At 43.1% G+C, this 144,179-nt stretch overlaps 5 protein-coding genes across 10 annotated transcripts; 4 read left to right on the plus strand and 1 right to left on the minus strand.

Annotated features, from left to right (window-relative positions):
- Positions 1–21,299: 21,299 nt before the first annotated feature.
- On the plus strand, positions 21,300–64,170 carry LOC139550109 (GTP-binding protein Rheb-like). Of its 3 annotated transcripts, XM_071360741.1 has the most exons (8): positions 21,301–21,598; positions 23,378–23,449; positions 30,018–30,085; positions 31,172–31,254; positions 41,268–41,324; positions 58,593–58,640; positions 59,187–59,268; positions 60,258–64,170. In XM_071360741.1, the coding sequence occupies exons 1-8, from the start codon at positions 21,547–21,549 to the stop codon at positions 60,348–60,350; spliced, it is 555 nt and encodes a 184-aa protein (XP_071216842.1). In that variant the 5' UTR covers positions 21,301–21,546; the 3' UTR covers positions 60,351–64,170. The 3 variants fall into 3 exon arrangements, with proteins under 3 accessions (XP_071216844.1, XP_071216842.1, XP_071216843.1); XM_071360743.1 differs by lacking the exon at positions 23,378–23,449 and having other exon boundaries at positions 21,300–21,598; XM_071360742.1 differs by lacking the exon at positions 41,268–41,324.
- A 15,481-nt stretch (positions 64,171–79,651) lies between these two features.
- On the plus strand, positions 79,652–101,483 carry LOC139550110 (E3 ubiquitin-protein ligase TRIM35-like). Its single transcript, XM_071360744.1, has 6 exons — positions 79,652–83,729; positions 84,068–84,163; positions 96,700–96,930; positions 97,027–97,049; positions 97,389–97,507; positions 99,701–101,483. The coding sequence occupies exons 1-6, from the start codon at positions 83,334–83,336 to the stop codon at positions 100,225–100,227; spliced, it is 1,392 nt and encodes a 463-aa protein (XP_071216845.1). The 5' UTR covers positions 79,652–83,333; the 3' UTR covers positions 100,228–101,483.
- Positions 101,484–102,845: 1,362 nt separating this feature from the next.
- LOC139550111 (activin receptor type-2B-like) lies at positions 102,846–124,329 on the plus strand. Its single transcript, XM_071360745.1, has 11 exons — positions 102,846–103,234; positions 114,181–114,388; positions 116,163–116,278; positions 116,522–116,673; positions 117,483–117,626; positions 118,140–118,283; positions 118,483–118,631; positions 119,032–119,146; positions 119,645–119,783; positions 122,699–122,829; positions 123,855–124,329. The coding sequence occupies exons 1-11, from the start codon at positions 103,183–103,185 to the stop codon at positions 124,050–124,052; spliced, it is 1,548 nt and encodes a 515-aa protein (XP_071216846.1). The 5' UTR covers positions 102,846–103,182; the 3' UTR covers positions 124,053–124,329.
- Positions 124,330–128,272: 3,943 nt separating this feature from the next.
- Positions 128,273–131,459, minus strand: LOC139551374 (small proline-rich protein 3-like). Its single transcript, XM_071362859.1, has 2 exons — positions 131,438–131,459; positions 128,273–128,931 (listed from the first exon to the last, which is right to left on the minus strand). The coding sequence occupies exons 1-2, from the start codon at positions 131,457–131,459 to the stop codon at positions 128,273–128,275; spliced, it is 681 nt and encodes a 226-aa protein (XP_071218960.1).
- Positions 131,460–138,621: 7,162 nt separating this feature from the next.
- Positions 138,622–142,821, plus strand: LOC139550112 (uncharacterized). 4 transcript variants are annotated; one of them, XM_071360749.1, is made up of 11 exons: positions 138,623–139,841; positions 139,929–140,105; positions 140,196–140,257; positions 140,340–140,426; positions 140,514–140,555; positions 140,624–140,797; positions 140,877–140,912; positions 141,011–141,565; positions 141,635–141,748; positions 141,845–141,954; positions 142,049–142,821. In XM_071360749.1, the coding sequence occupies exons 1-7, from the start codon at positions 139,778–139,780 to the stop codon at positions 140,910–140,912; spliced, it is 642 nt and encodes a 213-aa protein (XP_071216850.1). In that variant the 5' UTR covers positions 138,623–139,777; the 3' UTR covers positions 141,011–141,565; positions 141,635–141,748; positions 141,845–141,954; positions 142,049–142,821. The 4 variants fall into 4 exon arrangements, with proteins under 4 accessions (XP_071216848.1, XP_071216850.1, XP_071216847.1 ...); XM_071360747.1 differs by having other exon boundaries at positions 138,622–139,841; positions 140,624–140,912; XM_071360746.1 differs by having other exon boundaries at positions 140,624–141,565.
- The last annotated feature ends 1,358 nt before the right edge of the window (positions 142,822–144,179 follow it).

Raw genomic sequence — 144,179 nt, forward strand, 5'->3', positions numbered from 1 at the left:
AATGGTGTTTGTTCTTCACTGGTTGACCTTTTCTTGTGGCAACAGGTCACACATCTTGCTGCTGTGATGGAACACTGTGGTATTTCACCCAGTAGATATGGAAGTTTATCTAAATTGGATTTGTTTTCGAATTCTTTGTGGATCTGTGTAATCTGAGGGAAATATGTGTCTCTAATATGTTCATACATTGGGCAGGAGGTTAGGAAGTGCAGCTCAGTTTCCACCTCATTTTGTGGGCAGTGAGCACATAGCCTGTCTTCTCTTGAGAGCCAGGTCTGCCTACGGCGGCCTTTCTCAATAGCAAGGCTATGCTCACCGAGTCTGTACATAGTCAAAGCTTTCCTTCATTTTGGGTCAGTCACAGTGGTCAGGTATTCTGCCACTGTGTACTCTCTGTTTAGGGCCAAATAGCATTCTAGTTTGCTCAGTTTTTTTGTTAATTCTTTCCAACGTGCCAAGTAATTATCTTTTTGTTTTCTCATGATTTGGTTGGGTCTAATTGTGCTTTTGTGTTGCTGTCCTGGGGCTCTGTGGGGTCTGTTTGTGTTTGTAAACAGAGCCCCAGGACCAGCTTGCTTAGGGGACTCTTCTCCAGATTCATCTCTCTGTAGGTGATGGCTTTGTTATGGAAGGTTTGGGAATAATTTCTTTTTAAGTGGTTGTAGATTTTAACGGCTCTTTTCTGGATTTTATAATTAGCAGGTATCAGCCTAATTCTGCTCTGCATGCATTATTTGGTGTTTTACGTTGTACACGGAGGATATTTTCACAGAATTCTACATGCAGTCTCCATTTGGTGTTTGTCCCATTTTGTGAATTCTTGGTTGGTGAGCGGACCCCAGACCTCACAGCCATAAAGGGCAATGGGTTCTATAACTGATTCAAGTATTTTCAGCAAGATCCTAATAGGTATGTTGAATTTGATGTTCCTTTTGATGAAATAGAGGCCCTTCTCTCTCTCTGGTTCTCTCTCTCTCTCTGGTTCTCTCTCTCTCTGGTTCTCTCTCTCTGGTTCTCTCTCTGGTTCTCTCTCTCTGGTTCTCTCTCTCTGGTTCTCTCTCTCTCTCTCTGGTCCTCTCTCTGGTTCTCTCTCTCTGGTCCTCTCTCTCTGGTTCTCTCTCTCTCTCTCTGGTTCTCTCTCTCTGGTTCTCTCTCTCTGGTTCTCTCTCTCTCTCTCTGGTTCTCTCTCTGGTTCTCTCTCTCTGGTTCTCTCTCTCTGGTTCTCTCTCTGGTTCTCTCTCTGGTTCTCTCTCTGGTTCTCTCTCTGGTTCTCTCTCTCTGGTTCTCTCTCTGGTTCTCTCTCTCTGGTTCTCTCTCTGGTTCTCTCTCTCTCTGGATCTTTCTCTTTGGTTCTCTCTCTCTGGTGCTCTCTCTCCCGTTCTCTCTCTCCGGTTCTCTCTCTCTGGTTCTCTCTCAATGGTTCCCTGAAATTCAAATGTCTTTATTGACGTAGTAGTGTTACCACATACATTGCCAAAGCAAACATATAGACACGTCAAATCAATGACGAGGCACATAGATAACGATAGGAAAAATAATACTAGTCAATGAGTAGTAACAATTAACAGGACACTACAGTAAGACATGAATGAGAACAATAATGAAATAGTGAGAAAGACACATGTAGGAATGTTATTGGTCTGTTTGGTTGTTCCACTCGCTGTCCCTAAGTGTGTGACAGGAAGTTACATATTTCTTTCAGCTAATATGGCACAAAGCGGTATTTCTGCCAATAGATACAGGACTTTCTCCTTTTCATTTTGAGTTTCAAAATGTTTGTATTTCTTTTCAATTTTGGAAAATATATAACGTTCTCTCTCTCTCTCTCTGGTTCTCTCTCTCTGGTTATATTTTCTCTCCTCTACTAATCTGCATTTCTGAGCAGATCATTGTATCACCTGGGGCGTGAGAGAGGAGCCAATTTCCAGATGGCGTTTCCAATGCGTGACATATCCTCAATTTGAGATGTACTGTAACACACCGACACTTCCACTTCTGCACAGTCTCTATCAGTCCTAGGAAGGAGGATGATATGTAGAAACACACACACACACACACACACACACACACACACACACACACACACACACACACACACACACACACACACACACACACACACACACACACACACACACACACACACACACACACACACACACACACACACCAGACAGTTTAAAAGTGTCCAGTGGTGTGAATATGTATAGTACCAGTCAAAAGTTTGGACACACCTACTCATTCAAGGGTTTTTCTTTAATTTGACTATTTTCTACATTGTAGAATAATAGTGAAGACATCAAAACTATGAAATAACACATATGGAATTACGTAGTAACCAAAAAAGTGTTAAACAAATCAAAATATATTTTATATTTTGAGATTCTTCAAAGTAGACATCCTTTGCCTTGATGACAGCTTTGCACATTCTTGGCATTATCTCAACCAGCTTCATGAGGTAGTCACCTGGAATGCGTTTCAATTAACAGGTGTGCCTTGTTAAAAGTTAATTTGTTGAATTACTTTCATTCTTAATGCATTTGAGCCAATCAGTTGTGTTGTGACAAGGTAGGGGTGGTATACAGAAGATAGCCCTATTTGGTAAAAGACCAAGTCCATATTATGGCAAGAACAGCTCAAATAAGCAAAGAGAAACGACATTCCATCATTACTTTAAGATATGAAGGTCAGTCAATCCGGAACATTTTAAGAACTTTGAAAGTTTCTTCAAGTGCAGTCGCAAAAACCATCAAGCACTATGATGAAACTGTCTCTCATGAGGACCGCCACAGGAAAGGAAGACCCAGACTTACCTCTGCTGCGGAGGATAAGTTCATTAGAGTTACCAGCCTCAGAAATTGCAGCCCAAATAAATGCTTCACAGAGTTCAAGTAACAGACACATCTCAACATCAACTGTTCAGAGGAGACTACGTGAATCAGACCGTCATGGTTGAATTGTTTCAAAGAAACCACTACTAAAGGACACCAATAAGAAGAAGAGACTTGCTTGGGCCAAGAAACACAAGCAATGGACATTAGACCTGTGGAAATATGTCCTTTGGTCTGATGAGTCCAAATCTGATATTTTTGGTTCCAACCACTGTGTGTTTTTGCGACACAGAGTAGGTGAACGGACGATTTCTGCCGAACTAGATATCTAACGTTGCGTCTCAAATAGAACTCTAATTCCTACTTATTACCAGGGCTCATAGATCAAAAGTAGTACACTATGTAGGGAATAGGGTTCCATTTGGTGGTCTAAAGTAGTGCACTATGTAGGGAATAGGGTTCCATTTGGTGGTCTAAAGTAGTGCACTATGTAGGGAATAGGGTTCCATTTGGTGGTCTAAAGTAGTGCACTATGTAGGGAATAGGGTTCCATTTGGTGGTCTAAAGTAGTACACTATGTAGGGAATAGGGTTCCATTTGGTGGTCTAAAGTAGTGCACTATGTAGGGAATAGGGTTCCATTAGGGGTCTAAAGTAGTACACTATGTAGGGAATAGGGTTCCATTTGGTGGTCTAAAGTAGTGCACTATGTAGGGAATAGAGTTCCATTTGGTGGTCTAAAGTAGTACACTATGTCGGGAATAGGGTTCCATTTGGTGGTCTAAAGTAGTGCACTATGTCGGGAATAGGGTTCCATTTGGTGGTCTAAAGTAGTGCACTATGAAGGGAATAGGGTTCCAGTTGGGATCTAAAGTAGTGCACTATGTAGGGAATAGGGTTCCATTTGGTGGTCTAAAGTAGTGCACTATGTAGGGAATAGGGTTCCATTTGGTGGTCTAAAGTAGTACACTATGTAGGGAATAGGGTTCCATTTGGTGGTCTAAAGTAGTGCACTATGTAGGGAATAGGGTTCCATTAGGGGTCTAAAGTAGTACACTATGTAGGGAATAGGGTTCCATTTGGTGGTCTAAAGTAGTGCACTATGTAGGGAATAGAGTTCCATTTGGTGGTCTAAAGTAGTACACTATGTCGGGAATAGGGTTCCATTTGGTGGTCTAAAGTAGTGCACTATGTCGGGAATAGGGTTCCATTTGGTGGTCTAAAGTAGTGCACTATGAAGGGAATAGGGTTCCAGTTGGGATCTAAAGTAGTGCACTATGTAGGGAATAGGGTTCCATTTGGTGGTCTAAAGTAGTACACTATGTAGGGAATAGGGTTCCATTTGGTGGTCTAAAGTAGTGCACTATGTAGGGAATAGGGTTCCATTTGGTGGTCTAAAGTAGTACACTATGTAGGGAATAGGGTTCCATTTGGTGGTCTAAAGTAGTGCACTATGTAGGGAATAGAGTTCCATTTGGGACACATGGTAGATATCTAGTTTATATATCTAGTTTCGCACTTCGCTCCGCAGGTTGTATAACTTTTCATTACATTTCATTATAGTACAACGGTTTGATTTGTCTGATCTTAGCAATTTCTTCTTAGCTAGCTACATAGCCGTCTTTGTATCAAAGATAATTGCGTAATTATCGTAATTCGTCGTCCTAACGTAGTCAACACTGCTATCTGGCCAGCAGCTAGCCAGCTAGCCAACGTCCACCGTCTACCGAATAGCAGCACTGTAGAAACTATTCCACTCAACGGAACGACTTGATTAGTGTAGTGTTAGCTAGCTACATAGTTGTCTTTGCTGTCTTCGCATCCAAGATAATTGTGTAGTTTAGAGTGTGTAGTTTTAGAGTGATTATCTTAATTTACCGAGGTTAGCTAGCCAGCTATTTGTCGTCCTTAACGTAGGAAACACTGCTAGCTAGCCAACAGCTAGCCAACGTCTACCGAATAGCAGCACTGTAGAAACTATTACATTCAACGGAACGACTTGATTAGCGTAGTGTTAGCTAGCTACATAGTTGTCTTTGCTGTCTTCGTATCCAAGATAATCGTGTAGATTACAGTAATTATCGTAATTTACCGAGGTTAGCTAGCCAGCTATTTGTCGTCCCTCTTAACGTAGGAAACACTGCTAGCTAGCCAGCAGCTAGCCAGCTAGCCAACGTCTACCGTCTACCGAATAGCAGCACTGTAGAGACTATTACATTACAACGGAACGACTTGGTTAGTGTAGTGTTAGCTAGCTACATAGTTGTCTTTGCTGTCAAGATAATTGTGTAGTTTTTGAGTAATTGTCGAGGTTACCTAGCCAGTTACCGAGGCTACCTAGCCAGCTACACTTTCTAACTAAGTCAACAACGCAGCCACTGCTAGCTAGCCTACTTCAGCAGCACTGTATCATTTTTAGTCAATAAGATTTCTTGCAACGTAAGTTTAACTTTCTGAACATTCGAGACGTGTAGTCCACTTGTCATTCCAATCTCCTTTGCATTAGCGTAGCCTCTTCTGTAGCCTGTCAACTATGTGTCTGTCTATCCCTCTTCTCTCCTCTCTGCACAGACCATACAAACGCTTCACACCGCGTGGCCGCTGCCTGGTGGTCCCAGCGCGCACGACCCACGTGGAGTTCCAGGTCTCCGGCAGCCTCTGGAACTGCCGATCTGCGGCCAACAAGGCAGAGTTCATCTCAGCCTATGCTTCCCTCCAGTCCCTCGACTTCTTGGCACTGACGGAAACATGGATTACCACAGATAACACTGCTACTCCTACTGCTCTCTCCTCGTCTGCCCACGTGTTCTCGCACACCCCGAGAGCTTCTGGTCAGCGGGGTGGTGGCACTGGGATCCTCATCTCTCCCAAGTGGACATTCTCTCTTTCTCCCCTGACCCATCTGTCTATCGCCTCCTTTGAATTCCATGCTGTCACAGTTACCAGCCCTTTCAAGCTTAACATCCTTATCATTTATCGCCCCCCAGGTTCCCTTGGAGAGTTCATCAATGAGCTTGACGCCTTGATAAGCTCCTTTCCTGAGGATGGCTCACCTCTCACAGTTCTGGGTGACTTTAACCTCCCCACGTCTACCTTTGACTCATTCCTCTCTGCCTCCTTCTTTCCACTCCTCTCCTCTTTTGACCTCACCCTCTCACCTTCCCCCCCTACTCACAAGGCAGGCAATACGCTTGACCTCATCTTTACTAGATGCTGTTCTTCCACTAATCTCATTGCAACTCCCCTCCAAGTTTCTGACCACTACCTTGTATCCTTTTCCCTCTCGCTCTCATCCAACACTTCCCACACTGCCCCTACTCGGATGGTATCGCGCCGTCCCAACCTTCGCTCTCTCTCCCCCGCTACTCTCTCCTCTTCCATCCTATCATCTCTTCCCTCTGCTCAAACCTTCTCCAACCTATCTCCTGATTCTGCCTCCTCAACCCTCCTCTCCTCCCTTTCTACATCCTTTGACTCTCTATGTCCCCTATCCTCCAGGCCGGCTCGGTCCTCCCCTCCTGCTCCGTGGCTCGACGACTCATTGCGAGCTCACAGAACTGGGCTCCGGGCAGCCGAGCGGAAATGGAGGAAAACTCGCCTCCCTGCGGACCTGGCATCCTTTCACTCCCTCCTCTCTACATTCTCCTCTTCTGTCTCTGCTGCTAAAGCCACTTTCTACCACTCTAAATTCCAAGCATCTGCCTCTAACCCTAGGAAGCTCTTTGCCACCTTCTCCTCCTTCCTGAATCCCCCCCCCCCTCCTCCCTCTCTGCGGATGACTTCGTCAACCATTTTGAAAAGAAGGTCGACGACATCCGATCCTCGTTTGCTAAGTCAAACGACACCGCTGGTTCTGCTCACACTGCCCTACCCTGTGCTTTGACCTCTTTCTCCCCTCTCTCTCCAGATGAAATCTCGCGTCTTGTGACGGCCGGCCGCCCAACAACCTGCCCGCTTGACCCTATCCCCTCCTCTCTTCTCCAGACCATTTCCGGAGACCTTCTCCCTTACCTCACCTCGCTCATCAACTCATCCTTGACCGCTGGCTACGTCCCTTCCGCCTTCAAGAGAGCGAGAGTTGCACCCCTTCTGAAAAAACCTACACTCGATCCCTCTGATGTCAACAACTACAGACCAGTATCCCTTCTTTCTTTTCTCTCCAAAACTCTTGAACGTGCCGTCCTTGGCCAGCTCTCCTGCTATCTCTCTCAGAATGACCTTCTTGATCCAAATCAGTCAGGTTTCAAGACTAGTCATTCAACTGAGACTGCTCTTCTCTGTGTCACGGAGGCGCTCCGCACTGCTAAAGCTAACTCTCTCTCCTCTGCTCTCATCCTTCTAGACCTATCGGCTGCCTTTGATACTGTGAACCACCAGATCCTCCTCTCCACCCTCTCCGAGTTGGGCATCTCCGGCGCGGCCCACGCTTGGATTGCGTCCTACCTGACAGGTCGCTCCTACCAGGTGGCGTGGCGAGAATCTGTCTCCGCACCACGTGCTCTCACCACTGGTGTCCCCCAGGGCTCTGTTCTAGGCCCTCTCCTATTCTCGCTATACACCAAGTCACTTGGCTCTGTCATATCCTCACATGGTCTCTCCTATCATTGCTATGCAGACGACACACAATTAATCTTCTCCTTTCCCCCTTCTGATAACCAGGTGGCGAATCGCATCTCTGCATGTCTGGCAGACATATCAGTGTGGATGACGGATCACCACCTCAAGCTGAACCTCGGCAAGACGGAGCTGCTCTTCCTCCCGGGGAAGGACTGCCCGTTCCATGATCTTGCCATCACGGTTGACAACTCCATTGTGTCCTCCTCCCAGAGCGCTAAGAACCTTGGCGTGATCCTGGACAACACCCTGTCGTTCTCAACCAACATCAAGGCGGTGACCCGTTCCTGTAGGTTCATGCTCTACAACATTCGCAGAGTACGACCCTGCCTCACACAGGAAGCGGCGCAGGTCCTAATCCAGGCACTTGTCATCTCCCGTCTGGATTACTGCAACTCGCTGTTGGCTGGGCTCCCTGCCTGTGCGATTAAACCCCTACAACTCATCCAGAACGCCGCAGCCCGTCTGGTGTTCAACCTTCCCAAGTTCTCTCACGTCACCCCGCTCCTCCGCTCTCTCCACTGGCTTCCAGTTGAAGCTCGCATCCGCTACAAGACCATGGTGCTTGCCTACGGAGCTGTGAGGGGAACGGCACCTCCGTACCTTCAGGCTCTGATCAGGCCCTACACCCAAACAAGGGCACTGCGTTCATCCACCTCTGGCCTGCTCGCCTCCCTACCTCTGAGGAAGTACAGCTCCCGCTCAGCCCAGTCAAAACTGTTCGCTGCTCTGGCACCCCAATGGTGGAACAAACTCCCCCACGACGCCAGGTCAGCGGAATCAATCACCACCTTCCGGAGACACCTGAAACCCCACCTCTTTAAGGAATACCTAGGATAGGATAAAGTAATCCTTCTAACCCCCCCCCTCCCTTAGAGTTAGATGCACTATTGTAAAGTGGTTGTTCCACTGGACATCATAAGGTGAATGCACCAATTTGTAAGTCGCTCTGGATAAGAGCGTCTGCTAAATGACTTAAATGTAAATGTAGGTGGCTCTCCGTTCTCTCACGACTCCCCTTCACAGCATGCTGAACGCTGCCCTCCATTAAGGCTTTGGGGGATAGGGGAGATTTGGCCTTTTGCCACAGACACACTTTTTATTTAATTTTTGATTTAACTCTGGCTGTCGGTTTGCCACAAACATACGTCTTGCATTTCAACAGGACTATCAAGGCATGTTTCTGACCTAAACTGAAGCTGCTGTAGTTACAACATAGTTACCACATACTTACCACATAGTTAACATAGTTAACATAGTTACCACATAGTTAACATAGTGACCACATACTTACCACATAGTTAACATAGTTACCACATAGTTCACATAGTTACCACATAGTTAACATAGTTACCATAGTTACCACATAGTTAACATAGTGACCACATACTTACCACATAGTTAACATAGTTACCACATAGTTAACATAGTTACCATAGTCACCACATAGTTACCACATAGTTAACATAGTTACCACATACTTACCACATAGTTAACATAGTTACCATAGTTACCACATAGTTACCACATAGTTAACATAGTGACCACATACTTACCACATAGTTAACATAGTTACCACATAGTTAACATAGTTACCATAGTCACCACATAGTTACCACATAGTTAACATAGTTACCACATACTTACCACATAGTTAACATAGTTACCACATACGTACCACATAGTTACCACATACTTACCACATAGTTAACATAGTTACCACATAGTTAACATAGTTACCACATGGTTTACAGAGTTACCACATAGTTACCATATATTTAACATAGTTACCACATACATAGTTAACATAGTTATCACATAGTTACCACATAGTTACCACACAGTTACCACATAGTCAACATAGTTAACACATAGTTAACATAGTTACCACATATTTAACATAGTTACCACATAGTTACCACACAGTTACCACATAGTCAACATAGTTAACACATAGTTAACATAGTTACCACATATTTAACATAGTTACCACATAGTTACCACATCGTTAACATAGTTACCACATAGTTACCACATAGTTAACATAGTTACCACATAGTTACCACATTGTTAACATAGTTACCACATCGTTACCACATACTTAACATAGTTAACATAGTTACCACATAGTTAACATAGTTACCACATAGTTACCACATAGTTACCACATAGTTACCACATAGTAGTTACCACATAGTTACCACACAGTTACCACATAGTCAACATAGTTAACACATAGTTAACATAGTTACCACATAGTTACCACATATTTAACATAGTTACCACATAGTTACCACAGTTACCATATAGTTACTATATAGCTAACACATTGTTAACATAGTTACCACATAGTTACCACAGAGTTAACATAGTTACCACAGAGTTAACATAGTTACCACATACTTACCACATAGTTAACATAGTTACCTCATAGTCAACATAGTTTCCAAATAGTTACCACATAGTCAACATAGTTACCACATAGTTACCACATGGTTAACATAGTTACCACATATTTAACATAGTTACCACATAGTTACCACATCGTTAACATAGTTACCACATAGTTACCACATCGTTAACATAGTTACCACATAGTTACCACATAGTTACCACAGAGTGACCACATAGTCAACATAGTTACCACATAGTTAACATAGTTACCACATAGTTACCACATATTTAACATAGTTACCACATAGTTACCACATCGTTAACATAGTTACCACATAGTTACCATATAGTTACCACATAGCTAACATAGTTACCACATAGTTAACATAGTTACCACATAGTTACCACATATTTAACATAGTTACCACATAGTTACCATATAGTTACTATATAGCTAACACATTGTTAACATAGTTACTACATAGTTACCACATAGTTACCACATAGTTAACATAGTTACCACAGAGTTAACATAGTTACCACATACTTACCACATAGTTAACATAGTTACCACATAGTCAACATAGTTTCCAAATAGTTACCACATAGTCAACATAGTTACCACATGGTTAACATAGTTACCACATATTTAACATAGTTACCACATAGTTACCACATCGTTAACATAGTTACCACATAGTTAACATAGTTAACATAGTTACCACATAGTTACCACATCGTTAACATAGTTACCACATAGTTACCACACAGTTACCACATAGTCAACATAGTTACCACATAGTTAACATAGTTACCACATAGTTACCACATATTTAACATAGTTACCACATAGTTACCACATCGTTAACATAGTTACCACATAGTTACCATATAGTTACCACATAGCTAACATAGTTACCACATAGTTAACATAGTTACCACATAGTTAACATAGTTACCACATAGTTACCACATAGTTACCACATAGTTAACATAGTTACCACATAGTTACCACATAGTTTACATAGTTACCACATAGTTACCACATAGTTACCACATAGTTAACATAGTTACCACATAGTTACCACATAGTTACCATATAGTTACAATATAGCTAACACATAGTTACCACATAGTTACCACATAGTTACCTAGAAGACAAAACATGTCAAATGTTACTTAGTACAGGGAAACTACAATATTTGTATCTTAGTCAAGGACTGTATTGTATTGTACATTTTAATCGTTTTGATATTAGCTGCAGCGAACTGAAAAGAGGAGTGATCCAGGGATGTTTGTGCTTTGGGGACCTTTAACAGAATGTGACTGGCAGAACGGGTGTTGTATGTGGAGGATGAGGGCTGCAGTAGATATCTCAGATGGGGGGAGTGAGGCCTAAGAGGGTTTTATAAATAAGCATCAACCAGTGGGTCTTGCGACGGGTATACAGATATGATGAGTTTACAGACTATAGAGTGCAGTGATGTGTCCTATAAGGAGCAGTGGTGGCAAATCTGATGGGCGAATGGTAAAGAACATCTAGCCGCTCGAGAGCACCCTTACCTGTCGATCTATAAATTACGTATCCGTAATCTAGCATGGGTAGGATGGTCATCTGAATCAGGGTTAGTTTGGCAGCTGGGGTATGAGAGAAGCGATTACGATAGAGGAAACCAAGTCTAGATTTAACCTTAACCTGCAGGTTTGATATGATCTGAGAGAGGGACAGTGTACCGTCTGGCCATACTCCCAAGTAGCTCTAAACCCTCAGAGGTAGTAATCACACATGTGAGGAGAGGGGCATTCTTCTTACCAAACCACATGACCTTTGTTTTGGAGGTGTTCAGAACAAGGTTAAGGGCAGAGAAAGCTTGTTGGACACTAAGAAAGCTTTGTTGTAGAGCGTTTAACACAATATCCAGGGAGGGGCCAGTAAGACATAAGACAGTATCATCTGCATATAAATGGACGAGATGAGTTTTCTACTGCCTGAGCTATGTTGTTGATGTCAATTGAGAGCGTGGGGCCTAGGATCGAGCCTTGGGGTACTCCCTTGGTGACAGGCAGTGGCTGAGACAGCAGATGTTCTGACTTTATACACTGCACTCTTTGAGAGAGGTAGTTAGCAAACCAGACCCCTCAGAAACACCGATACTCATTAGCCAGCCCACAAGAATGGAATGGTCTACCGTATCAAAAGCTTTGGCCAAGTCAATAAAAAAATAGCAGCACAACATTGCTTAGAATCAAGGGCAGTGGTGAAATCATTTAGGACCTTTAAGGTTACAGTGACACATCCACAACCCAAGTGGAAACCATACTGCAAACCAGAGAGAATACTATAGACATCAAGAAAGCCAGTCAGTTGATTATTGACAAGTTTTTCCAACACTTTTGATAAACGGGGCAAAATAGAAATTGGCCTATAACAGTTAGGATCAGCTTGATCTCACCCTTTAAATAAAATATGCACCGTGGCTGCCTTCAAAGCAATGGGAACCTCCCCAGAGAGGAGAGACAGGTTAAAAAGGTCTGAGATAGGCTTGGTCATGATAGGGGCAGCAACCTTAAAGAAGAAAGGGTCTAAACCATCTGACCCAGATGTTTTTTTGGGGTCAGGTTTCAGGAGCTCTGTAAGGGGTGCGTAACTGGTGGCAGTGAAGTCAGACGCAGGAGAGCAGAACTAGGTAATAGCCGGAGAAAGTTTAATTACAAAACCAACGGCATCAAGAAAATAACTACTTTGGTACAAAACCCGACGCGCACCAGTAAACAATGTGCACAAGGACTTACAACAAACAATACCACACAAAGACATGGGGGAACAGAGGGTTAAATACACAACACTAAATGAGGGAAATGAGAACCAGGTGTGTAGGAAAACAAGACAAAACAAATGGAAAATGAAAAGTGGATCGACGATGGCTAGAAGACCGGTGATTGCCGACCGCCGAACGCCGCCCGAACAAGGAGAGGAACCGACTTCGGTGGAAGTCGTGACAAGCCCTTTAGCACCTCAGACTCAGTGACTGCCTGCAGGAAGAAACTTTGTAGCAGGGGCGGGGGGAAAAGAGGGAGGAGCATCGAGGCTAGTCGCATTAGAAGGTGTGGGAGATGAGGAAATGTTGGACAGGTAAGGAGGCATGGCTGAGTCAAATAGGAATCCTGACTTAATGAAGTGGTGATTAAAGAGCTCAGCCATGTGCTCCTTGTTAGTAACAACCACATCATCAACATTAAGGGACAAGGGCAGCTGTGAGGAGGAGGGTTTATTCTCCAGGTTTTTAACCATTTTCCAGAACTTCTTGGGGTTAGACCCACAGAGAGAGTACTGCTCCTTAAAGTAACTAACTTTGGCCTTCCGGATAGCCTGAGTGCACTTATTTCTCATTTGCCTGAACGAGAGCCAGTCAGCCTGAGTATGCGTGTGCCGAGCCTTTCACCAAATGTAATTCTTGAGGTTGAGTAACTCTGCAAGATCACGGTCGAACCAGGGGCTGAACCTGTTTTTAATTCTCATTTTTAGTTTGTTAACAATACCACTGAAAATATCAAAAAAGGAGGTCCAAGCGTCTTCGACAGAGGGGATCAAGCTGATTCTATACCATTTTTTCAGAGACCAGTTCATGAAGGAAGGCTTGCTCATTAAAGTTTTTTAGCAAGCATCTATGACAAATCACGACAGGTCGTTTCACTGAGCAGCCATTACGAACACAGGCTGTAAAACAGTGATCACTAAGGTCATTACAGAAAACACCAGCCTGATACCTAGCCTTTTCTGGGTGTTTGGAGTCATACCTTGTGGGATTGGTAATAATCTGATAAAGATTTAAGGAGTCCCATTGCTTTAGGACTACTTCAGGTGGTTTGAGCATGTCCCAGTTTAGGTCAACTAGCAGGACAAATTCAGACTTAGTGTAAGGGGCCAGGAGAGGGGCCAGGAGAGGGGCCAGGAGAGGGGCCAGGAGAGAGCTTAGGGCAGGTAGGGCACAGGCCGGTGCTGATGGTGGACGATAACACCCAGCAACAAACAACTAATTGACAGTTTAATGCTTAAAATCAGCAAATCAAACTGTTTGGTGGAGACAACCGAGAACTGAAGGTGGTAAAGATGGTAAAGATTGCTACTCCACCACCTTTGGAAGATCTGTGTCGAAACAGGTTATAACCAGAAAGGTTAACATCAGTATTCAAAACACTCTTCCTTAATTAACCATGTCTCAGTAATGACCAACACATCTGGATTGGAGCTGTGAGCCCACACTTTCAATTGATACATTTTAGACAATAGGCTTCTGGTGTTAACGTGCAGAAAACCCAGACTTTTTACGAGAGCAGAAATCAGTGAAACAGATATCAGAGCACAAGTGAGAATTGGGGCTAGCAACGGTACATGCACATTTCCAGATATCATCATCAGTAATACAATCAGGGCACGGCAGAGGACAGGGATATGCATCAGATGACAACAAGATCATATTGCACAGCAATTTCATCAAGTAACATGAATACAAAGCCGGCGAGAGGTGGTTAAAATAGGATGGGAGGCCAAGACTCCGTGTAACCAACAGAGAGTAAGAGTCCTGAGTGTGGGAACAAACATAGCCTGTCCCACGGGTTGGGTAAACAAGCAAGTTCAAAGTCAACAAAGCACACAGGAGTCATGAGGAAAATAGCATAAAGTACAAGAAAAAATATAACGACTTGGGGATAGCCAGTTAAAAAAGTTACTTGCCCCAACAAGATAACTTGAGAGAGTAACTCTCTTATGAGTCCAGTAGGCTATACAAGTCTGAGATCAAATAAATAAATAGTAAGCCTGTACTAGTTAATTAAAGCGTTTCTGAGTAAGCTCACATAATAAGCATCACAAGTTAATTAGCCTACCTAAAATTCAGATCAGTCCAAAGTCTGCAGTGTTTGTAAGTGCGTGTGTGCTGGAGGCGAGGGAAAGCTCGGGAGAGAGGTGGGAGTGTGGCGGGAGGAGACAGGCCAGGGCAAACGATGGAATCCAAGCAGCCGCAGCAGGCAATGGGAGTAGGTGTCAAAACCGCTTCGTTTTCAGCGAATGGTCCTTTACGACGTCCAAACAAAGTTGTCCTGTATGTTGTTGTATTTTTGGAGAACGCGAGACGGATATCTTCTGAGGTGATCAAAGCAACAATCTTGTTTCTTATTGAGGTCAAAGGTTACAATCAAAGTGTCCTGGATGCATATCAATTCAAAATGGAGGATGCGCCCCACAGGTGGTTCAGTCCCCGTCCACACCTGACTGGAAACGATTACTATGAGGTCTCTCCAGTTTCCTCCTAGCCTGGTTTCAGATCTATTTGTCAAATCAAATTAAAATCTAATTGTATTTGTCACATGCGCCAAATACAACAGGTGTGGACCTTTACCGTGAAACGCTTACTTACAAGCCCTTAACCAACAGGTGTAGTAGACCTTACCATGAAATGCTCACTTACAAGACCTTAACCAACAGTGCAGTTTAAAGAAAATAAGAGTTAAGAACATTTTTACTAAATAAACTAAAGTTAAAAAGTAACACAATAAAATGACAATAATGAGGCTATATACAGGGTATTACGGTACAGAGTCAATGTGGAGGCTATATACAGGGTATTACGGTACAGAGTCAATGTGGAGGCTATATACAGGGTATTATGGTACAGAGTCAATGTGGAGGCTATATACAGGGTATTACGGTACAGAGTCAATGTGGAGGATATATACAGGGGGTACCGGTACAGAGTCAATGTGGAGGCTGTATACAGGGGGAACCAGTACAGAGTCAATGTGGAGGCTATATACAGGGGGTACCGGTACAGAGTCAATGTGGAGGCTATATACAGGGGGTACCAGTACAGAGTCAATGTGGAGGCTATATACAGGGGGTACCAGTACCGAATCAATGTGGAGGCTATATACAGGGGGTACCAGTATCGAATCAATGCTCGGGGGTACAGGTTAGTTTGAGGTAAAATGTACATGTAGGTAGGGGTAAAGTGCTGTCTTGACAACTCCTAGGATCATTGTCACTTCATTGGTGTGAGAATGACCGTATGAGTTGGCAAGACAGCACAAACAGATCTGGGCTCAGGCTACTTTCTCCAGAACTCCACCCTGGAGACACGACACCATTTTGTACTGAGGGAGACTGGAGACCCGGCTAAGGGCTAAATAAAATGCATTCCTTTCAGCGAGTGACTGAGTTAGATAAATTAAGTAAGCATTCCTTTTCATAAAGGTTGGTGAGCATAGAAATAGAATGAATCGAACTGGCTTTCATTCTAATTCTGTTTGTGACCGTTCTATTCATTCTAAATCTATGTTTGTGAGTGGGTCCAGGTGCCTATTGGTGGCACAAGCCCAGCTGGAGGACGTGAGGGAGTGACTCGCAGTGCTGCCACACACACACAAGGGCACACATCCACACAGGCTGATGTGCTAACAGAGCCAGTGAGCTGAAAGAGACTGGCATCGATGCCAACCACCTCCCAGGGTTCAACAGTAACACTCGCTCTGCTCCTCTCCAGCTGCAGGTCTGCTAGCTACTCTACGACTGCCTTCCCTTTATTTTTTCCCTTTATCTGTTATCTTTATCTATTCCCTTTATAATGCACTTTATCTATTCCCTTTATAATGCACTTTATCTATTCCCTTTATAATGCACTTTATCTATTCCCTTTATAATGCACTTTATCTATTCCCTTTATAATGCACTTCATCTATTCCCTTTATAGTGCACTTTATTTTTTCCCTTTATAGTGCACTTTATCTATTCCCTTTATAATGCACTTTATCTATTCCCTTTATAATGCACTTTATCTATTCCCTTTATAATGCACTGTATCTATTCCCTTTATAATGCACTTTATCTATTCCCTTTATAATGCACTTCATCTATTCCCTTTATAGTGCACTTTATTTTTTCCCTTTATAGTGCACTTTTTTGGACCTGGGCTTGAGACTTTTACATTCTCAAGTTGTTGAGTTTAAACTCAGTTTTTCACAATTCCTGACATTTAATCCTAATAAAAATTCCCTGTCTTAGATCAGTTAGGATCACCACTTTATTTTAAGAATGTGAAATGTCAGAATAATAGTCGAGAGAATGATTTATTTCAGCTTTTATTTCTTTCATCACATTCCCAGTGGGTCAGAAGTTTACATACACTCAATTAGTATTTGGTAGCATTGCCATTAAATTGTTTAACTTGGGTCAAACGTTTCGGGTAGCCTTCTACAAGCTTCCCACAATAAGTTGGGTGAATGTTGGCCCATTCCTCCTGACAGAGCTGGTGTAACTGAGTCAGGTTTGTAGGCCTCCTTGCTCGCACGCGCTTTTTCAGTTCTGCCCACAAATTATCTATAGAATTGAGGTCAGGGCTTTGTGATGGCCACTCCAATAGCTTGACTTTGTTGTCCGTAAGCCATTTTGCCACAACTTTGGAAGTATGCTTGGGGTCATTGTCCATTTGGAAGACCCATTTGCGACCAAGCTTTAACTTCCTGACTGATGCCTTGAGATGTTGCTTCAATATATCCACATAATTTTCCTACCTCATGATGCCAAATATTTTGTGAAGTGCACCAGACCCTCCTGCAGCAAAGCACCCCCACAACATGATGCTGCCACCCCCGTGCTTCACGATTGGGATTGTGTTCTTTGGCTTGCAAGCCTCCCCCTTTTTCCTCCTAACATAACGATGGTCATTATGGCCAAACAGTTCTATTTTTGTTTCATCAGACCAGAGGACATTTCTCCAAAAAGTACGATCTTTGTCCCATGTGCAGTTGCAAACTGTAGTCTGGCTTTTTTATGGCGGTTTTGCTTCCTTGCTGAGCGGCCTTTCAGGTTATGTCGATATAGGACTCTTTTTACTGTGGATATAGATACTTTTGTACCTGTTTCCTCCAGCATCTTCACAAGGTCCTTTGCTGTTGTTCTGGGATTGACTTGCACTTTTTCGCACCAAAGTTGGAAATTGCTCCCAAGGATGAAGCAGACTTGTGGAGGTCTACACATTTTCTTGGCTGATTTCTTTTGATGTTCCCATTATGTTAAGCAAAAAGGCACAGAGTTTGAAATTAGGCCTTGAAATACATCCATAGGTACACCTCCAATTGACTCAAATAATGTCAATTAGCCTATCAGAAGCTTCTAAAGCCATGACATCATTTTCTGGAATTTTTCAAGCTGTTTAAACAACTTCTTATGGCTGGGTGGCAGTATTGAGTAGCTTGGATGAATAAGGTGCCCAGAGTAAACTGCCTGCTACTCAGGCCCAGAAGCTAAGATATGCATATTATTAGTATATTTGGATAGAAAACACTCTGAAGTTTCTAAAACTGTTTGAATGATGTCTGTGAGTATAACAGAACTCATATGGCAGGCAAAAACCTGAGAAAATATCCAACCAGGAAGTGGGAAATCTGAGGTTTGTAGTTTTTCAACTCTTTGCCTATCCAACATACAGTGGAGATTTTGTCTGATTGCACTTCCTAAGGCTTCCACTAGATGTCAACAGTCTTTAGAACCTTGTTTCAGGCTTCTACTATAAAGGAGGAGAGAATAAGAGCTGATTGAGTAAGAGGTCTGCCAGAATGCCATGAGCTCATTCAGGCGCGCTCCCGTGAGAGGTAGCTGCGTTCCATTGCATTTCTGAAGACAAAGGAATTCTCTGGTTGAAACATTATTGAAGATTTATGTTAAAAACATCCTAAAGATTGATTCTATACATCATTTGACATGTTTCTACGAACTGTAATGGAATTTTTTGACTTTTTGTCTGGCCTACGCGCCATGAATTTGGATTTTGGAACTAAACGCGCAAACAAAAAGGTGCGCAAACAAAAAGGAGGTATTTCAACATAAATTATGGACTTTATCGAACAAAACAAACATTTATTTTGGAACTGGGATTCCTGGGAGTGCATTCTGATGAAGATCATCAAAGGTAAGTTAATATTTATAATGCTATTTCTGACTTCTGTCGACTCCACAACATGGTGGGTACCTGTATGTCTTGTTTTTGTGTCTGAGCGCTGTACTCAGATTATTGCATGGTGTGCTTTTTCCATAAAGTTTTTTTGAAATCTGACAAAGCGGTTGCATTAAGGAGAAGTTTATCTAAAGTTCCATGTGTAATACTTGTATCTTTTATAAATGTTTATTATGAGTATTTCTGTAAATTGATATGGCTCTCTGCAAAATCACCGGATGTTTTGGAGGCAAAACATTACTGAACATAACGCGCCAATGTAAACTAAGATTTTTGGATATAAATATGAACTTTATCGAACAAAACATACATGTATTGTGTAACATGAAGTCCTATGAGTGTCATCTGATGAAGATCATCAAAGGTTAGTGATTAATTTTATCTCTATTTCTGCTTTTTGTTACTCCTCTCTTTGGCTGGAAAAATGGCTGTGTTTTTCTGTGACTAGGTCCTGACCTAACATAATCAGATGGTGTGCTTTTGTCATAAAGCCTTTTTGAAATCGGACACTGTGGTGGGATTAACAACAAGTTTATCTTTAAAATGGTGTAAAATACTTGTATGTTTGAGGAATTTTAATTGTGAGATTTCTGTTGTTTGAATTTGGCGCCCTGCACTTTCACTGGCTGTTGTCAAGTCGATCCCGTTAACGGGATCTCAGCCGTAAGAAGTTAACCCATTGGGGTCTGAGTCAGTTATTCTGTAGTGTGTGTTGTGTTACTGCATGCTCAGTGTCTGGTCTATAGACTACAGGTATACTATGACTTGAGGCTTATGAGGGGGAATATAACGGATAATCCCATCCTCTAGGCTGCTTGCGGCTTCAGGGGCAGAGGTCTGAATCAGATGTACTAGAAAAGAGAGATTCTGGAATGAAACATTTACATTTACATTTACATTTTAGTCATTTAGCAGACGCTCTTATCCAGAGCGACTTACAGTAGAGTGCATACATTTTATTACATTTTTTTTTTTACATGTAAAACACCACAGTGTTTTACATACATTAGGAACACCTGCTCTTTCAATGACACAGACTGACCAGGTGAATCCAGGTGAAAGATATGGTCCCTTCTTGATGTCACTTGTTTAATTCACTTCAAAATCAGTGTAGACGAAGGGGAGGAGACAGGTTAAATAAGGATTTTTAAGCCTTGAGGCAATTGAGACATGGATTGTGTATGTGTGCCATTCAGAGGGTGAATGGGCAAGACAAAAGATTTAAGTGCCTTTGAACGTAGTAGTAGTAGTAGTAGGTAGCAGTAGTAGTAGTAGGTACCAGGCGCACTGGTTTGAGAGTGTCAAGGTCTGCAACGCTTTTCGGGTTTTTCAAGAATGGTCCACCACCCAGAGGACATCCAGTCAACTTGACGCAACTGTGGGAAGCGTTGGAGTCAACATGGATATAGCGCATTAAATGTCGCCATAACACCACTCAACAAACATACCATCATTTCTAGAGCATCATGGGGGTTTCTACATTTTAGAAACCGTGGTGCACTGGAAATGATAGTATGTTTATTGAGTGGTGTTATGGCGACCTCTAGTGGTTAGAAAGGAGTACTGGTCATTTGTGCCAATAACCTGATGATGGTGAACCTTTAGTGGTGAATGTTGGCTATACTATAAAAACATACATCAAATCAACCTGACAGCTGCTGTTAAGAATATCTGTCATTATTTTACAACAACAAAATACCTGATTTATCACAAATTAACACGAAATAAATTAGCATTAGTGAAGAAGAAGCATTCAATATTTTCCAAATAGACATTCTAAGGTTTCACCTGTTCGACTTATGATAGACAGATCATACCACTAGTCACCGCTCTATGCACCATTCACCTGCAAGATACAACACATCACATTAATCACCATGGCTTATATTAATATCTGGTAGTAGTCTATTATTATATAATAATCTAATCAAATTACAATTTAAATAAAGTGTATTTCACAAAGTCACATCAATATATTCTAATTACATTCATCTTCACTAGGGTACTGTATGTCAGTGGCGACAGGTAGTCTAGTGGTTAGATCGTTGGACCAGTAACCGAAAAGTTGTTAGATCGAATCCACGAGTTGACAATGTAAATCATCTGTCGTTCTGCCCCTGAACAAGGCAGTTAATCCACGGTAGGCCGTCATTGTAAATTAGAATTTGTTCTTAACTGACTTGCCGTATAAAATATTGACATTAATCTTTACTAGGGTACTACAAGACCAACTTACGGTAATGAAGTGTTGGAATGATTCATTATCCCACTCTATTACAGAGACCCCCCATTGCGAATGGCACAGCCTCCGACCATTATCGGCCTCAACACGGGATAATTAATTAAATGGACCAGGAATCTCAGATAGACTGACAGCTGTTTGATCCAATCATTGTTACTTGTGAGACATAAAGCCCGCCTTTATTCTGTACACAACCAATCAGCATCGGGCATTGATGGCTAATTCATGAGTTCACAAAGGGGAGTGACGCAGATAATATAGATGCCACACATTTCTATTAAATCTACAGGAATTCAAATGTCTAATCTGTAAATGTCTAATTTCTTATTTTACGAAAATAAATAGTGATTTAAAAGAAAAACTTTCGGACTGCTCTGCTCGTGACATGCTTAACGCCGTTCATGTTGGAGGTTGCTGCCGTCCACCGTGAGGATTAGATGGGATAGCCAACACGAGATATGCCGCAGCCCAAATCAAGAAAAATCGCCATTCTCGGGTACAGATCCGTAGGTGAGTTCCATGTTGCTGTCGACCATTAAAAAAAGAGACAAAATGCGTGTTTTAGCCGTTCTTTAGCTGTAGGTAGAGACTGCGCGTGTGTCACGGATTACTCTCTCTTTATAATAGAGTTAAATTATAGGGAGTTTAATCTGTCACGAAACATCTCGCTTGAAGAAATGAGAGAGTGCCAAACCAGTTGAGACAAGTGGCCGAGTAGTCACTGCCCAACTCGATATTGACGAGTTATTACTCCTTGTGGATCGTCTTGGAAGTGTTTTAGTGTGGATGTTGCCCAATTCATCAAAGAGTTCTATCTTCGAATGTGCTTGTTCAGTTGGCCTGGCAAATAGGCTTGGCTACTGTAGCTGCCAGGCCAACTACTGTAAAGTCTACTGTAGCTGCCAGGCCAACTACTGTAAAGACTACTGTAGCTGCCAGGCCAACTACTGTAAAGATTACTGTAGCTGCCAGGCCAACTACTGTAGCTGACAGGCCTGCTACTGTATAGACTACTGTAGCTGACAGTCCTGCTACTGTATAGACTACTGTAGCTGCCAGGCCAACTACTGTATAGACTACTGTAGCTGACAGGCCAACTACTGTAAAGATTACTGTAGCTGCCAGGCCAACTACTGTAAAGATTACTGTAGCTGCCAGGCCAACTACTGTAAAGACTACTGTAGCTGCCAGGCCAACTACTGTATAGACTACTGTAGCTGACAGGCCTGCTACTGTATAGACTACTGTAGCTGACAGGCCAACTACTGTAAAGACTACTGTAGCTGACAGGCCAACTACTGTAAAGACTACTGTAGCTGACAGGCCAACTACTGTATAGACTACTGTAGCTGACAGGCCAACTACTGTAAAGACTACTGTAGCTGACAGGCCAACTACTGTAAAGACTACTGTAGCTGCCAGGCCAACTACTGTAAAGACTACTGTAGCTGACAGGCCAACTACTGTAAAGACTACTGTAGCTGACAGGCCAACTACTGTAAAGACTACTGTAGCTGACAGGCCTGCTACTGTATAGACTACTGTAGCTGACAGGCCAACTACTGTAAAGACTACTGTAGCTGACAGGCCAACTACTGTATTGACTACTGTAGTTGACAGACATGCTACTGTATACTACTGTTTACTACTGTATACTACTCTATATTACTGTATACTACTGTATACTACTACTCAACACAGAATAGAAGCTGACAGGCCTGCTACTGTATAGACTACTGTAGCTGACAGGCCAACTAACTACTGTAAAGGCTACTGTAGCTGACAGGCCAACTACTGTAAAGACTACTGTAGCTGACAGGCCTGCTACTGTAGCTGACAGGCCAACTACTGTATAGACTACTGTAGCTGACAGGCCTGCTACTGTATAGACTACTGTAGCTGACAGGCCAACTACTGTAAAGACTACTGTAGCTGACAGGCCAACTACTGTAAAGACTACTGTAGCTGACAGGCCTGCTACTGTAAAGACTACTGTAGCTGACAGGCCAACTACTGTAGACTACTGTAGCTGACAGGGCTACTACTGTATAGACTACTGTAGCTGACAGGCCAATTACTGTAAAGACTACTGTAGCTGACAGGCCTGCTACTGTATACTAATGTATACTACTGTATATTACTGTATACTACTGTATACTACTGTATACTACTACTAAACACAGAATAGAAGCCTACTCGCCATATATACTGTATGAGAGAGAGAGAGAATTCCATTTGTATTTTCTCCAAAAACTGATAAATGACATCCTACGTGTTTTATTCCTGTAGGAAAGTCCTCGCTAACGATTCAGTTCGTGGAAGGCCAGTTTGTCGACTCCTATGACCCAACGATAGAAAACAGTAAGTGTGTTTAGACGGACATATCAGATACACATGAATAGTCACGGCTCTGAGACTCTGCTGGGAATCTGGTGGAACTCTTTGGATTTTTACCTTGAAGTGTTTCAGCTCGATCTGGTACAACTTGTGACACACACACACACACACACACACACACACACACACACACACACACACACACACACACACACACACACACACACACACACACACACACACACACACACACACACACACACACACACACACACACACACGCACACACACTCTCTCTCTCTCTCTCTCCAGTGCTCCTGTCAGGTATGGGGTATGGGCTCTGTGACTGACTGGTTGATATACAGTGTCTGGTTAGTAGTGTGAAGTGGAGTCAGATTCTGTGGTACAGCCCTCTTCCTCCTACACCTCGTTCTCCACATCCTCCTCCTCCACATCCCCCGTCAGCCCGTCCGTCCGACTGCCAGAAGTAGTAAATTCACATTCCATGTTAGTCATTTAGCAGACTCTCTTATCTAGATCCACTACAGTAGTGAGTCATTTAGCAGACTCTCTTATCCAGATCCACTACAGTAGTGAGTCATTTAACAGACTCTCTTATCCAGATCCACTACAGTAGGGAGTCATTTAGCAGACTCTCTTATCCAGATCCACTACAGTAGTGAGTCATTTAGCAGACTCTCTTATCCAGATCCACTACAGTAGTGAGTCATTTAACAGACTCTCTTATCCAGATACACTTACAGTAGGGAGTCATTTAGCAGACTCTCTAATCCAGATCCACTACAGTAGTGAGTCATTTAGCAGACGCTCTTATCCAGATCCACTACAGTAGTGAGTCATTTAGCAGACTCTCTTATCCAGATCCACTACAGTAGTGAGTCATTTAACAGACTCTCTTATCCAGATCCACTTACAGTAGTGAGTCATTTAGCAGACTCTCTTATCCAGATCCACTACAGTAGTGAGTCATTTAACAGACTCTCTTATCCAGATCCAGTTACAGTAGTGAGTCATTTAACAGACTCTCTTATCCAGCTCCACTACAGTAGTGAGTCATTTAGCAGACTCTCTTATCCAGATCCACTACAGTAGTGAGTCATTTAACAGACTCTCTTATCTAGATCCACTACAGTAGTGAGTCATTTAGCAGACTCTCTTATCCAGATCCACTTACAGTAGTGAGTCATTTAGCAGACTCTCTTATCCAGATCCACTTACAGTAGTGAGTCATTTAGCAGACTCTCTTATCCAGATCCACTACAGTAGTGAGTCATTTAACAGACTCTCTTATCCAGATACACTTACAGTAGGGAGTCATTTAGCAGACTCTCTAATCCAGATCCACTACAGTAGTGAGTCATTTAGCAGACGCTCTTATCCAGATCCACTACAGTAGTGAGTCATTTAGCAGACTCTCTTATCCAGATCCACTACAGTAGTGAGTCATTTAACAGACTCTCTTATCCAGATCCACTTACAGTAGTGAGTCATTTAGCAGACTCTCTTATCCAGATCCACTACAGTAGTGAGTCATTTAACAGACTCTCTTATCCAGATCCAGTTACAGTAGTGAGTCATTTAACAGACTCTCTTATCCAGCTCCACTACAGTAGTGAGTCATTTAGCAGACTCTCTTATCCAGATCCACTACAGTAGTGAGTCATTTAACAGACTCTCTTATCTAGATCCACTACAGTAGTGAGTCATTTAGCAGACTCTCTTATCCAGATCCACTTACAGTAGTGAGTCATTTAGCAGACTCTCTTATCCAGATCCACTTACAGTAGTGAGTCATTTAGCAGACTCTCTTATCCAGATCCACTACAGTAGTGAGTCATTTAACAGACTCTCTTATCCAGATCCACTACAGTAGTGAGTCATTTAGCAGACTCTCTTATCCAGATACACTACAGTAGTGAGTCATTTAGCAGACTCTTATCCAGATCCACTACAGTAGTGAGTCATTTAGCAGACTCTCTTATCCAGAGCCACTTACAGTAGTGAGTCATTTAGCAGACTCTCTTATCCAGATCCACGTACAGTAGTGAGTCATTTAACAGACTCTCTTATCCAGATCCACTACAGTAGTGAGTCATTTAACAGACTCTCTTATCCAGAGCCACGTACAGTAGTGAGTCATTTAGCAGACTCTCTTATCCAGATCCACTACAGTAGTGAGTCATTTAGCAGACTCTCTTATCCAGATCCACGTACAGTAGTGAGTCATTTAGCAGACTCTCTTATCCAGATCCACTACAGTAGTGAGTCATTTAGCAGACTCTCTTATCCAGATCACTTACAGTAGTGAGTCATTTAGCAGACTCTCTTATCCAGATCACTTACAGTAGTGAGTCATTTAACAGACTCTCTTATCCAGATCCACTACAGTAATGAGTCATTTAGCTGACTCTCTTATCCAGATCACTTACAGTAGTGAGTCATTTAGCAGAGTCTCTTATCCAGATCACTTACAGTAATGAGTCATTTAGCTGACTCTCTTATCCAGATCACTTACAGTAGTGAGTCATTTAGCTGACTCTCTTATCCAGATCACTTACAGTAGTGAGTCATTTAGCTGACTCTCTTATCCAGATCACTTACAGTAGTGAGTCATTTAGCTGACTCTCTTATCCAGATACACTTACAGTAGGGAGTCATTTAGCAGACTCTCTTATCCAGATCCACTTACAGTAGTGAGTCATTTAGCAGAGTCTCTTATCCAGATCCACTACAGTAGTGAGTCATTTAGCAGACTCTCTTATCTAGATCCACTACAGTAGTGAGTCATTTAGCAGACTCTCTTATCCAGATCCACTACAGTAGTGAGTCATTTAACAGACTCTCTTATCCAGATCCACTACAGTAGGGAGTCATTTAGCAGACTCTCTTATCCAGATCCACTACAGTAGTGAGTCATTTAGCAGACTCTCTTATCCAGATCCACTACAGTAGTGAGTCATTTAACAGACTCTCTTATCCAGATACACTTACAGTAGGGAGTCATTTAGCAGACTCTCTAATCCAGATCCACTACAGTAGTGAGTCATTTAGCAGACGCTCTTATCCAGATCCACTACAGTAGTGAGTCATTTAGCAGACTCTCTTATCCAGATCCACTACAGTAGTGAGTCATTTAACAGACTCTCTTATCCAGATCCACTTACAGTAGTGAGTCATTTAGCAGACTCTCTTATCCAGATCCACTACAGTAGTGAGTCATTTAACAGACTCTCTTATCCAGATCCAGTTACAGTAGTGAGTCATTTAACAGACTCTCTTATCCAGCTCCACGTACAGTAGTGAGTCATTTAGCAGACTCTCTTATCCAGATCCACTACAGTAGTGAGTCATTTAACAGACTCTCTTATCTAGATCCACGTACAGTAGTGAGTCATTTAGCAGACTCTCTTATCCAGATCCACTTACAGTAGTGAGTCATTTAGCAGACTCTCTTATCCAGATCCACTTACAGTAGTGAGTCATTTAGCAGACTCTCTTATCCAGATCCACTACAGTAGTGAGTCATTTAACAGACTCTCTTATCCAGATCCACTACAGTAGTGAGTCATTTAGCAGACTCTCTTATCCAGATACACTACAGTAGTGAGTCATTTAGCAGACTCTCTTATCCAGATCCACTACAGTAGTGAGTCATTTAGCAGACTCTCTTATCCAGAGCCACTTACAGTAGTGAGTCATTTAGCAGACTCTCTTATCCAGATCCACTACAGTAGTGAGTCATTTAACAGACTCTCTTATCCAGATCCACTACAGTAGTGAGTCATTTAACAGACTCTCTTATCCAGATCCACTACAGTAGTGAGTCATTTAGCAGACTCTCTTATCCAGATCCACTACAGTAGTGAGTCATTTAGCAGACTCTCTTATCCAGATCCACTACAGTAGTGAGTCATTTAGCAGACTCTCTTATCCAGATCCACTACAGTAGTGAGTCATTTAGCAGACTCTCTTATCCAGATCACTTACAGTAGTGAGTCATTTAGCAGACTCTCTTATCCAGATCACTTACAGTAGTGAGTCATTTAACAGACTCTCTTATCCAGATCCACTACAGTAATGAGTCATTTAGCTGACTCTCTTATCCAGATCACTTACAGTAGTGAGTCATTTAGCAGACTCTCTTATCCAGATCACTTACAGTAGTGAGTCATTTAACAGACTCTCTTATCCAGATCCACTACAGTAGTGAGTCATTTAGCAGACTCTCTTATCCAGATCCACTACAGTAGTGAGTCATTTAACAGACTCTCTTATCCAGATCCACTTACAGTAGTGAGTCATTTAGCAGACTCTCTAATCCAGAGCCACTACAGTAGTGAGTCATTTAGCAGACTCTCTTATCCAGATCCACTTACAGTAGTGAGTCATTTAACAGACTCTCTTATCCAGATCCACGTACAGTAGTGAGTCATTTAGCAGACTCTCTTATCCAGATCCACTACAGTAGTGAGTCATTTAACAGACTCTCTTATCCAGATCCACGTACAGTAGTGAGTCATTTAGCAGACTCTCTTATCCAGATCCACTACAGTAGTGAGTCATTTAGCAGACTCTCTTATCCAGATCCACTACAGTAGTGAGTCATTTAGCAGACTCTCTTATCCAGATCCACTTACAGTAGTGAGTCATTTAGCTGACTCTTATCCAGATCCACTACAGTAGTGAGTCATTTAGCAGACTCTCTTATCCAGATCCACTACAGTAGTGAGTCATTTAGCAGACTCTCTTATCCAGAGCCACTTACAGTAGTGAGTCATTTAGCAGACTCTCTTATCCAGAGCCACTACAGTAGTGAGTCATTTAGCAGACGCTCTTATCCAGATCCACTACAGTAGTGAGTCATTTAGCAGACTCTCTTATCCAGATCCACTACAGTAGTGAGTCATTTAGCAGACTCTCTTATCCAGATCCACTTACAGTAGTGAGTCATTTAGCAGACTCTCTTATCCAGATCCACTACAGTAGTGAGTCATTTAACAGACTCTCTTATCCAGATCCACTTACAGTAGTGAGTCATTTAACAGACTCTCTTATCCAGATCCACTACAGTAGTGAGTCATTTAGCAGACTCTCTTATCTAGATCCACTACAGTAGTGAGTCATTTAACAGACTCTCTTATCCAGATCCACTACAGTAGTGAGTCATTTAGCAGACTCTCTTATCCAGATCCACTACAGTAGTGAGTCATTTAGCAGACTCTCTTATCCAGAGCCACTTACAGTAGTGAGTCATTTAGCAGACTCTCTTATCCAGAGCCACTACAGTAGTGAGCCATTTAGCAGACTCTCTTATACAGATCCACTACAGTAGTGAGTCATTTAGCAGACTCTCTTATCCAGATCCACTACAGTAGTGAGTCATTTAGCAGACTCTCTTATCCAGAGCCACTTACAGTAGTGAGTCATTTAGCAGACTCTCTTATCCAGAGCCACTACAGTAGTGAGTCATTTAGCAGACTCTCTTATACAGATCCACTACAGTAGTGAGTCATTTAGCAGACTCTCTGATCCAGAGACACTACAGTAGTGAGTCATTTAGCAGACGCTCTTATCCAGATCCACTACAGTAGTGAGTCATTTAGCAGACTCTCTTATCCAGATCCACTACAGTAGTGAGTCATTTAGCAGACTCTCTTATCCAGATCCACTACAGTAGTGAGTCATTTAGCAGACTCTCTTATCCAGAGCCACTTACAGTAGTGAGTCATTTAGCAGACTCTCTTATCCAGAGCCACTACAGTAGTGAGTCATTTAGCAGACTCTCTTATACAGATCCACTACAGTAGTGAGTCATTTAGCAGACTCTCTTATCCAGATCCACTACAGTAGTGAGTCATTTAGCAGACTCTCTTATCCAGAGCCACTTACAGTAGTGAGTCATTTAGCAGACTCTCTTATCCAGAGCCACTACAGTAGTGAGTCATTTAGCAGACTCTCTTATACAGATCCACTACAGTAGTGAGTCATTTAGCAGACTCTCTGATCCAGAGACACTACAGTAGTGAGTCATTTAGCAGACGCTCTTATCCAGATCCACTACAGTAGTGAGTCATTTAGCAGACTCTCTTATCCAGATCCACTACAGTAGTGAGTCATTTAGCAGACTCTCTTATCCAGAGCCACTACAGTAGTGAGTCATTTAGCAGACTCTCTTATACAGATCCACTACAGTAGTGAGTCATTTAGCAGACTCTCTGATCCAGAGACACTACAGTAGTGCATTCATCTGAAGATAGCTAGGTGAGACAACCACATACAGTATCACAGCCATAGTAAGTCCATGTTTCCTCAATACAGTTGCTATCAGCAGCCAGAACCCTGTAGGACAAGTCCGATGTTAATTACTATGGAGAGACAACTTCAATTGACTGAGCAAGACTTACACCAACAACAAAAAGTTATTGAATGAAAAATGATACTCAGCTACTCTTTGACCCGAAACAGCAGAGGTCCCTTCCCAGCTATTGGAGCTCATCTCTAGACAGCCGTAGACAACTCCTTCACAACGTACAGGGGACTTTTCTTTCTCTTCTCTCTCTTTTTGCCGCAGCATTTACCAAGATGATCACGATAAACGGACAAGAGTACCACCTGCAGTTGGTAGACACAGCGGGACAGGTAGGAGGAGTCTTACACCACAGAGATTTATTTTTTATCAACTTTAAAAAAAACATTATTACAAGACCTTACATTTCTCTACGTTGACTCATGGTTGTAGTATCACCATTAGAATTGTAGAACACAGACTACGTTTCAATACACACACTAGAATGCGCCCTACCTCTAATTAGGATGCTTGCTCGGTACATTGCTTTACTCTTTTACCCTAAGGCCTAGAGTCTAAGCGGTACACTAGTATGGACATTGGATACTGTGTTACAGTATGCAGGCTAAGCACTTATTTCACCCAGTCTCTCTTTCTCTCCGTCTCCTCTCTCTCTCCTTCCCTTTCCTCTCTCTCTCCTTCCCTTTCCTCTCTCTCTCCTTCCCTTTCCTCTCTCTCTCCTTCCCTTTCCTCTCTCTCCTTCCCTTTCCTCTTTCTCTCTCCCTTTCCCCTCTCTCTCCTTCCCTTTCCTCTTTCTCTCTCCCTTTCCTCTCTCTCTCCTTCCCTTTCCTCTTTCTCTCTCCCTTTCCCTCTCTCTCTCTTTCCTCTTTCTCTCTCCCTTTCCTCTCTCCTTCCCTTTCCTCTTTCTCTCTCTCCTCTCTCTCTCCTTCCCTTTCCTCTCTCTCTCCTTCCCTTTCCTCTTTCTCTCTTCCCTTTCCTCTTTCTCTCCTTCCCTTTCCTCTTTCTCTCTCCCTTTCCTCTCTCTCTCCTTCCCTTTCCTCTTTCTCTCTCCCTTTCCTCTCTCTCTCCTTCCCTTTCCTCTTTCTCTCTCCCTTTCTTCTCTCCTTCCCTTTCCTCTTTCGCTCTCTCCTTTCTTCTCTCCTTCCCTTTCCTCTTTCTCTCTCTCCTCTCTCTCTCCTTCCCTTTCCTCTCTCTCTCCTTCCCTTTCCTCTCTCTCTCCTTCCCTTTCCTCTCTCCTTCCCTTTCCTCTCTCTCTTTCCTTTCCTCTTCTCTCCTTCCCTTTCCTCTTTCTCTCTCTCCTCTCTCTCTCCTTCCCTTTCCTCTTTCTCTTCTCCTTTCCTCTCTCTCTCCTTCCCTTTCCTCTCTCTCCTTCCCTTTCCTCTCTCTCCTCCCCCTCTCTCCCTCTGTGTCTTTTCCAGGATGAATACTCTATATTTCCTCAGACCTATTCCATAGATATCAATGGTTACATCTTGGTCTACTCTGTCACGTCTAATAAAAGGTTAGTCAGCTATTTACTCGACTGTCTTTTAATGATTTAGATTGTGCAGAATTGTCTGTAGTAGTGGTGATCAACCACTGGGTAGGTTTTAACTTTAAAAAATGTTAATGTTTTCTTAAGATTTAAATCAGACAACTTTGTGTCGGAGGTAAAACAAATGGAAGCATCATTACAAATGTTTGAGTTGTTGTTAAACAGTCTGATGTTCTAAAGTTGTTCAGGGGATGTAACACAGACAAAAGCCCAGACAAAATAAGTGGACGTGTGTTAAAGCACTGTGCTGAATAAATGGCTGGTGTTTTTACAGACATTTTCTAATCTTCACTCGACCAGCAACACGTGCCAGTATTGTGGGAAAAACTCTATAATTATACCCATTCCTGAAGCATCTAATCCCTCTGTGCTGAATGACTACCGCCCTGTCGCCTTGACATCCTTAGTAATGAAATGCCTTGAGAAACTAGTGAAAAGTCATATTCTCAGCGTCACCCGGAAGCTTCTCGACCCATTTCAGTTTGCCTATCAGCCTAGGAGAGGAGTTGATGATGCCATTCTTACCCTCCTTAACATGGTCTATAGACATCTAGAGGGTGTATTAACATGGTCTATAGACATCTAGAGGGTGTATTAACATGGTCTATAGACATCTAGAGGGTGTATTAACATGGTCTATAGACATCTAGAGGGTGTATTAACATGGTCTATAGACGTCTAGAGGGTGTATTAACATGGTCTATAGACGTCTAGAGGGTGTATTAACATGGTCTATAGACATCTAGAGGGTGTATTAACATGGTCTGTAGACGTCTAGAGGGTGTATTAACATGGTCTATAGACATCTAGAGGGTGTATTAACATGGTCTGTAGACGTCTAGAGGGTGTATTAACATGGTCTATAGACGTCTAGAGGGTGTATTAACATGGTCTATAGACATCTAGAGGGTGTATTAACATGGTCTATAGACGTCAGTAAGGCCAGCAGGCTAATGTTCCTATAGACTCAGTAAGACCAGCAGGCTAATGTTCCTATCCACCCAGTAAGACCAGCAGGCTAATGTTCCTATCCACCCAGTAAGGACAGCAGGCTAATGTTCCTATCCACCCAGTAAGACCAGCAGGCTAATGTTCCTATAGACTCAGTAAGACCAGCAGGCTAATGTTCCTATCCACTCAGTAAGACCAGCAGGCTAATGTTCCTATCCACCCAGTAAGACCAGCAGGCTAATGTTCCTATAGACTCAGTAAGGCCAGCAGGCTAATGTTCCTATAGACTCAGTAAGACCAGCAGGCTAATGTTCCTATCCACCCAGTAAGACCAGCAGGCTAATGTTCCTATCCACTCAGTAAGACCAGCAGGCTAATGTTCCTATCCACCCAGTAAGACCAGCAGGCTAATGTTCCTATAGACTCAGTAAGACCAGCAGGCTAATGTTCCTATCCACTCAGTAAGACCAGCAGGCTAATGTTCCTATCCACTCAGTAAGACCAGCAGGCTAATGTTCCTATCCACCCAGTAAGACCAGCAGGCTAATGTTCCCATCCACCCAGTAAGACCAGCAGGCTAATGTTCCTATAGACTCAGTAAGGACAGCAGGCTAATGTTCCTATCCACTCAGTAAGGCCAGCAGGCTAATGTTCCTATAGACCCAGTAAAGCCAGCAGGCTAATGTTCCTATAGACTCAGTAAGACCAGCAGGCTAATGTTCCTATCCACTCAGTAAGACCAGCAGGCTAATGTTCCTATAGACTCAGTAAAGCCAGCAGGCTAATGTTCCTATAGACCCAGTAAAGCCAGCAGGCTAATGTTCCTATTGACTCAGTAAGACCAGCAGGCTAATGTTCCTATAGACTCAGTAAGACCAGCAGGCTAATGTTCCTATAGACCCAGTAAGACCAGCAGGCTAATGTTCCTATCCACCCAGTAAGACCAGCAGGCTAATGTTCCTATAGACTCAGTAAGGCCAGCAGGCTAATGTTCCTATAGACTCAGTAAGACCAGCAGGCTAATGTTCCTATAGACTCAGTAAAGCCAGCAGGCTAATGTTCCTATAGACTCAGTAAGGTCAGCAGGCTAATGTTCCTATAGACTCAGTAAGGCCAGCAGGCTAATGTTCCTATCCACTCAGTAAGGCCAGCAGGCTAGTCTTTTTTTTATTGTTATGTAACTGTTATGAAAGTTGTATTGTCAATTTTGTTTTGTATTTAAACTGCACTTTAAACGTTTACATGACACTGCAACTACATTTCCCCATGGGGACAATAAAGTCCGTAAATGACATCCAGCCCTGCTCTAAGCTGATTCACCTCATCAATGTCCTGATGAGCAGCTGAATCAAATCAAAATCAAATCAAATCAAGTTTATTTTATATAGCCCTTCGTACATCAGCTAATATCTCGAAGTGCTGTACAGACACCCAGCCTAAAACCCCAAACAGCAAGCAATGCAGGTGTAGAAGCACGGTGGCTAGGAAAAACTCCCTAGAAAGGCCAAAACCTAGGAAGAAACCTAGAGAGGAACCAGGCTATGAGGGGTGGCCAGTCCTCTTCTGGCTGTGCTGGGTGGAGATTATAACAGAACTATGCCAAGATGTTCAAAATGTTCATAAGTGACAAGCATGGTCAAATAATAATCATGAATAATTTTCAGTTGGCTTTTCATAGCCGATCATCAAGAGTTGAAAATAGCAGGTCCGGGACAGGTGGCGGTTCCATAACCGCAGGCAGAACAGCTGAAACTGGAATAGCAGCAAGGCCAGGTGGACTGGGGACAGCAAGGAGCCATCACGCCCGACAGCCCCGACGCACGGTCCCAGGGCTCAGGTCCTCCGAGAGAGAGAAAGAGAGAGAGAAGGAGAGAATTAGAGAGAGCCAAGATTTTCAAAATGTTCATAAATGACAAGCATGGTCAAATAATAATCAGGAATAAATGTCAGTTGGCTTTTCATAGCCGATCATTAAGAATTGAAAACAGCAGGTCTGGGACAGGTAGGGGTTCCATAACCGCAGGCAGAACAGTTGAAACTGGAATAGCAGCAGGGCCAGGCGGACTGGGGACAGCAAGGAGTCATCATGCCCGGTAGTCCTGACGTATGGTCCTAGGGCTCCGGTCCTCCGAGAGAGAGAAAGAAAGAGAGAAGGAGAGAATTAGAGAGAGCCAAGATTTTCAAAATGTTCATAAATGACAAGCATGGTCAAATAATAATCAGGAATAAAAGTCAGTTGGCTTTTCATAGCCGATCATTAAGAGTTGAACAGGTAGGGGTTCCATAACAGCAGGCAGAACAGTTGAAACTGGAACAGCAGCAAGGCCAGGTGGACTGGGGACAGCAAGGAGTCATCATGCCCGGTATGGTCCTAGGGCTCAGGTTCTCCGAGAGAGAGAAAGAAAGAGAGAAAGAGAGAATTAGAGAGAGCATACTTAAATTCACACAGGACACTGGATAAGACAGGAGAAGTACTCCAGGTATAACCAACTGACCCTAGCCCCCCGACACATAAACTACTGCAGCATAAATACTGGAGGCTGAGACAGGAGGGGTCAGGAGACACTGTGGCCCCATCCGATGATACCCCCGGACAGGGCCAAACAGGAAGGATATAACCCCACCCACTCTGCCAAAGCACAGCCCCCACACCACTAGAGGGATATCTTCAACCACCAATTTACAATCCTGAGACAAGGCCGAGTATAGCCCACAAAGATCTCCACCACAGCACAAACCAAGGGGGGGCGCCAACCCAGACAGGAAGATCACGTCAGTAACTCAACCCACTCAAGTGACGCACCCCTCCTAGGGACGGCATGAAAGAGCACCAGTAAGCCAGTGACTCAGCCCTTGTAATAGGGTTAGGGGCAGAGAATCCCAGTGGAGAGAGGGGAACCGGCCAGGCAGAGACAGCAAGGGCGGTTCGTTGCTCCAGAGCCTTTCCGTTCACCTTCACACTCCTGGGCCAGACTACACTCAATCATATGACCTACTGAAGAGATAAGTCTTCAGTAAAGACTTAAAGGTTGAGACCGAGTCTGCGTCTCTCACATGGGTAGGCAGACTATTCCATAAAAATGGAGATCTATAGGAGAAAGCCCTGCCTCCCGCTGTTTGCTTAGAAATTCTAGGGACAATTAGGAGGCCTGCGTCTTGTGACCGTAGCGTACGTGTAGGTATGTACGGCAGGACCAACTCGGAAAGATAGGTAGGAGCAAGCCCAAACACCAGGAGCTCTGTAGGAGGGGTGGCACCCCTGGTCTACAATGACCGGATTAACTACATCAGCACTTCCCAGACTGGGAATTTATCTATGACAGTATCTATTACAGTATGTATGACAGTATCTATGACAGTTTATTTGACAGTATGTATGACAGTTTATTTGACAGTATGTATTACAGTATGTATGACAGTATCTATGACAGTTTATTTGACAGTATGTATGACAGTATGTATGACAGTTTATTTGACAGTATGTATTACAGTATGTATGACAGTATCTATGACAGTATCTATGACAGTATGTATGACAGTTTATTTGACAGTATGTATTACAGTATGTATGACAGTATGTATGACAGTTTATTTGACAGTATCTATGACAGTATCTACGACAGTCTGTATGACAGTATCTATGACAGTATGTATGACAGTATGTATGACAGTTTATTTGACAGTATCTATGACAGTTTATTTGACAGTATCTATGACAGTTTATTTGACAGTATCTATGACAGTTTATTTGACAGTATCTATGACAGTATCTATGACAGTTTCTTTGACAGTATGTATGACAGTATCTATGACAGTTTATTTGACAGTATGTATGACAGTATCTATGACAGTTTATTTGACAGTATCTATGACAGTATCTATGACAGTTTATTTGACAGTATGCATGACAGTATCTATGACAGTTTATTTGACAGTATGTATGACAGTATCTATGACAGTTTATTTGACAGTTTATTTGACAGTATGTATGACAGAATTGTTGTATGACAGTATGTATGACAGTATTTATGTATGGCAGTTTTTATGTATTAGAGTATCTATGACAGTATGTATGACAGTATGTATGACAATAGCTTTGACAGTATGTATGACAGTATTTATGTAGTACAATTTGTATGACAGTTTTTATGTATGACAGTTTTTATGTATTAGAGTATCTATGACAGTATGTATGACAGTATCTATGACAGTATGTATGACATAATTTATGTATGACAGAATGTATGACAGAATGTATGTATGACAGTATGTATGACAGAATGTATGACAGAATGTATGTATGACAGTATGTATGACAGTATGTATGACAGTATGTATGACAGAATGTATGTATGACCGTATGTATGACAGATTTTATGTGTGACAGTATGTATGAAAGTATGTATGACATAATTTATGTATGACAGTTTTTATGTATTAGAGTATCTATGACAGTATGTATGACAGTATCTATTACTGTATGTATTACAGATTTTATTTTTGACAGTATGTATGACAGTATGTATGACAGATTTTATGTTTGACAGTATCTATAACAGTGTGTATGACAGTATCTATGAAAGTATCTATGACAGTATCTATAACAGTGTGTTTGACAGTATCTGACAGTATCTATGACAGTATGTATGACAGTATGAATGATAGTATGTATAACAGTATGTAAGACAGTATGTAAGGCAGTATCTATGACAGTATGTATGACAGTTTATTTGACAGTATGTATTACAGTATGTATGACAGTATGTATGACAGTTTATTTGACAGTATCTATGACAGTATCTATGACAGTATCTATGACAGTATGTATGACAGTATGTATGACAGTTTATTTGACAGTATCTATGACAGTATCTATGACAGTTTATTTGACAGTATCTATGACAGTTTATTTGACAGTATCTATGACAGTATCTATGACAGTTTATTTGACAGTATGTATGACAGTATCTATGACAGTTTATTTGACAGTATGTATGACAGTATCTATGACAGTTTATTTGACAGTATGTATGACAGTATCTATGACAGTTTATTTGACAGTATCTATGACAGTATCTATGACAGTTTATTTGACAGTATGTATGACAGTTTATTTGACAGTATGTATTACAGTATGTATGACAGTATATATGACAGTATCTATGACAGTATGTATGACAGTTTATTTGACAGTATGTATTACAGTATGTATGACAGTATGTATGACAGTTTATTTGACAGTATCTATGACAGTATCTATGACAGTATCTACGACAGTCTGTATGACAGTATCTATGACAGTGTATGACAGTATGTATGACAGTATGTATGACAGTTTATTTGACAGTATCTATGACAGTTTATTTGACAGTATCTATGACCGTTTATTTGACAGTATCTATGACAGTTTATTTGACAGTATCTATGACAGTATCTATGACAGTTTATTTGACAGTATGTATGACAGTATCTATGACAGTTTATTTGACAGTATGTATGACAGTATCTATGACAGTTTATTTGACAGTATCTATGACAGTATCTATGACAGTTTATTTGACAGTATGCATGACAGTATCTATGACAGTTTATTTGACAGTATGTATGACAGTTTATTTGACAGTTTATTTGACAGTATGTATGACAGAATTGTTGTATGACAGTATGTATGACAGTATTTATGTATGGCAGTTTTTATGTATTAGAGTATCTATGACAGTATGTATGACAGTATGTATGACAATAGCTTTGACAGTATGTATGACAGTATTTATGTAGTACAATTTGTATGACAGTTTTTATGTATGACAGTTTTTATGTATTAGAGTATCTATGACAGTATGTATGACAGTATCTATGACAGTATGTATGACATAATTTATGTATGACAGAATGTATGACAGTATGTATGACAGAATGTATGTATGACAGTATGTATGACAGTATGTATGACAGAATGTATGTATGACCGTATGTATGACAGATTTTATGTGTGACAGTATGTATGAAAGTATGTATGACATAATTTATGTATGACAGTTTTTATGTATTAGAGTATCTATGACAGTATGTATGACAGTATCTATTACTGTATGTATGACAGATTTTATTTTTGACAGTATGTATGACAGTATGTATGACAGATTTTATGTTTGACAGTATCTATAACAGTGTGTATGACAGTATATATGAAAGTATCTATGACAGTATCTATAACAGTGTGTTTGACAGTATCTGACAGTATCTATGACAGTATGTATGACAGTATGAATGATAGTATGTATAACAGTATGTAAGACAGTATGTAAGGCAGTATCTATGACAGTATGTATGACAGTTTATTTGACAGTATCTATGACAGTATCTATGACAGTATCTATGACAGTCTGTATGACAGTATCTATGACAGTATGTATGACAGTATGTATGACAGTTTATTTGACAGTATCTATGACAGTATCTATGACAGTTTATTTGACAGTATCTATGACAGTTTATTTGACAGTATCTATGACAGTATCTATGACAGTTTATTTGACAGTATGTATGACAGTATCTATGACAGTTTATTTGACAGTATCTATGACAGTTTATTTGACAGTATCTATGACAGTATCTATGACAGTTTATTTGACAGTATGTATGACAGTATATATGACAGTTTATTTGACAGTATGTATGACAGTATCTATGACAGTTTATTTGACAGTATGTATGACAGTATCTATGACAGTTTATTTGACAGTATGTATGACAGAATTGTTGTATGACAGTATGTATGACAGTATTTATGTATGGCAGTTTTTATGTATTAGAGTATCTATGACAGTATGTATGACAGTATGTATGACAATAGCTTTGACAGTATGTATGACAGTATTTATGTAGTACAATTTGTATGACAGTTTTTATGTATGACAGTTTTTATGTATTAGAGTATCTATGACAGTATGTATGACAGTATCTATGACAGTATGTATGACATAATTTATGTATGACAGAATGTATGACAGAATGTATGTATGACAGTATGTATGACAGAATGTATGTATGACAGTATGTATGACAGTATGTATGACAGTATGTATGACAGAATGTATGTATGACAGTATGTATGACAGATTTTATGTGTGACAGTATGTATGAAAGTATGTATGACATAATTTATGTATGACAGTTTTTATGTATTAGAGTATCTATGACAGTATGTATGACAGTATCTATTACTGTATGTATGACAGATTTTATTTTTGACAGTATGTATGACAGTATGTATGACAGATTTTATGTTTGACAGTATCTATAACAGTGTGTATGACAGTATCTATGAAAGTATCTATGACAGTATCTATAACAGTGTGTTTGACAGTATCTGACAGTATCTATGACAGTATGTATGACAGTATGAATGATAGTATGTAAGACAGTATGTAAGGCAGTATCTATGACAGTATGTATGACAGTTTATTTGACAGTATGTATTACAGTATGTATGACAGTATGTATGACAGTTTATTTGACAGTATCTATGACAGTATCTATGACAGTCTGTATGACAGTATCTATGACAGTATGTATGCCAGTATGTATGACAGTTTATTTGACAGTATCTATGACAGTATCTATGACAGTCTGTATGACAGTATCTATGACAGTATGTATGCCAGTATGTATGACAGTTTATTTGACAGTATCTATGACAGTATCTATGACAGTTTATTTGACAGTATCTATGACAGTTTATTTGACAGTATCTATGACAGTATCTATGACAGTTTATTTGACAGTATGTATGACAGTATCTATGACAGTTTATTTGACAGTATGTATGACAGTATCTATGACAGTTTATTTGACAGTATCTATGACAGTATCTATGACAGTTTATTTGACAGTATGTATGACAGTATCTATGACAGTTTATTTGACAGTATGTATGACAGTATCTATGACAGTTTATTTGACAGTTTATTTGACAGTATGTATGACAGAATTGTTGTATGACAGTATGTATGACAGTATTTATGTATGGCAGTTTTTATGTATTAGAGTATCTATGACAGTATGTATGACAGTATGTATGACAATAGCTTTGACAGTATGTATGACAGTATTTATGTAGTACAATTTGTATGACAGTTTTTATGTATGACAGTTTTTATGTATTAGAGTATCTATGACAGTATCTATGACAGTATGTATGACATAATTTATGTATGACAGTATGTATGACAGAATGTATGACAGAATGTATGTATGACAGTATGTATGACAGAATGTATGACAGAATGTATGTATGACAGTATGTATGACAGTATGTATGACAGTATGTATGACAGAATGTATGTATGACAGTATGTATGACAGATTTTATGTGTGACAGTATGTATGAAAGTATGTATGACATAATTTATGTATGACAGTTTTTATCTATTAGAGTATCTATGACAGTATGTATGACAGTATCTATTACTGTATGTATGACAGATTTTATGTTTGACAGTATGTATGACAGTATGTATGACAGATTTTATGTTTGACAGTATCTATAACAGTGTGTATGACAGTATCTATGAAAGTATCTATGACAGTATCTATAACAGTGTGTTTGACAGTATCTGACAGTATCTATGACAGTATGTATGACAGTATGAATGATAGTATGTATAACAGTATGTAAGACAGTATCTATGACAGTATGTAAGGCAGTATCTATGACAGTATGTATGACAGTATTTATGTATGACAGTATCCATGACAGTATATATGACAGTATTAATGTCACTATTTATGTATGACAGCATGTATAACAGTACGTATGACCGTATCTATGACAGTATGCATGGCAGTATTAATGACAGTATCTATGACAGTACGTATGACAGTACGTATGACAGTATCTATGACAGTATGTATGACAGTATCTATGACAGTATCTATGACAGTACGTATGACAGTACGTATGACAGTATCTATGACAGTATCTATGACAGTATGTGTGACATTATATTGTTTTTCTTCTCTTCCAGTTTTGAAGTAGTTCAGGTTATCCATGAAAAACTTCTGGATATGGTGGGGAAAGCTCAGTGAGTATCTACTGTAACCTGACTGTATATTAACCCTCCTCTACTGTAACCTGACTGTATATTAACCCTCCTCTACTGTAACCTGACTGTATATTAACCCTCCTCTACTGTAACCTGACTGTATATTAACCCTCTACTGTAACCTGACTGTATATTAACCCTCTACTGTAACCTGACTGTATATTAACCCTCTACTGTAACCTGACTGTATATTAACCCTCTACTGTAACCTGACTGTATATTAACCCTCTACTGTAACCTGACTGTATATTAACCCTCTACTGTAACCTGACTGTATATTAACCCTCTACTGTAACCTGACTGTGTATTAACCCTCTACTGTAACCTGACTGTATATTAACCCTCTACTGTAACCTGACTGTATATTAACCCTCTACTGTAACCTGACTGTATATTAACCCTCTACTCTAACCTGACTGTATATTAACCCTCCTCTACTGTAACCTGACTATATTAACCCTCTACTGTAACCTGACTGTATATTAACCATCCTCTACTGTAACCTGACTGTATATTAACCATCCTCTACTGTAACCTGACTGTATATTAACCCTCCTCTACTGTAACCTGACTGTATTTTAACCCTCTACTGTAATCTGACTGTATATTAACCCTCTACTGTAACCTGACTGTATATTAACCCTCCTCTACTGTAACCTGACTGTATATTAACCCTCTACTGTAACCTGACTGTATATTAACCCTCTACTGTAACCTGACTGTATATTAACACTCTACTGTAACCTGACTGTATATTAACCCTCCTCTACTATAACCTGGCTGTATATTAACCCTCCTCTACTGTAACCTGACTGTATATTAACCCTCCTCTACTGTAACCTGACTGTATATTAACCCTCTACTGTAACCTGACTGTATATTAACCCTCCTCTACTGTAACCTGACTGTATATTAACCCTCCTCTACTGTAACCTGACTGTATATTAACCCTCCTCTACTGTAACCTGACTGTATATTAACCCTATATTAACCCTCTACTGTAACCTGACTGTATATTAACCCTCCTCTACTGTAACCTGACTGTATATTAACCCTCCTCTACTGTAACCTGACTGTATATTAACCCTCTACTGTAATCTGACTGTATATTAACCCTCTACTGTAACCTGACTGTATATTAACCCTCCTCTACTGTAACCTGACTGTATATTAACCCTCCTCTACTGTAACCTGACTGTATATTAACCCTCCTCTACTGTAACCTGACTGTATATTAACCCTCTACTGTAACCTGACTGTGTATTAACCCTCTACTGTAACCTGACTGTGTATTAACCCTCTACTGTAACCTGACTGTATATTAACCCTCTACTGTAACCTGACTGTATATTAACCCTATATTAACCCTCTACTGTAACCTGACTGTATATTAACCCTCCTCTACTGTAACCTGACTGTATATTAACCCTCCTCTACTGTAACCTGACTGTATATTAACCCTCTACTGTAACCTGACTGTGTATTAACCCTCTACTGTAACCTGACTGTATATTAACCCTCTACTGTAACCTGACTGTATATTAACCCTCTACTGTAACCTGACTGTATATTAACCCTCTACTGTAACCTGACTGTATATTAACCCTCTACTGTAACCTGACTGTATATTAACCCTCCTCTACTGTAACCTGACTGTATATTAACCCTCTACTGTAACCTGACTGTATATTAACCCTCTACTGTAACCTGACTGTATATTAACCCTCCTCTGTACCTGTAACCTGACTGTATATTAACCCTCTACTGTAACCTGACTGTATATTAACCCTCTACTTAACCTGACTGTATATTAACCCTCTACTCTAACCTGACTGTATATTAACCCTCCTCTACTGTAACCTGACTATATTAACCCTCTACTGTAACCTGACTGTATATTAACCCTCCTCTACTGTAACCTGACTGGTAATACTACTCATTCTTACTGTAACCTGACTGTATATTAACCCTCCTCTACTGTAACCTGACTGTATTTAACCCTCTACTGTAACCTGACTGTATATTAACCCTCCTCTACTGTAACCTGACTGTATATTAACCCTCCTCTACTGTAACCTGACTGTATATTAACCCTCCTCTACTGTAACCTGACTGTATATTAACCCTCTACTGTAACCTGACTGTATATTAACCCTCCTCTACTGTAACCTGACTGTATATTAACCCTCCTCTACTGTAACCTGACTGTATATTAACCCTCCTCTACTGTAACCTGACTGTATATTAACCCTCCTCTACTGTAACCTGACTGTATATTAACCCTCTACTGTAACCTGACTGTATATTAACCCTCCTCTACTGTAACCTGACTGTATATTAACCCTCTACTGTAACCTGACTGTGTATTAACCCTCTACTGTAACCTGACTAGTATTAACCCTCTACTGTAACCTGACTGTATATTAACCCTCTACTGTAACCTGACTGTATATTAACCCTATATTAACCCTCTACTGTAACCTGACTGTATATTAACCCTCCTCTACTGTAACCTGACTGTATATTAACCCTCCTCTACTGTAATCTGACTGTATATTAACCCTCTACTGTAACCTGACTGTAACCTGACTGTATATTAACCACTCCTCTACTGTAACCTGACTGTATATTAACCCTCCTCTACTGTAACCTGACTGTATATTAACCCTCTACTGTAACCTGACTGTATATTAACCATCCTCTACTGTAACCTGACTGTATATTAACCCTCCTCTACTGTAACCTGACTGTATATTAACCCTCCTCTACTGTAACCTGACTGTATTTTAACCCTCTACTGTAATCTGACTGTATATTAACCCTCTACTGTAACCTGACTGTATATTAACCCTCCTCTACTGTAACCTGACTGTATATTAACCCTCTACTGTAACCTGACTGTATATTAACCCTCCTCTACTGTAACCTGACTGTATATTAACCCTCCTCTACTGTAACCTGACTGTATATTAACCCTCCTCTACTGTAACCTGACTGTATATTAACCCTCCTCTACTGTAACCTGACTGTATATTAACCCTCCTCTACTGTAACCTGACTGTATATTAACCCTCCTCTACTGTAACCTGACTGTATATTAACCCTCCTCTACTGTAACCTGACTGTATATTAACCCTCCTCTACTGTAACCCTGCCTGTATATTAACCCTCCTCTACTGTAACCTGACTGTATATTAACCCTCCTCTACTGTAACCTGACTGTATATTAACCCTCTACTGTAACCTGACTGTATATTAACCCTCTACTGTAACCTGACTGTATATTAACCCTCCTCTACTGTAACCTGACTGTATATTAACCCTCCTCTACTGTAACCTGACTGTATATTAACCCCCTCTACTGTAACCTGACTGTATATTAACCCTCCTCTACTGTAACCTGACTGTGTATTAACCCTCCTCTACTGTAACCTGACTGTATATTAACCCTCCTCTACTGTAACCTGACTGTATATTAACCCTCCTCTACTGTAACCTGACTGTATATTAACCCTCCTCTACTGTAACCTGACTGTATATTAACCCTCCTCTACTGTAATCTGACTGTATATTAACCCTCCTCTACTGTAACCTGACTGTATATTAACCCTCCTCTACTGTAACCTGACTGTATATTAACCCTCCTCTACTGTAACCTGACTGTATATTAACCCTCCTCTACTGTAATCTGACTGTATATTAACCCTCCTCTACTGTAACCTGACTGTATATTAACCCTCCTCTACTGTAACCTGACTGTATATTAACCCTCCTCTACTGTAACCTGACTGTATATTAACCCTCCTCTACTGTAATCTGACTGTATATTAACCCTCCTCTACTGTAATCTGACTGTATATTAACCCTCCTCTACTGTAACCTGACTGTATATTAACCCTCCTCTACTGTAACCTGACTGTATATTAACCCTCCTCTACTGTAACCTGACTGTATATTAACCCTCCTCTACTGTAACCTGACTGTATATTAACCCTCCTCTACTGTAACCTGACTGTATATTAACCCTCCTCTACTGTAACCTGACTGTATATTAACCCTCCTCTACTGTAATCTGACTGTATATTAACCCTCCTCTACTGTAACCTGACTGTATATTAACCCTCCTCTACTGTAACCTGACTGTATATTAACCCTCCTCTACTGTAACCTGACTGTATATTAACCCTCCTCTACTGTAACCTGACTGTATATTAACCCTCCTCTACTGTAACCTGACTGTATATTAACCCTCTACTGTAACCTGACTGTATATTAACCCTCTACTGTAACCTGACTGTATATTAACCCTCCTCTACTGTAACCTGACTGTATATTAACCCTCTACTGTAACCTGACTGTATATTTACCCTCCTCTACTGTAACCTGACTGTATATTAACCCTCTACTGTAACCTGACTGTGTATTAACCCTCTACTGTAACCTGACTGTATATTAACCCTCCTCTACTGTAACCTGACTGTATATGAACCCTCTACTGTAACCTGACTGTATATTAACCCTCTACTGTAACCTAACGTAACCGGCCTAAAATAAATGCCTGAAACCAAACACCCCACATTCTGGTCATGATGAGAGAAACAAACTGTCAGAGGAGGTTTAACCTGTCCTGTAGATGTGAAGTAGGAGTTGAGGTAGAGGAGGTTTAACCTGTAGATGTGAAGTAGGAGTTGAGGTAGAGGAGGTTTAACCTGTAGATGTGAAGTAGGAGTTGAGGTTAGAGGAGGTTTAACCTGTAGATGTGAAGTAGGAGTTGAGGTAGAGGAGGTTTAACCTGTAGATGTGAAGTAGGAGTTGAGATAGAGTATTGCTCTGTTAACATTCAGATGGACACAACTTCATAGAGAAAGCTAGCAAATGTTCCGTAGCTAGCTACTAGCCCGATAGTAGGTAGCGTTATCTGGCGATAATGGAATAACAATGTGGTGTTTGTCGACTTTGTGGCACTTGCTTGAACAGCTCAATGTTTTCCAGTCAGACAGTGCTCTGATAAAATATTTGCCCCCTTTCCGATTTTCAATATTTTTGCCCCCTTTTACACTCAATAACGGGTTGTACCACCTTTACCTGCAATGACTGCAACCAAACACTTCCGGTAGTTGTTGATCAGTCTCTCACATCACTGTGGAGGAATTTACTGTAGCTGCACTGACTGCAACCAACCACTTCCTGTAGTTGTTGGTCAGTCTCTCACATCACTGTGGAGGAATTTACTGTAGCTGTACTGACTGCAACCAACCACTTCCTGTAGTTGTTGATCAGTCTCTCACATCGCTGTGGAGGAATTTACTGTAGCTGTACTGACTGCAACCAACCACTTCCTGTAGTTGTTGATCAGTCTCTCACATCGCTGTGGAGGAATTTACTGTAGCTGTACTGACTGCAACCAAATGCTTCCTGTAGTTGTTGGTCAGTCTCTCACATCACTGTGGAGGAATTTACTGTAGCTGTACTGACTGCAACCAAATGCTTCCTGTAGTTGTTGGTCAGTCTCTCACATCGCTGTGGAGGAATTTACTGTAGCTGTACTGACTGCAACCAAATACTTCCTGTAGTTGTTGATCAGTCTCTCACATCACTGTGAGACTGTGGCCATTCCAAAACTTCAAATTTGTTGCTTTATAACCATTTTCATTTGGACTTGATTGTGTGTTTTGGATCATTGTCTTGCTGCATGACCCAGCTGTGCTTCAGCTCACAGACGGATGGCCTGACATTCTCCTGTAGAATTCTCTGATACAGAGCAGAATTCACGGTTCCTTACTATTAAGGCAAGTCGTCCAGGTCCTGAGGCAGCAGAACATCCCCAAACCATCACACTACCACCACCATGCTGACCCCAAACCATCACACTACCTCCACCACCATGCTGACCCCAAACCATCACACTACCACCACCACCATGCTGACCCCAAACCATCACACTACCTCCACCACCATGCTGACCCCAAACCATCACACTACCACCACCATGCTGACCCCAAACCATCACATTACCACCACCATGCTGACCCCAAACCATCACACTACCACCACCATGCTGACCCCACACCATCACACTACCACCACCATGCTGACCCCAAACCATCACACTACCACCACCACCATGCTGACCCCAAACCATCACACTACCACCACCACCATGCTGACCCCAAACCATCACACTACCACCACCATGCTGACCCCAAACCATCACACTACCACCACCATGCTGACCCCTAACCATCACTCTACCACCACCATGCTGACCCCAAACCATCACACTACCACCACCACCATGCTGACCCCACACCATCACACTACCACCACCACCATGCTGACCCCAAACCATCACACTACCACCACCATGCTGACCCCAAACCATTCCACTACCACCACCATGCTGACCCCAAACCATTCCACTACCACCACCATGCTGACCCCAAACCATCACACTACCACCACCACCATGCTGACCCCAAACCATCACACTACCACCACCACCATGCTGACCCCAAACCATCACACTACCACCACCATGCTGGACCCCGCACCATCACACTACCACCACCATGCTGACCCCAAACCATCACACTACCACCACCATGCTGACCCCAAACCATCACACTACCACCACCATGCTGGACCCCACACCATCACACTACCACCATGCTGACCCCAAACCATCACACTACCACCACCATGCTGGACCCCACACCATCACACTACCACCATGCTGACCCCAAACCATCACACTACCACCACCATGCTGACCCCACACCATCACACTACCACCACCATGCTGACCCCAAACCATCACACTACCACCACCACCATGCTGACCCCAAACCATCACACTACCACCACCACCATGCTGACCCCAAACCATCACACTACCACCACCATGCTGACCCCAAACCATCACACTACCACCACCATGCTGACCCCAAACCATCACACTACCACCTCCATGCTGGACCCCACACCATCACACTACCACCACCACCATGCTGACCCCACACCATCACACTACCACCACCATGCTGACCCCAAACCATCACACTACCACCACCACCATGCTGACCCCAAACCATCACACTACCACCACCACCATGCTGACCCCAAACCATCACACTACCACCACCACCATGCTGACCCCAAACCATCACACTACCACCACCACCATGCTGACCCCAAACCATCACACTACCACCACCACCATGCTGACCCCAAACCACCACACTACCACCACCATGCTGACCCCACACCATCACACTACCACCACCATGCTGACCCCAAACCATCACACTACCACCACCACCATGCTGACCCCAAACCATCACACTACCACCACCACCATGCTGACCCCAAACCATCACACTACCACCACCATGCTGACCCCAAACCATCACACTACCACCACCATGCTGGACCCCACACCATCACACTACCACCACCATGCTGACCCCACACCATCACACTACCACCACCATGCTGACCCCAAACCATCACACTACCACCACCATGCTGACCCCAAACCATCACACTACCACCACCACCATGCTGACCCCAAACCATCACACTACCACCACCACCATGCTGACCCCAAACCATCACACTACCACCACCATGCTGACCCCAAACCATCACACTACCACCACCATGCTGGACCCCACACCATCACACTACCACCTCCATGCTGGACCCCACACCATCACACTACCACCACCACCATGCTGACCCCAAACCATCACACTACCACCACCATGCTGACCCCAAACCATCACACTACCACCACCATGCTGACCCCAAACCATCACACTACCACCACCATGCTGGACCCCACACCATCACACTACCACCACCACCATGCTGACCCCAAACCATCACACTACCACCACCACCATGCTGACCCCAAACCATCACACTACCACCACCATGCTGACCCCAAACCATCACACTACCACCACCATGCTGACCCCAAACCATCACACTACCACCACCATCACACACTACCACCACCATGCTGACCCCACACCATCACACTACCACCACCATGCTGACCCCAAACCATCACACTATCACCACCATGCTGACCCCAAACCATCACACTACCACCACCACCATGCTGACCCCAAACCATCACACTACCACCACCATGCTGACCCCAAACCATCACACTACCACCACCATGCTGACCCCAAACCATCACACTACCACCACCACCATGCTGACCCCAAACCATCACACTACCACCACCACCATGCTGACCCCAAACCATCACACTACCACCACCATGCTGACCCCAAACCATTCCACTACCACCACCATGCTGACCCCAAACCATCACACTACCACCACCATGCTGACCCCACACCATCACACTACCACCACCATGCTGACCCCAAACCATCACACTACCACCACCATGCTGGACCCCACACCATCACACTACCACCACCATGCTGACCCCAAACCATCACACTACCACCACCATGCTGACCCCAAACCATCACACTACCACCACCATGCTGACCCCAAACCATCACACTACCACCACCATGCTGACCCCAAACCATCACACTACCACCACCACCATGCTGACCCCAAACCATCACACTACCACCACCACCATGCTGACCCCAAACCATCACACTACCACCACCACCATGCTGACCCCAAACCATCACAGTACCACCACCATGCTGACCCCTAACCATCACTCTACCACCACCATGCTGACCCCAAACCATCACACTACCACCACCATGCTGACCCCACACCATCACACTACCCACCACCATGCTGACCCCAAACCATCACACTACCACCACCATGCTGACCCCAAACCATCACACTACCACCACCATGCTGACCCCAAACCATCACACTACCACCACCACCATGCTGACCCCAAACCATCACACTACCACCACCACCATGCTGACCCCAAACCATCACACTACCACCACCATGCTGACCCCAAACCATTCCACTACCACCACCATGCTGACCCCAAACCATCACACTACCACCACCATGCTGACCCCACACCATCACACTACCACCACCATGCTGGACCCCACACCATCACACTACCACCACCATGCTGACCCCACACCATCACACTACCACCACCATGCTGACCCCAAACCATCACACTACCACCACCATGCTGACCCCACACCATCACACTACCACCACCATGCTGACCCCAAACCATCACACTACCACCACCATGCTGACCCCAAACCATCACACTACCACCACCATGCTGACCCCACACCATCACACTACCACCACCATGCTGACCCCAAACCATCACACTACCACCACCACCATGCTGACCCCAAACCATCACACTACCACCACCACCATGCTGACCCCAAACCATCACACTACCACCACCATGCTGACCCCAAACCATCACACTACCACCACCACCATGCTGACCCCAAACCATCACACTACCACCACCACCATGCTGACCCCAAACCATCACACTACCACCACCATGCTGACCCCAAACCATCACACTACCACCACCATGCTGACCCCACACCATCACACTACCACCACCATGCTGACCCCAAACCATCACACTACCACCACCATGCTGACACCACACCATCACACTACCACCACCATGCTGACCCCAAACCATCACACTACCACCACCATGCTGACCCCAAACCATCACACTACCACCACCATGCTGACCCCAAACCATCACACTACCACCACCATGCTGACCCCAAACCATCACACTACCACCACCACCATGCTGACCCCAAACCATCACACTACCACCACCATGCTGACCCCAAACCATCACACTACCACCACCATGCTGACCCCAAACCATCACAGTACCACCACCATGCTGACCCCTAACCATCACTCTACCACCACCATGCTGACCCCAAACCATCACACTACCACCACCATGCTGACCCCACACCATCACACTACCACCACCACCCTGCTGACCCCAAACCATCACACTACCACCACCATGCTGACCCCAAACCATCACACTACCACCACCATGCTGACCCCAAACCATCACACTACCACCACCACCATGCTGACCCCAAACCATCACACTACCACCACCACCATGCTGACCCCAAACCATCACACTACCACCACCATGCTGACCCCAAACCATTCACACTACCACCACCATGCTGACCCCAAACCATCACACTACCACCACCATGCTGACCCCACACCATCACACTACCACCACCATGCTGGACCCCACACCATCACACTACCACCACCATGCTGACCCCAAACCATCACACTACCACCACCATGCTGACCCCAAACCATCACACTACCACCACCATGCTGACCCCACACCATCACACTACCACCACCATGCTGACCCCAAACCATCACACTACCACCACCACCATGCTGACCCCAAACCATCACACTACCACCACCATGCTGACCCCAAACCATCACACTACCACCACCATGCTGACCCCAAACCATCACACTACCACCACCACCATGCTGACCCCAAACCATCACACTACCACCACCACCATGCTGACCCCAAACCATCACACTACCACCACCATGCTGACCCCAAACCATCACACTACCACCACCACCATGCTGACCCCAAACCATCACACTACCACCACCACCATGCTGACCTCAAACCATCACACTACCACCACCATGCTGACCCCAAACCATCACACTACCACCACCATGCTGACCCCAAACCATCACACTACCACCACCATGCTGACCCCAAACCATCACACTACCACCACCACCATGCTGACCCCAAACCATCACACTACCACCACCACCATGCTGACCCCAAACCATCACACTACCACCACCACCATGCTGACCCCAAACCATCACACTACCACCACCACCATGCTGACCCCAAACCATCACACTACCACCACCACCATGCTGACCCCAAACCATCACACTACCACCACCATGCTGACCCCAAACCATCACACTACCACCACCATGCTGGACCGTTGGTATAAGGTTCTTACTGTGGAATGCAGTGTTTGGTTTTCACCAGACATAATGGGACCCATCTCGAGTTCATTCTTGGGGACCCACAGTGATGTGAGAGACTGATCAACAACTACAGGAAGCATTTGGTTACAGTCAGTACAGCTACAGTAAATTCCTCCACAGCGATGTGAGAGACTGACCAACAACTACAGGAAGCATTTGGTTGCAGTCAGTACAGCTACAGTAAATTCCTCCACAGCGATGTGAGAGACTGACCAACAACTACAGGAAGCATTTGGTTGCAGTCAGTACAGCTACAGTAAATTCCTCCACAGTGATGTGAGAGACTGATCAACAACTACAGGAAGTGTTTGGTTGCAGTCAGTACAGCTACAGTAAATTCCTCCACAGCGATGTGAGAGACTGATCAACAACTACAGGAAGTGTTTGGTTGCAGTCAGTGCAGCTACAGTAAATTCCTCCACAGCGATGTGAAAGACTGATCAACAACTACAGGAAGTGTTTGGTTGCAGTCAGTACAGTTAAAGGTGGCACAACCTGTTATTGAGTGTAAAAGGGGGCAAATAACTTTTTCACACAAGCGCATTGGGTGTTGCATAACTTTGTTTATGAAATAAATTAAATAAGTATGTAATTGTCGTGTTATTTGTTCATTCAGGTTCCCCTTTATCTAGTATTAGGTTTTAGTTGAAGATCTGATAACATTCAGTATCAAAAAATATGCAAAAGTAGAGAAAATTAGAAAGGGGGCAAATACTTTCTTCACAGCACTGTATGCTAATGCGCTATATGTTTCACCGGGGACTGTAAACAACGAGACACACGTCCAAAAGCGGAAATCGAGTCACAGGCTCTCTTCCTTTTGCCCCTGAAAACCGGATGGCTCAGATTTTTGCAGATGAGGCTGAGGGTGCGTCTACTGTGTCTGTAACATTTGGGAACATGGGATACAACATGTGGTTTTGTCTTGGATACATGGGATACAACATGTGGTTTTGTCTTGGATACATGGGATACAACATGTGGTTTTGTTCTGGATACATGGGATACAACATGTGGTTTTGTCCTGGATACATGGGATACAACATGTGGTTTTGTTCTGGATACATGGGCTACAACATGTGGTTTTGTCCTGGATACATGGGATACAACATGTGGTTTTGTTCTGGATACATGGGATACAACATGTGGTTTTGTCTTGGATACATGGGATACAACATGTGGTTTTGTTCTGGATACATGGGATACAACATGTGGTTTTGTCCTGGATACATGGGATACAACATGTGGTTTTGTGTTTGATACATGGGATACAACATGTGATTTTGTCTTGGATACATGGGATACAACATGTGGTTTTGTCTTGGATACATGGGATACAACATGTGGTTTTGTTCTGGATACATGAGATACAACATGTGGTTTTGTCCTGGAAACATGGGATACAACATGTGGTTTTGTCTTGGATACATGGGATACAACATGTGGTTTTGTCTTGGATACATGGGATACAACATGTGGTTTTGTCTTGGATACATGGGATACAACATGTGGTTTTGTCTTGGATACATGGGATACAACATGTGGTTTTGTCCTGGATACATGGGATACAACATGTGGTTTTGTCTTGGATACATGGGATACAACATGTGGTTTTGTGTTGGATACATGGGATACAACATGTGGTTTTGTCCTGGATACATGGGATACAACATGTGGTTTTGTCTTGGATACATGGGATACAACATGTGGTTTTGTTCTGGATACATGGGATACAACATGTGGTTTTGTGTTGGATACATGGGATACAACATGTGGTTTTGTCTTGGATAGATGGGATACAACATGTGGTTTTGTTCTGGATACATGGGATACAACATGTGGTTTTGTCTTGGATACATGGGATACAACATGTGGTTTTGTCTTGGATACATGGGATACAACATGTGGTTTTGTTCTGGATACATGGGATACAACATGTGGTTTTGTCCTGGATACATGGGATACAACATGTGGTTTTGTCTTGGATACATGGGATACAACATGTGGTTTTGTCCTGGATACATGGGATACAACATGTGGTTTTGTCTTGGATACATGGGATACAACATGTGGTTTTGTCTTGGATACATGGGATACAACATGTGGTTTTGTCTTGGATACATGAGATACAACATGTGGTTTTGTCCTGGATACATGGGATACAACATGTGGTTTTGTCTTGGATACATGGGATACAACATGTGGTTTTGTTCTGGATACATGGGATACAACATGTGGTTTTGTCTTGGATACATGAGATACAACATGTGGTTTTGTCCTGGATACATGGGATACAACATGTGGTTTTGTCTTGGATACATGGGATACAACATGTGGTTTTGTCCTGGATACATGGGATACAACATGTGGTTTTGTCTTGGATACATGGGATACAACATGTGGTTTTGTCTTGGATACATGGGATACAACATGTGGTTTTGTTCTGGATACATGGGATACAACATGTGGTTTTGTGTTGGATACATGGGATACAACATGTGGTTTTGTCTTGGATACATGGGATACAACATGTGGTTTTGTTCTGGATACATGGGATACAACATGTGGTTTTGTCTTGGATACATGGGATACAACATGTGGTTTTGTCTTGGATACATGGGATACAACATGTGGTTTTGTTCTGGATACATGGGATACAACATGTGGTTTTGTCCTGGATACATGGGATACAACATGTGGTTTTGTCTTGGATACATGGGATACAACATGTGGTTTTGTCTTGGATACATGAGATACAACATGTGGTTTTGTCCTGGATACATGGGATACAACATGTGGTTTTGTCTTGGATACATGGGATACAACATGTGGTTTTGTTCTGGATACATGGGATACAACATGTGGTTTTGTCTTGGATACATGGGATACAACATGTGGTTTTGTTCTGGATACATGGGATACAACATGTGGTTTTGTCTTGGATACATGAGATACAACATGTGGTTTTGTCCTGGATACATGGGATACAACATGTGGTTTTGTCCTGGATACATGGGATACAACATGTGGTTTTGTCTTGGATACATGGGATACAACATGTGGTTTTGTCTTGGATACATGAGATACAACATGTGGTTTTGTCTTGGATACATGGGATACAACATGTGGTTTTGTCTTGGATACATGGGATACAACATGTGGTTTTGTCTTGGATACATGGGATACAACATGTGGTTTTGTCTTGGATACATGAGATACAACATGTGGTTTTGTCCTGGATACATGGGATACAACATGTGGTTTTGTCTTGGATACATGGGATACAACATGTGGTTTTGTCTTGGATACATGGGATACAACATGTGGTTTTGTCTTGGATACATGGGATACAACATGTGGTTTTGTTCTGGATACATGGGATACAACATGTGGTTTTGTCCTGGATACATGGGATACAACATGTGGTTTTGTCTTGGATACATGGGATACAACATGTGGTTTTGTCTTGGATACATGAGATACAACATGTGGTTTTGTCCTGGATACATGGGATACAACATGTGGTTTTGTCTTGGATACATGGGATACAACATGTGGTTTTGTTCTGGATACATGGGATACAACATGTGGTTTTGTCTTGGATACATGGGATACAACATGTGGTTTTGTTCTGGATACATGGGATACAACATGTGGTTTTGTCTTGGATACATGAGATACAACATGTGGTTTTGTCCTGGATACATGGGATACAACATGTGGTTTTGTCCTGGATACATGGGATACAACATGTGGTTTTGTCTTGGATACATGGGATACAACATGTGGTTTTGTCTTGGATACATGAGATACAACATGTGGTTTTGTCTTGGATACATGGGATACAACATGTGGTTTTGTCTTGGATACATGGGATACAACATGTGGTTTTGTCTTGGATACATGGGATACAACATGTGGTTTTGTCTTGGATACATGAGATACAACATGTGGTTTTGTCCTGGATACATGGGATACAACATGTGGTTTTGTCTTGGATACATGGGATACAACATGTGGTTTTGTTCTGGATACATGGGATACAACATGTGGTTTTGTCTTGGATACATGGGATACAACATGTGGTTTTGTTCTGGATACATGGGATACAACATGTGGTTTTGTCTTGGATACATGAGATACAACATGTGGTTTTGTCCTGGATACATGGGATACAACATGTGGTTTTGTCCTGGATACATGGGATACAACATGTGGTTTTGTCTTGGATACATGGGATACAACATGTGGTTTTGTCTTGGATACATGAGATACAACATGTGGTTTTGTCTTGGATACATGGGATACAACATGTGGTTTTGTCTTGGATACATGGGATACAACATGTGGTTTTGTCTTGGATACATGGGATACAACATGTGGTTTTGTCTTGGATACATGAGATACAACATGTGGTTTTGTCCTGGATACATGGGATACAACATGTGGTTTTGTCTTGGATACATGGGATACAACATGTGGTTTTGTCTTGGATACATGGGATACAACATGTGGTTTTGTCTTGGATACATGGGATACAACATGTGGTTTTGTTCTGGATACATGGGATACAACATGTGGTTTTGTCCTGGATACATGGGATACAACATGTGGTTTTGTCTTGGATACATGGGATACAACATGTGGTTTTGTCTTGGATACATGAGATACAACATGTGGTTTTGTCCTGGATACATGGGATACAACATGTGGTTTTGTCTTGGATACATGGGATACAACATGTGGTTTTGTTCTGGATACATGGGATACAACATGTGGTTTTGTCTTGGATACATGGGATACAACATGTGGTTTTGTTCTGGATACATGGGATACAACATGTGGTTTTGTCTTGGATACATGAGATACAACATGTGGTTTTGTCCTGGATACATGGGATACAACATGTGGTTTTGTCCTGGATACATGGGATACAACATGTGGTTTTGTCTTGGATACATGGGATACAACATGTGGTTTTGTCTTGGATACATGAGATACAACATGTGGTTTTGTCTTGGATACATGGGATACAACATGTGGTTTTGTCTTGGATACATGGGATACAACATGTGGTTTTGTCTTGGATACATGGGATACAACATGTGGTTTTGTCTTGGATACATGAGATACAACATGTTGTTTTGTCCTGGATACATGGGATACAACATGTGGTTTTGTCTTGGATACATGGGATACAACATGTGGTTTTGTCTTGGATACATGGGATACAACATGTGGTTTTGTCTTGGATACATGGGATACAACATGTGGTTTTGTCTTGGATACATGGGATACAACATGTGGTTTTGTCCTGGATACATGGGATACAACATGTGGTTTTGTCTTGGATACATGGGATACAACATGTGGTTTTGTCTTGGATACATGGGATACAACATGTGGTTTTGTTTTGGATACATGGGATACAACATGTGGTTTTGTTCTGGATACATGGGATACAACATGTGGTTTTGTCTTGGATACATGAGATACAACATGTGGTTTTGTCCTGGATACATGGGATACAACATGTGGTTTTGTCCTGGATACATGGGATACAACATGTGGTTTTGTCTTGGATACATGGGATACAACATGTGGTTTTGTCTTGGATACATGAGATACAACATGTGGTTTTGTCTTGGATACATGGGATACAACATGTGGTTTTGTCTTGGATACATGGGATACAACATGTGGTTTTGTCTTGGATACATGGGATACAACATGTGGTTTTGTCTTGGATACATGGGATACAACATGTGGTTTTGTCTTGGATACATGGGATACAACATGTGGTTTTGTTTTGGATACATGGGATACAACATGTGGTTTTGTTTTGGATACATGGGATACAACATGTGGTTTTGTCCTGGATACATGGGATACAACATGTGGTTTTGTCCTGGAAACATGGGATACAACATGTGGTTTTGTTCTGGATACATGGGATACAACATGTGGTTTTGTCCTGGAAACATGGGATACAACATGTGGTTTTGTCCTGGAAACATGGGATACAACATGTGGTTTTGTCCTGGATACATGGGATACAACATGTGGTTTTGTCTTGGATACATGGGATACAACATGTGGTTTTGTCTTGGATACATGGGATACAACATGTGGTTTTGTTTTGGATACATGGGATACAACATGTGGTTTTGTGTTTCTCTACAGAGTACCTATTATGTTGGTGGGAAATAAGAACGACCTGCACATGGAAAGGTATGTTCCTTACTAACATACGTAGATACTGTCACACACACACACATACTCACACTCACACACAAATACAACACCACTCTGATTCAGAGGGGTTGGGTTAAATGCAGAAGACACATTTCAGTTGAATACATTCAGTTGTACAACTGACTAGGTATCCTACTTCCCTTTCCTTTATAAGGCATTATATCCTGTCGCTGTCAGGTTTGGAGGGAAGTCATACAGAGACTCCATCTCCTACCTAACCCGTGGTGTCTGATTGGTGCGATGTCTCTTTGTATTCCAGGGTGATCCGCTGTGAGGAAGTCATATAGAGACTCCATCTCCTACCTAACCCGTGGTGTCTGATTGGTGCGATGTCTCTTTGTATTCCAGGGTGATCCGCTGTGAGGAAGTCATATAGAGACTCCATCTCCTACCTAACCCGTGGTGTCTGATTGGTGCGATGTCTCTTTGTATTCCAGGGTGATCCGCTGTGAGGAAGTCATACAGAGACTCCATCTCCTAACCTGTGGTGTCTGATTGGTGCGATGTCTCTTTGTATTCCAGGGTGATCCGCTGTGAGGAAGGGAAGTCACTAGCAGAATCCTGGAACGCTGCCTTCATGGAATCCTCAGCCAAAGAGAACCAGGTGAAAACACCTAGAACACATGCCTCTACAATAGAACAGGGCCTGGAGGCACAAAACACTTCTGGTACTTGTTTGGTGTCCCAGGTCTGAATTAGTCCCTGATTAGTAGGAGATGATGAAAACCAGAAGGAGTGTTTGAGCCCTCCATGACTGACATTGAACAGCCCCGCCATGGACCAAAAGCCCTTGCACTAATCAACTCATCGTCAAACCTTTGATTAGTGGAATCAGGTGTGTAGACTACAAAATATGCATCTATTTGGGTCCCTAGGACCAGGTTTAAACAAACAGTGCTATAGCCACTGAGCTTGGGAGTCTACAGGCCTCTAGTGCAGTACTCTGTCCTCTACAGCAGGGGGCAGCTCAGCTCTCCCCACTATTGAAAGGAACCATTCCAGCCCAGAGATGTTACAGCACTGTTCAGTCTCTCTCTCTCTCTTTCTTTCTCTCTCTCTCTCTCTCTCTCTCTCTTTCTCTCTCTCTCTCTCTCTCTCTCTCTCTCTCTCTCTCTCTCTCTCTCTCTCTCTCTCTCTCTCTCTCTCTCTCTCTCTCTCTCTCTCTCTCTATCTCTCTCTCTCTCTCTCTCTCTCTCTCTCTCTGTCAGACGGCTGTGTCATAGTAGATAGTAAAGTAGCCTCTATTCTAGTCTAGTATGTTCTAGTCTGCTTTAGTCTGTTCTATTGTGTGTGTGTGTGTGTCTCAGACGGCAGTGGAGGTGTTACATTCTAATCTGTGTGTGTGTGTGTGTGTGTGTGTGTGTGTGTGTGTGTGTGTGTGTGTGTGTGTGTGTGTGTGTGTGTGTGTGTGTGTGTGTGTGTGTGTGTGTGTGTGTGTGTGTGTGTGTGTCTCAGACGGCAGTGGAGGTGTTACATTCTAATCTGTGTGTGTGTGTGTGTGTGTGTGTGTGTGTGTGTGTGTGTGTGTGTGTGTGTGTGTGTGTGTGTGTGTGTGTGTGTGTGTGTGTGTGTGTGTGTGTGTGTGTGTCTCAGACAGCGGTGGAGGTGTTCAAGAGGATGATCCTGGAGGCGGAGAAGCTGGAAGGCGGCGTCCAACCAGGGAAGACTTCCTGCTCCTTGATGTAGAGCTGCCAACCAATCAGAACAGAGAACCGAACACTGCACTGGGATATCCCGTTACTTGAAGGCTTCCTGCCAGTACAACTACTACTCTTCAACTGTCTTCAGCTCTCTTCAACTGTCTTCAACTCTCTTCAACTGTCTTCAACTGTCTTCAGCTGTCTTCAACTCTCTTCAGCTGTCTTCAACTCTCTTCAACTGTCTTCAACTCTCTTCAACTGTCTTCAACTCCCTTCAACTGCCTTCAACTCTCTTCAGCTGTCTTCAACTCTCTTCAACTGTCTTCAACTCTCTTCAACTGTCTTCAACTCTCTTCAACTGTCTTCAACTCTCTTCAACTGTCTTCAACTCTCTTCAACTGCCTTCAACTCTCTTCAACTGTCTTCAACTCTCTTCAGCTGTCTTCAACTCTCTTCAACTGTCTTCAACTCTCTTCAACTGCCTTCAACTCTCTTCAACTGTCTTCAACTCTCTTCAGCTGTCTTCAACTCTCTTCAACTGTCTTCAACTCTCTTCAACTGCCTTCAACTGCCTTCAACTCTCTTCAACTCTCTTCAGCTGTCTTCAACTCTCTTCAACTGTCTTCAACTCTCTTCAACTGCCTTCAACTCTCTTCAACTGTCTTCAACTCTCTTCAACTGCCTTCAACTCTCTTCAACTCTCTTCAACTGTCTTCAACTCTCTTCAACTGTTTTCAACTGTCTTCAACTGTCTTCAACTGTCTTCAACTGTCTTCAACTCTCTTCAACTGTCTTCAACTCCCTTCAACTCTCTTCAACTGCCTTCAACTGTCTTCAACTCTCTTCAACTGTCTTCAACTCTCTTCAACTCTCTTCAACAGTCTTCAACTGTCAACTCACCAACAGTTTATTTTTCAGTATGTCTGTTTGTCATGAAAGGGTGAGTGGCTGTCATGCTGTACATTTCCCACAATCCACTTCTCATCTGTTCTGTGCTCAGCCCTGATGCGAAACTGAGAGCCACGTCCAGAAATAACCCCTAGACCCTTACCCCCCTAGTCACTTCTCTTAGCCCCTAGTATCCAGGGGGTAGGGTTTAGGGGCTGTTTCTGTAGCCTTGTTTGACCATCCTGATCTTGCAAAAGTTTCAGCAGTCAGGATGGTAGATCAGACTCCTGTTTCTCATAAAGATGTATCAGAATACTATGTCTGGCTTCTCACATGGGGCTGCACAGGTGTCCATTCTGGCTTTATGGTGGAAGGGTGACTATGGAAGATCAGAGATATATTCAACCTCCTCATATTAGAGATAATATGAAGACAAAACATTCCCTTCTATTGAATTGTGTTTTTTAATATTTTTATTTAATGGATGATTGTTTTCTCTTCGCATAACTCTAACCATGGAATTAGTCCACTGTGCCAACAGGATGGAGCTAACATGCAATGTTATTTTTACGCATACTAAGCTGTTAATTTTAGTGTATTCAAACAGACCCCGTTTCAAATGTAAACAGACACTCATTATGATCAGGTGTGGTTAATTAGTGGGCGTGGACTACACACCTGATCACACTTAACAAGATACAGGATAGAGAGAGTTGTGTTGACGCAGAGAAAGGGAATGTATGTTTTTAAATAACATTCTTAGAACATTCTCTGAACGTTACTAAAGTTTTCTGTGGTTTTTATGGAACTTTCGGGAACAATTTGAGAACATGACTTTAAATAAAACCAACGAGGACACCTGTAACGAGGCCACCTGTAACGAGGACACCTGTAGGAAACGTTATACTGAAGTTCCCACAGAAGAACGTTGTTTCTTAACCTTCTCTGAACTATTTTAAAATGTCAAACCAGTTGGAGAAAGTTTCTAGAACATTACCAAAATTGAAATGAGATGTAAATCATGTTTGACATTTTAGGAAACGTTCTGTTAAAGTAATGAAATACCAAGAAAATGTCATTTTTCGAAGTTCCATAATTGTGCTGAGAATGTTCCATAGCCAATCAACTACCCTGCACTATTCTCAGAACGTTGTGGGAAGGTTGTATGCAAAATAACCATAGGACAACCACACTCTCACCAAGCACTAAGAAACGTTCTCAGAACGTTGTGTGCTAGCTGGGCTCTGTCATTGTTGTCATTGTCAATCCGTAGTACATCACTAAAACTAATAGGAAATCTTCCAATAAACTTCAGGGAGAATCCTAACTTCCTTAAGTCAAATTTTCACCTCGTCTCCCATTGACATCAATGCATGACTAAGTGAACATTCAATTTATGTGGAAGTTAAGAGTTGCTCTTTAGTCATTTCTGATGCATTAGTATCTGTTCCTCTGTCCCTCTAATACACAGCTCTTTGTCTACTTCATTTCCCCCCCATCGTTGTCAGTCAGATGTGTCCCCACCCCCCATAGCTGTTTTTGTCAGACAAAATATCTGCATCGTATTTTCTAATGTTGTACAAAAGTGTTTTTTGATTGTAATCATTAAAGCAAAAAGTGATTCTTTATTTCAGAAATGTTTGTTGTATAATTCCTGTAATTCCTGATTGATACACTTTGCTCAGATTCAATCATTTTGAAAAAAAGATTTTAACTACCAAGGGATTCAAGGTTTTGGTTTATTTCAAGTCGAATAATTATTCACGTTTGTTGATAAATATCAAGCATATTTGAGTGGTTGATGTGATGGTTGATGTTGCGATGGTTGATTTTGTGATAGTTGATGTGACGGTTGTGATGGTTGATGTTGTTGATGTTGTGCTGGTTGATGTTGTGATGGTTGTGATGGTTGATGTTGTGATGGTTGATGGTTGTGATGGTTGATGTTGTGATGGTTGATGTTGCGATGGTTGATGTTGTGCTGGTTGATGTGATGGTTGATGTTGCGATGGTTGATGTGATGGTTGATGGTTGTGATGGTTAATGTTGTGATGTTGTGACGGTTGTGATGGTTGATGTTGTTATGGTTGATGTTCTGGTGGTTGATGTTGTGATGGTTGATGTTGTGATGGTTAATGTTGCGATGGTTGATGTTGTGATGGTTGATGTTGTGATGGTTGTGATGGTTGATGTGACGGTGATGTTGTGATGGTTGATGTTGTGATGGTTGATGTTGCGATGGTTGATGTGACAGTTGTTGATGTGATGGTTGATGTTGTGATGGTTGATGTGACAGTTGTTGATGTGATGGTTAATGTTGCAATGGTTGATGTTGCGATGGTTGATGTTGCGATGGTTGATGTGACAGTTGTTGATGTGATGGTTGATGTTGTGATGGTTGATGTGGTGCTTGATGTTGTGATGGTTGATGTTCTGGTGGTTGATGTGATGGTTTGCCTGGTGGATGCTCTACCTCCTCTCTTCAATGAACTGAATCAGGATGTTATAAACTAGAGCAATATGGGTGTAGATAGAACCCTTAAATCCAAATCTCGACCTCAAAGCCAGTTCCACTGTTTTTTTATTTATTTCATTTCTAATCAGTGACTGATTTAGACACCAGGTGGGAACAATGAATTACCAGGTAGAACAGAAAACCAACAGTACTCCAGACCTCCAGGGAAGCATGTGAATACCCCTGGTCTAGAACGTTAACCAGTATATAGATTCTAGAATGTGAACCAGTATATAGATTCTAGAACGTGAACCAGTAAATAGATTCTAGAATGTTAACCAGTATATAGATTCTAGAATGTGAACCAGTATATAGATTCTAGAACGTGAACCAGTAATAGATTCTAGAACGTGAACCAGTATATAGATTCTAGAACGTGAACCAGTATATAGATTCTAGAACGTGAACCAGTATATAGATTCTAGAACGTGAACCAGTATATAGATTCTAGAACGTGAACCAGTATATATATTCTAGAACATGAACCAGTATATAGATTCTAGAATGTGTTGCACTTGTCAGTGCCACAGCACTTCATGTTGATGTAAGCGTTGGTTTGGAACAGCTTACAGCCCGACAGGTCCATGCATCTCTGGAAATGGCCAACTGAGAGAGAAAATACAGAACAATGTTAAGTTACTATGTGATAGGTGTTAACGGTTGACTATAATCTGTATTAAAAACCTTTTTATTCTTGATAATTCAAACCAGGGCCTGCATCTCCTCTGAGAATAAAACAGGCCAGACCAGCATTATATTTATATATATTTTTGTTGCAGGTTCCACAAGGTGTCTTAGAGCAGGAGTGCTGATTGTGAGTCCATATAGTCTTATTCATTATGATATAAATCTACACCACTCTGAGAATTTGTGAATACTGGCACAGAACTTTGTGGGACATGACATCCAATGCTGTTTTTCAAGTAATCTAGCATCAACATTACTCTTTTTCAAGTCTCTTTTTAAATAATTAGTGTTTAGCTCAGCGGGCTAACATAGTCTGGAGACCCAGGTCTTGAACCTGGGTCAGTAACATTACTTACACGGTGCTCTGAGGAACCTGGCAGCTGCACAGCCTTCCTTCTCTGGAGGGCAGGTTTCTACTGTCACCTCACAGTCTCTTCCTGCCTTAGTTGGCACACAGCGCAGACAGTCCAGGGCTTCACCTAGGAGACAACACAGCGCTGTGTTAGGACGTCACAGTTATAGCAACGTCATAGGAACAGTAGAACACACCCACACCACAGCATTGTGTTAGGACCACAGAATTATAATCACGCAATAGCAACACTACAGTATATTGGCCAGATGGTAGTCATATCGTTCAGGGACTCATGGGTAAAATACTAGGGTTGCAACTTTCAAAGCCGCTGGAGCTAGTTTGGAGGTGTGATATTTTATTTTACTATACAGGAGAGAGAAAAAATTGCCAGCGCTGAAGATGTCTATATATTGGTAAGCTAATGCAGGACTAGTCAAGCACCAGGACTAGTCAAGCACCAGGACTAGTCAAGCCCCAGAACTAGTCAAGCCCCAGGACTAGTCAAGGCCTAGGACTAGTCAAGCCCCAGGACTAGTCAAGCCCCAGGACTAGTCAAGCACCAGGACTAGTCAAGCCCCAGAACTAGTCAAGCCCCAGGACTAGTCAAGGCCTAGGACTAGTCAAGCCCCAGGACTAGTCAAGGCCCAGGACTAGTCAAGGCCCAGGACTAGTCAAGGCCCAGGACTAGTCAAGGCCCAGGACTAGTCAAGCACCAGGACTAGTCAAGGCCCAGGACTAGTCAAGGCCCAGGACTAGTCAAGGCCCAGGACTAGTCAAGCCCCAGGACTAGTCAAGGCCCAGGACTAGTCAAGATCCAGGACTAGTCAAGGCCCAGGACTAGTCAAGGCCCAGGACTAGTCAAGGCCTAGGACTAGTCAAGCCCCAGGACTAGTCAAAGCCCAGGACTAGTCAAGGCCCATTACTAGTCAAGGCCCAGGACTAGTCAAGGCCCAGGACTAGTCAAGGCACCAGGACTAGTCAAGGCCCAGGACTAGTCAAGCACCAGGACTAGTCAAGCACCAGGACTAGTCAAGCACCAGGACTAGTCAAGGCCCAGGACTAGTCAAGCCCCAGGACTAGTCAAGGCCCAGTGCACTACTTTTGTGACAAAAATTTTATCTAAATGTATTTGAATTTTTTATCAGCATCTGTAACTGGAGTCTGATAATTATCTGTACTAAACAGTTAATCTGATAATACTTGTGGAATATAAAAAGACTTGCTTGATGTGATTTCCAGTTTCTTGAAATACTTTGCAAATTCAACTTATTTCTATGAGGAAAAACTGAGTTGGTCTATTCATTCCTTTTCTATTTTAGCAGACGCTCTTATCCAGAGCAGTTTAGAGTTGTGAGTGCATACGTTTTCACATTGGTCCCCTGTGGGGAATCGAACTCACAACCCTAACATGGCAAGAGCCATGCTCGACCCACTGAGCCTCATCATATATATACCATCTTAGCAGACACTTTTAGCCAAAGTGAATTACAAGTGTGTGCATAGATTTTAAATATGGGTGGTCCCGGGAATCCAACCCACTTTTCTGGCATTGCAAGCACCATGGTCTACCAACTGAGCTACGGCACATCAAAACATCAACATATCACCACATCATCAACACATCATCACATCACATCACCACATCATCACCTCATCATCACATCACCACATCATCACATCACCACCTCACATCATCACCACATCATCACATCACCACATCATCACATCACCACATCATCACATCATCATCACATCACCACATCACATCATCACCTCATCACATCATCACATCACCACATCATCACATCATCACGTCACCACATCATCACATCACCACATCACATCATCACATCACCACATCACCACATCATCACCTCATCACATCACCACATCACCACATCATCACGTCACCACATCACATCATCATCATCATCACATCACCACATCATCACCTCACCACATCATCATCACATCACCACATCACATCACCACATCATCATCACATCATCATCACATCACCACATCATCACCACATCATCACACCACATCATCACACCACTTTTGATATAAGTGTTTGAGGACAGTGTTTTGTTCTGTCTGGATTTTTTTTCAATTTAAACTTTATTTAACTAGGCAAGTCAGTTAAGAACAAATTCTTATTTACACCTGACGGTCAATCACAGAGAAAGGGAGAGGGGAACAACTCTTACAATTCCAACTATTGAATTCTGCAAGATACTGTTCTGAGATGCTGAAAAACAAATGTTTTTCCCGCGCTACAGACGTCTATACCGGTCCGTTAATACTAATAAATGCCCAGTGCACTACTTTTGGAGGGGAAACCAATAATATATACTGCAGCGCCCTCAGCACCCCTACTTCCCGCAGCTTTGGCAAAGTTCCCAGGTTTTTCAGAAATAGCCCAGTTGAAGGATTCGGTAGGTGAAAAGCAAGGAGGGAAATCACACTGAGAGTTTTAGAAAAGTTACCAGAATTTCGCAACACTATAATGCTGCATTCATGACAAGTCGGAAAACTCTGATCCTCTGAGATAAAATTAAACATATGTTATTGCGTAGAGCTCCCTATTGGTTGATTCTAATACTTTTCCAAACTGGGAAACTGGGGTATCATCTTTCTACAAGGAATTACCAAGTTGAAAATTCAGAGTTTTCTAGTTTCCCGACATGTCACGAACGCTACATATGAGACCGTTCCAGAGCCTTACTCAGCACCACAGTACAGAAGGGGTTAGAAGACAGTGTTTTCTCAGTAGTTAATTAGTGACAGACCCACCACTAGCCAACAGCAGGGCCAGAGCCACAGCCAACATCACCGTCTTCATCTTGCTGGTTTGTATGTGGGAACCTGAGAAGAGGGAACAGGCAGTGATTTGTAAACATTGCGAGAGAAAAATAAATATTCCCGAATATACATTGATAAACCAATGTTGTGTGAACCCTTTTTGTGGATTATGCTGTGCAGCGAGACATACATACAGTTCACTGCATTTTGTTTGAAATAACATACTGTATATTCTTTTTTGTATTTCATCGTTTGATGAACAGTGATAGTCAGAATGTAGAGGGGAGACATATACAGAAGGAGACAGAGAGGAATGGCTGAGATGGGCTTAGAACCCACATCCCCAGTGGTATATGGGATCTGGATGGCTTAACCACCAGACTCAGGCACATTTTATTGACTAATGAAAATCATTTCTATCACGTTTCCATACACTTTGATCTTGAACAAAATAGCTTTCATGACTCATACTGAGAACCAAACCCAAGAAATAGAGTATGGTGAAAGAGTAAGCAACCAGCCGTTGAGGAAACGCTGTAAAACAACATGGAAACGGAAAAATATCGATCAGAGAAGCAAGAACTGACTAATTCTCCACTGATGTAGAACTGACTAATTCTCCACTGATGTAGAACTGACTAAAACTACACGGATGTAGAACTGACTAAAACTACAGTGATGTAGAACTGACTAAAACTACGCTGATGTAGAACTGACTAAAACTACACGGATGTAGAACTGACTAAAACTACGCTGATGTAGAACTGACTAAAACTACACGGATGTAGAACTGACTAAAATTACACTGATGTAGAACTGACTAATTCTACACGGATGGAAAACTGACTAATTCTACACTGATGTAGATCTGACTAATTCTCCACTGATGTAGAACTGACTAATTTTCCACGGATGTAGAACTGACTAATTCTCCACGGATGTAGAACTGACTAATTCTACACTGATGTAGAACTGACTAATTTTCCACGGATGTAGAACTGACTAATTTTCCAATGGATTTAGAACTGACTAATTCTCCACGGATGTAGAACTGACTAATTCAAATCAAAATCAAATCAAGTTTATTTTATATAGCCCTTCGCACATCAGCTAATATCTCGAAGTGCTGTACAGACACCCAGCCTAAAACCCCAAACAGCAAGCAATGCAGGTGTAGAAGCACGGTGGCTAGGAAAAACTCCCTAGAAAGGCCAAAACCTAGGAAGAAACCTAGAGAGGAACCAGGCTATGAGGGGTGGCCAGTCCTCTTCTGGCTGTGCTGGGTGGAGATTATAACAGAACTATGCCAAGATGTTCAAAATGTTCATAAGTGACAAGCATGGTCAAATAATAATCATTAGTTAACTATATTTTAGCTCCACGGATGTAGAACTGACTAATTTTCCACGGATGTAGAACTGACTAATTCTCCACTGATGTAGAACTGACTAATTCTACACTGATGAGAGAACTGACTAAATCTCCACTGATGAGAGAACTGACTAATTCTCCACTGATGAGAGAACTGACTAATTCTACACTGATGAGAGAACTGACTAAATCTCCACTGATGAGAGAACTGACTAATTCTCCACTGATGAGAGAACTGACTAATTCTCCACTGATGAGAGAACTGACTAATTCTACACTGATGAGAGAACTGACTAAATCTCCACTGATGAGAGAACTGACTAATTCTACACTGATGTAGAACTGACTAAAATTACACTGATGAGAGAGAGCAGTGAAATGAAACTCAAAACAGAGATGAATCAACTGCACCAACGCAATGGCTGATTAAAAAATATATAGTTAGCTTTTTTAAACAAGCTTTGAGATAAGGAGCCATAGAATCCTAACAATTTTTTTTGAAATAACGAAATATCTAATGCGGCACGTGCAGCGGTGGTTTACGTCCGAATGTGTTACCGCTCCATACAGGTAAATGTGGATTCAGGTATAACTTACCTCACTCAACGCTGTGCTGATACAGTAGCTGTGAACATCAACATCCTCCTCTTATAGTCTACCCTTTTGGTCTCTTTACTCAGTCCTGTCAACTCCCCTACGGACGCAGCAGTGTACTGGAGTTAACACTGTACAAGCTGTTCACCAACCCACTCTATAGCCGTGTCCCCATTGTCACCCGATTTCCCCTAGAATAGTGCACTACTTTTTAACCAGGCCCTGCCATTTGGGATGCAACCCTACGAGTACAGGGGTGTGTTTTACTCTGTAGAATCAGGTACATGTATGCTCTCAGTTCATGCCAACTCCGCTAGGACTTAAGACTGTATAATCAGGTATGCTAACGCTCCACCCACCCAGTCTACCAATGTATGCTCTCGCTCCACCCACCCAGTCTACCAATGTATGCTCTCTCCACCCACCCAGTCTACCAATGTATGCTCTCTCTCCACCCACACAGTGTACCAATAGAGACACAATGTCCAAAGGACAATCCCATAGGCTTGCATCTACAGTACATATTTATGTCTCCCCCCATATCTGTAGGTCTAGCCTGGGTACCAGTCTGTTTGTGCTAACATTCACCCCTGGCCAGTCCTTGTCATGCTGTGGTTTGGCAGTGGCACAGAGAACAACGAGTAGAGTCATAGCACAAAACAGGTCTGGATTTCAGCCAACTGGGCAAAAACTGGTTGAATAAACGTTGTTTCCATATCATTTCAACCCCCCAAAAATGTGATGACTTTGAATCAGCATAGAAAACTGATTGAATTTGCAAAAAGTTATCAACGTAAGGCAATCTAATCTTTTTTTTTTTTTTTTTTTTTACACAACTTTTAACCAAAATCCAATGACGGGTGACCATTTTGTTGGTTGATTTCACATTTAATTCACATGTGTTCAACAAAATGTAAATCCAAAGCAGATGTTGAAGTGACTGACCTCTGTGCCCAGTGGGAGGCTACTGTAGTCTGCTGTGCATAATGCTTTCACCCATGACCCAGTTTGTGTTTGAGTTTATTTGAGTTTATATTTATTTTTACAGGAACATTTGCACATTAATCAACGTTTCAGTAAAAGTGACGGTTTTAGCCAGCCGGCTAATTATCAACCGCAGTCCCTGGGCAGGTTATTAAAAACAATTACAATATAGACAATCGTTGAGCAGTGAGCACACGCAGAGCAACATAGGACAAGCAAGACGTAGCATACAGACAGAGCAACATAGGACAAGCAAGACGTGACTCAGACCGCTGCCCCACTCGGGAGCCCAACTGATTCCATCTGTGATACGATACACTTATACAATGTGTTGTGAACTGCTGTGAGGTCAGATACCTTCACCAGACGCTGTCTGAATCGGCTCCAGTGGATTGAGCCCTGTCTGAATCGGCTACAGTGGGTTGAATTGTGCCCTGTCTGAATCAGCTACAGTGGGTTGAGCCCTGTCTGAATCGGCTACAATGGGTTGAATTGTGCCCTGTCTGAATCGGCTACAGTGGGTTGAATTGTGCCCTGTCTGAATCGGTTACAGTGGGTTGAGCCCTGTCTGAATCAGCTACAGTGGGTTGAATTGAGCCCTAACCCTTTTTACCCCCCAGCCACCCTAACCCTTTTTACCCCCCAGCTACCCTAACCCTATTTGCCCCCCAGCCCCCTAACCCTTTTTGCCCCCCAGCTACCCTAACCCTTTTTACCCCCCAGCTACCCTAACCCTATTTGCCCCCCAGCCCCCTAACCCTTTTTACCCCCCAGCTACCCTAACCCTTTTTACCCCCCAGCTACCCTAACCCTTTTTGCCCCCCAGCTACCCTAACCCTTTTTACCCCCCAGCTACCCTAACCCTATTTGCCCCCCAGCCCCCTAACCCTTTTTGCCCCCCAGCTACCCTAACCCTTTTTACCCCCCAGCTACCCTAACCCTTTTTGCCCCCCAGCTACCCTAACCCTATTTGCCCCCTAGCCCCCTAACCCTTTTTGCCCCCCAGCCCCCCTAACCCTTTTTGCCCCCCAGCTACCCTAACCCTTTTTACCCCCCAGCTACCCTAACCCTTTTTACCCCCCAGCTACCCTAACCCTTTTTGCCCCCCAGCTACCCTAACCCTTTTTGCCCCCCAGCCCCCCTAACCCTTTTTGCCCCCCAGCTACCCTAACCCTTTTTGCCCCCCAGCTACCCTAACCCTTTTTGCCCCCCAGCCCCCCTAACCCTTTTTGCCCCCCAGCTACCCTAACCCTTTTTGCCCCCCAGCTACCCTAACCCTTTTTGCCCCCTAGCCCCCTAACCCTATTTGCCCCCCAGCTACCCTAACCCTTTTTGCCCCCCAGCCCCCCTAACCCTTTTTGCCCCCCAGCTACCCTAACCCTTTTTGCCCCCTAGCCCCCTAACCCTATTTGCCCCCTAGCCCCCTAACCCTATTTGCCCCCCAGCCCCCTAACCCTATTTGCCCCCTAGCCCCCTAACCCTTTTTGCCCCCCAGCCCCCTAACCCTATTTGCCCCCCAGCCCCCTAACCCTATTTGCCCCCCAGCCCCCTAACCCTATTTGCCCCCTAGCCCCCTAACCCTTTTTGCCCCCCAGCTACCCTAACCCATTTCTACCCCCAGCCTGCTGCCCATCACTTTTTCACTGCCCATAACTTTTACATCAATTCAACGTCTATTCCACATTGGTTCAAGGTCATTTACACTGATCAGGAATATGAGACAGTAGTCATGCCGATATGGGGCACAGGGGCACGTGCCCCCTCAGATTTGTCCTCTTTAAAAAAATATATATATATATATATATAATCTTATATACAGTACCAGTCAGAAGTTTGGACACCTACTCATTCCAGGGTTGTTCTTTATTTTTACTATTTTCTACATTGTAGAATAATAGTGAGACATCAAAACTATGAAATAACACATATGGAATCATGTAGTAACCAAAAAAGTGTTAAACAAATCAAAATATATTTTATATTTGAGATTCTTCATGACAGCTTTGCACACTCTTGGCATTCTCTCAACCAGCTTCATGAGGAATGCTTTTGCAACAGTCTTGAAGGAGTTCCCACATATGCTGAGCACTTGTTGGCTGCTTTTCCTTCCCTCTGCGGTCCAACTCATCCCAAACCATCTCAAATGGCTTATGGTCGGTTGATTGTGGAGGCCAGGTCATCTGATGCAGCACTCCATCACTCTCCTTGGTCAATGTAGAAAATAGTAAAAACTAAAGCTTTGAATAAGTAGGTGTGTCCAATTTTTTTTTACTGGTACTGTATACGTTTGAATGTTGATGTTGTTATTGTTTATCTGTAATACTACTAGCAACCTAGCAATTCTATGAAGTTGGCTTTAACTGGCCCAGATAGGTGCCCAACCTCCCAACCTCATAACTAGCTACCATTTCAGCCTATCAATCAAGTTAGAGTAGCTATCTCAGCTGGCATTCCTGCTGGCAAGGTTGGTAGACTTTAGAAAAGCAAGGAATTACTAAAGGCTTTTTCACACTGAATTGTTCTTAGCCACCAGGCTAGACTGGCCCTTGGCTAGCTTAGCCTGTGTTCCCACAAACATTTGTTAACCCTGGGCTAAACTTGAACTTTTCTGAAACCAGGAGAAATCATGCAACAACTATTATCATGGATATATCTAAATAAATATCAATAGCAAGTATATGAAAACATAGACCTTCCAACTGCAGAGTTTGTAGCTTGGCTAAGTGATAAGACGTTACTAGGTAGTGTAACTGATGTGAAATGGACGGAAGCAATACTGTTACATTGGTGCCATGACCCGGATCACTGGTTGCTGCGGAAAAGGAGGAGGTCAAAAGGGTGGTGAGTGTAACCGATGTGAAATGGCTAGCTAGTTAGCGGTGGTGCACGCTAATAGCGTTTCAATCGGGTGACGTCACTCGCTCTGAGACCTCAAAGTAGTTGTTCCCCTTGCTCTGCAAGGGTCGTGGCTTTTGTGGCACGATGGGTAACGATGCTTCGAGGGTGGCTGTTGTTGATGTGTGCAAAGGGTCCCTGGTTCGAGGCCAGGTAGGGACGAGGAGAGGGACGGAAGCAATACTGTTACAGTAGTATGCATAGCAACCATTATTGTTAGGCATAGTAACCAATGTTTTTGTACAGATGATTTATTCGGGTTTTTGTCCTCAGATGGAGTTCGTACGAACTTCCCTCAACTGTGCGAACGTGGCAAAAGTATTATTGATGTAACCGTCTGCGATAGTTGTAATGCCCTTTCTCTTCCAGAATAGAAGACAGTATATACAGTGGGGCAAAAAAGTATTTAGTCAGCCACCAATTGTGCAAGTTCTCCCACTTAAAAAGATGAGAGAGGCCTGTAATTTTCATCATAGGTACACTTCAACTATGACAGACAAAATGAGAAAAAAAATCCGGAAAATCACATTGTAGGATTTTTTATGAATTTATTTGCAAATTATGGTGGAAAATAAGTATTTGGTCAATAACAAAAGTTTATCTCAATACTTTGTTATATACCCTTTGTTGGCAATGACAGAGGTCAAACGTTTTCTGTAAGTCTTCACAAGCTTTTCACACACTGTTGCTGGTATTTTGGCCCATTCCTCCATGCAGATCTCCTCTAGAGCAGTGATGTTTTGGGGCTGTTGCTGGGCAACACGGACTTTCAACTCCCTCCAAAGATTTTCTATGGGGTTGAGATCTGGAGACTGGCTAGGCCACTCCAGGACCTTGAAATGCTTCTTACGAAGCCACTCCTTCGTTGCCCGGGCGGTGTGTTTGGGATCATTGTCATGCTGAAAGACCCAGCCACGTTTCATCTTCAATGCCCTTGCTGATGGAAGAAGGTTTTCACTCAAAATCTCACGATACGTGGCCCCATTCATTCTTTCCTTTACACGGATCAGTCGACCTGGTCCCTTGGCAGACAAACAGCCCCAAAGCATGATGTTTCCACCCCCATGCTTCACAGTAGGTACGGTGTTCTTTGGATGCAACTCAGCATTCTTTGTCCTCCAAACACGACGAGTACCAAAAAGTTCTATTTTGGTTTCATCTGACCATATGACATTCTCCCAATCTTTTTCTGGATCATCCAAATGCTCTCTAGCAAACTTCAGACGGGCCTGGACATGTACTGGCTTAAGCAGGGGGACACGTCTGGCACTGCAGGATTTGAGTCCCTGGCGGCGTAGTGTGTTACTGATGGTAGGCTTTGTTACTTTGGTCCCAGCTCTCTGCAGGTCATTCACTAGGTCCCCCCGTGTGGTTCTGGGATTTTTGCTCACTGTTCTTGTGATCATTTTGACCCCACGGGGTGAGATCTTGCGTGGAGCCCCAGAACGAGGGAGATTATCAGTGGTCTTGTATGTCTTCCATTTCCTAATAATTGCTCCCACAGTTGATTTCTTTAAACCAAGCTGCTTACCTATTGCAGATTCAGTCATCCCAGCCTGGTGCAGGTCTACAATTTTGTTTCTGGTGTCCTTTGACAGCCCTTTGGTCTTGGCCATAGTGGAGTTTGGAGTGTGACTGTTTGAGGTTGTGGACAGGTGTCTTTTATACTGATAACAAGTTCAAACAGGTGCCATTAATACAGGTAATGAGTGGAGGACAAAGGAGCCTCTTAAAGAAGAAGTTACAGGTCTGTGAGAGCCAGAAATCTTGCTTGTTTGTAGGTGACCAAATACTTATTTTCCACCATCATTTGCAAATAAATTCATTAAAAATCCTACAATGTGATTTTCTGGAATTTTTTTTCTCATTTTGTCTGTCATAGTTGAAGTGTACCTATGATGAAAATTACAGGCTTCTCTCATCTTTTTAAGTGGGAGAACTTCCACAATTGGTGGCTGACTAAATACTTTTTTGCCCCACTGTACATATGAGATTGTCACACCCTGATCTGTTTCACCTGTCTTTGTGATTGTCTCCACCCCCCTCCAGGTGTCGCCCATCTTCTCCATTATCCCCTGTGTATTTATACCTGTGTTTTCTGTTTGTCTGTTGCCAGTTCGTCTTGTTTGTCAAGTCAAGCACCGGTTTGTTTCTCAGCTCCTGCTTTCCCCACTTTTTCCATATTTTGTTACGTTACAGCCTTATTCTCAAATTGATTAAATCATTGTTTCCCCTTCTCAATCTACACACAATACCATGTCATGACGTTGGCCTGTGGGTAAGGTTTATGACCCCCCGCCCATAAATACCTTTCTCCCTTCCCTCTCTCTTGACTCTACAGAGGGACTCTTGAATAGCCTTTGTTAAACAGAGATTCTGGGAACATCAGAAGTTGGGGGGAAATGAACCATATTTTGGTAATCCGACCAGTTGAACATATGCGTTGGTACTTAATGAATATGATGTCAGTTCGGTTGTCATCTGAGACATTCTCATCAATGATAGGACGACATAAACGGTACAGTGGAAAGTCTACACATTATAGTTATCAGATTCACATGGAATTGTTGTGCAATTTAAATGTTTGAATATGAAATTATTTGGGAGGGGATGAAATGTAATTTTAGTTTCTAAAATGTGAGAATTGGGTTTTCATGAGTGAATTAGGCCCGCCTCAGTGGCCCGCCCACGTGAAGAGACATTGGTTATAAACGATGAAACACGCCCTCCTTTCCCTTCCTATATAAAGCCTTGACAATATAACTTTCTGTTCCGGGTACATTAGGATGACGATCCGATGTCAGAAGGGTTAGGATAATAACTACAGAACGAAGCCAACCTCAGCATGAGCTTTGGTTGCGAATGGTATGAACTTTGAACTCTTATTCACTACAGAAGTGATACCTCCTAGCCGTTGAGTTAGCAACAGCAGCTGCAAACGTGGGCTAGGAAAGAACAGACAGAGTATCCCGTCTACCACACAACGGCGTTACTGCAACGTATCCAAATTTACCACCAGAGACATTCTTCAAAGGACAAAGGACTCTGTTGGGCAACACGGCCTTCCATCTACCACCAACCTACCGAAGCGCAGCTCAGAGTAAATATTTATTGCATTTTCCTTTTCCAATTGGACGGTAATTTAGAATGCATAAGATTCTGTATTTACGATAGAGTAGTTGCCTACGGCCCGATAGAGACATCGCTTCTCCCTTTGTTCTTCAGTCTTCCCGCTCTTTCACTCAAACCCAACCCCCTTTCCTTTGGGTAACCAGCTGTCATATCTGTTCCGTCCGCTAGGGACGTTTTCCTTTATGATGTAATTTGTAATCAAGGTATGATTAATTCTGTGTATATGTAATTCTGTGTGATTAGTTAGGTATTTAGTAAATAAATAATTAAACCCAATTTTATATTGCTGATTCAACTTGTTAGCCGGGGTTCGTGAAGATAACCAAGAATTTACAACTTTCAGATGAGACTGAAATAAGGTGACGATTAATATTGACTGCTATTGATGTAAAATATTACTAGGTCTTTCAGAGTTTATTCGGAAGATAACTGCTCTATAAATATTCTTCCGTGGTGCCCCGACTTTCTAGTTAATTACATTAATATGATTAGCTCAATCAGGTAATATTAATAACAGAGAAAGGATTTTATAGAATAGCATGTCATATCACTTAATCCGGCATAGCCAAAGACACGACACCACATGACAAAGCAAAAACAGGTTTTTAGACATTTTTGCAAATGTATTACATTTTTTAAATCAAATACCTTATTGACATAAGTATTCAGACCCGTTCCTATGAGATTCGAAATTCAGCTCAGGTGCATCCTGTTTCCATTGATCATCCTTGAAATGTTTCTACAACTTGATTGGAGTAAACCTGTGGTAAATTAAATTGATTGGACATGATTTGGAAAGGCATACACCTGTATATATGAGGTCCCACAGTTGACAATGCATGTCAGAGCAAAAAAACAAGTCATGAGGTCAAAGGAATTGTCCATGGAGCTCAAAGAGGATTGTGTCGAGGCACAGATCTGGAGAAGGCTACCAAAAAATGTCCGCAGCATTGAATGTCCCCAAGAACACAATGGCCTCCATTCTTATATAGAAGAAGTTTGGAACCATCAAGACTCTTCCTAGAGCTGGCCGCCTGGCCAATTGAGCAATCGGGGGAGAAGGGCCTTGGTCAGGGAGGTGACCAAGAACCCGATGGTCACTCTAACAGAGCTCTAGAGTTCCTCTGTGGAGTTGGGAGAACCTTCCAGGACAACCATCTCTGCAGCACTCCACCAATCAGGCCTTTATGGTAGAGTGGCCAGACGGAAGCCACTCCTCAGTAAAAGGCACATGACAGCCTGCTTGGAGTTTGCCAAAAGGCAAATGGTTTTTCAGCGGCAGGGACAGGTAGACTAGTCAGGATCGAGGCAAAGATGAATGGAGCATCTTTGTAAACTGGGGCCAAGGTAAACTGGGGCGAAGGTTCACCTTCCAACAGAATGACGACCCTAAGCACACAGCCAAGACAACGCAGGAGTGGCTTCGGGACACGTCTCTGAATGTCCTTGAGTGGCCCAGCCAGAGCCCGAACTTGAACCCGATCGAACATCTCTGGAGAGACCTGAAAATAGCTGTGCAGTGACGCTCCCCATCCAACCTGACAGAGCTTGAAAGGATCTGCAGAGAAGAATGGGAAACTCCCCAAATACAGGTGTACCAAGCTTGTAGCGTCATACCCAAGAAGACGAGGCTGTAATCGCTGTCAAAGGTGCTTCAACAAAATACTGACTAAAAGGTCTGAATACTTATGTAAATGTTATTTTCACGTTTTTTATTTTTAACGAAAGCCGCAAAAATGTATAAAAACCTGTTTTTGCTTTGTCATTATGGGGTATTGTGTTTAGATTGACGAGGGGGAAAAACAACTTAATCCATTTTAGAAAAAGGCTGTAAATTAACAAAAAATGTACATCTTTTCCGAATGCACATGTCTGATTTCAATACTGTCTGATGTCACCTCGGGGGATCCAATCTTGCAACTCGGGAGGATGTTGGCACAGTGATGCCATCTGTTATCTTTTCCTTGTTCTCGCTCACAATTTTGTGTAGTTGATTGACAGTTTCTGACAAATTATCGATCTTCTTTGATGTTTCTTCGGTAGCCAGCTCTATGATGGACACTTTGGAGAACGTGGCGTCTTGTTTAGTAGACACTTTGGAGAACGTGGCGTCTTGTTTAGTAGACACTTTGGAGAACGTGGCGTCTTGTTTAGTAGACACTTTGGAGAACGTGGCGTCTTGCTTAGTAGACACTTTGGAGAACGTGGCATCTTGCTTAGTAGACAGGGACTGGATTGCAGAGAAAAGTTCAGACATGGAAATGTCGTTTTTTACTTTTTTCATCTGTGGATTTTTAATTGGGGTCTGAGGTAAAGAGGTTGCAAGGATTTCATCCTGGTCAGTTTTGTTCTTTCTCTTGCTTGAGTTCGCGGCTTCTTGTGTATCCATGTGGCTCTGGTTTTCGTTGTGGCTAGCTAGCATGTCTGCCGTTTTCTGTGAGACTTGGATATTTCGCCTACTCTTGTCTTTCTGTCGTGTTCTTCCCATTCAACTTGACAAAAAATAACTCTAAACTTATCCCATGTCCATAAAACAAGTTATAGTTAGTTTCTTTCAATATTAATAGCCAATATTTGACTGTTAACCACCTAACCCTCGATGTTGTTTTGAAGAGCGAGGAAACACTCCCTCTCACAGCAACGCCATCTTGGCTCCCTCTCACTTGATTTCCCTGAATTTACAAGTGACTAAAAAGTCAAAAGGTACTCGAGGATATTGGAAATTAAACAGCACACTTCTTAAAGATACTACTCTCATTGAAAACATCAAATCATTAGCTAAAGATATTTTTTGCAAGAAAAGACTTGGGTCAGGGAATTTTTCAAATATCAAGTCAGTGGTAGCCATTAAACGGGCCAACGAGCTGATGTAATTAAAGAACCTTAGAGAAAAGGAGATGATGAGCAAGCTTGACAGTTTTCTAAAGAAAGATAATCTATCTGAAGAAGAGGAGTCTGTGTTCAAGTCTTTACAACTAGAATTAGAACAGCTTTACACGGATCTGGCAAAGGGTGCCTTTGTAAGGTCAAGAGCAAAATGGATTGAAGAGGGAGGGGGGGGTGGGGGTGATGCCATCTGTTGGTAAATGTTAATTACTGCAACTCCAGTGTTTTTTTTACCGGTGTGCTCGAGATACCCGGATATAATTGCAATGTACTGAATAAGACTGGTTACTCGCATCAATACCTCTGTCTCGTCATTTAACATTCAAAAAGATGTCTTCACTCGAATGATACATTTAATCATATTTTTTGCCATATTCCTAGCTCGAGAAATGTGTAATTTAACAAGAGGGTTTTCCTATTTGTCTGCCTCTAGTCCAGGGTGAAATGCCCGGTGCGGTTGCCAGAGCTATTATAGAAAGGAGAAAGGAACCCCATGAATGAAGTAACGTTTACAACTCAACCAGAAGACTGTCGACCAATCGCGTTCACATTGTCATGCTGCGTCACGCAATCCCTTCTAAAAAAGTGAAGTGTATATGTCGAGAAACGTGCCTGTTTCCCTCGAAATTACCTCATGTCACAATTCCAAAGCTACATGACACTACAGATAGTAAGTTAATTATCTCACATCTTGGAAAAGTTGTGTTAATGTTTGTACTTCTTGTTGACGAAATTCGCACTAATTTGGGGTTTTGAGCTAGCGCCCAATAGAATCCCATTCAACCCTTGAAGGTATGGAACGCCGTTTGGGTCTTTTGCGTGTCAAAAAGTTAGCGTCAAATAACACTATTTGACGGGTCAAATAAGCTTCTTTACCAGTCGGGACCTGAATATGACTCCACGTCACATAATAATTTAACACGTTCATTAATTTTGTACGTAGTTATTACACATTGATTACACTCTCACTCGTATTTCATATGTCGCAACGATTCACCGATATGTATGCTATGAGTCATAGATTTTGTCACTGACGCTCCTTTTCCCAGAATCACCCAGAATGCACGACGGGGCTCATTGACATAGCATGTTCAATCTTTAACATCTCCTCAAAACTATATATGCCTTTGCGAATGTTAGACTCCTCCACCCTGTGGCATATCGATCTGCAGGTATAACAGTGAGATTGTAGACTCCTAAATTGATAGTGCAGTTTGTTTAGGAGATTTTACAGCTAACTAGCTACTGATATTTATTTGATCTTTATTTAAACTAGTCAAGTCAGTTAAGAACAAATTCTTATTTACAATGACGGCTTACCTCTGCCAAACCCTAACCAGGACGACGCTGGGCCAAGTGTGCGCCACCTTATGGGACTCTCAATCACAGCTGGTTGTGATGCAGCCTATAATCGAACCAGGGTCTGTAGTGATGCCTCTAGTGATGCCTCTATTACTGAGGTAACACCTATCTAATGTCTGTCCTGTGCCTCGTTATAGGTACAGTATTACTGAGGTAACACCTACAGGTAACTGCCAAAGTAAAGAAAACACCTACAGGTAAAAACAAATACTTATTTTCCACCATCATTTGCAAATAAATTCATTAAAAATCCTACAATGTGATTTTCTGGATTTCTTTTCTCATTTTGTCTGTCATAGTTGAAGTGTACCTATGATGAAAATTACAGGCCTCTCTCATCTTTTTAAGTGGGAGAACTTGCACAATTGGTGGCTGACTAAATATTTTTTTGCCCTACTGTAACTACAGAGATAAATAAGGTATGTTAAAACATAACAAAACCTACTAATTATACATGTATGAATTAATAGATCAATAATCACGAAAAAAACATGTTTATGTTTATTTATTTTCCCTTCTGTACTATTTTCACATAGTTACAACACTGTATATAGACACATAATATGACATTTGAAATGTTTTTATTCTTTTGGAACTTCTGTGAGTGTAATGTTTACTGTTAATCTTGTTTATTTAACTTTTGTTTATTATCTACTTCACTTGCTTTGGCAATGTTAACATATGTTTCCCATGCCAATGAAGCCCTTAAAATGTATTGAATTGAATTGAGAAAGAGAGAGAAAGAGAGAAAGAGAGAGAGATTGTAACTCATTTGCTGTCATTCATCTTTGTCAAAGTGATTTCATTCACTATATTAGAAATTGCATTGACAGAGATTGAAGTGTTACCTAGAGTTGCATACTGTATATACCTGTCATAGCAGGCAGGGACACAGTAGGGGTAGTGTTCCAAATGCCACCCTATTCCCTACATAGTGCACTACAGTGGCTTGCGAAAGTATTCACCCCCCTTGGCATTTTTCCTATTTTGTTGCCTTACAACCTGGAATTAAAATATATTTTTTTGGGGGGGGTGAATCATTTGATTTACACAACATGCCTACCACTTTGAAGATGCACAATATGTTTAATTGTGAAACAAACAAGAAATTAGACTAAAAAAACTGAAAACTTGAGCGTGCATAACTATTCACCCCCCCAAAGTCAATACTTTGTAGTGCCACCTTTTTCAGCAATTACAGCTGCAAGTCTCTTGGGGTATGTCTCTATAAGCTTGGCACATCTAGCCACTGGGATTTCTGCCCATTCTTCAAGGCAAAACTGCTCCAGCTCCTTCAAGTTGGATGGGTTCCACTGCTGTACAGAAATCTTTATGTCATACCACAGATTCTCAGTTGGATTGAGGTCTGGGCTTTGACTAAGACATTTAAATGTTTCCCCTTAAACCACGCAATTGTTGCTATAGCAGTATGCTTAGGGTCATTTTCCTGCTGAAAGGTGAACCTCCATCCCAGTCTCAAATCTCTAGAAGACTGAAACAGGTTTCCCTCAATAATTTCCCTGTATTTAGCACCATTCATCATTCCCTTCAATTCTGACCAGTTTCCCAGTCCCTGCCGATAAAAATCATGGATGGTGAGCTCGGGGTGATGAGAGGTGTTGGGTTTGCGCCAGACATAGCGTTTTCCTTGATGGCCAAAAAGCTCAATTTTGGTCACATCTGACCAGAGTACCTTCTTCCATATGTTTGGGGAGTCTCCCACATGCCTTTTGGAGAACACCAAAACACATTTTTTTTATTTAAGCAATGGATTTTTTTCTGGCTATTCTTCCGTAAAGCCAGCTCTGTGGAGTGTACGGCTTAAAGTGGTCCTATGAACCGATACTCCAATCTCCACTGTGGAGCTTTGCAGCTCCTTCAGGGTTATCTTTGGTCTCTTTGTTGCCTCTCTGATTAATGCTCTCCTTGCCTGGTCTGTGAGTTTTGGTGGGCGGCCCTCTCTTGGCAGGTTTGCTGTGGTGCCATATTCTTTCCATTTTTTAATAATGGATTTAATGGTGCTCCGTTTGACGTTCAATGTTTCAGATATTTTTTTATAACCCAACCCTGATCTGTACTTCTCCACAACTTTGTCCCTGACCTGTTTGGAGAGCTCCTTGGTCTTCATGGTGCTGCTTGCTTAGTGGTGTTGCAGACTCTGGGGCCTTTCAGAACAGGTGTGTATATATACTGATATCATGTGACACTTAGATTGCATACAGGTTACACACACACACACACACACACACACACACACACACACACACACACACACACACACACACACACACACACACACACTCCTGAGCCTCACCCCTAAGCCACCTGTACTGCAGAGAGTCAAAAGTTCAGAAGGGTAAAGCCCCAGATAGGCGTGGCCACTATACACTATAAAGGACTCTAACTCACTTCAACTAACTCACTACGACATCAAGACTCACAGCATCTACTGAAGAGCAGGACAAAATCATCAACACTAAGATTTAAACAACACTGAAGTCAATGTCTGCTTCCTTCAGAGGCTATTAGAGGGAAGTGACTGATTTCATTACAAAATGGCTTCTGGTTCATCTTTCCAAGAGGGGGATCTCTCCTGTCCTGTGTGCCGTGACGTCTTCAAGGATCCCGTTCTCCTGTTGTGTGGCCACAGCTTATGTAAAACCTGTCTGCAGGAAACCTGGAAACAAAGGGAATCTCGGGAATGTCCAGTCTGCAGGAGAAAATGTTCCAAAGATTGGTATCCTCCTAACCTTTCTCTAAAGAGCCTGTGTGAGGCCTTCTCACAGTCACATGTAGAGAGTCAGAAATCAACAAGCAAGATAAGCTCTGTGCTCTGCAGTCTGAATGGAGAAACACTGGAGCTGGAGGATAAACAGCCTGTCTGTTTGGTGTGGCAGGATACAAGACAACATAACCACAAACCACTAGATGAGGCTGTACAGGATCATAAGGTATCCATATGTTCTTGTGTATTTTCAGCTGTCTAAAATGGTGTGTGTGTGCGTGTGTGTTGACAATGCCTAAAAAAATTATTGCTTATTCCTGTAATGATTGTGATATGATTATTGACAATAAAGCGTAACACTAGAACACAGAGACTCTGTCCATAGTAACACTAGAACACAGAGACTCTGTCCATAGTAACACTAGAACACAGAGACTCTGTCCATAGTAACACTAGAACACAGAGACTCTGTCCATAGTAACACTAGAACACAGAGACTCTGTCCATCGTAACACTAGAACACAGAGACTCTGTCCATAGTAAAGTGTCAATGTTTCATTGTAGGTGGAACTCCAGACAGCCCTGAAGCCTTTACAGGAGAAGCTGGAAGTCTTTAATAAAGTTAAACTCACCTGTAATCAAACAGCTTGGCATATTAAGGTAAGAATGAGTTGTAATGTTCAGAGGGCTTACATTCCACTCCTTATGCAAACATTACAATCTGGGCTTTGTTTGGCATGTCAAGAAATGTCAAGGAGTGGAATGATAGCAGATACAGACTGGTACCCAAGATTCCTTATAGAACAAAAAAAAGGTTATATTGTTTGCGTCATGTGTGGAACCCCTCAACATTCTATATTAGAACCCTTTTATAGGGTTCTTTGATCAGAACCCTAGAGCAGGGGTATTCAACTCTTACCCCTAACGAGGTCCAGAGCCTGCTGGTTCTCTCTTCTACCTGATAATTAATTGCACACACCTGTTGTCCCAGATCTTAACCCGTTCCTGATTAGATGGGAGAAATCTTTTTTTTTTAAATGCAGTTGAACTGGCTTCGAGGTCCAGAGTTGAGTTTTGAAGGTTCTAGAGGTTCTTCTTCACTGAACCAAAATGGTTCCATATAGAACACTGCATGGTGCCATTTATGAGTTATCGCTACTACTAATAAATAGTCCTATTTTTAGCTAAGAATATAATTTAATAAACAACGAAATAATGGACAAAAGAATACCAGCGTAGTTTTTTAGAATTTATTTTCATTATATGCACGGGTGGCCAGGGAGGCATCTCTTTATTTCAACTCTGGCTGACCTCTTTACAACACAACACAACACAACACAGTCCATAAGGAACAATAAAAGCGTTCTCACCCCCTCACACATACAGTTGAGACGAGCACAGGTTCAAGCTACATTGTAGAGCCCCTGAATAGAGAGCATGTTGTGGGGTTAAGGGCCTTGCTCAAGTGCCCAACAGTAGGGGAATGTATTGAGGATGTGAACCCAGCTGCCCTCCAGCTGTCAAATCAATTCTGCCCATTTTTTCCAGCGCCCAGCCTGGGATTTGAACTGGCCACAGGTCCAAATCGTTAGACACTGGGCTACCTGTAGCCAGTACAGTATGGGTTGTTGCCTGACTGGTTCCGGAGGGGAAGACAAAAGGAGCAAAAACATGCGTTAATCTGCAGCAATAAACATGAGTTAATCTGCACCAATAAACATGAGTTAATCTGCACCAACAAACATCAGTTAATCTGCACCAATAAACATGAGTTAATCTGCACCAATAAACATGAGTTAATCTGCACCAATAAACATGAGTTAATCTGCACCAATAAACATGAGTTAATCTGCCAAATAAACATGAGTTAATCTGCACCAATAAACATGAGTTAATCTGCACCAATAAACATGAGTTAATCTGCACCAATAAACATGAGTTAATCTGCACCAATAAACATGAGTTAATCTGCACCAATAAACATGAGTTAATCTGCACCAATAAACATGAGTTAATCTGCACCAATAAACATGAGTTAATCTGCACCAATAAACATGAGTTAATCTGCACCAATAAACATGAGTTAATCTGCACCAATAAACATGAGTTAATCTGCACCAATAAACATGAGTTAATCTGCACCAATAAACATGAGTTAATCTGCACCAATAAACATGAGTTAATCTGCACCAATAAACATGAGTTAATCTGCACCAATAAGCATGAGTTAATCTGCACCAATAAACATGAGTTAATCTGCATCAATAAACATGAGTTAATCTGCAGCAATAAACATGAGTTAATCTGCAGCAATAAACATGAGTTAATCTGCATCAATAAACATGAGTTAATCTGCACCAATAAACATGAGTTAATCTGCACCAATAAACATGAGTTAATCTGCACCAATAAACATGAGTTAATCTGCACCAATAAACATGAGTTAATCTGCCCCAATAAACATGAGTTAATCTGCACCAATAAACATGAGTTAATCTGCAGCAATAAACATGAGTTAATCTGCATCAATAAACATGAGTTAATCTGCATCAATAAACATGAGTTAATCTGCACCAATAAACATGAGTTAATCTGCATCAATATGCATGAGTTAATCTGCATGTCACGTTCCTGACCTGTTTTCTCTTGTTTTGTATTTATTTAGTATGGTCAGGGCGTGAGTTGGGTGGGTTGTCTATGTGTTGTTTTCTATGTTGGGGTTTTGTGCGTTTGGCCTGGTATGATTCTCAATCAGAGGCAGCTGTCAATCGTTGTCCCTGATTGAGAATCATACTTAGGCAGCCGGGGTTCACGTGTGTGTTTGTGGGTGTTTGTCTTTCGTGTTAGTATTCGTGCCACACGGGACTGTTTTCGGTTGGATTCAATTTGTTAATTTGTTTCATTGTAGTGTTCAGTTTATTTTATAATAAATTATGGACACTTTCCACTCTGCGTCTTGGTCCGATCCCTACACCTCCTCTTCAGACGAAGAGGAGGAAATCTGCCGTTACACTGCACCAATAAACATGAATAAATCTGCATCAATATGCATGAGTTAATCTGCACCAATAAACATGAGTTAATCTGCACCAATAAACATGAGTTAATCTGCACCAATAAACATGAGTTAATCTGCACCAATAAACATGAGTTAATCTGCACCAATAAACATGAGTTAATCTGCACCAATAAACATGAGTTAATCTGCACCAATGAACATGAGTTAATCTGCACCAATAAACATGAGTTAATCTGCACCAATAAACATGAGTTAATCTGCACCAATAAACATGAGTTAATCTGCACCAATAAACATGAGTTAATCTGCACCAATAAACATGAGTTAATCTGCACCAATAAACATGAGTTAATCTGCACCAATAAACATGAGTTAATCTGCACCAATAAGCATGAGTTAATCTGCACCAATAAACATGAGTTAATCTGCATCAATAAACATGAGTTAATCTGCATCAATAAACATGAGTTAATCTGCAGCAATAAACATGAGTTAATCTGCATCAATAAACATGAGTTAATCTGCACCAATAAACATGAGTTAATCTGCACCAATAAACATGAGTTAATCTGCACCAATAAACATGAGTTAATCTGCACCAATAAACATGAGTTAATCTGCCCCAATAAACATGAGTTAATCTGCACCAATAAACATGAGTTAATCTGCACCAATAAACATGAGTTAATCTGCAGCAATAAACATGAGTTAATCTGCACCAATAAACATGAGTTAATCTGCACCAATATGCATGAGTTAATCTGCATCAATATGCATGAGTTAATCTGCACGTCACGTTCCTGACCTGTTTTCTCTTGTTTTGTATTTATTTAGTATGGTCAGGGCGTGAGTTGGGTGGGTTGTCTATGTGTTGTTTTCTATGTTGGGGTTTTGTGCGTTTGGCCTGGTATGATTCTCAATCAGAGGCAGCTGTCAATCGTTGTCCCTGATTGAGAATCATACTTAGGCAGCCGGGGTTCACGTGTGTGTTTGTGGGTGTTTGTCTTTCGTGTTAGTATTCGTGCCACACGGGACTGTTTTCGGTTGGATTCAATTTGTTAATTTGTTTCATTGTAGTGTTCAGTTTATTTTATAATAAATTATGGACACTTTCCACTCTGCGTCTTGGTCCGATCCCTACACCTCCTCTTCAGACGAAGAGGAGGAAATCTGCCGTTACACTGCACCAATAAACATGAATAAATCTGCATCAATATGCATGAGTTAATCTGCACCAATAAACATGAGTTAATCTGCACCAATAAACATGAGTTAATCTGCACCAATAAACATGAGTTAATCTGCACCAATAAACATGAGTTAATCTGCATCAATAAACATGAGTTAATCTGCACCAATAAACATGAGTTAATCTGCACCAATAAACATGAGTTAATCTGCACCAATAAACATGAGTTAATCTGCACCAATAAACATGAGTTAATCTGCACCAATAAACATGAGTTAATCTGCACCAATAAGCATGAGTTAATCTGCACCAATAAACATGAGTTAATCTGCACCAATAAACATGAGTTAATCTTCACCAATAAACATGAGTTAATCTGCATCAATAAACATGAGTTAATCTGCACCAATAAACATGAGTTAATCTGCACCAATAAACATGAGTTAATCTGCATCAATAAACATGAGTTAATCTGCCCCAATAAACATGAGTTAATCTGCACCAATAAACATGAGTTAATCTGCATCAATAAACATGAGTTAATCTGCCCCAATAAACATGAGTTAATCTGCACCAATAAACATGAGTTAATCTGCACCAATAAACATGAGTTAATCTGCACCAATAAACACGAGTTAATTTGCACCAATAAGCATGAGTTAATCTGCACCAATAAACATGAGTTAATCTGCACCAATAAACATGAGTTAATCTGCACCAATATGCATGAGTTAATCTGCACCAATAAACATGAGTTAATCTGCCCCAATAAACATGAGTTAATCTGCACCAATAAACATGAGTTAATCTGCATCAATAAACATGAGTTAATCTGCCCCAATAAACATGAGTTAATCTGCACCAATAAACATGAGTTAATCTGCACCAATAAACATGAGTTAATCTGCACCAATAAACATGAGTTAATCTGCACCAATAAACATGAGTTAATCTGCACCAATAAGCATGAGTTAATCTGCACCAATAAACATGAGTTAATCTGCACCAATAAACATGAGTTAATCTGCACCAATATGCATGAGTTAATCTGCACCAATAAGCATGAGTTAATCTGCCCCAATAAACATGAGTTAATCTGCACCAATAAACATGAGTTAATCTGCATCAATAAACATGAGTTAATCTGCCCCAATAAACATGAGTTAATCTGCACCAATAAACATGAGTTAATCTGCATCAATAAACATGAGTTAATCTGCCCCAATAAACATGAGTTAATCTGCCCCAATAAACATGAGTTAATCTGCACCAATAAGCATGAGTTAATCTGCACCAATAAACATGAGTTAATCTGCACCAATGAACATGAGTTAATCTGCACCAATAAACATGAGTTAATCTGCACCAATAAACATGAGTTAATCTGCACCAATAAACATGAGTTAATCTGCACCAATAAACATGAGTTAATCTGCACCAATAAACATGAGTTAATCTGCACCAATAAACATGAGTTAATCTGCACCAATAAACATGAGTTAATCTGCACCAATAAGCATGAGTTAATCTGCACCAATAAACATGAGTTAATCTGCATCAATAAACATGAGTTAATCTGCATCAATAAACATGAGTTAATCTGCAGCAATAAACATGAGTTAATCTGCATCAATAAACATGAGTTAATCTGCACCAATAAACATGAGTTAATCTGCACCAATAAACATGAGTTAATCTGCACCAATAAACATGAGTTAATCTGCACCAATAAACATGAGTTAATCTGCACCAATAAACATGAGTTAATCTGCACCAATAAACATGAGTTAATCTGCACCAATAAACATGAGTTAATCTGCAGCAATAAACATGAGTTAATCTGCACCAATAAACATGAGTTAATCTGCACCAATATGCATGAGTTAATCTGCATCAATATGCATGAGTTAATCTGCACGTCACGTTCCTGACCTGTTTTCTCTTGTTTTGTATTTATTTAGTATGGTCAGGGCGTGAGTTGGGTGGGTTGTCTATGTGTTGTTTTCTATGTTGGGGTTTTGTGCGTTTGGCCTGGTATGATTCTCAATCAGAGGCAGCTGTCAATCGTTGTCCCTGATTGAGAATCATACTTAGGCAGCCGGGGTTCACGTGTGTGTTTGTGGGTGTTTGTCTTTCGTGTTAGTATTCGTGCCACACGGGACTGTTTTCGGTTGGATTCAATTTGTTAATTTGTTTCATTGTAGTGTTCAGTTTATTTTATAATAAATTATGGACACTTTCCACTCTGCGTCTTGGTCCGATCCCTACACCTCCTCTTCAGACGAAGAGGAGGAAATCTGCCGTTACACTGCACCAATAAACATGAATAAATCTGCATCAATATGCATGAGTTAATCTGCACCAATAAACATGAGTTAATCTGCACCAATAAACATGAGTTAATCTGCACCAATAAACATGAGTTAATCTGCACCAATAAACATGAGTTAATCTGCACCAATAAACATGAGTTAATCTGCACCAATAAACATGAGTTAATCTGCACCAATGAACATGAGTTAATCTGCACCAATAAACATGAGTTAATCTGCACCAATAAACATGAGTTAATCTGCACCAATAAACATGAGTTAATCTGCACCAATAAACATGAGTTAATCTGCACCAATAAACATGAGTTAATCTGCACCAATAAACATGAGTTAATCTGCACCAATAAACATGAGTTAATCTGCACCAATAAGCATGAGTTAATCTGCACCAATAAACATGAGTTAATCTGCATCAATAAACATGAGTTAATCTGCATCAATAAACATGAGTTAATCTGCAGCAATAAACATGAGTTAATCTGCATCAATAAACATGAGTTAATCTGCACCAATAAACATGAGTTAATCTGCACCAATAAACATGAGTTAATCTGCACCAATAAACATGAGTTAATCTGCACCAATAAACATGAGTTAATCTGCCCCAATAAACATGAGTTAATCTGCACCAATAAACATGAGTTAATCTGCACCAATAAACATGAGTTAATCTGCAGCAATAAACATGAGTTAATCTGCACCAATAAACATGAGTTAATCTGCACCAATATGCATGAGTTAATCTGCATCAATATGCATGAGTTAATCTGCACGTCACGTTCCTGACCTGTTTTCTCTTGTTTTGTATTTATTTAGTATGGTCAGGGCGTGAGTTGGGTGGGTTGTCTATGTGTTGTTTTCTATGTTGGGGTTTTGTGCGTTTGGCCTGGTATGATTCTCAATCAGAGGCAGCTGTCAATCGTTGTCCCTGATTGAGAATCATACTTAGGCAGCCGGGGTTCACGTGTGTGTTTGTGGGTGTTTGTCTTTCGTGTTAGTATTCGTGCCACACGGGACTGTTTTCGGTTGGATTCAATTTGTTAATTTGTTTCATTGTAGTGTTCAGTTTATTTTATAATAAATTATGGACACTTTCCACTCTGCGTCTTGGTCCGATCCCTACACCTCCTCTTCAGACGAAGAGGAGGAAATCTGCCGTTACACTGCACCAATAAACATGAATAAATCTGCATCAATATGCATGAGTTAATCTGCACCAATAAACATGAGTTAATCTGCACCAATAAACATGAGTTAATCTGCACCAATAAACATGAGTTAATCTGCACCAATAAACATGAGTTAATCTGCACCAATAAACATGAGTTAATCTGCACCAATAAACATGAGTTAATCTGCACCAATAAACATGAATTAATCTGCATCAATAAACATGAATTAATCTGCAGCAATAAACATGAATTAATCTGCACCAATAAACATGAATTAATCTGCATCAATATGCATGAGTTAATCTGCACCAATAAACATGAGTTAATCTGCACCAATAAACATGAGTTAATCTGCAGCAATAAGCATGAGTTAATCTGCACCAATAAACATGAGTTAATCTGCACCAATAAACATGAGTTAATCTGCACCAATAAACATGAGTTAATCTGCACCAATAAACATTAGTTAATCTGCACCAACAAACATGAGTTAATCTGCATCAATAAATATGAGTTAATCTGCACCAATAAACATGAGTTAATCTTCACCAATAAACATGAGTTAATCTGCATCAATAAACATGAGTTAATCTGCACCAATAAACATGAGTTAATCTGCACCAATATGCATGAGTTAATATGCACCAATAAACATGAGTTAATCTGCCCCAATAAACATGAGTTAATCTGCACCAATAAACATGAGTTAATCTGCATCAATAAACATGAGTTAATCTGCCCCAATAAACATGAGTTAATCTGCACCAATAAACATGAGTTAATCTGCATCAATAAACATGAGTTAATCTGCCCCAATAAACATGAGTTAATCTGCCCCAATAAACATGAGTTAATCTGCATCAATAAACATGAGTTAATCTGCACCAATAAACATGAGTTAATCTGCACCAATAAACATGAGTTAATCTGCACCAATAAACATGAGTTAATCTGCACCAATAAGCATGAGTCAATCTGCACCAATAAACATGAGTTAATCTGCACCAATAAACATGAGTTAATCTGCACCAATAAACATGAGTTAATCTGCACCAATAAGCATGAGTTAATCTGCACCAATAAACATGAGTTAATCTGCACCAATAAACATGAGTTAATCTGCACCAATAAACATGAGTTAATCTGCACCAATAAACATGAGTTAATCTGCCAAATGAGGACAAAATGCTATCAGACATAGAATTATTATGATGTAGAACAACAATTTACATGCAGTTGTTGTCATCAGCAGCCTAAAGAGATCCTCTTATAGGTCTGGGTTACTGCCAGACTGAGCAAAACATAGACCGTGTGTTAAAAGTAATGTAATTATTAACTCGGCTATTCAATCACAAAGACTTGTTATACATCATTTATTATAGGCAAAATATTTTATACTGTACCTCTTCTCAGTCAGCAACAGGCTTCTAACGGCTTCATGAAACTTAGTCCCCTCAATTGACTCCATACTGAATACTGAAATAAAAGTTAAATCCTTAAGAGTCTATTAAGTGTAAAACTAACAATGACTCAATTATCCATGCCTTCTAGGAAAGCTATAAATTCCAAAAGTTATGTGCGGAGTTTTGAGTCCGTCTGTCTGCATATTTCAAGACATGGCATATGAGGGTGCAGTGAGAAACCTGATGGGTTGGACGATACTTTTCTCATCAATCATCTTGAAGAAACATATATTTAAAAACTGGAAATCAACCAATCCTCCATCACTAACACAATGGAAAGGTCAAACACTTTATTATCTAAAGGTTGAAAGTGCGACGGAGAGAAACAAAATGGTACAGTTTAAGGCCATGTGGCAGAAAGGGATGGGGCGTTGGAGATGGGGGTGTGAGCAGGTGGGTCTGGGCAGGGTGATGCGGGCGTTGGAGATGGGGGTGTGAGCAGGTGGGTCTGGGCAGGGTGATGCGGGCGCTGGAGATGGGGGTGTGAGCAGGTGGGTCTGGGCAGGGTGATGTTGTGGAGGTGTTGTCTGATTTGTCTGGATTAAGATGGCGCCGAAGAACATGTCTGACGTTTTACATTCTCCCAGCCAATTGTGCTATTTTGTAATTTTTTTTGCGTTTTGTGTAACTTATTTTTTTTTTTACTTATTGTGTACATGATGTTGCTGCTACTGTCTCTTATGACCGAAAAGAACTTCTGGACATCAGAAAAGAGATTACTCACCGCGGACTGGAAGAAACTTTTTCCTTTCACGAGTTCGACAAGAAGGATATCCTGCTTTCACTGGAACAGGCCCAGATCCACGCCTTTAGCGTGAAGAAAAGACGCCGGAAAAGAGGCGGCAGATCGGTGATCCTTCTGAGAATCCGGAGAAGAGCGAGTAAACTCCCACTGCCTTCCGTTCTCATTGCTAACGTGCAATCATTCGAAAATAAAATTGATGAACTACAATTAAGATGATCCTACCAAGGGGACATTAAAAACTGTAACGTCTTATGTTTCACCGAGTCGTGGCTGAACAACGACACGGATAATAAAGAGCTGGAGGGATTTTCAATGCACTGGCAGAACAGAGAAGCTAAGTCTGGTAAGACGAGGGGTAGGGGTGTGTCTTTTTGTCAATAACAGCTGGTGCGCAATGTCTAATATTAAAGAAGTCTCGAGGTATTGCTCGCCTGAGGTAGAGTACCTTATGATAAGTTGTCGACCACACTATCTACCAAGAGAGTTCTCATCTGTATTATTCGTAGCCGTCTATTTACCACCACAAAGCGAAGCTGGCACTAAGACCACTCTCAACCAACTTTATAAGGCCATAAGCAAAGAAGACAATGCTCACCCAGAAGCGACGCTCCTAGTGGCCAGGGAATTTAATGCAGGCAAACTTAAATCAGTTTTACCACATTTCTACCAGCATGTAGAGGGGGAAAAAATCCTAGAACACCTTTACTCCACACACAGAGATGCATACAAAGCTCTCCCTCACCCTCCATTTGGCAAATCTGACCATAATTCTATCCTCCTGATCCCTGCTTACAAGCAAAAACTAAAGCAGGAAGTACCAGGGACTCGCTCAACATGGAAGTGGTCAGATGATGCGGATGCTACACTGCAGGACTGTTTTGCTAGCACAGACTGGAATATGTTCCGGGATTCATCCAATGGCATTGAGGAATACACCACCTCAGTCATCGGCTTCATCAATAAGTGAATCAATGATGTTGTCCCCACAGTAACTGTACGTACATATCCCAACCAGAAGCCATGGATTACAGGCAACATCCGCATCGAGCTAAAGGCTAGAGCTGCCACTTTCAAGGAGCGGGAGACTAATCCGGAAGCTTATAAGAAGACGTGCTATGCCCTCAGACAAACCATAAAACAAGCAAAGCGTCAACACAGGATTAAGATTGAATCCTACTACACCAGCTCTGACACTCGTTGGATGTGGCAGGGCTTGAAAACAACAAAGGGAAACCCAGACGGGAGCTGCCCAGTGACGCGAGCCTACCAGACGAGCTAAATGCCTTTTATGCTCGCTTCGAGGCAAGCAACACTGAAGCATGCAAGAGAGCACCAGCTGTTCTGGATGACTGTGTAATAACGCTCGGTAGCCGATGTGAACAAAACCTTTAAACAGGTCAACATTCACAAAGCCGGGGGGCCAGATGTATTATAAGGACGTGTACTCAAAGCATGCGTGGACCAACTGGAAAGTGTCTTCACTGACATTTTCAACCTCTCCCTGACCGAGTCTGTAATACCTACATGTTTCAAGCAGACCACCATAGTCCCTGTGCCCAAGGAAGCGGAGGAAACCTGACTAAATGATTACTGCCCCGGGCACTCACGTCGGTAGCCATGAAGTGCTTTGAAAGGCTGGTCATGGCTCACATCAACAGCTTCTTCCCGGATACCCTAGACCCACTCCAATTCTTATACCGCCCCAACAGATCCACAGATGATGCAATCTCTATTGCACTCCACACTGCCCTTTCTCACCTGGAGAAAAGGAACACCTATGTGAGAATGCTATTCACTGACTACAGCTCAGAGTTCAACACCATAGTGCCCTCAAAGCTCATCACTAGGCTAAGGACTCTGGGACTAAACACCTCCCTCTGCAACTGGATCCTGGACTTCCTGACGGGCCGCCCCCAGGTGGTAAGAGTAGGCAACAACACATCTGCCACACTGATCCTCAACACTGGGGCTCCTCAGGGGTGTGTACTTAGTCCCCTCCTGTATTCCCTGTTCACCCACGACTGCGTGGCCAAACACGACTCCAACACCATCATTAAGTTTGCTGACGACACAACAGTGGTAGGCCTGATCACAGACAACGATGAGACAGCCTATAGGGAGGAGGTCAGAGCCCTGGCAGTGTGGTGCCAGAACAAGAACCTCTCCCTCAATGTGAGCAAGATAAAGGAGCTGATCGTGGACTACAGGAAAAGGTGGGCCGAACAGGCCTCCATTAACATCAACAGGGCTGTAGTGGAGCGGGTTGAGAGCTCCAAGTTCCTTGGTGTCCACATCACTAAGGATCTATCAAGGTCTAAACACACTAAGACAGTTGTGAAGAGGGCACGACAAAACCTTTTCCCCCTCAGGAGACTGAAAAGATTTGGCATGGGTCCCCAGATCCTCAAAACTTTCTACAGCTGCACCATCAAGAGCATCCTGACCGGTTGCATCACCGCCTGTTATGACAATTGCTCGGCATCTGACCGTAAGGCACTACAGAGGGTGGTGCGAATGGCCCAGTACATCACTGGGGCCAAGCTTCCTGCCATCCAGGACCTATATAATAGGCGGTGTCAGAGGAAAGCCAATAAAATTGTCAGAGACTCCAGTCACACAAGTTATAGACTGTTTTCTCTGCTACCGCACGGAAAGCGGTACCGGAGCGCCAAGTCCAGGACCAAAAGGCAATTTACATTGACCCCCCTCCTCCTTTTGTACACTGCTGCTACAGTACTCGCTGTTGTTTGTTACCTATGCATAGTCACTACTCCCCCACCTACATGTACAGATAACCTCAACTAGCCTGTACCCCGCACACTGACTCGGTACCGGTGCCCCCTGTATATAGCCTCGTTATTGTTATTCTTAATGTGTTACTTTTTATTTTGGTCTACTTGGTAAATATTTTCTTAACTCTTCTTGAACTGCACTTTTGGTTAAGGGCTTGTAAGTAAGCATTTCACGTTGAGGTCTACACCTGATGTATTCAGCATTTCACGGTAAAGTCTACACTTGTTGTATTCGGCGCATGTGACAAATAAAGTTTGATTTGATGTCGTTGGTCTGGAGATGAGGCTGTGAGCAGGTGGGTCTGGGCAGGGTGATGTTGTGGATGTTTTGTCCGGTAAAACAAATAATAAAGAAACATATTACACATATGCATTTTTTTCCTAAGAGTTCAGGCTTGTGTAATATTACAATATAATATGAAAATACAAGGAGAAACTACAGTGATGTAGGCTATCATCATCTAGTCCTCTCACTGTCTCCAGAGCCAGTCCCAGGACACAGAGAGGCAGATTAAGGAAGAGTTTCAGAAACTTCACCAGTTTCTACGAGAGGAGGAGGAGGCCAGTATAGCGACACTGAGGGAAGAAGAGGAGCAGAAGAGTCAGATGATGAAGGAAAGGATTAAAGAGATGAACAGACAGATATCATCACTTTCAGATACAATCAGAGCCATAGAGGAGGAGATGAGAGCTGAGGACATCTCATTGCCGGTGGTAAGGACTAATATCTGAACAGTAAGTATATTATTGTGACTGATTTGATTTTATATTTTATATTCATTATTCATTTCCTATTTTGTCCCCCTGCAGAACTACAAGGCCACAATGAAAAGGTAAGTGATCTGCCTCCTGTCTCTCTCTTGTCTCTGTGGTTCTGAATCCAACTCCACAGTAACACTGACTTGACTCTGTGGTTCTGAATCCAACTCCACAGTAACACTGACTTGACTCTGTGGTTCTGAATCCAACTCCACAGTAACACTGACTTGACTCTGTGGTTCTGAATCCAACTCCACAGTAACACTGACTTGACTCTGTGGTTCTGAACCCAACTCCACAGCAGCACTGATTTGACTCTGTGGTTCTGAATCCAACTCCACAGTAACACTGACTTGACTCTGTGGTTCTGAATCCAACTCCACAGCAACACTGACTCCTTAATGTTCTTTCAGAGCCCATTTCACACTGCCGGATCCACAGCTGGTCTCAGGAGCGCTGATAGATGTGGCCAAACACCTAGGCAACCTACAATTCAGAGTCTGGGAAAAGATGCAGGGAATTGTGAAATATAGTAAGTATAATTTTATTTACCTACGATGAACAATTTCCTTAATTTATGATATTTTTAAACAGTAAAACACTAATGCATTCAGACAAACAGGAGGAAAACATGATATTCTGTCAAAAATATATTATAGTAAAACACTTTCTTGTATGTAATAGTGTACAAAAACATGAAACACATTTTAATCAATAAAGTGTATCAACTACTTACAAGTTCCCTCTGTCCTGGTGTCAGTCCTGATATCACGACCAGTTCTAGTCCTGATATCACGACAAGTTCTAGTCCTGATATCACGACCAGTTCTAGTCCTGATATCACGACCAGTTCTAATCCTGATATCACGACCAGTTCTAGTCCTGATATCACGACAAGTTCTAGTCCTGATGTCACGACAAGTTCTAGTCCTGATATCACGACCAATTCTAGTCCTGATATCACGACCAGTTCTAGTCCTGATATCACAACAAGTTATAGTCCTGATATCACGACCAGTTCTAGTCCTGATATCACGACAAGTTCTAGTCCTGATATCACGACAAGTTCTAGTCCTGATATCACGACCAGTTCTAGTCCTGATATCACGACCAGTTCTAGTCCTGATATCACGACCAGTTCTAGTCCTGATATCACGACAAGTTCTAGTCCTGATATCACGACAAGTTCTAGTCCTGATATCACGACAAGTTCTAGTCCTGATATCACGACAAGTTCTAGTCCTGATATCAAGACAAGTTCTCGTTCTGATATCACGACAAGTTCTAGTCCTGATATCACGACCAGTTCTACTCCTGATATCACGACAAGTTCTACTCCTGATATCACGACAAGTTCTAGTCCTGATATCACGACAAGTTCTAGTCCTGATATCACGACCAATTCTAGTCCTGATATCACGACCAGTTCTAGTCCTGATATCACAACAAGTTCTAGTCCTGATATCACGACCAGTTCTAGTCCTGATATCACGACAAGTTCTAGTCCTGATATCACGACAAGTTCTAGTCCTGATATCACGACAAGTTCTAGTCCTGATATCACGACCAGTTCTACTCCTGATATCACGACAAGTTCTAGTCCTGATATCACGACAAGTTCTACTCCTGATATCACGACAAGTTCTACTCCTGATATCACGACAAATTCTACTCCTGATATCAGGAGTAGAACTTTTCGTGATATCAGGACTACAACTGGTCCTGATATCACGACAAGTTCTACTCCTGATATCACGACAAGTTCTAGTCCTGATATCACGACAAGTTCTAGTCCTGATATCACGACCAATTCTAGTCCTGATATCACGACCAGTTCTAGTCCTGATATCACAACAAGTTCTAGTCCTGATATCACGACCAGTTCTAGTCCTGATATCACGACAAGTTCTAGTCCTGATATCACGACAAGTTCTAGTCCTGATATCACGACCAGTTCTACTCCTGATATCACGACCAGTTCTAGTCCTGATGTCACGACAAGTTCTAGTCCTGATATCACGACCAGTTCTAGTCCTGATATCACGACAAGTTCTAGTCCTGATGTCACGACCAGTTCTAGTCCTGATGTCACGACAAGTTCTAGTCCTGATGTCACGACAAGTTCTAGTCCTGATATCACGACCCGTTCTAGTCCTGATATCACGACCAGTTCTAGTCCTGATATCACGACCAGTTCTAGTCCTGATATCACAACAAGTTCTAGTCCTGATATCACGACAAGTTCTAGTCCTGATATCACGACCAGTTCTAGTCCTGATGTCACAACAAGTTCTAGTCCTGATATCACGACCAGTTCTAGTCCTGATGTCACGACCAGTTCTAGTCCTGATGTCACGACAAGTTCTAGTCCTGATATCACGACAAGTTCTAGTCCTGATATCACGACCAGTTCTAGTCCTGATATCACGACAAGTTCTAGTCCTGATATCACGACAAGTTCTAGTCCTGATATCACGACCAGTTGTAGTCCTGATATCACGACCAGTTCTAGTCCTGATATCACGACAAGTTCTAGTCCTGATATCACGACAAGTTCTAGTCCTGATATCACGACAAGTTCTAGTCCTGATATCACGACAAGTTCTAGTCCTGATATCACGACAAGTTCTAGTCCTGATATCACGACCAGTTCTAGTCCCGATGTCACGACCAGTTCTAGTCCTGATATCACAACCAGTTCTAATCTCTAGTTCTGTCTGTTCAGCTCCTGTGATTCTGGACCCAAACACAGCTTACCGATATTTCATCCTATCTGAGGATCTGACCAGTCTAAGATTCTGTGCGAGTCAACAGCTTCCTGACAACCCAGAGAGGTTTGATTACAATGCATTGGTCCTGGGCTCTGAGGGCTTTAACTCAGGGACACACAGCTGGGACGTTGAGGTTGGGGACAGTACAGTCTGGTCCGTGGGTGTCATACAAGACTCTGCCCAGAGGAAGGGAAACATGAAGCCTGAAATGTGGATTGTGTGTTATAGTGGAGGTAAATATGGAGCAAGTTCCCCATCAGGGCCAGGTATTCCCATCACATTGAGACCGAAACCCCAGAGGATCAGAGTGCTGCTGGACAGGGACAGAGGACAGCTGTCATTCTCTGACCCTGATAATAACACACACCTGCACACATTCACACACACCTTTACTGAGCAAGTCTTTCCAGCCATAGGTCATGTCTCTAAAGTTCACCATCTGAGAATCGCACCAGGGAAGATCTCTATAAAGATGGAGTAGACTCACAAAATCGTCTGTAGCGTCAGAACGATTCGGCTTACAAACTATTATGACGCCTCTATGGAAAGATGAGACTCTCACAAACATGTACATGTCGGTTGTTTTCCTCACAAGAGTCATCTGAAGGTCCCCCTGTACCAGTTTTTTAAAAATGAATGGAAGTAAAATGACTTCGGAAGTATTCAGACCCCTTGACTTCTTCCATATTTTGTTAAGTTACAGCCTTATTCTAAAGTCAATTAAATAAATAAAAATTCTCATCAATCTACACACAATACCCCATAATGACAAAGCGAAAACAGGTTTTTAGAATTTTTGCAAACATATTAAAAATAAAAACTCCCCAAATACAAGTGTGCCAAGCTTGTAGCGTCAAACCCAAGAAGACTTGAGGCTGTAATTGCTGCCAAATCTGCCTCAGAAAAGTACTGAGTAAAGGGTCTGAATACTTATGTAAATGCCATATTTCCATTTTTTTTATACATTTTGAAACATTTCTACAAACCTGTTTTTGCTTTGTCATTATCAGGTATTGCGTGTAGATTGATGAGAAAAAAAATACTATTTAAGCAATTTTAGAATAACAAAATGTGGAAAAAGTCAAGGGGTCTGAATACTTTCCAAATGCACTGTATATAGGAAGACAGTGCCAAAAACAAGCCTTTAAATACATGTGAAATATTTAAAATGCTCCCTGATCTTTCTGATATTACTCAGATATCGGACAGACACTTCAGAACAAACTTCCTTAGGAATGTTTTGGGAAACTATCTGTTGTTCCATGTAGTGAATCTGTTTTCAATATGTTTCTATTGGCTAATAGCAGTAAGGACTATCTGTTATTCAATGTGTTTCTATTGGCTAATAGCAGTAAGGACTATCTGTTATTCAATGTGTTTCTATTGGCTAATAGCAGTAAGGACTATCTGTTATTCAATGTGTTTCTATTGGCTAATAGCAGTAAGGACTATCTGTTGTTCAATGTGTTTCTATAGGCCAATAGCATTAAAGGCCAAATTAAATTTTTCATCAAATATATATTTTTTACATGTTTTCTTTTGATACTTCAAGGAGTCTTAAAATTCTAAATGAAATAGCTAAAGGATCCATGGAATGAACTCAAAACGCCGACCGGTAACATTTCAACTAACCCCAACTTCTCTACGTAGGGTTAAGGTTAGAGCGAGTGTTAGGGTTAGTTGAAATGTTACTGATAGTCTGTAGATGGCCTATGAAAATTAAAGTGTTACCCCATTCACTTGTGTGGAACCAATGCGTTCTCATGTACTAGTTATTTTGGTAGTAAACAGTCACACGTTCCATTTTCTGTGTCAAAGTTTTATATTCCACCAAAACACACACAACATGTGGTTTGTTCAACATGTTGGCATCTTGTTTTGTTTAATGAAAATCAGTTCTGATTGATTATAATGTGATTTTCTCCACATTCTCTAGCCATGTTTGTTGTGGTCTCTCTCCACTCTCTTATCTCTTGTTATGAAAAAAATATGTGATTATATTTGTTCCAACCTTTGACCAGCTCGACCAGACGGGCTTGCATACGTTTATTTTATTTTAAATTCTCTTCAGTTGCCATGACGATATCTAAGAGAACATCTGTCTTTAACACAGTTTCACTGACCGAGCTATATTGAGTTACACGCCAGGGTCAATACGGTGTGTGTGTGTGTGTGTGTGTGCGTGCGTGCGTGTGTGAGACAGGGTCAACATAGAGTAATGAGGAAATGCTTTGTCTCAGGTTACACTCGTCTATTGTTTTTAGAAGAAGCCCAGTATGACCCTGGTTTCAGACATGTTATTAGCACCTTTAATGAGAGGCATCGTGGAGCCAATCACGTTGAGGCGCCGACGAGGGCCAGAGTCAAATATTTGTGATTTAACTCTGTGTAAATTAAAATCAAAGCAACATCAAAATGTTTAAAAAAAAATTGCCACTAAAGGAAACTAGGCCTAAAAAATATGTTTTATTCTTGAGATATATCAAATTGAGGAGGTACGTGCTGCTCGGTTTCAAGAACCCAACAGCCCAGCTGAGCTATAGTGAATTCAGAATAATAGTGATGTAGCCTAATAATCTACGTCGATGGCAATAACACTTTAATGCAAATATTCAGGAATTGCCATCCTTTGTGGCAAAGCAATTCCCCTAAAAAGGGGAATATATGTGTATTATATTATATTTCTTTCTAATGTTTGTGAGAGAAAACAAATGACTGAATATTTCAAATTAATTCTGGATAAAAATACATTTAAAAAAAAGTGGATGCCTGTTAGCCGTTGTTGTGAACCTCTCCTCTTTGTGTTTACACATCCGGGTTTCCCAGCTCGCAACATTCCCGCTTGGCACTAGTTACCACAGCCACAAAGTCCAAAAGGCTATGTCGTCTTAATTTAAGGTTAGGGTTAGGCATAAGGTTAGTCGTGTGGTTAAGGTTAGGTTCCAAATCAGATGTTAAGAAGATACATTGTAAAAATGGGCGGGGTTTAACCATCATTATTACTTTGTGGCTGTGGTAACTAGTGACGACCCCCATCAGGAGCCATTTTGTACACAGATCACTAACATACATGTAAACTCCATCTCTCGGCGCAGCGGTAGACTCGGATAGTCTAGTAGAGCGCAAACCTGGATTATCTCTTAGCTAGACTACATTTCAAACGGAATCAGGACCAAACTCCGGAAATTGTGAATTTACTAGTGCACACGGGTTACTAAACAGTCTTGTCTTTCTCTAACCGTCCCGCTAAGGTGTTGTGCCGCCACGGCATTACCGAGGCTGGCCACCGACACGCTGTGGTTAGATGGACCGGAGAAGCCAGTGGTTATTAAGTATTGTGGCATCGGACTGATGTCGGGACGATCTCCGGTTTAAATGTTCGCGACGGGAAAAGAAGGAGAAAGTCGTCCCTGTCTTCTATCAATACGAGAACATCATGGCTTTTTCCTGGCTGACTTGTTCACTTCTTCTGGGAACTTTGTGTGCAGGTAAGAAACGCCCGTCTATTGTACACATTGATGAAACGGCAACAGTTGCAACAAACATCATTTGGCATAGCTGGTTAGCTTCGTTTTTATTTTATTTTTATTTTTTATTGAACCTTTATTTAACTGGGCAAGTTTCCATCCCCCTTTTTATTTTGTTATTGTCGGGGCACGTGTTGTCAAGGTATATTTCCCTTCACATGGACATGTTTCTTGCTGTTTTATTTGCAGTGAAATGATTCAATCGATTGCTGTCATTAGATGTGGTCTTCCAACATCATGCTTTCCATAGATTGAGGAAACATGTTTTATTTATGCTATAGCCTACTCCTGATGGAAAGCTGCTGTTGTGTGTAGGCCTAGGTGTGTGTGTCGAAACGGGATACTAGTTTCGTCATGTGTTTTGTTCCCCCTCGTGTCCTGTGCAGATTCACAACTATAAAACAATGGTTGGATCATCTACACCAGTGGTTCCCAAACTGTTTATAGTCCCATACCCCTTCAAACATTCAACCTCCAGCTGTACCCCGTCTAGCACCAGGGTCAGCGCACTCTACAATGTCGTTTTTTGCCTTCAGTGTAAGCCTGTCACACACACTATACGATACATTTATTAAACATAAGAATGAGTGTGAGTTTGTCACAACCCAGCTCGTGGGAAGTGACAAAGAGCTCTTATAGGACCAGGGTACAAATTGTAATAATAATCAATATTTTTGCTCTTTATTTAACCATCTTACATATAAAACCTTATTTGTTCATAGGAAATTGTGAATAACTCACCACAGGTTAATGAGAAGGGTGTGCTTGAAAGGATGCACATAACTCTGCAATGTTGGGTTGTATTGGAGAGAGTCTCAGTCTTAAATCATTTTCCACACACAGTCTGTGCCTGTATTTAGTTTCCATGCTAGTGAAGGCCGAGAATCCACTCTCACATAGGTACGTGGTTGTGTAACAGTATAACTTTAGTGCGTCCCCTCGCCCTGACACGGGCGCGAACCAGGGACCCTCTGCACACATCAACAACTGACACCCACGAAGCGTCGTTACCCATCGCTCCACAAAAGCCGCGGCCCTTGCAGAGCAAGGTGCAACACTACTTCTAGGTTTCAGAGCAAGTGACGTAACTGATTGAAACGCTATTAGCGCGTACCCGCTAACTAGTTAGCCATTTCACATCCGTTACACTCACCCCCCTTTCAACCTCCTCCTTTTCCGCAGCAACCAGTGATCCGGGTCAACAGCATCAATGTAATAGTATAACTTTAAACCGTCCCCTCGCCCCGACACGGGCGCGAACCAGGGACCCTCTGCACACATCAACAACGGTCGCCCACGAAGCATCGTTACCCATCGCTCCACAAAGGCCGCGGCCCTTGCAGAGCAAGGTGCAACACTACTTCTAGGTTTCAGAGCAAGTGACGTAACTGATTGAAACGCTAGTAGCGCGTACCCGCTAACTAGCTAGCCATTTCACATCCGTTACACTTGCAAAGGGCATCGGTGTCTTAACAGCGTGATTTGCCAAGGCAGTATACTCTGAGCGCAGCCCAATCCAGAAATCTGGCAGTGGCTTCTGATTAAATTACATTTTCACAGAACCGCTTGTTGCAATTTCGATGAGGCTCTCTTGTTCAGATATCGGTAAGTGGACTGGAGGCAGGGCATGAAAGGGATAACAAATCCAGTTGTTTGTGTGATCTGTTTCGGGAAAGTACCTGCGTAATTGTGCACCCAACTCACTCAGGTGCTTCACTATATCACATTTGACATTTTTATTTATTTTATTTATATTTGTTTACCTTTATTTAACTAGGCAAGTCAGTTAAGAACAAATTCTTATTCACAATGACGGCCTAGGAACAGTGGAACACTGCCTTGTTCAGGGGCAGAACAACAGATTTTTACCTTGTCAGCTCAGGGATTCGATCTAGCAACCTTTCGGTTACTAGTCCCAACGCTCTAACCACTAGGCTACCTGCTGCCCCACATTGTCCATAAGCTTGAGTTCATTTGCACACACAAAATCATACAATAATGGGGTTGTCCTTGTTAATGCAGACAGTGAAGAGCTCCAACTTCTTAATCATAGCCTCAATTTTGTCCCGCACATTGAGTATAGTTGTGGAGAGTCGCTGTAATCCCAGATTCAGATCATTCAGGTGAGAAAAAAACATCACCCAGATACGCCAGTCATGTGGGAAAGTGTCAGACAAGTGAAAATTATGGTCAATAAAGAAAACTTTAAGCTCGTCTCTCAATTCAAAAAAACATGTCAATACTTTGCCTCTTGATAACCAGAAATTATATATACGATCAAAAAGCAAATTTCTTAAATTTTGGGCACAAATTTGTTTACATCCCTGTTAGTGAGCATTTCTCCTTTGCTAAGAGAATCCATCCAGCTGACAGGTGTGGCATATCAAGAAGCTGATTAAACATCTTGATCATTACACAGGTGCACCTTGTGCTTGGGACAATAATAGGCCACACTCTAAAATGTTAAGTTTTGTCACACAACACAATGCCACAGATGTCTTAAATTGAGGGAATGTGCAATTGGCACGGCTGACTGCAGGAATGTCAATCAGAGCTGTTGCCAGATAATTTAATATTAATTTCTCTACCATAAGCTGTCATTTTAGAGAGTTTGGCAGTACAGTGGTTGCTCTACTAAAAGCTTTGCGATTATGCTGCGAGACTAATTTGTGGTTTAGTACGGTACCCTGCGTCACCACTTCATTACAACAGGGCTCAGGGCAGCCGAGCGGAAATGGAGGAAAACTCGCCTCCCTGCGGACCTGGCATCCTTTCACTCCCTCCTCTCTTCATTCTCCTCTTCTGTCTCTGCTGCTAAAGCCAATTTCTACCACTCTAAATTCCAAGCATCTGCCTCTAACCCTAGGAAGCTCTTTGCCACCTTCTCCTCCCTCCTGAATCCTCCTCCCCCTCCTCCCCCCTCCTCCCTCTCTGCTGATGACTTCGTCAACCATTTTGAAAAGAAGGTCGACGACATCCGATCCTCGTTTGCTAAGTCAAACGACACCGCTGGTTCTGCTCACACTGCCCTACCCTGTGCTTTGACCTCTTTCTCCCCTCTCTCTCCAGATGAAATCTCGCGTCTTGTGACGGCCGGCCGCCCAACAACCTGCCCGCTTGACCCTATCCCCTCCTCTCTTCTCCAGACCATTTCCGGAGACCTTCTCCCTTACCTCACCTCGCTCATCAACTCATCCTTGACCGCTGGCTACGTCCCTTCCGTCTTCAAGAGAGCGAGAGTTGCACCCCTTCTGAAAAAACCTACACTCGATCCCTCCGATGTCAACAACTACAGACCAGTATCCCTTCTTTCTTTTCTCTCCAAAACTCTTGAACGTGTCGTCCTTGGCCAGCTCTCCTGCTATCTCTCTCAGAATGACCTTCTTGATCCAAATCAGTCAGGTTTCAAGACTAGTCATTCAACTGAGACTGCTCTTCTCTGTGTCACGGAGGCGCTCCGCACTGCTAAAGCTAACTCTCTCTCCTCTGCTCTCATCCTTCTAGACCTATCGGCTGCCTTTGATACTGTGAACCATCAGATCCTCCTCTCCACCCTCTCCGAGCTGGGCATCTCCGGCGCGGCCCACGCTTGGATTGCGTCCTACCTGACAGGTCGCTCCTACCAGGTGGCGTGGCGAGAATCTGTCTCCGCACCACGTGCTCTCACCACTGGTGTCCCCCAGGGCTCTGTTCTAGGCCCTCTCCTATTCTCGCTATACACCAAGTCACTTGGCTCTGTCATATCCTCACATGGTCTCTCCTATCATTGCTATGCAGACGACACACAATTAATCTTCTCCTTTCCCCCCTCTGATAACCAGGTGGTGAATCGCATCTCTGCATGTCTGGCAGACATATCAGTGTGGATGACGGATCACCACCTCAAGCTGAACCTCGGCAAGACGGAGCTGCTCTTCCTCCCGGGGAAGGACTGCCCGTTCCATGATCTCGCCATCACGGTTGACAACTCCATTGTGTCCTCCTCCCAGAGTGCTAAGAACCTTGGCGTGATCCTGGACAACACCCTGTCGTTCTCAACTAACATCAAGGCGGTGACCCGTTCCTGTAGGTTCATGCTCTACAACATTCGCAGAGTACGACCCTGCCTCACGCAGGAAGCGGCGCAGGTCCTAATCCAGGCACTTGTCATCTCCCGTCTGGATTACTGCAACTCGCTGTTGGCTGGGCTCCCTGCCTGTGCCATTAAACCCCTACAACTCATCCAGAACGCCGCAGCCCGTCTGGTGTTCAACTTTCCCAAGTTCTCTCACGTCACCCCGCTCCTCCGCTCTCTCCACTGGCTTCCAGTTGAAGCTCGCATCCGTTACAAGACCATGGTGCTTGCCTACGGAGCTGTGAGGGGAACGGCACCTCCGTACCTTCAGGCTCTGATCAGGCCCTACACCCAAACAAGGGCACTGCGTTCATCCACCTCTGGCCTGCTCGCCTCCCTACCTCTGAGGAAGTACAGTTCCCGCTCAGCCCAGTCAAAACTGTTCGCTGCTCTGGCACCCCAATGGTGGAACAAACTCCCTCACGACGCCAGGTCAGCGGAGTCAATCACCACCTTCCGGAGACACCTGAAACCCCACCTCTTTAAGGAATACCTAGGATAGGATAAAGCAATCCTTCTAACCCCCCCCCCTTAAAAGAGTTAGATGCACTATTGTAAAGTGGTTGTTCCACTGGATATCATAAGGTGAATGCACCAATTTGTAAGTCGCTCTGGATAAGAGCGTCTGCTAAATGACTTAAATGTAAATGTAAATGTAATTACTCCAGACCACCACAATGGGGAGTTAAAGCACTCATTATGCTTTTGGGTCCTACTGTGTCTCTAACTGTCAATGAATGGGTGACGTAAATCTAAATAAAAACTGATAATTGTGCACAACTAAAGTATTACTTACTAAAACTGTTGTTACACTAATGTTTTTATTATTTTATTATTTGTTAGGATTATTTTGCTGTTACTGTAGTACTTAGTAGGCCACTCCCGACCGGTCACGTTGTACAGCGCCTGAGTGGTGCAACGGTCTAAGACACTGCTGGTTCAATACCCGTGTTGTCCTTGACTGGGAGACCCATGAGATGCCTGTAGGTTTTTGGTTTCTCTCCCTCTAAAAACAGAAATAAATAACTCTAAATAACAAACTGGCTTTATTTACAAAATAGTAACAATGTCTCACCCCATGTTCAAGAATGGCCTTTTTCTCGCTCATTTTACGTTATTTGAAAACAAAATAATCTCCAAAATATATATATTTTTAAACAAACAGATTATTAATTTCTAATTATATAAAAGATATATCTCACAGATGTATTATGAACCCTGTTATTAGCAGGACAATATATATTGGTCATATTAGTCATGGCTCCTGAGTGGCGCACAATGGGACTGCCTTGCAGTTCTCCAGTTGTATCCACTGAAAGCGTGCAAGGTTCAAGGCACGAGGGCAGGGGGCACGGGATGGGCAGCAGAGCCGCGCACAGAAGAGGGACAGAGCCCATGGGGAAGGGTGAGGGGGGGGGGTGGACCCCCACCCCGCCACACTGAGTAGGACAGAGCAACACTTTAAGGGGCATTGCACTAACAATGGCGCTGACTAGTGAAACGTTCCCGCTGTTCTGTTCTTAGTGCCAGTCTGCACGTTCAAACTAAAACAATAACTAATGATGGCATCTTTATGCTTTCATTAATTAAATAATTATTTAAATACTCTTTCAAAATTCAGATGTTTATTTATTTATGGATCCATAACAAATTACTATAGGAATAAATATCACTGAATTACAGAAATATCTTAACGCTTCAGTATACAATGACATTCTAGATGATTCTGTGCTTCCAACTTTGTGGCAATAGTTTGGGGAAGGCCCTTTCCTGTTTCAGCATGCCAATGCCCCAGTGCAGAAAGCGATATCCATATAGAGGTGGTATGTCAAGATCGCTGTGGAAGACCTTGACTGGCCTGCACAGAGCCCTGACCTCAACCCTATCAAACACCTTTGGGATGAATTGGAACACCGACTGCGAGCCAGGCCTAATCGACCAACATCTGTTTCCCACCTCACTAACGCTCTTGTGGCTGAATGGAAGCAAGTTCCTGCAGAAATGTTCCATCATCTAGTGGAAAGCCTTCCCAGAGGAGTGGAGGCTGTTACAGCAGCAATGTTCCAACATCTAGTGGAAAGCCTTCCCAGAAGAGTGGAGGCTGTTATAGCAGCAATGTTCCAACATCTAGTGGAAAGCCTTCCCAGAGGAGTGGAGGCTGTTACAGCAGCAATGTTCCAACATCTAGTGGAAAGCCTTCCCAGAAGAGTGGAGGCTGTTGTAGCAGCAATGTTCCAACATCTAGTGGAAAGCCTTCCCAGAAGAGTGGAGGCTGTTATAGCAGCAATGTTCCATCATCTAGTGGAAAGCCTTCCCAGAAGAGTGGAGGCTGTTATAGCAGCAATGTTCCATCATCTAGTGGAAAGCCTTCCCAGAAGAGTGGAGGCTGTTATAGCAGCAATGTTCCAACATCTAGTGGAAAGCCTTCCCAGAAGAGTGGAGGCTGTTATAGCAGCAATGTTCCAACATCTAGTGGAAAGCCTTCCCAGAAGAGTGGAGGCTGTTATAGCAGCAATGTTCCAACATCTAGTGGAAAGCCTTCCCAGAAGAGTGGAGGCTGTTACGGCAGCAATGTTCCAACATCTAGTGGAAAGCCTTCCCAGAAGAGTGGAGGCTGTTATAGCAGCAATGTTCCAACATCTAGTGGAAAGCCTTCCCAGAAGAGTGGAGGCTGTTATAGCAGCAATGTTCCAACATCTAGTGGAAAGCCTTCCCAGAAGAGTGGAGGCTGTTATAGCAGCAATGTTCCAACATCTAGTGGAAAGCCTTCCCAGAAGAGTGGAGGCTGTTATAGCAGCAATGTTCCAACATCTAGTGGAAAGCCTTCCCAGAAGAGTGGAGGCTGTTATAGCAGCAATGTTCCAACATCTAGTGGAAAGCCTTCCCAGAAGAGTGGAGGCTGTTATAGCAGCAATGTTCCAACATCTAGTGGAAAGCCTTCCCAGAAGAGTGGAGGCTGTTATAGCAGCAATGTTCCAACATCTAGTGGAAAGCCTTCCCAGAAGACTGGAGGCTGTTATAGCAGCAATGTTCCAACATCTAGTGGAAAGCCTTCCCAGAAGAGTGGAGGCTGTTACGGCAGCAATGTTCCAACATCTAGTGGAAAGCCTTCCCAGAAGAGTGGAGGCTGTTATAGCAGCAATGTTCCAACATCTAGTGGAAAGCCTTCCCAGAAGAGTGGAGGCTGTTATAGCAGCAATGTTCCAACATCTAGTGGAAAGCCTTCCCAGAAGAGTGGAGGCTGTTATAGCAGCAATGTTCCAACATCTAGTGGAAAGCCTTCCCTGAAGAGTGGAGGCTGTTATAGCAGCAATGTTCCAACATCTAGTGGAAAGCCTTCCCAGAAGAGTGGAGGCTGTTATAGCAGCAAAGGGGGGACCAACTCCATATTAATGTCCATGATTTTGGAATGAGATGTTCGACGAGCAGGTGTCCACATACTCTTGGCAATTTAGTGTGTTTTTGTTGAGTGTAGTTTCTTTTCATGCGAACACCATTTATCAGGCTGGCTACCCTTCAAGCACGGTCTTTATGTAGAATATATTCCCATGAATGTCTGTAGAAGACCCATTATGACCACACAGTAAGGGACTAAGGCTCTTCTCAGCAGTCAATTAGGATGTATACTTTATGTATACCATTTATGTTATAAATGTGTAAAAAATGGTCTAGAGACTAAGACCGATTAGTGACTACGCATAGTAAGCACCTTCTCCAGAGTCATAGAGTCATGTTATAGAAAAGGGCAGGCTTCTGTAGTGAGTGAGTGATTGAGTGAGTGAGAAAAAAAAAGTTCCTGGTAGAAGCTGTTAAGGAGCCTTTTGGTCCTAGACTTGGCGCTCCGGTACCGCCTGCCGTGCGGTAGCAGAGAACACACTCTATGACGTGGGTGACGGGTCTCTGACAATTTTATGGGCTTTTCTCTGACACTGCCTATTATATAGGTCCTGGATGGCAGGAAGCTTGGCCCCAGTGATGTACTGGGCTGTACAAACTATCCTCTCGATGGTGCAGCTTCAAAAAAATTTAGGATCTGGGACCCATGCCAAATCATTTTAGTCTCCTGAGGGGGAAAAGGTTTTGTCGTGCCCTCTTCACGACTGTCTTGGTGGGTTTAGACCTTGATAGATCCTTAGTGATGTGGACACCAAGGAACTTGGAGTTCTCAACCCGCTCCACTACAGCCCTGTTGATGTTAATGGAGGCCTGTTCGGCCCACCTTTTCCTGTAGTCCACGATCAGCTCCTTTGTCTTGCTCACATTGAGGGAGAGGTTGTTGTCCTGGCACCACACTGCCAGTTCACTGACCTCCTCCCTATAGGCTGTCTTATCGTTGTCGGTGATCAGGCCTACCACTGTTGTGTCGTCAGCAAAATATGTATTATGGTGTTGGAGTCGTGTTTGGCCACACAGTCGTGGGTGAACAGGGAGTACAGGAGGGGACTAAGAACATACCCCTGAGGGGCTCCAGTGTTAAGGATCAGCGTGTCAGACGTGTTGTTGCCTACCTTTACCACCTGGGGGTGGCCCGTCAGGAAGTCCAGGATCCAGATGCAGAGGGAGGCGTTTAGTCCCAGGGTTCGTAGCTTAATGATGAGCTTTGAGGGCACTATGGTGTTGAACGCTGAGCTTTAGTCAATGAACAGCATTCTTACATAGGTGTTCCTTTTGTCCAGGTGAGGAAGGGCAGTATGGAGTGCGATTGAGATTGCGTCATCTGTGGATCTGTTGGGGCAGTATGCGAATTGGAGTGGGTCTAGGGTGGTCGATAAGGTGGAGGTGATATGTTCCTTGCCTAGTTCCTCAACCGCAAGGCTCTCCAGAGGGTGGTGAGGTCTGCACAACGCATCACCGGGGCAAACTACCTGCCCTCCATGACACCTACACCACCCGATGTCACAGGAAGACCAAAAAGATCATCAAGGACATCAACCACCTGAGCCACAGCCTGTTCACCCCGCTATCATCCAGAAGGCGAGGTCAGTACAGGTGCCTCAAAGCTGGGACCAAGAGACTGAAAAACAGGTTATATCTCAAGGCCATCAGACTGCTAAACAGCAATCACTAACTCAGAGAGGCTGCTGCCTACATTGAGACCCAATCTCTGGCCACTTTAATAAATGGATCACTAGTCACTTTATACAATGCCACTTTATTAATGTTGACATATCTTACATTACTCATCACATGTATATACTGTATTTTATACCATCTATTGCACCCTGCCTATGCCGCTCGGCCATCTTTCATCCATATACTTACATGTACATATTCTCATTCACCACTTTTAGATTTGTGTGTATTAGGTTGTTGTTGGGGAATTGTTAGATTACTTGTTAGATATTACTCCACTGTCGGAACTAGAAGCACAAGCATTTCGCTATACTCGCATTATCTGCTAACCATGTTTATGTGACAAATAACATTTTATTTGAGTGCTACGGGGTGGTTACCTTCACTTCCTTGGACACGGGGACTATGCTGGTCTGCTTGCAACGTAGGTATTACAGACTTGGTCAGGGAGAGGTTGAAAATGTCAGTGAAGACACTTTACAGTTGGTCCGCGCATGCTTTGAGTGCATGTCCTGGTAATCCATCTGGCCCCGCGGCTTTGTGAATGATGAGCTGTTTAAAGGTCTTGCTCACATCGGCTACCGAGAGCGTTATCACACAGTCTTCCAGAACAGCGGGTGCTCTCGTGGATGCTTCAGTGTTGCTTGCCTCGAAGCGAGCATAAAAGGCATTTAGCTCGTCTGGTAGGCTCGCGTGAGTCTGTAAAACTGATTGTTACAGTTCCTGTTGTCTCTCTGGAAGGAGATCCTCGCCTTGAGCTCATCTACTATATTGTCCAGAGACTGAACGTTAGCAAATAATATACTCAGAAGTGGTGGATGGTATGCACGCCTCCTGAGTCGGACTAATTCTTCTTCGGCGACTTGGAGCAGCCCCCGGGATGAATGGAATTGCCTCGGTAACCATGCTTCCTCCTCTGTCCTCTCTCTCCTGCCTCCTCCTCTGTCCTCTCTCTCCTGCCTCCTCCTCTGTCCTCTCTCTCCTGCCTCCTCCTCTGTCTTCTCTCTCCTGCCTCCTCCTCTGTCCTCTCTCTCCTGCCTCCTCCTCTGTCTTCTCTCTCCTGCCTCCTCCTCTGTCCTCTCTCTCCTGCCTCCTCCTCTGTCCTCTCTCTCCTGCCTCCTCCTCTGTCCTCTCTCTCCTGCCTCCTCCTCTGTCCTCTCTCTCCTGCCTCCTCCTCTGTCCTCTCTCTCCTGCCTCCTCCTCTGTCCTCTCTCTCCTGCCTCCTCCTCTGTCCTCCTCTGTCCTGCCTCCTCCTCTGTCCTCTCTCTCCTGCATCCTCCTCTGTCCTCTCTCTGCTCTGTCCTGCCTCCTCCTCTGTCCTCTCTCTGCTCTGTCCTGCCTCCTCCTCTGTACTCTCTCTCCTGCCTCCTCCTCTGTCCTCTCTCTCCTGCCTCCTCCTCTGTCCTCTCTCTCCTGCCTCCTCCTCTGTCCTCTCTCTCCTGCCTCCTCCTCTGTCCTCTCTCTCCTGCCTCCTCCTCTGTCCTCTCTCTCCTGCCTCCTCCTCTGTCCTCTCTCTCCTGCCTCCTCCTCTGTCCTCTCTCTCCTGCCTCCTCCTCTGTCCTCTCTCTCCTGCCTCCTCCTCTGTCCTGCCTCCTCCTCTGTCCTCCTCTCTCCTGCCTCCTCCTCTGTCCTCTCTCTCCTGCCTCCTCCTCTGTCCTCTCTCTCCTGCATCCTCCTCTGTCCTCTCTCTCCTGCCCCCTCTGTCCTGTCTCTCCACTAGGCTGGGGCCATGGTGATGTGGAGACCAGAGATTGTGTGTACTACAATGATAACTGGCGTACAGAGCGTACCAACCAGAGTGGTGTGGAGAGGTGTGAGGGGGAGAAGGATAAACGACTACACTGCTACTCCTCCTGGCTCAACGTCTCAGGAACCATCAAACTGGTGAAGAAAGGCTGCTGGCTGGATGACTTCAACTGCTATGACAGGTACCAGACACTACTTACCAACTGCTATGTCTGGGACCAGACACTACTTACCAACTGCTATGCCAGGTACCAGACACTACTTACCAACTGCTATGCCTGTGACCAGGCACTACTTACCAACTGCTATGCCAGGTACCAGGCACTACTTACCAACTGCTATGCCTGGGACCAGGCACTACTTACCAACTGCTATGCCTGACGGCCTGCACAGTTGCCTGGTAATCATAGTCATTATATCGTTTCTAAACCAAAGTGCTGGAGTACAGGCGAGCAGCAAAGCCAAAGCAGCAGCCCTATTGGCCCAGCCAACTGTGCAGGCCGTGCCCACCATCAAACTCAAAACTAGCATTACTCCTGCTTATTATGAAGAAAAAATACATCTGTTTAACTTTGTAAACTAAAGGTGTGTTTAGAATGATTGTTGTTGTATTAATGCTATTTAATCTCTCCTCAGCCTAATATTATTCTGTTTGTCCTGTGGGTACCTTTGCCACTGTTCCACCCATTGTGTATTGCGCTGTCATGGTGTATTTGTACACTACTTACACTACTTACCAACTGCTATGCCTGGTACCAGGCACTACTTACCGACTGCTATGTCTGGTACCAGGCACTACTTACCAACTGCTATGTCTGGTACCAGGCACTACTTACCAACTGCTATGCCAGGTACCAGACACTACTTACCGACTGCTATGCCAGGTACCAGACACTACTTACCAACTGCTATGCCAGGTACCAGACACTACTTACCAACTGCTATGCCAGGTACCAGACACTACTTACCAACTGCTATGCCAGGTACCAGACACTACGTACCAACTGCTATGCCTGGGACCAGGCACTACTTACCAACTGCTATGCCAGGTACCAGACACTACTTACCAACTGCTATGTCTGGTACCAGGCACTACTTACCAACTGCTATGCCTGGTACCAGGCACTACTTACCAACTGCTATGCCTGGGACCAGGCACTACTTACCAACTGCTATGCCTGGGACCAGGCACTACTTACCAACTGCTATGCCTGGTACCAGGCACTACTTACCAACTGCTATGCCTGGTACCAGGCACTACTTACCAACTGCTATGCCTGGTACCAGGCACTACTTACCAACTGCTATGCCTGGGACCAGGCACTACTTACCAACTGCTATGCCAGGGACCAGGCACTACTTACCAACTGCTATGCCAGGGACCAGGCACTACTTACCAACTGCTATGCCTGGTACCAGGCACTACTTACCAACTGCTATGCCTGGTACCAGGCACTACTTACCAACTGCTATGCCTGGGACCAGGCACTACTTACCAACTGCTATGCCAGGTACCAGGCACTACTTACCAACTGCTATGCCAGGTACCAGACACTACTTACCAACTGCTATGCCAGGTACCAGACACTACTTACCAACTGCTATGCCAGGTACCAGACACTACTTACCAACTGCTATGCCAGGTACCAGACACTTAGGACCTTTTTTACTTTTTTTTTTTTGATAGGACACAGGATAGGAAGTACTGGTTCTTATTCCACTTGTGTAATAACAAAAAAATGCTTTGCGGCGATACTATGGCGATACTATGGCGATACTATGGCGATACTATGGCGATACTATGGCGATACAAATCAACCACAGATCAACTATGTAGCACCGTGATGTCACAATGGCCTTACTCAAATCATTCTTAGCAGTACTACAGCAGTAGGAGAGGAACGTTTGGGACTAATAGATCTTGTAAATAACGTGTGTCTGTGTGTGTCTCGTCAGGGAGGAGTGTGTGTCCATGGAAGAGAACCCCCAGGTTTTCTTCTGCTGCTGTGAGGGGAACTACTGCAATGAGAGGTTCACACACCTGCCTGACCTCGTCGCCGCCGGCAACAGAGGTGAGTGGACATGAACTTTGAACCCCGTTCTTAAAAAAAACAAAAGAAATCATGTTTTATTTATTTAGAATCAGAACACAAATCATACAGACTGGATATCAGGCATCACAATATACCACAAGTAAAATATATGAAGATATCGTTAAAGATATTGATATTAAATGGTTGATTGTGTTCTCTTCCACAGTGAAAATGTGTCCGACTGATTGATTTTCATCTTCTGTGATCTGTTCTCCTCCCCAGTGAAAATCCGCCCTCCTCCCAGAGTGCCGTCTCTGTTGAATAGCCTGGTGTACAGTCTGCTATCTCTGTGTGTTCTGTCTCTGACCCTGCTACTGGCCCTGTGGATGTACCGACAGCGCAAACCACCATACGGACATGTTGACCTCCTTGAGGTGAGACCACACCACTTAACTAGTGCTGATCTAGGATCAGGTCCCTCCTGTGACCATATTATCTGATCTAGGATCAGGTCCCTCCCTGTGAACATATTGTCTGATCTAGGATCAGGTCCCCCCTGTGACCATGTCGTCTGATCTAGGATCAGGTCCCCCCTGTGACCATGTTGTCTGATCTAGGATCAGGTCCCCCCCTGTGACCATGTTGTCTGATCTAGGATCAGGTCCCCCCCTGTGACTATGTCGTCTGATCTAGGATCAGGTCCCCCCCTGTGACCATGTTGTCTGATCTAGGATCAGGTCCCCCCTGTGACCATGTTGTCTGATCTAGGATCAGGTCCCCCCCTGTGACCATGTTGTCTGATCTAGGATCAGGTCCCCCCCTGTGACTATGTCGTCTGATCTAGGATCAGGTCCCCCCTGTGACCATGTCGTCTGATCTAGGATCAGGTCCCCCCCCGTGACCATGTTGTCTGATCTAGGATCAGGTCCCCCCTGTGGCCGTATGTTGTTCATTATGATCTGAAAGGCAAATTCCTTATTCATTATGATCCAATATCAGATCAAACAAGACCGTCTGAAGAAACAACGGCTGTGTTTACACAGGCAGCCCAATTCTGATATTTAGCCTAATTATTGGCAAAAGATCTGATCTGATTGGTCAAAAGACAAATTATTGGCAAAATATCAGAATTGGGCTGCCTATGTAAACACAGCCCAACGCATAAAGATGATCAAGGAAAGTATCAGAGAATTGATGGAATGTGATATGGACTTGTGATTCGTTTTCTCCCCCTGTCTGTCAGGACCCTCGGCAAACCCCTCCCTCTCCCATGGTGGGGCTGAAGCCGCTGCAGTTACTGGAGGTGAAGGCAAGGGGGCGCTTCGGCTGTGTGTGGAAGGCTCAGCTGATGAGTGAATACGTGGCTGTAAAGGTCTTCCCTGTTCAGGTAAGACATACAGGGTTTAGTCTATGGCAGGGGCCTCGAATTTTGAATACAGGTGATTCCCCGCTGAACCTGGTTCCTCCTTGAGGTTTCTTCCTTCTAGGGACTTTTCCACTGTGCTATTGATTGCGCTTTGAGGATCTAAGCCAGGTCACTGGACACTACTTGTGTAAATAGAGTTTCATAAATATATTGTGATTTTAATTTGATTGAAATAAAAATGGGAGAGGGAAATACCTAGTTAGTTGTACAACTGAAATGTGTCTTCATGTTTAATCCAACCCCTCTGAATCAGAGAGGTGCGGGAGGGCTGCCTTAATCGACATCCACGTCTTCGGCGCCCGGGGAACAGTGGGGTTAACTGCCTTGCTCAAGGGCTGAACGACAGATTTTCTGCCTTGTCAGATCAGGGATTCGATCCAGCAACCTTTTGGTTACTGGCCCAACGCTCTAACCACTAGGCTACCTGCCACCCTGTAAGTTTCTATTATAACATATGATTGTATGGGTGTGCAGGATAAGCAGTCGTGGCAGAATGAGAGAGATATCTTCCTGACTCCTGGTATGAGACATGAGAACCTGCTTCGTTACATCGCTGCAGAGAAACACGGCAGCAACATGGAGACGGAGCTCTGGCTCATCATGGAGTTCCATGAACGGGTGAGAAAAACAGCCAATCGATCAATTCATTAATCAATAAATGAATCTATTGATTTATAGAAGGGCATGTTGTGTTTATATTGTGGTCTATTCCAGTTTGTAATCTAAGCCATAGTCAAAACCTCCTTTTAACCAAGTCTGTGTGCGTCTGCGTCCGTGTGTGCGTCTGCGTCCGTGTGTGCGTCTGCTGTGTGTACAGGGTTCGTTGACTGACCATCTGAAGGACAGTACGGTGACCTGGTCTGAGATGTGTCACATTGCTGAGACTATGTCCCGTGGCCTGGCTTACCTCCATGAAGACACACCCATCAACAAGGGAGAAGGTCCCAAACCCACCATCGCACACAGGTGACATCATGTGTTCTCAAAGTCAATAACTTACCTGCCTAGTTAAACATGATAATATATCAAGCCGACGGGTTATTTATATATATATATATATATATATATATATGTGTGTGTATATATATGTGGTGTGTGTATATATATATCTATATATATATATTTCGTACATTCATACAGCGTGTATATATATACACACGTGTATATATATATATGTGTGTATTTGTGTGTGTGTGTGTATATATATGTGGTGTGTGTATATATATATATATATATATATATATATATATATATATATATATATATATATATATATACACACACCACATATATATACACACACACACACAAATACACACATATGTATATATATATATATATATATTTTTTAAACTATGTTTCCCAGGGACTTTAAGAGTAAGAACGTGATGTTGAGACATGATCTGACAGCCATCATCGGAGACTTTGGTCTGGCGGTCCGGTTTGAGCCGGGGAAACCTCCAGGAGACACACACGGACAGGTAGTTTAACGCGCACACACACACAGGTCTTACGATTACTTACTTGCTTTCTCTCTCTCAAAATGTTCTCGCTCCCTCCTTTATCTCTCGCTCCCTCCTTTATCTCTCGCTCCCTCCTTTATCTCTCGCTCCCTCCTTTATCTCTCGCTCCCTCCTTTATCTCTCGCTCCCTCCTTTATCTCTCGCTCCCTCCTTTATCTCTCGCTCCCTCCTTTATCTCTCGCTCCCTCCTTTATCTCTCGCTCTCTCCTTCATCTCTCGCTCTCTCCTTTATCTCTCTCGCTCTCTCCTTTATCTCTCTCGCTCTCTCCTTTATCTCTCTCGCTCCCTCCTTTATCTCTCTCGCTCCCTCCTTTATCTCTCTCGCTCCCTCCTTTATCTCTCTCGCTCCCTCCTTTATCTCTCTCGCTCCCTCCTTTATCTCTCGCTCCCTCCTTTATCTCTCCCTCTCTCTCCTTTATCTCCCTCTCCCTCTGTCGTTCGCTCTCCCTCCTCCAGGTGGGTACGTGGCGTTACATGGCCCCTGAGGTTCTGGAAGGGGCTATAAACTTCCAGAGAGACTCCTTCCTGAGGATAGATATGTATGCTATGGGGCTGGTGCTGTGGGAACTGGTGTCACGATGCATCGCCACAGACGGTGAGAATTACTGCTCAGGATCCCCCCCGTTACAAACGCGTTTCTTTAGCTTTTTCAACTGCTAGACCACATCCCCCCTGGCTCTGTTTGATGACTAGACCACATCCCCTCTGTTTGATGACTAGACCACATCCCCTCTGGTTCTGTTTGATGACTAGACCACATCCCATCTGTTTGATGACTAGACCACATCCCCTCTGTTTGATGACTAGACCACATCCCCTCTGGCTCTGTTTGATGACTAGACCACATCCCCCCTGGCTCTGTTTGATGACTAGACCACATCCCATCTGTTTGATGACTAGACCACATCCCCTCTGGCTCTGTTTGATGACTAGACCACATCCCCTCTGGCTCTGTTTGATGACTAGACCACATCCCCTCTGGCTCTGTTTGATGACTAGACCACATCCCCTCTGTTTGATGACTAGACCACATCCCCTTTGTTTGATGACTAGACCACATCCCCTCTGTTTGATGACTAGACCACATCCCCTCTGTTTGATGACTAGACCACATCCCCTCTGTTTGATGTCTAGACCACATCCCCTCTGGCTCTGTTTGATGTCTAGACCACATCCCCTCTGTTTGATGACTAGACCACATCCCCTCTGGTTTGATGACTAGACCACATCCCCTCTGTTTGATGACTAGACCACATCCCCTCTGGCTCTGTTTGATGACTAGACCACATCCCCTCTGTTTGATGACTAGACCACATCCCCTCTGTTTGATGACTAGACCACATCCCCTCTAGCTCTGTTTGATGACTAGACCACATCCCCTCTGGCTCTGTTTGATGACTAGACCACATCCCCTCTGGCTCTGTTTGATGACTAGACCACATCCCCTCTGGCTCTGTTTGATGACTAGACCACATCCCCTCTGGCTCTGTTTGATGACTAGACCACATCCCCTCTGTTTGATGACTAGACCACATCCCCTCTGGCTCTGTTTGATGACTAGACCACATCCCCTCTGTTTGATGACTAGACCACATCCACTCTGGCTCTGTTTGATGACTAGACCACATCCCCCCTGGCTCTGTTTGATGACTAGACCACATCCCCTCTGGCTCTGTTTGATGACTAGACCACATCCCCTCTGGCTCTGTTTGATGACTAGACCACATCCCCTCTGTTTGATGACTAGACCACATCCCCTCTGGTTCTGGCTCTGTTTGATGACTAGACCACATCCTCTCTGGTTCTGGCTCTGTTTGATGACTAGACCACATCCTCTCTGGTTCTGGCTCTGTTTGATGTCTAGACCACATCCCCTCTGGCTCTGTTTGATGACTAGACCACATCCCCTCTGGCTCTGTTTGATGACTAGACCACATCCCCTCTGGCTCTGTTTGATGACTAGACCACATCCCCTCTGGCTCTGTTTGATGACTAGACCACATCCCCTCTGGTTCTGGCTCTGTTTGATGACTAGACCACATCCTATCTGGTTCTGGCTCTGTTTGATGTCTAGACCACATCCCCTCTGGTTCTGGCTCTGTTTGATGACTAGACCACATCCCCTCTGTTTGATGACTAGACCACATCCCCTCTGGCTCTGTTTGATGACTAGACCACATCCCCTCTGGCTCTGTTTGATGACTAGACCACATCCCCTCTGGCTCTGTTTGATGACTAGACCACATCCCCTCTGGCTCTGTTTGATGACTAGACCACATCCTCTCTGGTTCTGGCTCTGTTTGATGTCTAGACCACATCCCCTCTGGCTCTGTTTGATGACTAGACCACATCCCCTCTGGCTCTGTTTGATGACTAGACCACATCCCCTCTGGTTCTGGCTCTGTTTGATGACTAGACCACATCCTCTCTGGTTCTGGCTCTGTTTGATGTCTAGACCACATCCCCTCTGGTTCTGGCTCTGTTTGATGACTAGACCACATCCTCTCTGGTTCTGGCTCTGTTTGATGTCTAGACCACATCCCCTCTGGTTCTGGCTCTGTTTGATGACTAGACCACATCCCCTCTGGTTCTGGCTCTGTTTGATGACTAGACCACATCCCCTCTGGTTCTGGCTCTGTTTGATGACTAGACCACATCCCCTCTGGTTCTGGCTCTGTTTGATGACTAGACCACATCCCCTCTGGTTCTGGCTCTGTTTGATGTCTAGACCACATCCCCTCTGGTTCTGGCTCTGTTTGATGACTAGACCACATCCCCTCTGGTTCTGGCTCTGTTTGATGACTAGACCACATCCCCTCTGGCTCTGTTTGATGACTAGACCACATCCCCTCTGGCTCTGTTTGATGACTAGACCACATCCCCTCTGGCTCTGTTTGATGACTAGACCACATCCCCTCTGGTTCTGGCTCTGTTTGATGACTAGACCACATCCTCTCTGGTTCTGGCTCTGTTTGATGTCTAGACCACATCCCCTCTGGTTCTGGCTCTGTTTGATGACTAGACCACATCCTCTCTGGTTCTGGCTCTGTTTGATGTCTAGACCACATCCCCTCTGGTTCTGGCTCTGTTTGATGACTAGACCACATCCCCTCTGGTTCTGGCTCTGTTTGATGACTAGACCACATCCCCTCTGGTTCTGGCTCTGTTTGATGACTAGACCACATCCCCTCTGGTTCTGGCTCTGTTTGATGACTAGACCACATCCCCTCTGGTTCTGGCTCTGTTTGATGTCTAGACCACATCCCCTCTGGTTCTGGCTCTGTTTGATGACTAGACCACATCCCCTCTGGTTCTGGCTCTGTTTGATGACTAGACCACATCCCCTCTGGCTCTGTTTGATGTCTAGTATATATTGTCATATATAATAATGCATTTACTAATAATAAACCAGTGTGTTTACTAAAAACAACCGGTGCGTTTACTAATAATAAACAGCCTATCAGTAACTTGTAAAGCCTTCAATATAACGTGTTCTTGTCTCCGTCTCAGGTACTGTAGGAGAGTTCATGTTGCCGTTTGAGGAGGAGATTGGCCAACGCACGTCTCTACAGGAACTGCAGGATGTGGTCGTTCACAAGAAGATGAGGCCGGTCTTCAAGGACACCTGGCTCAAACACCCGGTCAGTAACACTGTCAGGAACACTGGGATACAATACTGGGATGGTACACTAGGATGGTAGACTGGGAGAATACACTGTGATAAAATACTGGGATGGTACACTAGGATGGAACACTAGGATGGAACACTAGGATGGTACACTAGGATGGTACACTAGGATGGTACACTAGGATGGTACACTAGGATGGTAGACTGTGATAAAATACTGGGATAGTACACTAGGATGGAAAACTGTCAGTAATACTGGGAGAATATACTGGGATAGTACACTAGGATGGTACACTAGGATGGTACACTAGGATGGTACAGTAGGATGGTACACTAGGATGGTACAGTAGGATGGTACACTAGGATGGTACAGTAGGATGCTACGGTAGGGTGGTACGGTAGGATGGTACACTAGGATGGTACGGTAGGATGGTACGGTAGGATGGTACGGTAGGATGGTACAGTAGGATGGTACAGTAGGATGGTACAGTAGGATGGTACACTAGGATGGTACACTAGGATGGTACGGTAGGATGGTACACTAGGATGGTACGGTAGGATGGTACACTAGGATGGAACACTAGGATGGAACACTAGGATGGTACAGTAGGATGGTACACTAGGATGGAACACTAGGATGGTACAGTAGGATGGTACACTGTCAGTAATACTGGGAGATTATTCTGGGATGGTAACAATAGGATGGTAACAATAGGATGGTACAGTAGGATGGTACAGTAGGATGGTACAGTAGAGCAGTGGTTCCCAACTCCAGTCCTCCTGTTCCTCCAACAGCACTAATGTCTGTTGTAGTTCCTCCACAAACTCACCTGATTCATTAAGAGCTTGATGATTAGTTGACCAGTTGAATCAGGTGTGTTTGTCCGGAGCCACGACAACAACGTGTTCTGTTCGGGAGGACTGGAGAAAATATTCAACTCTTTGGGGACTTCAAAAACTCTTTTGTTTGTTTATTAGCCTGTTCTATTGTATTTCCTGTAACCTCCTGGTTTCTTGCTGTGTGTGTCGGTGCTACAGGGTCTGTCTCAGTTGTGTGAGACTATAGAGGAGTGTTGGGACCATGACGCCGAGGCTCGTCTCTCCGCCGGCTGTGTCGAGGAACGCATCTCCCAGATCACCAGGACAACCGTCAGCACTACCTCAGACTGCCCAGTTGCCATAGTAATGTCGGTAACCGACGACGACGACCTATCTCCCAAAGAGTCCAGCACCTGAGTTCTGTGCTACTGTGACGTCATCACGGAAGCGGAACGATGCTCCTGACTTATCTAGCATAAACTTTTAAACAACTTGAATACAGCTGCTATTTTTATAATCTTGATATTGATATTATTGTTTTTAAGACTTTTTTATGTTATTTTAGATCAAGTCTTCTCTTCCATCTGTCTTCTGTAGTTTTCACTGAGAAAATAATATGACAGAAATAAGAAATATATGCTGGACAAGACCTCTCTTAAGACATGAACTTGTTAAATCTTCTATTCAGTCAATACCTCATGTTGTGTTTAGTGGGTTTGATTATTACCTCGTCCTGTCGTCTGGTCAAGATGGCGGCCAGCCAAAGAAAGCTAACCGTATTCCAAACCTCTGACGTGACTATGCACAACACACAGTCTGAACGATGGACAGTGTGTGTGTATATATATACACACACACACACACACACAAAACCCGGACTATACACTCATACACACACAGCCCAGACGATAGACCGTGTATATATACACTCATACACACACAGCCCAGACGATAGACCGTGTATATATACACTCATACACACACAGCCCAGACGATAGACAGTGTGTATATATACACTCATACACACACAGCCCAGACGATAGACAGTGTGTATATATACACTCATACACACACAGCCCAGACGATAGACAGTGTGTATATATACACTCATACACACGCAGCCCAGACGATAGACAGTGTGTATATATACACTCATACACACACAGCCCAGACGATAGACAGTGTGTATATATACACTCATACACACACAGCCCAGACGATAGACAGTGTATATATACACTCATACACACACAGCCCAGACGATAGCTTACACACTGTAGATCCGCAGGACTCATGTCCGATGAACCACGAGACTGTTCCAACGTATTTATCTTCCTCGGGATTGAAACGTGGCCTCTTTACTCAGCGTTCTGTCGTCCATCTTTGTTTGGCTAGGAACGCCTTTTGAAATAACGACACAGACATGTAAATCAACCGTCCATATAGCCTCTCGATCAGTGCTATCCTGGATCGTTGGGACGTCCCTACTCTAAACCCAGGGCCTAACAGTAGAGTAGTGCAGCGTTTACAGTTAACTGGGGGAGGGGGGGCAAGGGGCCCGGACGCTACGCAGGAGTAGCGTTGGACAAACGGACTTGGACAAAAATGACACTTGTGGTTTTCGATTTTAACTACTACATCTCAGGATTCCAGCCAATTGGAACATTTATCTACACATGTAGAGACGCCAAGCTATCAGGGTTCCATTGGACACACCTTTTATCTGACACTACTCAATGAAATCTGAAATTTAAATGTTATACGTTCTGGATGTAACTTTTTTGTGTGTGTGTGTGTGTGTGCGTGGAAGGAATAGACTGACAGGAGTATTTTTGTGTTTTTTGTCTGAACAGCAGTTGAAGCTGTGAATAAGTATTTGAAGGGCCATGCTTGAGTTGGTTACAAGTCTGTTTTTTTTCTTTTCTGTCTGCTCAGTAGACCAGTTTCACAAAGCTATGATTTCCAGTCTTTTATTTTGGAAACAGTTTGTCTGACTTGTGAGACTAACTTTCAGTTACCTCGGCAACATGTATGTTATTCAGTTACCTCGGCAACATGTATGTTATTCAGTTACCTCAGAAACATGTATGTTATTCAGTTACCTCAGAAACATGTATGTCATTCAGTTACCTCGGCAACATGTATGTCATTCAGTTACCTCGGCAACATGTATGTTATTCAGTTACCTCGGCAACATGTATGTTATTCAGTTACCTCAGAAACATGTATGTTATTCAGTTACCTCAGAAACATGTATGTTATTCAGTTACCTCAGAAACATGCATGTCATTCAGTTACCTCAGAAACATGTATGTCATTCAGTTACCTCGGCAACATGTATGTTATTCAGTTACCTCAGAAACATGTATGTTATTCAGTTACCTCAGAAACATGTATGTTATTCAGTTACCTCAGAAACATGTATGTTATTCAGTTACCTCAGAAACATGCATGTCATTCAGTTACCTCAGAAACATGTATGTCATTCAGTTACCTCGGCAACATGTATGTTATTCAGTTACCTCAGAAACATGCATGTCATTCAGTTACCTCAGAAACATGCATGTCATTCAGTTACCTCAGAAACATGTATGTTATTCAGTTACCTCAGAAACATGTATGTCATTCAGTTACCTCGGCAACATGTATGTTATTCAGTTACCTCAGAAACATGTATGTCATTCAGTTACCTCAGAAACATGTATGTTATTCAGTTACCTCAGAAACATGTATGTTATTCAGTTACCTCAGAGACATGTATGTTATTCAGTTACCTCGGCAACATGTATGTCATTCAGTTACCTCGGCAACATGTATGTCATTCAGTTTCCTCGGCAACATGTATGTCATTCAGTTACCTCGGCAACATGTATGTCATTCAGTTACCTCGGCAACATGTATGTCATTCAGTTACCTCGGCAACATGTATGTCATTCAGTTACCTCGGCAACCTGTATGTCATGCAAGAAAAACTAAACTCAGTGGCTGCCTTTATTTCAACTGCATACCAGACTAGCCATGTTCCAGATCTGTTTGTTCTGCCTTGCCAACTCCTATGGTCATAACAACACAAACACACCTGGAACCAGGCTTATATGACCAGACTATAACAAACTAGTGAATATCCACACAATTCTGCTGATACTCACTACCAGGTTTGGGATCCAGCGGCGGACTGGCAATCTGGCATTTCGGGCAAATTCCATACGGGCTGGTCCATTTCTAGCCCAGTGGGCCTGTCTAACTTGTTGTTCTATTGAGCAAAAATGATAATTATCTGGCTAATAATGGGGCCTAAGGGGGAAAAATGGGCCGGTGTGGGGGCCTTAGGTAGAAGTCTACGCAGGATTGATTAATTAATCCCGCCATACTGCGCCCGCACACACAACCGTTGGCTTTCTGTCCCGACTCCCACCCGCTACCGCAAGAACTGGTCCCGAACCCACCCCGCAGTCCTGCAATGGGACTTTCAGCGTATGTGACGAAGCAGCTCACTTGCCAGCCATGGTCCGAAGTAATTTTGCGCCCTGTAGTCTATAGCTAAATGCGCAAAAATAATCTTAAGAAATAAGTTCAATTACCAGACATTCTCACGTGGCCCATTTTATATTAGGCTATTGGTATTACTGGGATATATCAGCCAATAGACCTAGACGTAGTTAGAAAAGAGCAGTGTTGGAGAGAGACTGCCACTTTGTCTTGTTTTATAAGCGTCCCCTGGTTCCTGCGGGTCCCGACAGATCATTGCGACGTGGTCAGCAATTTTCATGCTGCAGTTGGGTGCAGCCCTTTACCTTGATGGGAAAAATGGTTTTGTTTTGGGCCTTCAAGCAAAAACTAATTGCCTTTTGTGGCGGCCTCAAGCAAAAACGAATTGCCTTTGTGGGGGCCTCAAGGAAAATAATGGGCTGTTGTGGGGGCCTCCATGGAATAAAATAGTCCAGTGTTTTAAATGCCAGGGCTGATTTCTGGTCCCAGTCTGCCCATGTTGGGATGAATTCCATTTAAATTCCTATCAGTTCAGATTGGAATTCCCAATGGCAAATTTTCCTCATTGAAAAGAAATGGAATTTCATTGTACTTCCTGAAATTGGATTGACCCCTGCCGTGCCCACTACTCAAGGGTCCTCAACGATAGGTAATGTTGCCGTCGTCATGTATTCTCTGTTCTGTCTTTTAACTGACAACTCTCTGTGAATGTACTGTAAGTGATGCTCATTGTAATAATATGTATTTTTATGTTAGTTCTCAACTGTTTACCCTCTTGACATCACATATACCTCAGGTTTTTATACAGATGAATTAATATCTCTGTTATCACGTTTCTTATCGTGTTTTAGTAGTTGATATATTTTACTGCAAGTTTTACTTTTTATTTTTATGTACCATGGAGATTTCAAATTCTATTGTACTGACTAGTTGCATATAGGACGTGTTTAATGTTGTTCAGCCCAAATTAGAGGCTGGAACTTGGCATGTAAATGCTTGTTGTTGTTGTAATGTACACAGTTGCAGAACACTGATTTTACACCGTATCTTGTTGGGGGAAATAATGTTTTTTTTTCATTTTACTTGATTGAAAGGGGAATTTGAAGAGTGTCTCTGTGGTTTTTATAATGTGTTTTCTATTTAATTTTCTAAATATCATGGTTCTCCCCTAAATAATATGAGGGACGCTCCACCACCTTGTGGCCTGGCTGCACCACCTTGTGGGCTGGCTGCTCCTCCACCTTGTGGGCTGGCTGCTGCTCCACCTTGTGGGCTGGCTGCTGCTCCACCTTGTGGGCTGGCTGCTCCTCCACCTTGTGGGCTGGCTGCTCCTCCACCTTGTGGGCTGGCTGCTCCTCCACCTTGTGGGCTGGCTGCTCCTCCACCTTGTGGGCTGGCTGCTCCTCCACCTTGTGGGCTGGCTGCTCCTCCACCTTGTGGGCTGGCTGCTCCTCCACCTTGTGGGCTGGCTGCTCCTCCACCTTGTGGGCTGGCTGCTCCACCACCTTGTGGGCTGGCTGCTCCACCACCTTGTGGGCTGGCTGCTCCACCACCTTGTGGGCTGGCTGCTCCTCCACCTTGTGGGCTGGCTGCACCTCCACCTTGTGGGCTGGCTGCTCCTCCACCTTGTGGGCTGGCTGCTCCACCACCTTGTGGGCTGGCTGCTCCACCACCTTGTGGGCTGGCTGCTCCACCACCTTGTGGCCTGGCTGCACCACCTTGTGGCCTGGCTGCTCCACCTTGTGGGCTGGCTGCACCACCACCTTGTGGGCTGGCTGCTCCTCCACCTTGTGGGCTGGCTGCGCCACTATGCAATTTTATATAGTACCAGTCAAAAGTTTGGACTAGTTTGGTTTTTCTTTATTTTTACTACATTGTAGAATAATAGTAAAGACATCAAAACTGTGTGTGTGGACTCATGTAGTAACCAAAAATGTGTTAAACAAATCAAAATGTATTTAAGATTCTTCAAAGTAGCCACCCTTTGCTTTGATGACCGCTTTGCACAAGGCGTTCTCACAACTGACTTCATGAGGTAGTCACCTGGAATGCTTTTCCAACAGTCTTGAAGGAGTTCCCACGTATGCTGAGCACTTGTTGGTTGCTTTTCCTTCACTCTGCGGTCCAACTCATCCTAAACCATCTCAATTGGGTTGAGGTCAGGTGATTGTGGAGGCCAGGTCATCTGGGTCATTGTCCTGTTAAAAACAACTGATAGTCCCACTAAGCCAAACCAGATGGGACGTTGTATCGCTGCAGAATGCTGTGTTAAGTGTGCCTTGAATTCAAATAAATCACTGACAGGGTCACCAGCAAAGCACCCCCACACCATCACACCTCCTCCTCCATGCTTCACGGTGGGAACTAGACATGCGGAGATAATCCGTTCACCTACACTGCGTCTCACAAAGACATGACGGTTGGAACCACATATCAAAAATTTGGACCCATCAGACCAAAGGACAGATTTCCACCGGTCTAATGTCCATTGCTCGTGTTTCTTGGCCCAAGCAAGTCTCTTCTTCTTATTTGTGTCCTTTAGTAGTGGTTTCTTTGCAGCAATTCAACCATGAAGGCCTGATTCACGCAGTCTCTTCTGAACAGTTGATGTTGAGATGTGTCTGTTACTTGAAGTCTGAAGCATTTATTTGGGCTGCAATTTCTGAGTCTGGTAACTCTAATGAACATATCCTCTGCAGCAGAGGTAAGTCTGGGTCTTCCTTTCCTGTGGCGGTCCTCATGAGAGCCAGTTTCATCATTGTGCTTGATGGTTTTTGCAACTGCACTTGAAGAAAAGTTCAAAGTTCTTAATTTTCCAGATTGACTGACCTTCGTGTCTCAAAGTAAAGATGGACTGTCGTTTCTCTTTGCTTATTTGAGCAGTTCTTGCCATAATATGGACTTGGTCTTTTACCAAATAGGGCTATCTTCTGTATACCACCCCTACCTTGTCACAACACAACTGATTGGCTAAAAACGCATTAAGAAGGAAAGAAATTCCATAAATGTACTTATAAGACGGCACACCAGTTAGTTGAAATGCATTCCAGGTGACTACCTCATGAAGCTGGTTGAGAGTGCCAAGAGTATGCAAAGCTGTCATTAAGGAAAAAGGTGTCTACTTTGAAGAATCTCAAAAATAAAATATTTTGATTTGTTTAACACTTTTGGTTACATGATTCTATATGTGTTATTTCATAGTTTTGATGTCTTCACTATTCTACAATGTAGAAAATAGTACAAATAAAGAAAAACCCTTGAATGAATAAGTGTCCAAGCTTTTGACTGGTAGTGTGTGTTTGTGTATGTATGTGAGAAACTTTATTTGTTATCATTTATGGCAATGTTTTGCTCTAGATTGCAGGAAATTGCAGTTACAGGTATTAAAAAATGCAACTATCCCGGAGTCCAAAATCCTGGCGGAGAACCCTGAAATATGCTTTTGTGTTATTGATTTTTATAATATATACAATTGGTATGAGTGGCTCGGGGTCAAAAGCTATGCAGCTAGTGCTTACATTTCACTCTAAGGTAATATGTTGCTAGATTGTGTAATGAACACGATGGGAGACAGAGAGCTGGCTTCAAGCGCAGGGCGTAGCAGGTGTTTATTGCAAAGGATCACAGGAGGAGGCAGCTAGCTGGCTCCAGCGGCAGGCAGAAGGTCATACACAGGGGGTCCAGAAGGGCAACAGTACAGGCAGGGAAAAGGCTGAAGTACAGGCAGGTAATAGGTAAAAACTATCATACACGGGAGAGGTAAATCACGGGAAAACCAGCTCCGAATAGAAGTGTGTCACAAAACAAACAATACCTCACAATGATGTGGTGCAAAGAACTGAACTAAATAGTGTGTGATAATGACATACAGGTGTGTGAACAGGTGATCAGAATTCAGGTGATTGGGATCTGGAGAGTGATCTGCGTTCAGGGGATCGATGTGTTTGATAGTGTGAGCTGCGTTCAGGGGATCTAGGTGTTTGAGGGTGTGAGCTGGAGAGTGAGCTGCGTTCAGGGGATCTAGGTGTTTGAGGGTGTGAGCTGGAAGCAGACGTTACAGATTGGCCCTATCTAGAAGAGACCCCTACCCCCTGCTCTTGAGTCTAGACCCTAGTGTGGATCTTGGAGAATTGTATGTGTGTATAAGTAATATGGTAATAACACCACTTTGCCCTCTGACAGGATAGGTGAAAGTTACACCCTATTCCTATCCAATCACCTCTGATCTTTAGACTTGAGTAGGGGCTAGGGTTGTTTATGGGCGGGGCTAGATTGTTTTGTGATGTCATTAGTGATCACCTGATATTTTCTACCTGCCAGTATCGACAGTATCATGCTCTAGTAATGTTTCTATACCTGTAGTGGTAGTTATGGCTCAGCCAGGTTTGACTGTAGTGGTAGTTATAGCTCAGCCAGATTTGACTGTAGTTGTAGTTATGGCTCAGCCAGGTTTGACTGTAGTGGTAGTTATGGATCAGCCAGGTTTGACTGTAATGGTAGTTATGGCTCAGCCAGGTTTGACTGTAATGGTAGTTATGGCTCAGCCAGGTTGGACTGTAGTGGTAGTTATGGATCAGCCAGGTTTGACTGTAGTGGTAGTTATGGCTCAGCCAGGTTGGACTGTAGTGGTAGTTATGGCTCAGCCAGGTTTGACTGTAGTGGTAGTTATGGTTCAGCCAGGTTGGACTGTAGTGGTAGTTATGGCTCAGCCACGTTGGACTGTAGTGGTAGTTATGGCTCAGCCACGTTGGACTGTAGTGGTAGTTATGGATCAGCCAGGTTGGACTGTAGTGGTAGTTATGGCTCAGCCAGGTTGGACTGTAGTGGTAGTTATGGCTCAGCCAGGTTGGACTCTAGTGGTAGTTATGGCTCAGCCACGTTGGACTGTAGTGGTAGTTATGGCTCAGCCACGTTGGACTGTAGTGGTAGTTATGGCTCAGCCAGGTTGGACTGTAGTGGTAGTTATGGCTCAGCCACGTTGGACTGTAGTGGTAGTTATGGCTCAGCCAGGTTTGACTGTAGTGGTAGTTATGGCTCAGCCAGGTTTGATTGTAATGGTAGTTATGGCTCAGCCAGGTTGGACTGTAGTGGTAGTTATGGCTCAGCCACGTTGGACTGTAGTGGTAATTATGGCTCAGCCAGGTTTGACTGTAGTGGTAGTTATGGCTCAGCCAGGTTTGACTGTAGTGGTAGTTATGGCTCAGCCAGGTTTGATTGTAGTTGTAGTTATGGATCAGCCAGGTTTGACTGTAGTGGTAGTTATGGATCAGCCAGGTTTGATTGTAGTTGTAGTTATGGCTCAGCCAGGTTGGACTGTAGTGGTAGTTATGGCTCAGCCAGGTTGGACTGTAGTGGTAGTTATGGCTCAGCCAGGTTGGACTGTAGTGGTAGTTATGGCTCAGCCAGGTTGGACTGTAGTTGTAGTTATGGCTCAGCCAGGTTTGATTGTAATGGTAGTTATGGCTCAGCCAGGTTGGACTGTAGTGGTAGTTATGGCTCAGCCACGTTGGACTGTAGTGGTAGTTATGGCTCAGCCAGGTTTGACTGTAGTGGTAGTTATGGCTCAGCCAGGTTTGACTGTAGTGGTAGTTATGGCTCAGCCAGGTTTGATTGTAGTGGTAGTTATGGATCAGCCAGGTTTGACTGTAGTGGTAGTTATGGATCAGCCAGGTTGGACTGTAGTGGTAGTTATGGCCTGATGTGTTAACCATCAGGCCAACAGGATTCCCACACACCAACCCAACGTGTTAACCATCAGGCCAAGAGGGTTCCTACACACCAACCCAACGTGTTAACCATCAGACCAAGAGGGTTCCCACACACCAACCCAACATGTTAACCATCAGACCAAGAGGTTCCCATCAACCCAACGTGTTAACCATCAGACCAAGAGGGTTCCCACCAACCCAACATGTTAACCATCAGCCCAAGAGGGTTCCCACACACCAACCCAACATGTTAACCATCAGACCAAGAGGTTCCCATCAACCCAACGTGTTAACCATCAGACCAAGAGGGTTCCCACCAACCCAACATGTTAACCATCAGCCCAAGAGGGTTCCCACACACCAACCCAACATGTTAACCATCAGACCAAGAGGTTGCCATCAACCCAATGTGTTAACCATCAGGCCAAGATGTTTCACACCAACCCAACGTGTTAACCATCAGACCAAGAGGATTCCCACCAACCCAACGTGTTAACCATCAGGCCAAGAGGTTCCCATCAACCCAATGTGTTAACCATCAGACCAAGAGGCTTCCCATCAACCCATTGTGTTAACCATCAGATCAAGAGGCTTCCCACCAACCCAATGTGTTAACCATCAGATCAAGAGGTTCCCATCAACCCAATGTGTTAACCATCAGACCAAGAGGGTTCCCACCAACCCAACGTGTTAACCATCAGACCAAGAGGGTTCCCACCAACCCACCGTGTTAACCATCAGACCAAGAGGGTTCCTACACACCAACCCAACGTGTTAACCATCAGACCAAGAGGTTCACATCAACCCAACGTGTTAACCATCAGGCCAAGAGGGTTCCCACACACCAACCCAATGTGTTAACCATCAGACCAAGAGGGTTCCCACACACCAACTGAACATGTTAACCATCAGACCAAGAAGGTCCCATCAACCCAACGTGTTAACCATCAGACCAAGAGGGTTCCCATCAACCCACCGTGTTAACCATCAGACCAAGAGGTTCCCATCAACCCAACGTGTTAACCATCAGGCCAAGAGGGTTCCCATCAACCCACCGTGTTAACCATCAGACCAAGAGGATTCCCACCAACCCAACGTGTTAACCATCAGGCCAAGCGGATTCCCACCAACCCAATGTGTTAACCATCAGGCCAAGAGGGTTCCCACCAACCCAACGTGTTAACCATCAGGCCAAGAGGGTTCCTACACACCAACCCAATGTGTTAACCATCAGGCCAAGAGGATTCCCACCAACCCAACGTGTTAACCATCAGGCCAAGAGGTTTCCCACCAACCCAACGTGTTAACCATCAGGCCAAGAGGGTTCCCACCAACCCAATGTGTTAACCATCAGGCCAAGAGGGTTCCCACCAACCCAATGTGTTAACCATCAGGCCAAGAGGATTCCTACTCACCAACCCAACGTGTTAACCATCAGGCCAAGAGGATTCCCACACACCAACCCAATGTGTTAACCATCAGAACAAGAGGGTTCCCATCAACCCATTGTGTTAACCATCAGATCAAGAGGCTTCCCACCAACCCAATGTGTTAACCATCAGATCAAGAGGTTCCCATCAACCCAATGTGTTAACCATCAGACCAAGAGGGTTCCCACCAACCCAACGTGTTAACCATCAGACCAAGAGGGTTCCCACCAACCCACCGTGTTAACCATCAGACCAAGAGGGTTCCTACACACCAACCCAACGTGTTAACCATCAGACCAAGAGGTTCCCATCAACCCAACGTGTTAACCATCAGGCCAAGAGGGTTCCCACACACCAACCCAATGTGTTAACCATCAGACCAAGAGGGTTCCCACACACCAACTGAACATGTTAACCATCAGACCAAGAAGGTCCCATCAACCCAACGTGTTAACCATCAGACCAAGAGGGTTCCCATCAACCCACCATGTTAACCATCAGACCAAGAGGTTCCCATCAACCCAACGTGTTAACCATCAGGCCAAGAGGGTTCCCATCAACCCACCGTGTTAACCATCAGACCAAGAGGATTCCCACCAACCCAACGTGTTAACCATCAGGCCAAGAGGATTCCCACCAACCCAATGTGTTAACCATCAGGCCAAGAGGGTTCCCACCAACCCAACGTGTTAACCATCAGGCCAAGAGAGTTCCTACACACCAACCCAATGTGTTAACCATCAGGCCAAGAGGGTTCCCACCAACCCAATGTGTTAACCATCAGGCCAAGAGGGTTCCCACCAACCCAATGTGTTAACCATCAGGCCAAGAGGATTCCTACTCACCAACCCAACGTGTTAACCATCAGACCAAGAGGATTCCCACACACCAACCCAATGTGTTAACCATCAGACCAAGAGGGTTCCTACACACCAACCCAACGTGTTAACCATCAGGCCAAGAGGATTCCCACACACCAATCCAATGTGTTAACCATCAGACCAAGAGGGTTCCCACACACCAACCCAACGTGTTAACCATCAGACCAAGAGGAAATTCCCCCGTGGGCCGAGTATGAGAATGATTTTCAAGTCGTAGGCAGGTCTACCTCATCACGAACATTCACTTAGCTAACACCTTAGGATAGATAGGTGTCAGATAGTACAACTATCACAGGGAGCGAGTCGGTAGCCTTTCCCAGGGTCCCCGAAAAGAACACTGTTCTAGAATATGCCGGTGTTGTTCACTCAGAACCAAACGGATTCTAGAATACGCCGGGGTTATTCACTCGGAATCAAACGGATTCTAGGATACGCCGGGGTTATTCACTCGGAACCAAACGGATTCTAGAATATGCTGGGGTTATTCACTCGGAACCAAACGGATTCTAGGATACGCCGGGGTTATTCACTCGGAACCAAACGGATTCTAGGATACGCCGAGGTTATTCACTCAGAACCAAACGGATTCTAGGATACGCCGGGGTTATTCACTCGGAATCAAACGGATTCTAGGATACACCGGGGTTATTCACTCAGAACCAAACGGATTCTAGAATACACCGGGGTTATTCACTCAGAACCAAACGGATTCTAGAATACACCGGGGTTATTCACTCAGAACCAAACGGATTCTAGAATACACCGGGGTTATTCACTCAGAACCAAACGGATTCTAGAATATACCGGGGTTATTCACTCGGAATCAAACGGATTCTAGGATACACCGGGGTTATTCACTCGGAACCAAACGGATTCTAGGATACACCGGGGTTATTCACTCGGAATCAAACGGATTCTAGGATACACCGGGGTTATTCACTCGGAATCAAACGGATTCTAGAATACACCGGGGTTATTCACTCGGAATCAAACGGATTCTAGGATACACCGGGGTTATTCACTCGGAACCAAACGGATTCTAGAATACACCGGGGTTATTCACTCGGAATCAAACGGATTCTAGGATACGCCGGGGTTATTCACTCAGAACCAAACGGATTCTAGGATACACCGGGGTTATTCACTCAGAACCAAACGGATTCTAGAATACACCGGGGTTATTCACTCAGAATCAAACGGATTCTAGAATACACCGGGGTTATTCACTCAGAACCAAACGGATTCTAGAATACACCGGGATTATTCACTCAGAACCAAACGGATTCTAGAATACACCGGGGTTATTCACTCAGAACCAAACGGATTCTAGAATATACCGGGGTTATTCACTCGGAATCAAACGGATTCTAGGATACACCGGGGTTATTCACTCGGAACCAAACGGATTCTAGGATACACCGGGGTTATTCACTCGGAATCAAACGGATTCTAGGATACACCGGGGTTATTCACTCGGAATCAAACGGATTCTAGAATACACCGGGGTTATTCACTCGGAATCAAACGGATTCTAGAATACACCGGGGTTATTCACTCGGAATCAAACGGATTCTAGGATACACCGGGGTTATTCACTCGGAACCAAACGGATTCTAGAATACACCGGGGTTATTCACTCGGAATCAAACGGATTCTAGGATACGCCGGGGTTATTCACTCAGAACCAAACGGATTCTAGGATACACCGGGGTTATTCACTCAGAACCAAACGGATTCTAGAATACACCGGGGTTATTCACTCAGAATCAAACGGATTCTAGAATACACCGGGGTTATTCACTCAGAACCAAACGGATTCTAGGATACACCGGGGTTATTCACTCGGAATCAAACGGATTCTAGAATACACCGGGGTTATTCACTCAGAACCAAACAGATTCTAGAATACACCGGGGTTATTCACTCAGAACCAAACGGATTCTAGGATACACCGGGGTTATTCACTCGGAATCAAACGGATTCTAGAATACACCGGGGTTATTCACTCGGAATCAAACGGATTCTAGAATACACCGGGGTTATTCACTCGGAACCAAACGGAAGTAAACAGGATGAAATGGAGATGGACTAACCTGAACTTGTCCAATAAGAAATACTCATTTCCGGCTGCAAAACGTTTTGCTACATGAATACACCCCTTTGGATAAAACAACAGTGAATAAATGTTCTCACATACAGCTTCAGATTTTTTTCTTCTCATTTTGTCTGTCATAGTTGAAGTGTACCTATGGTGAAAATTACAGGCCTCTCTCATCTTTTTAAGTGGGAGAACTTGCACAATTGGTGGCTGACTAAATACTTTTTTGCCCCACTGTATATTACTATTTACTTGGCTGTGAAAAGGTTTCATCCTTTTCATATTTTGAAAGATGTGGGAGGGGGGGGGGGGGGTAAATTATCTCCATTTCTCATTTCTCTCCATCATTGGTGTTATTCCAGAGAGCTAGATCATTAAGTTAGCCAGCAGCTAACTTTTAATAAACAGTCTCAGATATCTCTTCATTTTTCTGTTTAATTTGGAAACAGAAACTTGACTATTGGTTGTTTTTTAGGTCAATTATACCGTGATAATTTCAAGTGTAATATTTCTGGAAAATAGGAAGTTATTTCAGAATATTTAGGCTAATTTATTGCTCCTGCTTTCTGGAACAACCCCCGTGAGCCCTGCGGCGTCTGTGGCGCGTATGGATGAATGAACGTCATGTCGACTACAGTGAGCCAGAACATTTAGAAATAACTAGATAAGAATGCATCCATCTTTTTGTATATTGAAATAAATAAAATAAATACTGACTATTAACCGTCTGTGTGTTTATTCTCAGACCAATTTAAGTCCTGTGTTTTGGACGCATGCACAAAAATACATTTGTAGTCCCCATGGTCAAAAACACACAACAGAACCAGTGCACACTAAAGTGTGTTTTTGTGTGTGTGTTAGTGTAGACAAGGGCTGTGATTCAATCCGTTCAGCTGTAGATCTGGGTTATAGCACGCTTAACATTTTGAAAGGTAAATATCTGACTGAGCCAATATATGCAGTGTTCACAGTGAATGTGGGATCGGATTGAATACCTGGCCCACATTTTAAAACGCAAATATGGATTACACTTCAAATAAAAAAGGAAAATAAGATAATTGCAAAGCATAGGCTAAAGAATACAAATAATGTGGAACAAAATAATCAATATATCTCACAGTATAATGTACAGTAGACTAAGTTGTAAGATGTCGACTAACCCATAGACTGGAATTATCTTTCTCTCTCATCCTAACAGGTGTGTGTGTTCGTTACTGATGATGCCCAGTAGGGGGCGGCGTCTACTCCATCTTTAACGAGATCTTCCCTGGTATGATCGTGATGATCATTGACAGCTGCCTTCAAGGACACAAATAAACAATGCTTTCTCGCTACTAAGATCAGTGAAATGTAGGCTGAACTGACAACGGAGTGAAGAGCAGAAATCTCAACTAGCAAGCAAGTCGCAGCAATGACGAATTGAGTGTGTTCGCTTTCATGCGAAAGGAGGGGTCCTCATTGTGGGGGGAGATTCTGGCAGGGGGGAATTTTCGGCACAACACCGGCTCCAGGCAAAAGCAACAATCTTTTTTAGCATCTCAGTCAGGGTCTCAACTTTCTGTTGAGAGTTAGAATAGTAGAATATACAAGGTGCAATGTGTTTTGTGAGTCACTGACAGTCACTCAATGAGCTATGTCAGCTAACAATTTTTAGATTAGTAAATTTAATCAGTTATCTTAAACTGCGCAAAGAGTTTGATGGATCTGGTGGACATGAGTTGTCTTATTTTAACCTGGGGCCTGTTGCACAAAAGTAGAATTAAGACATCCGGGATAAATGACTCAGCTGAGCTCAATGAAGCCAAAACATGTGCGTCCAGGCTTAATTGGTTGCACAAAGACCAAGCCAGGATGAGCAGACACGGATTCATTAAGCCAGGTGAAACCAATCCTGGATAGGTGCGCGCTCACGGCTCACTCAAATAGACCCCGCCACAGATCACAGATTAACTGATTTACCATGGCAACTAGAGCCGCGTACTTTTCCCCGTCGGAAGCACAAATCCTCATGGAGGCATACGAGGAGGTAAAAGATATAATTAAGAAGAAAGGCAACACCGCCACAGTGATAAAGCAAAGAGAAAAAGCGTGGCAAAGTATTGCAGACCGCCTGAATGCGTAAGTAGTGCACAATTACACACTCACCGCTCCGCTGAAACATCACAATTACAATTCAAATATTTAATTCACATCTCCAAAAATGCAGTTGTACTGTAATTATGAAACGGTTAAATTTTTAATTGAAATGCACTGCAGATATGAGTGAAATTGTGTAAAGTAACTCCATCACACTGTATAAAGCTATGATACATTTTTTTATATTTTTACTGAAAACAAGACAAAAATACCAAGTAATTTTTTGCAGTGTGACTCCATTAAATGTGTGTGTGTGTGTGTGTGTGTGTGTGTGTGTGTGTGTGTGTGTGTGTGTGTGTGTGTGTGTGTGTGTGTGTGTGTGTGTGTGTGTGTGTGTGTGTGTGTGTGTGTGTGTGTGTGTGTGTGTGTGTGTGTGTGTGTGTGTGTGTGTAGATTAAACATGAACGGGCCAAAACGGACATGGCAGCAGGTCAAAATCAAATACAAGAACATTCTGCAGAATGGTATGGTCCCTGACTAATATTTAACAAAGCACAAGCATATATTGTACCCAGAAGGTGCCTGCTCACACATTGTCTGTACTGTTTTAGCAGTGAAAAAGAATACCCACAGACAAGGCACGGGTGGTGGGTCACCAAAGGCTGACCTTACCCCAGCAGAGGACATGGCCTTGGAGCTAAATAAAGGCAGGCCCGTCTTAGAGGGGATCCCTGGGGGGAAAGAGACGAGCATAGGTTCCTCCCAAGATGCCACCCGCTTCATTCAAGGTATGTCCTTCCATCTCTACATGGGATACAACCACATTCATATTGAATCAATTTGGACTGTCTGACTTTGGTTTACCTATTGCCTTGCAGTGTCTGGCAGCACTGTGTTCCTGTTAGAGCCACCAGCACAAGCACCAGACGATGCTGATCCAGTGAGTACTCCATCAAAGGCATACTGTAGGCCTGGCATGTCTTGTCTACTAGCTTCAATATGAATCCGATTAAATGTGATAGGGTGAAGGCCCCAGTGCAGCAGCAACAGCACATGATGGAGACGATGATGAGGAGGAGACCATCTCTCGGGATTCCAGAAGGCATGAGGTATCATGTTAAGACTGTGAAAGTACTATTTACTCTACAATGGTGAGGAGTCCTCATCAAAATCAAAAAATCTAATTTCTTTTACAGGACCCAGATGCTATACAGTGGGAAAACCAGCCTGGCAACATAGTGCGTATTAATAAAAGGACACCACATCCTGCCAAATTCCAGCTGCGCTAATTGTATTGTGTTCACAGAGCTCACAAGCTATCAGAAAGTTGTATGGCAACCACCTCCGGCGCCAAATAGAACTGGCAGACATAGACATTCAGTACAAGAAGAAAAAGATGGAAAATCTTGCACTGGAGTCCGAAATAAAAAAGAGGACAATTAGGAAACTGGACCTTGAAATAAAAAAACTTGAGAGGGAGGTGAGATATGCCTTCAATGTACACTGTATGCTAACTGTAACACAAATGTATTAATCATTATTTTTCTTTCCTCCCCCAGCTCCAAGAAGATGACACAGCTCAAAATAAAAATTAGGTATATTCTCGTAAAGTCAAGTGAGCCATGACATATGAGCTCTTATTGTGAGCACACAGGACGGTGGCATCTTTCTAAGTTTTTTTTAATTTTCCCAGCAATCAGTACAACCAAGTCATCGTTATAAGGCATCGCCCTCTTTTGCCCACCCCCCCAGCACCAGGTGTGGCCACTAGCCTATATGAAGGCCCAAAATTGTGTGTTCCTTTCTGCTCTGACAATGGCATGCCCATTCGTGCGAGATGTGGTGGATGAAGAAGCACTTGTGCTGAGGAGAGCCTTCAGGCGAGAAAGGGTCTTCAGGGACCGGTTGGACCCACTGGCCTTCCCTGATGACCATCTATATGAAAGATACAGGTTTTCTGCAGATGGCATCAGGTATCTATGCAGACTACTGGGTCCCAGGATTAAGCACCGCACTGCACGGAGCCATGCACTGAGTGTGGAGCAAATGGTTTGTGTGGCCTTGCGCTTTTTTGCTAGTGGAGCCTTCCTGTACTCAGTGGGGGATGCAGAACAGCTGAACAAGGCCACAATTTGCCGCACAATAAGGAGTGTGTGTCTGGCTATCAAAGCATTAGCAGATGTCTTCATCTCCTTCCCTGGCCACAGAAGACTCTGTGACATCAAAGAGGAGTTCTATAGGATTGCAGGTAAGAGGATCTACAAATTACAGGACAACTGTTAACACATAGTATGATACTCATTACTTTGTGTGACAGGTTTCCCCAATGTCATTGGTGCAGTGGACTGCACACACAAGGATAAAAGCCCCCTCAGGTGCCCATGAGGCCGATTTTGTGAATAGGAAATCCTTTCACAGCATTAATGTTCAGGTGAACATAACTTTTTGATATTGTCCATTGACGAACACTCTGCATTGCCAGTGATGTGCATTGATTGGTGTAATATTCCTCATCTTATGATTTCAGATGGTCTGCAATGCTGACTGTGTGATCAGCAATGTTGTGGCAAAATGGCCTGGCTCAGTCCATGACTCCAGAATCTTTCGGGCCTCAAATCTATCAGTGCCTATCACAAGGTAAGCCACACAACCCCTATTTATAACCATCATGGCTGTGTCAAGAATATCACTGTGTTTATGAGGTAGTAATGATGAGATTTTGTGTTGACAGGTGAATTCTCTGGTGTGTTGCTGGGAGACAGGGGGTATGGCTGCCAGCCTTTTCTCCTGACACCTTTCACAGACCCCCAGGAAGCACAGCAGGCCTACAACCATGCCCATGCCAGGACCAGGGCCAGAGTTGAAATGACCTTTGGCCTCCTGAAGGCACGCTTTCACTGCCTTCACAAATTAAGGGTCAGCCCTGTTAGGGCATGTGATATTACTGTGGCTTGTGCTGTCCTCCACAATGTGGCCTGCCTGAGGAAGGAGAGGGCCCCCAGAGTGCCACCAGCCATGGACTGGGACAATCCGGCAATCTTCCCTGATGACGACAGTGGTCGGCTGCTGAGGGACCAATATGTGTTGAATTATTTTAGTTAGTATGTGTGCTTTCAATTTTGGTTAAATATGTCCTGCGGTGGCAGAGGAATTTGGTTTTTTTTGGGTTCGTTTTTTGACGAATTTGGCCTCTTATGATGTTTGTGCGGTATACTGTGTGTAATACAAGGCTGCAGGGAGGCTACTGCATCCATTCATTTGTCTGTTCAGTTGATGTGTATGGATTTGTCCTGCATTTATTTTAGTGTGCAGACATGCAGGGTGTGTTATATACAGACCTTTGAATGTGTATGTATCATTTTGTATAATATGCTTGGATTCTGTGCTTTCCATCTTGTAGAGTCACTGTGACTTCAGTTTCGAAAGGAGCTGATGGTTTACCTGCTTTGTTTTGTCCTTATTCAATAAAGGAACATAATGTTACACATTGTGTTTTTATATTCATATGGAATGTGTATTTGTTTATATGACAGAGTACTAGGGCCACACTGAAGAAAAAGGATAAAGTCATAAATTTATGAGGCTGGTTCTTTCTGCAGAAAAGCTACATATTGTTTTTACAGTTTTGATACGTATGACAATGTGATACTTAATATTCTGGCACATCAGCATGTCTTTGTTTATGAAACCATACTGAAGTACAATTTCACGAAATGCCCCACATCTGTCATTTTAACAACTGTCCTCCTTTAAAACAACTGGTTACAATATTATGACTTGTGTTTTTTTCCCCTCTGTGGCCCTAATATTCTATCATTTTATATATAGCCTTATAGTCTATGGGAAACTAAATTATCTAATGATAGCAACATCTAAAAATCATTTTTTATCCAAAATCATTGAAATTAATGATCACAAACGTTTAAATAATAACAGTGGGTCTAGTTATATGTGATAACAATGTATAGTGAGCAGTGAAATAACTATTGGTTTCCATTTGTGGTGACTGCTGACTGACATTAGGGATGCGATTAAATAGATCCTGGAATTTAGCCTGGTCTGGAGCAGGCTAGCTCCACAGAATAAATCTCCATGGTAATTTATACCATAACATATCCTCCTGCCCCCTATCCATCTTTAGTGCAACTGGATTACGGATCAATTGAGCCAGGATCACCAAGATATCCTGGCTTAATCCCTTATCCTAGTTTTGTGCAACAGGCCCCTGGTGTTGTATTTATCTATTTATTGACAATAAATTCTGTTTTGGACTAAAACGGTTTCTGACTTCAAGAAACCTTTTTATGTACACGAGTTAACGGCCAACTTCGTCACGGTGTGCGTGCACTTCCATAGGGAACACACGTGTTGAGGCCACTTGAATGCATCCTGTCTCTGACACTAGATGGAAGGATTTACAAAAATGACTGACCAGTTTTATTACCTTTGGCAATGTAGTTATTAAGGATCCGCCCCTTTTTAAAAATCAATAAAAAAATCTATCACCGCGGATAGATGCCCACCCAGACCCTCCCCTATAGACTCAGGTTTTGCGGACTGTCACGTCCTGACCTTAGAGAGCCTTTTTATATCTCTATTTGGTTTGGTCAGGGTGTGATTTGGGGTGGGCATTCTATGTTTTTGTTTTCTATGATTTTGTATTTCTATGTTTTGGCTGGGTATGGTTCTCAATCAGGGACAGCTGTCTATCGTTGTCTCTGATTGGGAACCATATTTAGGTAGCCCTTTTCCCTCCTTTCAGTGTGGGAAGTTGTCTTTGTTTGTGGCACTATAGCCTTAAGCTTTACGGTCGTTTTGTATTGTTTATTGTTTTTGTCGGCGTCATCCTAAATAAAAGGAAT

This window comes from Salvelinus alpinus, chromosome 23 (assembly GCF_045679555.1).
Source record: "Salvelinus alpinus chromosome 23, SLU_Salpinus.1, whole genome shotgun sequence".
Lineage (NCBI taxonomy): Eukaryota > Metazoa > Chordata > Actinopteri > Salmoniformes > Salmonidae > Salvelinus > Salvelinus alpinus.

Excerpts from the sequence above, each read along its gene's own strand:
- LOC139550112 (XM_071360747.1), top strand. The coding sequence starts at position 139,778 with ATGAACGGGCCAAAACGGACATGGCAGCAGGTCAAAATCAAATACAAG. Across the intron at positions 140,106-140,195 it reads TGCCACCCGCTTCATTCAAG|TGTCTGGCAGCACTGTGTTC; the intron begins GTATGTCCTTCC and ends ATTGCCTTGCAG. Across the intron at positions 140,258-140,339 it reads CACCAGACGATGCTGATCCA|GGTGAAGGCCCCAGTGCAGC; the intron begins GTGAGTACTCCA and ends TAAATGTGATAG.
- LOC139550111 (XM_071360745.1), top strand. The coding sequence starts at position 103,183 with ATGGCTTTTTCCTGGCTGACTTGTTCACTTCTTCTGGGAACTTTGTGT. Across the intron at positions 116,674-117,482 it reads GACATGTTGACCTCCTTGAG|GACCCTCGGCAAACCCCTCC; the intron begins GTGAGACCACAC and ends CCTGTCTGTCAG. Across the intron at positions 119,784-122,698 it reads ACGATGCATCGCCACAGACG|GTACTGTAGGAGAGTTCATG; the intron begins GTGAGAATTACT and ends TCTCCGTCTCAG.
- LOC139550109 (XM_071360741.1), top strand. The coding sequence starts at position 21,547 with ATGCCGCAGCCCAAATCAAGAAAAATCGCCATTCTCGGGTACAGATCC. Across the intron at positions 21,599-23,377 it reads TCTCGGGTACAGATCCGTAG|GAAAGTCCTCGCTAACGATT; the intron begins GTGAGTTCCATG and ends TTATTCCTGTAG. Across the intron at positions 31,255-41,267 it reads TCTGTCACGTCTAATAAAAG|TTTTGAAGTAGTTCAGGTTA; the intron begins GTTAGTCAGCTA and ends CTTCTCTTCCAG.
- LOC139551374 (XM_071362859.1), bottom strand. The coding sequence starts at position 131,459 with ATGATACTGTCGATACTGGCAG. Across the intron at positions 128,932-131,437 it reads GATACTGTCGATACTGGCAG|TGGCGCAGCCAGCCCACAAG; the intron begins GTAGAAAATATC and ends AAAATTGCATAG.
- LOC139550110 (XM_071360744.1), top strand. The coding sequence starts at position 83,334 with ATGGCTTCTGGTTCATCTTTCCAAGAGGGGGATCTCTCCTGTCCTGTG. Across the intron at positions 83,730-84,067 it reads AGGCTGTACAGGATCATAAG|GTGGAACTCCAGACAGCCCT; the intron begins GTATCCATATGT and ends GTTTCATTGTAG. Across the intron at positions 84,164-96,699 it reads AAACAGCTTGGCATATTAAG|AGCCAGTCCCAGGACACAGA; the intron begins GTAAGAATGAGT and ends CACTGTCTCCAG.